A 144179-nucleotide genomic window follows, 5' to 3' on the forward strand; every position below is an offset into this window, starting at 1 on the left:
TGAAGGCAAAAAAAAAAAAAAAAAAAAACAGTGAGTTCCACTGAATGTTCATTTACATTTTAAATAATACACAGCATACATGAGATGTCCTTAGAAAACAGAAAGTGAAGGCAGTATTAATTAATTTTTCTTTAATTTCTCATGTATGTGTGTTCAGGTTTGCCAAATAAGTTATAATCACGTGTATTGACTTGTGATGCACTTTATTACATTGATAGGCCCTATATCTAATACATGGGTCCATAGCAAAGAAAACAATTCTATTTACAATGTTATCAAAAAGAATAAAACGCTTAGGAATAAATTTAATGAAGGAGGTAAGAGACTTGTATCTTGACTATAAAACATTACTAATAGAAATTAAATAAGAAACAAATCAATGGAAAGACATCCTGTGTTCCCAATGAAAATCTCAATGGTGTTTTTTGCAGAAATAGAAAAGTCCATCCTCAAATTCATACGGAATTATAAGGGACCCTGAAGAGCCAAAACAATCTTCAGACAGAAGGGCAAAGAAGTCTCATACTTCCTGCTTTCAAAATTTACATAAAGTTACACTAATCAAAACAGTGTGATACTGGCATTAGAACAGACAAACCTAGAGAGTCCAGAAATAAATCATCGTGTAAATGGTCAGATGATTTTTAACAAGGCTGCTGAGGTCATTCAATGGGGAAAGGAGACTCTGTTTAACAACTGGTGCTGAGAAAATTGGATATGCACGTGCAGAAGAATGAATATGAACCCTTACTTTATACCATATACAAAAATTAACTCAAAATGGATCAAAGACTTAAACATAAGAGCTAAAACTATGAAACTTTCATAGGGGAAAACCTTCATGACATTTGGTTTGATAATGAATTCTTGACTATGACACCAAAAGCACAGGGAACAAAAGAAAAAAATAGATCAGTTGGACTTCTTCAAAATAAAAAAAAAATGTTTTGTACATCAAAGAACATTCTCAACAGAGTGAAAAGGTGACTCACATAATGGGAGAAAATATTTGCAAATTATGTATCTTATGAGAAATTAATATCCAGAATATTTAAAGAACTCCTACAACTCAACAACAATAACAACAACAAAAACTTGGTTATAAAAATGGACAAAGAACATGAATTGACAATTCTCCAAAGAAGATATACAAATGGCCAATAAACGCATGAAAATAGATGCTCAACATCATTAATCATCAGGGAAATTCAATTCAAAATTGGAACTATGAGATATTGCTTCATACCTATTAGGATGACTATTAAAAATCAAAACTAAACAAAATAAAAAGACAGAAAATAAAAGATATTGGGAAGAATATGGAGAAATTGAAACCATTCTACATTGTTACTGGGGATATAAAGTGGTATAGCTACTGCGGAAAACTATATGGTGGTTCCTCAAAAAATTAAACATTGAATTTCCACAATGGACAGACTCTCCCTCTGACCAAATTTTAATTAGTGTCCTCTCAGCCCTCTTTATATCTAGGTCTCATCCTTGGGCCCTGTCTTAGGCCTTCCTGGTCCAGCTGTAGCAAGAATCCTCCTATATCAGTTTAGAGAGAATCGCCCACCCTTGATATCTGAGTACTTTTGATATCTGATCAAGTTCCTCATCCTCTGCCCTCGATACCTGATCACCCTGGTCTGCCTTCAGCAAGAAGCCTGTTAATTCAGTTTAGCAAGAGTTCCCCAGCCCTGCTGGCTTCTCCTAGTCATGTTACAGCTACTGACTCCTTCAGTCTGCTGATTGGCTATAAATCCCCAACTGTCTTTGGTGTAGTCTCTCTCTTCCATAGTGATATTCTTGACATCTGTTACAATGGCCCTGAATAGACTCTTCCTTACCATTTTAACAAAAGTCAGAATATTTTTTTCTTTTAAATGATACAGCAATTCCTCTTCAGAGCATATAGCCCAAAGAATTGAAAGTTCCATTTGAACAACAATTTGTACATCCTGTTCGTAGCAGCATTATTCACAATATCAAAAAATAGAAGCAACACAAATGTCCACTGAAGTATAAACAAACTATCAATAGACAAATGCCCATTGATAAATAAAATACTGTATTTATATATAATAAAATACTGTTTAGCTTTTAAAAGGTGGGCAATTCAGACACATACTTCAAGATGAATGAACTTTGAAGACATTATGCTAAGTGAAAAAGCCAGTCCCAAAAGCACAAATATTGTATGATTACATGTATGTGAGGTACCTAGCATAGTTAAATTGATAGAGACATTAATTGGATTGATGGTTAGCAGGGTCTGGGGCCAGGAAAGGATGTGAAGTTATTGTTTAATGGGTATAGAGTTTCAGTTTGAGAAGATGAAAATAATTCTGGAGATGGGCGGTGGTGATAGTTGCACAATATGAATGTACATAATGTCACTAACCTGTACAGTTAAAAATGGTTAAAATGGTAAATTTTATGTTACGTATACATTAACACAATAAAAACAAGGCCGAAATTCTCAACTAAAAAACCTATGATTCTTAATATATTGAGCTTCTTTTTCAGTTTCCAACATCATAATAGAGTTCCAACTTAATTATTATGTATTCCTCATTCAGGTGATGCTGTGGAGTAACTAGAGAAAATTAACATTTGGTCAAAATTCTCTTCCAAGCATCTCTTTCCTCTTGGTTTTTGCAAAAACATTTCTTTTTATTACTAGTTTAATCCTTTATTCATGTATTGCTGCTAAACATTTTAGAGCTGAGTAAAACTGGGACTCTACTTTTAACATTTTTCTAAACTTGCAGTGTTTGAATATTTGAAATTTTCTTAAAAGAATATAAAAGCCACTCTGTTTATAAAGACAATTTTAAAGAATACTTGACCCCACGAGTAATTACTGTGACTATGCTAATAGATCTGTATTTGACTTGAAAATACAGCGAATCTCTTTAGAGGACTGGAAACAAACTCAAGAAGATATTTAATTCATCTGTTCCAAGAAGGACTCACTTCTTCCAGGGAAATGGCCCTTTATGATTTTATTCACTTTTCTAAGATTTTCATTAGATAGAGTCTATTCTGGGTCTTAAAAATACTATTCCTGGTTTAAATTGCTAATGCTTAACCATTTGCTCTTTATAAAATCTATGCCCTCTTACCCTTCCTACTCGGGAAATAACACAGTCTGTTCCTATAAGACATGTCTCCATAAAAGAAATTTGCTCCTATCTGTGAGGGGCATCGTAATTTTTAAAATAAGTCAGGTTCTTTCCATTTGTGATTTCCACCAACATTTTAAATTTTTGAAGTGAGCAGAGTTAAGCTTTCTCTCAAAGAGTATCATTGCCAATATATGAAAACTTAAAGAGAAACAAAAGCTTAAATCTCGAAAGAGCCTTCCTTGGTGGCTGGCTGAGTGGTTGTGCTTCCCACATAGTTAGCCCTTTGTCAGCCTAAGAGAGCACATGAAGAATATTCCCAAACATTTTTTCTTTGGTTTAAAAATTTAAAAGGTGACATAATAAAGAAGTCTATGCCCTGTGTCAGATTCTCATTGTGATGAAATTCGTCTGTATTAAAAATGAAGGCCCTCTTTGCAGGAGAAATCATGACCCTAGGGTGAAAGGCTGCACAGGTGGAACTGCCACTGGAGATTTAACTGTGTAGAAATTTTTATTGCAATTTTAATATTTGTTAGTGCTCTACTTACAAAGAAGAATATGTTTCTAGTGGTCTGCCTCTAGCCCTGTTTTTTTTTTTTTTAATTTTTTTTCCCAATATGCCTTGTTGGTATCCCTTTTTGCAGAAATTTAGGAGTTTCTGGAACAGATATAGTGTGTTATAGCAGAAACATCTAGCACTTGCCATTTTTTGAAGAGGCTTCTCAGCATCACATACACTATCTCTTCTCATCCCTACTTAAAGCTTTTTGAGTTCAGTATAATTATGCCCAGTTTTTAGAACAGTTGACTGTGCTCCAATGATAGTTTTGCAAGACACTAGCACAAAGAACTCCCATGTATTCTTCACTTTCCCCAAATGGTGATATTTTGATCACCTTAGCTTTATCCTTCTCTTTCTGTAAGCTTTTATGAATAAGTTGCAGACATATCACCCTGTTATCTCTAAATATTTCAGAGTATATTTCCTAAAAACAAAGACATTCTTTTATAAAATTACAGAATAGTCATCAAAATCAGAAGAGTAACATTGACATGGTAATATTGTTTTCTTCAAATTTCCTGATAATGCTCTTGGTAGCAGGAGAAAAACACATTGCATTTAGTTGTCATGTTTCTGTGAGCTCCTTCAATCTAGAAGAGTTCTGCAGTTTTCCTTTGTCTTTCCTAACTTTCACACCAGAAGAGCAGAGGGTGTGCCATTAAATATGGGTTTGTCTGATGTTTCTTTATGATTAGGTTCAGGTTATGCATTTTTGTCAATAAAGTCCCAAGGTAGTGTGATGTAGCTCTAACAAAGTGACACAGCTAATTAAAGTTGGGCCCAAAGTTTGAATTCCAGCAGAAATTCAAAGGCTAAATTCTCAACCTCCATTAATAGCATCATGAACAATTACGAATTTCTCCTAAAGTATCTTCAACAAAGGTTAAAAATTTCTATAAATAGCACTGAAGATCACTCTAACCTCTGCTACATAATAGAATGTGAGAGCAGAAAAATCAAATGGCAATAATATAGATCTATTGTAGAAAGCACATGTTTATTATCTATTATGTGGGAAATGCAATTAAAAATTTTGGATTAATGAAAATTTATTTTGTATGTCTTGGATTAGCAAACTTTATGCTTCCTCACTTTACTTACTTATGTACCTTCTGTCTTTTTTTGGCTCAAAAATTTGTCATGTAATGTGAAAATATCAATTTTATCATGTAATACTTCAATTTATATTTTCTGTAGAACATAATATAGACATTATAATAAAATCTTATAATTAAATCAAATTACAGAAATTAAACTCCTGAAAGCTTTGTGCACGGGTGACAATTTTTATATAACACTATGTTCTCATAATTATTTCAAAATTCAACAGATTAGCAGAATAGATTGAAAAATTATTAGCATGAGTCAACACTAATAATAAGTAGCCTGTGTATTTTCAAACTCTATACACCTTGTGCTAATTTTTTAATGTAATCATCACCATCTAAATGGAAACTTAAAGCAATAATTGATACAATATTTTTTCATTGATTTTTGGTTATGACTATCAAATGCAATCATAAATTTTACAAATAGAAATATAAATTTCTGCTGGATACACTTTATTTTAAAATTTCAGTTTGTATACTCTTTCTAAAAATCATGATTCATTTGATTTTGATTAGAAAAAGTATTAAGTCCCTAAAATTAAGCAGAACTTCTCTCTATAAAGTGATATTGCATCAAAAAGAACAAATAAAATATGGAATGATTGTATTCTGACTATAAACTTAATAGTATAGGAGTTGTACCACACCTCTATACTACTGTACACTTTCAGAATCAAGTCCTGAAAAATTCATGGAGCCCATTGAGAAGAACTGATATATAATGACAACTGTCTATTTTATTACTATTTAGTCCACTGTTTTCAAAGATGAAGTTTTGGCTCATTTACAAGTCATGATCAGTAATTTGAAAAAGTGAAATTAAACACAATGAAAAATATCTCAACGTGTCTTATGTAGTAAATATAGATATTAATGGGAAACTTGTGTGTGTATGTGTGTACACATAAGTGTCTCTTTTTGTATTAGTATGGCAAGGAAAAATAGTTTATTTACCAGGAAATAATCAAGAAAACTTGAAAGCCACTGGTTCCGTTGTTTTAGTTTTAATATTATTTTTTGCTGCTATTTCCTGCAGGAAACAAATGTGATATCTTTTATTCTTCATTCATTTTCTTTCTATTCTCCCCACACATACTCGATATTTCTAGGACCATTTTCACTGTCTCTGTTCCTCCCTCCCCCCACAGACAGATGCTTCATTCAAAATACTCTCCCCGCCACCATTATATTAATATTAAAGCAGTTTCAGGCAACATGCCAGCTATTTATTTTAGCTATTAGAAGTATTCCTTCCATTGGTAATGATCTTAAGTCCTTTCTTCCTTGATGAAATTTCCCAAAACAAAATCTTGATTTGCCTAATTTGCTCACCATTATATACTGAGTTCCTACCCCATAGTATAAGCTCTATAATTATTTGCTGAATACATGAATGAGTAAGGAGGACCTACTACTAAGAGTGATCCTATCTACAATGACTTTCCTAAAACATCCCTTGCTAACAAATTGTTTAATCTGATTCTCACAGGACTAAATGCATCCCTCACCCCACTGAGATGGTACAATTTAAGGGGTAAGAGGGATAGAAGAATCTCTTCTTGATTGAAATTACAATAAGTCTGGCTGTCCATTACATCTGTTGAGCAGGTATGTTTTGTTTGGCCCACACACTTTAGTCAATGTGTTATGTTTAGAACTTTGCTCATGAAAACTCAGCCATGAAAGATCATAAAATCTGGCAACACCACGTACACAGTTGGCTGAGGTAGGGCAGCTGATTTATTTAGCTAGATCATGTGTGTAAAACTTCTCTTGTTATGTGTCACCCCTATTAGGTTGTGATTTCCCCATAATCCACATAACATGTTTTCTGTTCAGGACTCAACATACATTGTAGGATGAATACAGAAATTGTGAATGGGCCAGAGTGCCTGTGGTTAGTTCGGAAGATGGCTTAAAGAGCTGTAAGTGTTCAGGTCTCTGTTCTCGTCCTGTCTACAGCTAGAGTTTGTCCCACAGAAATCTTATCTTAGCTCATGGCTTTAGCTATCTTCTCTATCATAAAACAAAATATCCAACTCTGCCCTGTTTCTCAGATTCTAATCAGATATCTCTGTCCCTCAACTCTCAGTGTTTGTGTCTAAAGCCTAATCTGGTATCTACACAAAACAGACTTTCCCACTGACTGCCCAACTTTTTTAATGCTGCCACCATCCTCCCGTGACATAATCTTGAAGCCTCAGCAATTTTATATTCCTCTTTCTCTTTCAGCACACACATTCAGTGAGTTATCAAGTCCAGTTTATTTTTTTTTTCAAAATACTGAATGTCTCTTTTTTATCCTCTTGTCCTCCCTCTACCCAAGGTCAAGTTCTGTCATCTTGATAAATACTAAATTGTTTTCCTTACCTCAAGTCCCTTGTCTTTCAACATAGATTTATTTATAATGTTAACAATTATTTACCAAATGTGCATCATTTATTTTCAAATGTCCTGTCTTCAGAGTTGGGGATACAGCAGTAAACAAAAGCAACAGTCCCTACCCTCATAGGATTTGTAAACAGTGAGTGATACAAGCAAAAGAACACTCACTTATATAATAATACAATGTCAGGTAGTAATAAATTATATGAAAAAAGCAGGGTAAGAGAATAGGGAATTATAGATTAGAGAGGTACAGCTTTTTTATTTATAATTGCCCCTTTTTTAACATTTAAATTTACATGAATTTAAGGAAAATTTATTGCATATAGTTTTCCAGATTAAACTTCCTGAAACATTTTACCATCTTCCAGTTCTTTATTTAACAATAATTTAACAATTATTCATCTATAAAATAAATCGGATAAAATCTGAAGTACTCAGCTCAGGGTTGCTTAATCTGGCCCCAAATATTCCTTTTTTGCCTTTAATCTATAAACATAAAACTCTAGCACTATTCATTATCTTTCTGTTTTTGTGCTTTTCTGCTTGATTGATTGATCTACACTTATCTGAAACACCCACACCTTTCAGGAGCCCATGCAAAAGCCCCTCTCCTTTGGGGCTTCTTCTCTAACCACAGTACTCTCCCTGCTCTAGGTCATCCAGTATTGCACAGAATCTACTACCTTGTCACAAACCTTCTCCTTGTGGCTATATTTTATCTTTCCAGTTGAATGGTACACTTTTGAAAGACAACTGTCTTATATTACTTCTTGCCATTCTTAGTACTGACTCTGCTCAACCTTAGGAAATAATTGAGGTGACATTAAGCCTATGCTAGGCACAGAATCATCATTAGAATTGTCCACATGTGTCTTTTATTTCGCCCCTGGAAAGCAGTGCGTCACTATAATCCAAGCAGATTTGTATCATTTTGTGCTGGGATGAAGTGCTTTTCTTTACGAGGATGTCAGCTTTTCACACTTGCCACAAGGGGGAGCAGCAGATCTTCAGGAACCAGAATGACTCCATAGTTTTTTTTCCGCAATTGCTACCTCATTGGTTCTCCCCCATACTTGTTTCTAAGAATTTTTCTGTTCTTATCTTTTCTTCTGCGTGTATTTCCCACAACTAAAGAAATATTCCTTCTTCAATTTAAAATTGAAAATTTATTTTAATTTGCTTGATTTCATCTCTCTAACCACTAATAGTTTAATTTGTAGTCAGATTCTTAATTTCCTCTTTTATTTTGAAGAAGCTGATATCACAAATGGCACCAGCACTTTTTGGAAAATATTTATTAATGAAAATAATAATGTAAGAGGTAACAAAAAATTATTTTCTAACAAATATCTGACAGGCACAGCAGGTACATTTGTTTTTGTCCTTCAGTTTGCCTATAGTGTTGAGTGCAGATAGGTATTTAATACTTGCCCATAGGAAATGTTCTGAATGAAAAATAGGAATTCCAATGTGTATGTAGATATAATATAGAGCTAGCAGAAATATTAGAAATAATCTGGGCAAACATCTTCCAGTTTACAAATAAGGACATTAAATCAAAGGTCAAATGACTAACTGAGTTAGTTCAGGGGCTCATTCTGGTCCAAGGGTCTTTTTCTATTAAGCTCCATTGTCTTTCTTGTGATCTTAATTTAAAAACTAGCCAATAGTTTCAGCGGTCTTTCACAAGTCTGCCAATGTTATGCTAAGGATTATTATAAAAATAGTGCTTTGGGCCCTGTATACTATAAAACACCTTATGTCCACACATAGTACTAAATGTTACCTTGCAGTTGTTAATCAAGCAGATCTAGCTGTGTTGATTTGGAAGCTCAGTTAGAGTAAAGAAAGCAAGTTAATTAATAATAGCAGCAATAGAAATAATAACAATAATAATACTACATAGTATGATTTCCTTTCATGTAAAACAAAAGTCGTATGTATAAATGCAGGGGAAAAGTTGCATAAAGGTATACAGTGGAAATTGTTAATAGTGACACTCTGGGAAGGAACAGATAAAGTGCGTTCTAAGGGACTTCCACTTGATGCTATGTCTGAGTCAGTAACGTTTGAATTTAACAATACACATGCACAACTTTTAAGTTCACAAACATTTAAAGGCAAAAAAATTAAAATTATAAAAGGAAATTCTCCATTAGCATTACTATGGGAAAAAATGTTACTTTTCTGAAAGGCTAATGAACTTGCTAACAACAAAGACATCCATTATTTTTCCACTGAAAATGTGGTCCATCGGTGATTAACCAGCATAGTAATAAAAGCTCAAAATTTGTTCTAACAGTAGTTCTATATTGAATAATGGCTGACAAAGAATGGACCTGTTTTGCAGGAGTAAATAAGAAATTCTCAGGGCATACTTTCTAGTATATAAATTACTATACACAAAAGTGAATATCTTGAAAAGATAAAGCCATTTAGGCTTTGTTGTTTATTTAGCAAGTTCAGGTTCAGAAGCTTTTCTCTTTCCATTAACACTTGGCCCATGAGAATGGCTAAGCCCTAGGAAGCTACTTCCAGGCAGCTTCTGTAAACTTCTCTTATGTACATTAATTCCCCATCAGCTTTGGTTACCAAAATGTAATTATATTAATTATTTTCTTTTATTTAAACATAGCTCCATAGTTTCTCTTTTCTAAAATTATAATATAACAAAATAACTTTGAAAACAAATACCTGTTCTTTGTTCTTTATATGATTTTGGAATATTTTATTAAAGGAGAACTTCTATCCACTCACCCCACCTTACCCCCATGCCTCACATTGCTATCAATGAAATGGTACTTCAATCTCCACTCCCCAACACAGAAAAGTATTAGAACAAACACTTCTGGGCCTTCTTTCTGCCTGGCCATTTCTCCTTTGGATGAAGAAATAGCTTACCTGATTGGTCAGTTCCGTGAGAATTTGGCATTCACCTGTTCTAGATTTCTCTGTTGAGTGGGATAATTGGTGCCGAAGATCTTATCCACAAATGGCCCTGCATTTTACTGATTTATTTTCCTCACGGAATGTCTGTCCTCAGATGGCACATACTTTCCTCCTCCAGCTGTTCTGGGTCCATATGGTACCTGGCTGTAGAGGGTGTTTGCCATTCTCTAGTTTGTCCACCTTAGGCTGGCGATGTCAAATCCCAGTAAGAGGAGGGACTTCTAGGCACTCCAATCCAATATTTACAGAATAATGCTGATTCTGGACTTTGATCTTTATTTATTTCCTAGAATGGGTTCGAATTTTTTATAATCCATAGAAGATGTGTATGTAATTAGATTTCTTCCTTAAGCTCCAGAACTGTACATCCAAATGTCTAATATGTATCTTCTCTTAGGCATCTCAAAGTGACCTCAAAATTGACATACCAAACTTATCTAATAATCTCCTCCCTCGGGTAAATACAATTAGCAAAATTCTAATTCTCCTTCAAGCATTCTCCACCTCAGGGAATGACAATATCTTCTTTCTAGTTGTACAAGCCAGAAACCACAAATCTTCCCTGACCTCTTTTCTCCTTCATTTCACATATCCAATTCATCACCACATATTATTATTTTGCCTCCTAAACACCTCAAATTAGCCACTTCTCTCCATCTCTATCACCAAAACCCTATTCTAAAACATCTTCATGACAGTGGCCATAGTAGCTAGGATGATGGCCTGGTTCCTGGATTATTGGTGTGTCCCCCTGGCTGGCGTGGATCCCATGGGGCCAGGCAGGGGAAAGAGCCATTGGCCTGGCCACGATGTACAACAAGAAACTAAACAACCAAGAAGTTAGAGTTTCAAAAGCAAAGGCCACAATTTGGAAAGAAGAGGTTCTGCAAAAAGATATATGTGGCTTGAATGTCAAAAATTTAGATAATCTAGATAAAATGGATAAATTCCTAGAATATACAACCTATTAAGACCTAGAAACATACAACCTATGAAGAAAGAAAAAATCTGAACAGACCTATAAATAGTAAGGAGATTAAATCATCCAAAATCTCCCAACAAACAAAAGCCCAGGATTAGATAGTTTCACAGGTGCATTCTACCAAACATTCAAAGAAAAATGAACACCAATCTTCCTCAAACTCTTCCAAAAACTTAAGAGAACACTTCACAACTCATTCCATGAGGCCAGCATTATTCTGATAACAAAACCAGACATTCCTGATAAAAATTGCAGACTGACATTCCTGATAAAAATTGATGCAGAAATGCTCAAAAAATTATTAGCAAACTGAAATCAATGCACATTAATAAGATTATATACACCATGACCAATTAGAGTTTACCCTTGGATTGAAAGGATGATTCAACACAGAAAAATTAATCAATGTGATCCACCACATTAATGGAAGGAAGGACAAAAATCACATGCTTACCTCAATTGATGTAGAAAGTGCATTTGACAAGATTAAACATCCTTTCATTTTAAACACACTCAAAAAACTAGGAATACAAAGAAACTACCTCAACATAATAAAGTTCATATATAAAATCCTATTGCTAAAATCATCCTCATGATGAAAGACTGAAAGCTTTTACTCCAAGATCAAGAATAAGACAAGAACACCTACATTTGACACTTCTATTTAACGTAGTTTTCGGAAGTTCTAGCCAGAGCAATTAGTCAAGAGAAAGAAATAAAAGGCATCCAAATTGGAAAGGAAGTAGTAAAATTATCTCCATTCACAAATGCTATTATAGTGTATGTGGCAAACCCTAAAGATTCCACAGCAAAAAAAAAAAAAAACTGTTAGAAATAATAAATGAAATCAGCTCAGTTGCAAGATGCAAAATTAACATGCAAAAATCAGTTGTATTCCTATACAATGACAAGAAACAACCTAAAAAGGAAATTTTTTAAAAATTCCCTTTAAAATAGTACCAAAAATAACAAAATGCTTACAAAAAAGCCCTATTGAATGAGGTGAAATATGAGAATGCTGAAAACACAATATTGATTAAAGAGGATACAAATAAAGGGAAAGACAGCCCATGTTCATATATTGGAAGATTTAATGCAATTTCTATAAAAATCCCAATGGCATTATTTACGGAAATAGAAATATTCACTCTGAAATTCATTTGAGATTTGAAGGGACCTAAACAAACAAAGCAATCTTGAAGAAAGAGAACAAAGTGGAAGGTCTTACACTTCTTGCTTTCACAGCCTATTACAAAGCTACAGTAATCAAAACAATGTGGTACTGACATAAGACAGACATATATATCGATGGGGTAGAATAGAGAGTACAGAAAGAAACCCTTGCATATATAGACAAAAGATTTTAGACAAGAGTGCCGAGACCATTCAATAGGAAAGGGACAGTCTTTTCAACAAATAATGCTGAGAAAACTGGATATCCACATGTAAAAGAATGAAGTTGGACCCTTACCTTACACCATATACCAAAAAATAACTCAAAATGGATCAAAGAACCTAAATGTAAGAGCTAAAACAGCCATCTGTTATCGGATTGACTGTCACAGTATCGCAGCTCTGGTGCTCGAGTCACTCTTATTTTATTTAATGATGACCCCAAAGTGCAAGACTAGTTCTGGCAATTCAAATATGCCAAAGAGAAGCCATAAAGTGCTTTTTTAAAGTGAAAAGGTGACGGTCTTAATAAGAAAAGAAAAACTTTATGAGGTTGCTAAGAACTACAGTAATAATGAATCTTCTATCCATGACATTGTGAAGAAGGAGAAAGAAACCTGTGCATACTACATATGAGGTTCAGAACTGTCCATGGTTTCAGGCATCCACTGGGGTATGGGAAACTATCCACCTTGGATAAGCGGGGAGGTGCTACTGTATAAAAAGTCACATTGGCACATTTAAGCCCAATTACATGGACCACAGTTCTTAGTAATTTTCAAGGGGATGAGAGTCTGGACAGAGGGAGCATAAAGAGAGAGATATAAGACAAAGGTTTAAGATATTTTAAACAACTAAAGGGAAGCAAATAAGGAAATATTTATTGATTTTTAGAATACTAGTAGGAAATAATCCATGCCCCAATAGAATCTGTTTTTTCTTCCTTTCTTCCCTCCCCCAATACCCCATTCCACCACATTCCTCTTGGCTCCAAATTCAGCTGGATTGGAAGGATCATTAGAAAAGGCAACACACTGCAGTGAAATAGCACAAGGCTGGAAATCAGAAGGTCAACGTTCTCAGCTGTGACTGCCACAAAATCATCAGTGTAAATGTTGTGAAGTCATTCAGCTGAATAATACTTTGGTTTCTTAAGTGACATAAAGATTTCCAAAGTAAAAACACAAAACAAAACATGAGTTTATTAGAATAAAGGTAAATTCTGCTCTCAAATCTAATGAGTCAATCGATTAACACAATACTTGAAATTTATAATGGTTAAAAAAAATTACAGCATGTTTTCTAGTTATACCAGTTCTTCTAGAGATAAAACCTATTGCTGTGTTTAATTATGGAGAATTATTTGGTAGTTAAGAGCTTATATTATTAGACACAAAAATATGTGAACAACTTAGTCATAAAATCCAATTTGCTTTAAAGACAAGTAATTCTATAATAAGCATAGAACACAGGCCGGGCGCGGTGGCTCACGCCTGTAATCCTAGCACTCTGGGAGGCCAAGGCGGGTGGATAGCTCGAGGTCAGGAGTTGGAGACCAGCCTGAGCAAGAGTGAGACCCCCTCTCTACTAAAAAAAAAAAAAATAGAAAGAAATTATCTGGCCAACTAAAATATATATAGAAAAAATTAGCCGGGCATGGTGGCACATGCCTGTAGTCCCAGCTACTGGGGAGGCTGAGGCAGTAGGATCGCTTAAGCCCAGGATTTTGAGGTTGCTGTGAGCTAGGCTGACGCCACGGCACTCACTCTAGCCCCGGCAACAGAGTGAGACTCTGTCAAAAAAAAAAAAAAAAAAAAAGAAGAAGAAAACACAGCATGGAAGCTTTATAGACCTCAAATGAAGCCTACATTTGCATTCTGGTTTTTCTTGGCAAAGCACAATTTTCTACCTCAAGGAAATAGTGTTGACAAAAGCTTATTTTTTTTGAGATTATCCTCTAGGTTGGAAAAAAAAAAAAAAAAAAAAAAACCAAAAGCTTATTTTTAAAAAAGGATCACAAGAGTTCCTTCAGTGTCAAATGTCTCTTATAAAACATTTTATTAAATAGATAGCAAAGTGTAACTTAACCGGACACCTTAATATTGGATTTCTCTTTTGAAAATATATAAAAGGTCTGAAAAATGAAGACCTGAATCCAATAGTTTAAAAGATAAAAAAAAAAAAAAAAGAGCTTTGCAGATTTGCATCGTATTACATTGTAGTTTATTCTACCTTATATCTTTCTATTTTACTCCCTGCCTCTGAGGAGCATTGCTGCTGTGTTCTACCAGGACAGTAGCTTGACTGGACTCCCACTAGGGACTCTGTCCTGACTATGCTGGGGACAGCTCTGATCTCACTTCAGCCTCCTATTGGTCTGGCCTGTGCACGCAGAGTTCAGGGATCTGACAGAGACTGGTGCAGAGTTTATGTACAGAATTTTGGGCTCTCCTCCTCTGGCCGATTTTCTGGCATTCCCTTCTCACTGTCTGGCAACCCTGGGTGATCTGGTGTCCTTGTTGCTCTAGAAGGAAATGGCAGGCTGCCCAAGGGAGTTTGCGCTGACCCCTGCACCCACTGCTGCCACCAAGGCTGCATAAAACATGGGGAGTTCGCCCAAGGGGACTGCACCCTCCACATTTCAACTCCCCTGCAAAACCTTCCTGGTTTTGTTCATTCCCTGGAGCCCTCTGGTAGTCGTTTTGTCCTTGGTCCAGAGTGTGTAGCTGTCGCGTCTAAGAGGTTCAGTTTCCTAAAGGTTTCTTCACCTTACTGGAGGCAGCACCCCATTTCCTTTGTCCCTTTGTGTATGGAGAGAGAAGAAGGGACATGGGGTGACAGAGTGCTTGTGGATTTCAGTTGACCTATCTCAGGTCAGCTTACTTGAGGAAATTCATTAATATTTCTGAAGTCTTCAGGTATATGAAATTATTTCCCTCGTTAGCTCCAAAGTCCAAAACTCATTCCTGAGTGTGCATTGACAAAGGCCATGATGAGAAGGACCCAGCAGGGAGGGGACCGGGCTCTAGTGGGGAGGAACCAACTGGCCCAGCTAGGTGAACATTTCCTCCCAGTATAAATATACCGTGGAACACTTTATGACCTATCAGAGGTTCTGGAATTTCCGTGCACTTAAACACTTAAAGTCAATTAGGTAACATGAAATACCAAACATGAGTACCTCAGTATTCACTTTAAGTAAACATTTCCTACACACAAATTTGTTCCACATCAAGAAAGTTAATAACATATCCGTAATATTATCTAATACCAAGTTCATACTCAAATTCCCTCAAGCATCTTAAAAACACCTTTATCATTTTATTGTTCAAACTAGGATCCTAGTGAGGGCCACACATTCCTTTTCTTTACATTATTTTTTGTGTGGCAAATGCTCATAGAAGGAACCAGAAGACTTTTCCTGTAAAATATCCAAATTCTAGATTAGTCTGTCACTTTCTGGTGATTCTATTTAACTTATTGCTTTTATCCCTGTATTTCTTGTGTATTAGTCCACTCAGGTTACCATGACAGAGTACCAGAGATGAGGTGGCTTAAACAACAGAAATTTATTTTCTCACACTTTAGGAAGTTGGAAGTCCAGGACCACGGTGGCAGAAGGGTTGGTTTCTGGTCAGGCCTCTCTCTTGACAGACACGTTCTTGCTGTGTCCTTACATAGCCTATTTTCTGTGTGTGTTCACTCTGGGTGTCTTTTCCTCTTCTTGTAAGGACACAAATCTTTTTGAATTAGAATTCCACCCTTAGAACCTCATTTAACCTTAATTAACTCTATCTTCAAATTTAGTGACATTGGGGATTAAGCCTTCGTTCAACTTACGATTCTGAGGGCGGACAAACTTCAGTACATAACATCTTGTGAACAAGAAGCCAGAGCTAAAGGCTTGATGGATCTCAAGTTAATCATTTGGGTGCAATAAAATAATGTAGGCAATAGTATAATGACTTTTGATATGAAGTATAACACATATGTATGCACATGTATATTATTGAGGGTCTCTGTTTAGTCAGGAATGGGTGTTTAATTTTCTCAAATGCCCTTGGAGATGATTATATGATTTCTCTCCTTAGATTTATTAATATTTATCTTAATATTAAAGCATTCTTGCATTCCAGGAATAAACCCCATCTGATTGTGATACATTATTAATTGTGATACATTATTAATTGTGTAGGATTCTATTTGCTAATATTTTGTTTAATGTTTTATAGCAATATTAACGTGTGGTATTATCCTGTCATTTCCTTTTTTGTTCAATCATTAATTTTGAAAATTATTGTTATTCTTGTTGCATAACAAAAAAATTGGTAGTTCTTTTGTTCTATGCTCTGAAGCTGTTCAGATGCCATTGATATTATCTTTTCTTTAAGATTTGTGTAAGCATTGTTTTAGCTGCATTGCATAGATTCTTAATGATCATTGTTTTTAGCAAAGTTGAAATTTTGTTTGTATTTCCCCTTTAACTCAATAATTATTTAATAGAAATTCTCATTATTTCCAAGTGGAAATAATGGTTGAACTGTATTCAGGAAATGCTATTTGCATTATGTCTAATTTTTAGAATGTAATGAGGTCTTTCTTTTATATGACCTAATAGAAAGACCAATTTGAGTGAATGTTTTCATAAATACTTGAAAATCAGATATATTCATTATTATTGAGGTATCCATTTCATCTTCATGGTGAATTATAGATGTTAGCATTATAGTGTTTACTTCTTAATGTTGCTGAATGCTTTAGGGACTGAATTATACTTTGTGTATATCAATATTATATATCAACACTGTGACTTTTTGTTATTTTCCTGGTAATATATTGTCCATTCTTTCATTTAAATATTTCTGAATTACTATTTAAAAGCTACATCTCACATGTACAATGTGGAGTTTAGTTTTTGTTTTGGAGAACAATCTAAATATTTGCCTTTAGTAGGTTAAAAAAGTTTCTTTATATATTGTTATAATTGATATACTTTGTCTAAGTTCTACCATTTTATATTATGTTGAATATATACATATATGGTCTGTTTCTTTTGCTCATTTTTGGAGGTACTTCTGATATTTTGGAAGATTTTTATTTTCTTCTCGTCTTTAAGTATCAATTTGTATGTTACCTCCTCAGAAATGACTTGTCTAACCTAGCTGAAATCTTCTATGCCATGAAGATTTCTTTCTTTTAAGTTTCTCCATATTGTGATCAGTATCTGAAGTTATCAGTTGCTAATTTAATAATTCATTGGTTCCTCTCCTCTAGAACATAAGTTTCTTTATACCACAGCCCCCCATCTTTCTTTCTCTCTCTCTCACTCTTGCTCTCCCTCTCTTTCTCTCTTTCTCTCTTACTCTGTGGTATAATTCTGGCCTGTAACATTATACATTGGGTAATAGAAGGTACTTAATAAATATGATAACCGTTATTTGAAGCTGCTTTTTTTTTTTTTTTTTCATTTTAACTTATACTTTGCCTGGTAGTTTCTCACACTCATTTTAGGCACTCAGTAAGTATTTCTTTCCACTGAATTGAAACTGTGAAGATTTATAACATAATATAAAAAGTAATATATAGATGATGATGATGATTACAGCTAATATTCATGGAGAAGTTGTCATATGCAAGGCACTGATCCAAACCCTACACATTTATTAACTCAATCATCACAAAAATCTTATAATAAGTACCATTAATGTTTTCTCCATTTTACAGTCATGAATTCGTTAAGTAACTTTGCCAAAGTCACAGAGCTAGTAAAGATTTTTTGGTATTAAATTAGAAGCTGTGAAGGCTATAACCATATTTAAGATGGGAAATGTGTACAATGATGTCACTTTAAAAGTAGATTAATACTACCTTAATATTTTGCTGTTTTTTTTCACTACTATATCTTCTTTGTAATTTTTATCTTCTGTTTTATGTTTTAAGCTTTTATGAAAGCAGGCATTTTCAAAGTCCTCACAGTACACAGAAGGGTGCTCAGTTAATAGTAACCAGAAGAGTAGCTTATGTTTAAACAGCACTTAGTAAGTGCCAGACAATGTTCTCAGTGCTTTCCATATATTAAGTAATTTAATTTTTATAACAGTAAGTACTGTTATTCCTATTTTATACATGAGAAATTAAAGCACAAAAGAGATTCAATAACTTTCCTTAAGGTTACACAGCTTGTATCATAAATGGCAAAAGCAGAATTTGAAGCAAATCAATCTGGTCCAAGGCAAGTGCTTTTAGCTATTATGCTGTGCTACTCACTGAGTGCTTGTGATTCATTACAGACTCATATATATGTATATATACACATACATATGCATATATACACACATCAATATACACATATATACATATATGCATATATATTTCATTATAATATAATGTGATTCTAGGCATTTCTTCAATTGTTTATACAGGTTTCAGATTTATACCTTTGGATAAACCACATAAGAACAAAGTCTAGGTATTCGTGAAGCACACTGGATGTATTTGGAAATTCATTTGTACACACACAATTCTCAGTGATATAATTTCTTCTTAGATAACACTGATCATTTAACTAAGGTCAAATTTTAAGTGATTCTTTAGATTCACAGCAATGTTTTGAACTTATTCAATATTGTTCTGTACCCATTCCCCTCCAAATGTATAGTGGATATTAATAAAAATAAAGATGTATTTAGAAGCATTCAAATTCTTCAAACATACTTGCCAAAAGAAACTACCCAATCCAGGAATGACTATTTTATCAAAAAAGATTATGATTCCTCTTGAGACATCATTTTTAAACCAATTAAAAAATCTTTATTTCCTACTGAGCATTAATTCTATATTTCAAAAGAAAAGAAAATAAGAGATGATTTAGTACAAATTTGATCAAGAAAAACCTTGGAATTTTACCCACATCCTTGACTGCATCTACATTATGAAACAGAAATATATTCCAAAGAAAAAGAAACCAGTGTTTAAGAACAATAACTACAATTACAAACCACTGTTGAACCCAGTATATGCATGCATCACTAAGAACTATCTTTAGATCTCTTTTATACATGAGCTCATTCATAATGAAACAAAAATACATAATTACCACCAAAATACATGTTTCATTGTTTGCAACTTACTGCATCATCACAAAAAAGATCTATTAATAAGGCATTGGAATCACAAAAGGAAATGAATCACTACTTGTTTAAATAAAAGATTGTTCTTATCCACAAATATGATATTATAGCATTATAGGTAGTATTTGTATATGTATACAATACATATATTATTATGTATAGTATTTTACATAGAACATTTTTATATATAGTTCTTACACAGAAATGTACAATGATCATAGAGTAGGGGAATATAAAATAATGTTAATGGACAAAAGGAGAATATTTTATAATGATAAAAAGGGTTAAAACAAGTAAAAACTGGAAGGAAATCAACCATTTATATCTCTAAATGCTATGAATGCAGAAAGACTTTATTCTTTTCTTAAGTGTTTCTGATGTTTCTCTGTTTTCTAGAATCATTACTTTTAAATCATTACAAAGAGTTACAAAATGCAGGTGATAGGTACACTAAAAGCCCCGACTTCGCCACTATACAATTTATTCATGTATCAAAAAACCACTTGTATCTCCTAAATCTACTAAAATAAAATAATAGTAATAATAAAATGGGGGAATAATTACTTATCTGAGAGGATTATCAATTTGGAATAGTAAGCAAATCTAACTAATCTGAAAACTATAACCCTTATATTCCAAGTTTAGTATTCAGTTAAGCATTAAGTAAGTTTTAGCACTTTAGTAACATAAATAATAAATTCATAATACCTCTATTAAGACACTTCTATAAAATTCAAAAAGCTATACCAAATAATGTTCTCCAACAGCACACTAAAGAATTACTGAAGTATCAAATCATTTCTCTATTGACATAATAAAAACTAAGAGTAACAGGTTAACACAATTGCCCTAACATATGTAAGCAACCCACACACTCAATTTTATAATAACTCACCCAAATAACATAAATTATCCACCACAGAAACAATTATAAATGTCCCAATGGGAGAATAAAAATAACAATTAGAGGGTCCTACCTTCTTAAAGGCTGAAACCCCAAAGTATTTTTCACATTTAATTAAATATTTTTGGTAGCTAACAGACCTTCTCTACTGGGTCTAAAGCCAGTCACAACTTTCCAGGCCAACAATTAACAGGTTCTGATATCTTCATTCAAGAACAGCTAGGAAACGTTTATACATTCCAAAAAGTAAAACAAGATATTAAATCAACATGTAGATGTGAATATCCATTCTTGTCGGGTCCTATGTCAGAGAAGAGAAGGGCTTTCTTCTTAGTCATATGTCTCCATCAATCCTCCTTCTTAACCCCATAGGGAATCAAGGCTTAAGGTTCTCTGGCTTTTAAACAAACATATGTCTTCATAGGTAAGGAAGAGGGCCAACTAATAATTTTGAGTCATTTTCTTAAAAAATCCCAGAAGTTTCACCTTGGCCAGACTCATTAAATAGAGAATGATACATTCTTATCTTCAACAACTTCCAAAGCAGTTCTTTGGGGAAGGAAGGGGAAGAAAAATAAAAATAAAAAATTATAGGTGGAACTAACATTTGGGCAAGAAGAAAAGAGAAATTTGAACTTAAATGGAACATTTCCAGGAGCAAGAGCACAGGCACAACTTCTCATCCTCTTCTTGCTCTTCAGTCAGGTACGGTGATCCAGATGGGACACCTGCTTCCCAGTGAGTCGACTCTAGCCATGGGCTTCTGTCCTCTGAATAAGAGTATGTCCTCCTAGTCTCTGTCTGTTGAGGTGCTACTCTCATTTCATTGTGAGCACCTTCATAGGGTGGAACAGGAAGCATTTTATCTCCTTGACTGTATCTGAGTTGGCGACCAGTGAATTAAGTTATGTGCACTTCCATTGCAAAAGAAAGGCAAAATAGCCTGAAGATAATTTCATGCTCATTGGGGAATTTTTTGGGTTCCCTACAAACTCTTCCCAAAATAAATAGCTGATGCTGACTCACTTGCACTGGGGACACATTTACTGTGGCTAAATTTTTGCTGGCATTTGATTGAGAGATCTTAGATTAATAAGGTTGCTTGGCAACACAGTGGCATTCCTAGACTTTTTCATCTTTACTTACCTAAATTCAAATTTCAAACATTTAGAAAAAGCACAGATGGTTTCAAGATTTAGCATTTTATATTTGTAAAGAAAAAATATATTTGATTCAAATTTATTTTCCTAGCACAAGAAATTCTAAGTTTTTGTGCTAAGTAAATTCCATTTATATCTGTTAAATGTCCTTGCTATTTCCTTCAGTCTCCAACCCAGCTGTTCTGATCACTACCCACACTCAAAGACTCTTTCCCCAAATGCACTTTTAGTCATAATTTCTGCTCTGGAAAGGCATGTTCAATAATCCAAGTAATGCCCCCAGCCTAACACCATAGCATGATGAAAAAAATGAAAGAGAGAAAAAAAGAGAAAAGAAAGGAAAGGAAAGGAAAGGAAAGGAAAGGAAAGGAAAGGAGAGGGAGGGAGAGGAGAGGAGGGGAGGGAGGAAGTTTGCATCGAAACTGCCATTCAAGGAACTATTTTCTATTATGTGGCAAATTCCATTTTCAAAAGGATTCATATAAAGAGCAGATATCTCTTAAGATTCAGACACAATGTTATAAGAGTATAGTGGGCATTTTTTCACAATTCAGCATATCAACAAGATTTTGCAAAGAATTGCCAACAAAGGTATTTATCACAGTATTGTTTATTAAATCAAGTTATTTAAAACATTGCAAAATAACAGAATGATTAATAATATATCAATATATCCATATACTATTATATATTAACATATATTATAATAATACATTATATAATATATGACATATATTAATATACCATATTAGTAAGGTTCACATCCTATATGAACATTAACATTGATGTGAATTTTGTAATGACAAGTAAACATATTACCAGTATATTAGGTTATTAAATATAAAAACTGGTTACAAAAATTGCATGTAGAATAGGACCCCCATTTGGGGAGGAATATGAGGATCCGTGTGTGTGTGTGTATGTGTGTGTGTGTGTGTGTTAGAAGCAACGAAGCTTAAAAAAATGTATGATTATGGGTGATTTTTATTTTTTTATTTTATTGTTTTTCTCAATTTTCTGCAATAAATACACACTACTTTTGCACTATGGAAAATAATCCAGTTCAAGATGGTTTTATAAATGTCCTCTTCTTTTTTTGTGTGAGAAACATACCCTGCAGTGCTTTTAATCCTGTGAAGGCTGAACCCCTGACCATAACACATCACAGTGACTATGCAATTGGAACTGTTCCTCATGAACTGTGGGTGTTACGCCGCCCACGGGGCCATAAAATATTTGGGCAAGCAATTAATCATCAAGTGGACATGCTTTTAAGAAATGCACATGAGAAGGTGGCTCAATGCATTCAGCTGTCTTTCTATGTCCTCCTTTGACATCTGCACCATCTTCATTGTCTCCTCTCATTCAATCCAAGGGAGTTCCTTATGACCCAGGAAGTATACCTTGAGCTTGGTTTACAGATGCTAAGATCCCAAGGACAGAATGTGTCCATGGGAACCAAAAGTTTCATCAAACTGCAAGTTAGAACAGTTGCCTGGACACTTAGGGTTTCTTATCATACTGAAGGAGGTTGCTGTGTGGACTGGGGCAATTTATGCTGATTATCAAAGGTGACTTGAGTAGCTTTGAAACAGTGAGAGGGGCAGGGAGCACACTGCCTGGGTTCTCTAAACACTTATTAATACTTCCATGTCCAATAATAAGTGGTAGTAGAAAACTACAGCACCCAGAAACAAGCTACTGAGGATCCAGGTCTTTCAGAAATGAAAACTTAGATCAACCCAGCTTTAAAGAAACCCTGTTTGCTGAGGACAAAGGGAAAATGGAATGGGTATAGAGGAAGAAAGTTACAAATGTTAATCATGACCTCATGATTAGTTTCAGAAATAAGGATGACAGCAGCTGTGCATGCTTTCCTCCTCTCTTGTTGCCCTGTATATATTTGCATTAATACATATTTGCTAACTTATTTTCCTCTCTTTTCTCTTTTCCTCTTATTGTTATACATAAGGTGTATTAGATGATGGCTCTTTTACAATTTAGACATTATATTACAAATCTGCAGGTGGGACTGTGACAGGATTTGAGGAGAATCAACATTACCCAGAAGTGGACAATGTGACTCTTTCTGGAAATGGTTACTACCATTGGGACTCTGTGTCTCCCTCTTTCCAGAGAGAGGACAGCAAAGGATAGTTGCATCATCTTTCTAGGCAATAGCAGAGCTCTTGCTTTGTGAGAGTTCAGCAATGTGTAGAAGGGTGTGTATAGATGCAGAATAGAGGAAGGGTGGGCTATGCCAGTTTATTAAATTATTTTTATTTTTCTCAACTCCAAACTCTTCCTAGTATCCTCAGCTGAGACTTTACAATGCACATGTCCCCTTTGCCAGATTGTATCTCTCTAGGTTCTGTCAGCAGGAGACACTAGAGGGAAAATGGAAGGCAGGGGGAGGGAGGAAGGACAGGCTCCAGCCCATTGGCTTACTGTTCCTTCAGCGTCTCCCTAGCCATGGCGCCTTTCCCTGGCGGGGCAGCAGAAAACCCTCAAGAGACAAATGGGCAAGAGGAGCAGACTCCTGCCCTGAGCAGCCTGGGCTCAGCTCTGGGGGCCCCGCCTTATGTGACATGTCCAGAATAGGCAAGTCTATAGAGACAGAAAACAGATTCGTGTTTGCCAAGGGCATGAGAGAGTAGAAATGGGGAGTGACTGCTAACGAGTGTGGGGTTTCTTTGAGGAGTAATGAAAATCTTCTAATACTAGATGATAGTGGCACAACTCTGTGAATATACCGAAAACCACTGAATTTTACACTTTAAAGGGGTGGATTTTATGGTATGTAAATTTTATATCAAGAAAAAGTTCTAATAATTGGAATTAAAATCAAATAATGAAACATGGAGATGATTAACTCCTTAGTTTTTACTCCGGGAAAATAGGTATTTTATCTTTGTTAACAAGCCTAAAATCAGTTCAGAGAATGGTCTAGAGTTTTGTACACAAACCACTATTCTGCCTATGTGTGCTTGTATTTTCCCCAGAAGGTTGTCACACAGACAGCACTGTAATTTTTCATAGTACTGCCATGCTTATGTCTGATACCTTGCAAAGAAGAGTGGCTGTGCTCCTGGACTAAGCAAAGGGAGGAGGTGGTGCATTTCACAGAAGAGGAATGAGTGTGTAATAGCATTTAAAACATGTTCAGTTGCACTAAGAGTATGTAAATTACTGTAAACATAGAATATCACCTCACACCTTCAGACTGGCAAACTTGAGAGTGGTAACAAGGTAGAAAGGGAAACATTAGTGGTGGAAGTATAAACAGTTATAGCCTTTTAAGAAAGCATTCTGGCACAATGGGTTAAAATTAATAATCCACATATCTTTGTATTCAGTAATCCCACATGTAGTATTTTATCCCATAAAAATTAAAGTTTCAGTGCATAAGGACATAGTGACTAGGATATATAGGACAATTTCAAAACACAGTGAATGCCTGTTAACTACTGAGGAAAAATTTAATATATTGTCATAATTTAGTACATTATTACTTAGTCATTAAAAGAAATGTGTTCTCTCTATGTGTGTGTATGTGTGTGTGTGTGTATGTCTTTTGTCTTTTAGCTGTGTATCATTGACTTATTTCCTGGGATATATGCATTCATGATATACACCTAAGGGAAAAAGGAAGATGTAGAAAACAAAGTGACAAAGTGTATTACATAGGCACCATGTATATTTGCATGTGTGTATATATGAATCTATCTGTTCCTTACAAAAGAGTTTACTGACACCAGAACTACAATGACAATAATTTCAGTTTTAAAAGTAATTAAATATATGTCATTTAGAGAGAAAAGGATCTCAACTGAAGTAAAATATATCATTTGGGGAAAATGATACATCAAATGTTTGTGCACTGTCCACGCCTCTTATTTCAGATGACAAGGTTTCCTCACGGTGTCCGCAAGAACACAGCAGCACCACTGTGGAGACTTTCAGATCCCTCCATCAGAAATGGACAGATCCAGCAGGCAGAAAATCAGTAAGGACATAGTTGAATTCAACAGCACCATCAGTCAACTGGATATAATTGGCATCTAAAGACTACTTCAGCCAACAACAGCAGATTACATGTTATTCTCAAGCTAACATGGAACATTCACCAAGATAGATTAGATTTTTGGCCACAAAACACACCTAAGCAAATTTAAAAGAAATCATACAATGTCTGCTCTCAGATCAAAATAAAATTAACAGAAAATAACAGAAACATAGCTAGAAAATCCCAAAATGCTTAACAACACATTTCTGTATAACATATTGCTCCAAAAAGAAATCTCAAGAGAAATTTTAAGGTATTTTGAAATAAGTGAAAATGAAAATTTAACTTAGAAAACTATGTGAAATGTATTAAAAGTAGTACTTATAGTGAGATATATAAATTGAATGCACATATTAAGAAAAAAATCTAAAATCAGTAATCTAAGCTTCCACCCTAGAAAACTAGAAATAAAAGAGAAAATTATATTTGAAGTAGCAGAAGAAAAGAAATATTAAAAATTAGAGCAGAAATTAATGAAATTGAAAACAGGAAATCAATGGGAAAAATCAACAAAACCAAAAACTGGTTCTTTGAAAAGATAAATAAAATTGATAAGCCTCTCTAATCAGTCCAGTAAAAAAAAGAGAAGATACAAATTCCTAATATAAAAATTTAAAGATGAGACAACACTGTAGATCACATGAACATTAAAAGGATAATAAGGGAATATTAGAAACAATTCTATACTCACATTTTACCAATTATTTGAAAGACAAAGGCTGTCAAAATTCACACAAGAAGAAACAGACAATATGAATAAGCTTATAACTATTAAAGAAATTGAATCAATAATTAATAACCTTCCAAAACAAAAAAGCCAACCTAGGTGGGTTCACTGGTGATTTCTACAAGACAGTTAAGGAAGAAATTATACCAATTTTCTATGTTTCTTCTAGAAGATAGAAGCAAAGGGAATACTTTCTAACTCATTTTATGAGGCCAACATTACTCCAATAGGAAAACCAGGCAAAAACATTATAAAAACTGACAACTAAAACTCTTGGAACTAATAAGCAATTATAGAGAGCAAGGTTGGAGGACACAAGGTTAATATACAAAAGTCAATTGCTTTGTTATATACTAACAATTAACAAGTGCAATTTGAGCTTAAAAACACATTAGGATTTGTATTAGGACCTAAAAATACTTCGTGTAAATCTAAAAAAATGTGCAGGATATAATATGAGGGAAACTACAAAACTCTTATGAAAGGGATCAAAGAAGAACTAAAAATACTGAGAGATATTCCATGTTAATAGATAGGAAGATTCAATATTGTCAAGATACAAGTTCTTTGTCAATTGAATTATCTATTGAATGTAATCTCAATCAAAATTTCAGCAAGTTAGTTTGTGGATATTGATGTTAAACTCAAAAATTAATATGTAAAGGCAGAAGATCCAAAATAGCCAACTCCATATTGAAGAGGAGGAACAAAATATGAGAAGTGACACTACCTGACTTCCAGACTTACTATAACATAACACTACAGTAATCAAGACAGTGTGGTATTGGCCAAAGAACAGACAGACATTAATACATTAATGGAACAGAATAGAGAGCCAAGACATAGACCCACATAAATACAGTTAACTGATATCTGACAAAGGAGCAAAGGCAGTACAATGGAGCAAAGATAGTTTTTTCAACAAATGGTGCTGGAACTATTGGACATCCACATACAAAAAAATGAATCTAGACACAGAATTTACAGCCTTCACAAAAATTAACTCAATATGGATCATCAATCCATATTGTACAAATGCAAAACTATAAAACTCTTAAAATTTAGCAGAGGAGAAAACCTAGACGATCTTGGATATAGCAATGACCTTTTAGATACAACACAAAAGACATTACCTATGAATAAATAATTAATAAGTTGAACTTCACTAAAATTGAAAACTTCTGTTCTATGAAAGAGAATGTCAAAAGAATAAGACAATAAGCCACAGACTGGGAAAAAATATTTGCAAAAGATACATCTGATAAGGGATTATTATCCAAAATATACCAAGAACTCTTAAAACTCAACAATTAGGCAATGAACAAATTGATTAAAATATGTAGAAAAATCTAGACAGACATCTCACCAAAGAAAATATACCAATGATAATAAGCATAGGAAAGTATGTTCAACAGCCTATGTCAGTAGGGAATTGTGAATTAAAACAACAATGAAATACTACTACATACCTTGTAGAATCGCCAAAATCCAAAACACTCACACCACCAGATGCTGGCAAGGATGTGGAGTAACAGGCATTCTCATTCATTGCTAGTGGGAATGCAAAATGGTACATCCACCTTGGAAGATAATTTGGCAGTTTCTTACAAAACTAAACATTCTCTTACCATACAATTATGCAATTGAGCTTTATAGTATTTACCCAGATGAATCGAAAACATGTCCACACAGAAGCCTGCATATGGATGTTTACAGCAATTTATTCATAATTGTCAACACTTGGAAGCAACCAAGATGCCCTTCAATAGGTGAATAGATAAATGTGGTACATTCAGACAGTGGAATACCATGCAGAGCTAAAGAGAAATGAGTTATCCAGCCACAAAAAGATAGGGAGAAAGTTTAAATGCATACTACTAAGTGAAAGAAGTCAATCTGAAAAGGCTGCATGCTATATGATTCCAATTAAAGGGTATTCTGGAAAAGAGAAAATTATGAAGGCAATAAAATTATTCATGGTTTCCAGGGGTCAGGGTGAAGGAAGAGAAGAATGATCATAGCACAGATTTTTCGGGTTTTTAGGACAGTGAAACTGTTCTGTATGTTATGACAGTGGTGGATACATGTCATTATATTTAGGTCATTAAATACAAAAGGTCCAATTTTGAATCAAAAGTTTAGTTTATTATATTTCAAAAGAAGCAGTACAGTTAATCAAAGTATACGTTTAAACTATCGACAATCTTGCCATCTTAATGGTAGCTTGTTTATGCCAGCAGCAGAGAAGCCTGAAGAGCAAGTGGTGATGAAATAGTGAAGGGTTTTCTACAGCTTATTGAGGATCGAATATTTTTCCTTACAAGAAATGGTCCAAAGCCTGGAAGAAGTGGTAGTCAGTTGGTGCAAGATCTGGTGAATACAGTGGATGACAGAGAGTTTCCAAGTCCAGACTCTATAGTCTGTTTGTGTGACACGTGGTCAAGCGTTGTCTTGCAAGAGGATTAGCCTGTCTCTACTGACCAATCTTGGCTGCTTAATCACAAGCATCCTCATCATTTCATCCAATTGATTGCAATAGACATCCACAGGATTTAATCAACCAGGTTTCACGAAGCTCTAGTGGGTAATACTAGCACTGGACAACCAAACACCATTAGCTTTTTTTGATGAATATTCAGTTTTGGACTGTGTTTCATCACTTCTTCTTTATTCAACCATTGTGCCAAATGCTTGCAATTGTCAAAAAAAATCCATTTTTCATCAGACTTAACAATGTGATGCAAAAATGTTTTGCCTTCATGTTTTGACAACAAAGAAGGACAACTTCGAGATGATTTCTCTTCTGACACTCATTTAATTCATGCGGTACCCATCTATCAGACTTCCTTACCTTGCCAGTTTGTTTCAAATGGTCCAATACTGTTGGAAGAGTAACGCCAAACTTTGCTACTAATTCACGTTTAGGTTGAGATGGATTTGCTTCCACTATAGCTTTCAGCTCATCATTATTCACCTTGGTCTGAGGTCACCCGCGTGGCCCATTTTCAAGATTAAAATCACCAGAACAGAACTTCTCAAATTATCAATGTATCATGAGTTCCTTAGCCACATCCTTCTCAAATGCTGCCTTGATATGTGAGCTGTTTGATCAGCATTGTTTCCATGAAGGAACTCATATTTGAAAATAACACAAATTTTTGACTTAACAGTGGTTTCATCAAAATTGGTCTTAAAAAAAATTTTTTTGAAAGATAATCACAAGCCAAACTGTGCTTTTGAAAGACTGAGGATGTACCTTCACAATAAAAATAAAACAAGAAGTGTCAAAATGAAATGTCAGAGATACCAACTGTCAAACTTAGTACTTAAGGAAATTGGACATTTCGTACTTAATAACCTAAATCATAAACTGAAAATACATTTGTCCAAACCAATGACTATCCAAACCTGAGAGTGGACCCTAATGTAAGCCATGGACCTCAGGTGGTAATGATGTGTCAGTGTGGGTTCATTGATGGTAACAAACGCACCACTCCGGTGTGGGATGTTGTGGGGTTGTGCCTGCATGGAGAAAGAGGGAATATGAGAATTCTCTGTACTTTCACTCAATTTTGCTATAAACCTAAAATTGCTTTTTAAAATGAAGTTTATTTCTTATTAAAAATCACCCTTGTCATATATTTTATACTTCTATGAGTTGTTTCAGTGTGTGAAAAATGAGAGGTGTGTTGTATATTAAAACAAATTACTACCATTCTAAAACTATATTGTTTAAACAGTGTGATATGTATGAGGTTGTAATTTTATTTATTTATAAAATTCATTATATATCTTTAATTAAGAACCTATTATTCCCCGAACATTTTACTAGCTGCTGACGATCCAAAGATGAACAAAATATCATGCCTATTTCCCTAGATCTTGGATTCACTCAGAATAATGGTCATAAAGAAAGAACTGTGATAAAATGTGATGAAGTGGCCACAATAAAGGCATATAAAAACTTTCACTTCATTTATACCTTTTCATTTTTTCAATTCCCCTTAATAAAATCAAGTACAAAATATATTTAACATTATATGTTTGCATGCCTTTAGTCACCAAATAAAGTGTAATGTAATGTTACTACTGATATTACTTTTAATTTTTAGAAAAGGTAGTTTATAAAAATGACATGAATCAAATAAATGTCTGATTAATGCCTAAATATTGATGTTTTAAAATGGAGAATAACATGTATAATTATATGTATATGTTATATTTAATTATATAATGAATTATCTAAATTTTACATTCAATAATATATTATACTTAATATATTCAATAGTATAATTATAAATGGTTAATTACATTTTTTATGTTGAAAAAGCTTTTAAGAAAATGCTCTGTGGAATTTTCTCCTTGCTCTTAATTCTTCTTTTATTTCTCACTTACCTCAGTGTCAGAGTTACAGCATCAAAGCAAATGACGTATTAAAAAAATTTTAAGTAGAAATAACAACAATAACAAAAAAAGAAAGGAAAGAAAGTCAGAAACACAACATTAACAAAATGCATATTTAACCAAGTCTGGGAGATCAAGCCAGACGGCACTTGGTAAATACTCTTTGGAGACAGTAATGCTCAAAGGCTGTGTTTGCTGTTGTGCTTGACGTTTGCTTTGCCTGTGATCTAAGACACCAGATGACCAGTAATCTCACTTGCCCTTTCTTTTCCTGCTCTCTGTGGGCTTTGCACACACCTCCTTCCCCTGCAACCTTGCCTGCCCCTGGCCATCGCCCAGCTCACTGTTCTTCCACAGATGTCTGGGATGGTTAGGATTCAGCAGTTCACACCTTAGCCTGTCAGGACCTGGCGGCGCCTCCTGTGCCCAGCATTAGTCCATCGCTTCATTTCACCTCCAAAGAGCCCAGCGACAAGTCTGCCTTATTAGACACAGAGCTCAGTGAGCCCAAGGCAGCCAGCAGTTTCCCGTTTGGTTTCCTGTCACATCTCCTTATGTTTTGGCAGCCTGAGACATCCACAGTCCTTATTAACCTCCGCGAGGGCTGGGCCAAGGAGGGTGACATTCAAAGGCTGTAAGATTTAGTCTGTTCGAGGTCAGCATTTGTAAACTGCATGTCTTTGGGCCCATATTCACGATAATGTTTTTAAGTTTTAGTTTAATTCAAAACCCCAGTTTTTTACTAAAGCTATGCAAGTGAAGGGAAACCGTACATGGCCCTTAAGTTTAAAAGTTTTAATTTAACTTATCGTACATCACTAGCTTTGACCTTCAGAACAACCCTGCAAGATAGACCGGTAGATATTTCTCCATTCCATTGAATTCCAATCATTCGTTTAACAAACTTTTTTGAGAATCTATTCTGTATTTAGCACTGTACTGGGAGCAGAGCTACAAAGACTAATACATATTGTTCTTACTCTCTGTGGACTTCTGGTCTTATGGGAGATGCGCAGAATTAGGCAAATACTGTCTGTACACAGTAAATGCAATGACAGAGATAAGCAACGAGCCCAGTAAGCTGGGATAAGAGGGAACATGTAGGGATGGATGCTCAGAGGAGGTGATGCCTGAGCTGAAACCTGGACAATTAAGATTTTGCCAGGAAAACAAAAGACAAAAGACCCTGACATATTTTGCCCCTATTTAGTACTTCCATATGCCCTAGCAGATTCTCATTCATATTATTGCCTCTTTTTAGATGTTTCAATCCAAGTTTAATGAACTTATAAGGACGGGGTAGACAATTGGCAAATAACTGGCAGAAAAGGGACAAAACAAAATCATTCTATCTGACTCATATTTAGTGTTGTTTTCATGAATCAATATTATTTCCTTAGGGGGAACTAATTCTGTTTTAAAGAACAGTGTTGAAGATGGAGAAGAAATGCAGTACAAATTGAGATAACTTTAACCTAATATTCTTCCAGAGAACAAAAATAGACAAGATTTTCCTATTATATTTTAAATTAAGCTTTTGATGTGTTGAATGTTTTGTGATTTTTGTGAAGCACTGGCTACCCCTTGAATTTTGTTAAACAAAAACCATGCTCAATTTACAGTTAAATTTCACACTGAAGAATATTTTTTCATGGATCATTGGAGAACTTTAAAGCACGTTCCTATCCAGCCAAAGAGAGTGTTTTAAAATCATTCCATTGAATAATCACAGGATAAAGAATATGAATGAATTCCTTGTGTAGATTTTCCTGGAAAAACAGGATAGATCACTAAAAAAGATTACTGATTACTCATTGGAAAACCATGAGACTAGAATGTCAGCTCTACCAAGGATTGCTGTGTGGCTCTGGACACAGACTTCACTTTTGTAGAGTGAACCTTTCTGTCTAAGCCTTTCTTTGTCTAAGAGAGGTAATGGTCACTGTTGTATTCTAATTTGCAAGATTTCGGTGGATCAATTAAATGATGTATAAGAAGTAATTTGAAACATAAAATACTATGCCTAATAAGGACAAAAAAGAATGCTGCATTCATCATTGTCCATTAAATATCTTGTGTGAATTAATAAAGAAGAACATTTTTATTAGCAGGTATTAGAAGGAAAGAAATTATAAAGACAGCTCAGGAAAACCTCAAGTTTTCTTTTAGGTAGATTATAATAGCTCTTGTTCTGTTGCCTGCAGTTTATGTTAAGTACTTTAGCACGATGGTATGATACAGGATATAGGCATACCTTGGAGATACTGGTTCCTGACCATCTCAATAAAGTGAATATTGCAATAAAGTGAGTTAATAAAATTTTGTTGTTTCTCAGTACAAATAAAACTTACGTTTGCACCATACTGTAGTCTATTAAATGTGAAATTGCATTATGTCTACAAAAACAATATATTAATATGTACCTTTAAAATACTTTATTGTTAAAAAATGCCAAGGGTCATCAGAGCTTTCAGTGAGTCATAACCATTTTCTTGGTGGAAGGTCTTGCCTCAGTGTCGATGGATGCGGACTAATCACGGTGGTGGTTGCTGAAGGTTGGGATTCCTGTGACAATTTCAAAATAAGACAACAATGAGCTTTGCCACATGGACTGACATTCCCTTTCATGAAAGATTTCACAGTAACATGAAGTGCTGCTTGATAGCATTTTACCTACAGCAGAACTTCTTTCAAAATTGAAGTCAATCCTCTCAAGCCCTGCTGCTGCTTTAACAACTAAGTTTATGTGATATTCTAAATCCTGTTTTGTCATTTCAACAATGTGCACAGCATCTTCACCACGAATAGATTCCATCTCCTGAAATCACTTTCTTTATTCATATATGAGAAACAACTCCTAATCCGTTAAAGTTTTATCATAAGTTTACAATAGTTTATTCACATCTTCAGGCTCAACTTTTAATTCTGATTTTCTTGCTATTTCCGCCACACTTGCTGTTACTTCCTCCACTGAAGTCTTGAACCCCTCAAAATCATCCATGAGGGTTGAAATCAACTTCTTCCAAACTCTTGTTACTGTTGATATTTTCATATCCTCCTATGAATCATAGATGTACTTAATGGCATCTAGAATGGTGAATACTTTCCAGAAGTTTTTCAGTTTCCTTTGCAAGATCCATCAGAGAAATCTATTGCAGCTACAATTTTTTGAAATGTATTTCTAAAATAATAAGACTTGAATGTTGAAATTACTCTGTGATCCATGGACTGCAGAGTTGCTTTTGTGATAGCAGGCATAATGATAACACTAAGCTCCCTGTACATCTCCATCAGAGCTCTTGGTGATCAAGTACATTACCAATGAGCAGTAATATTTTGAAAGGAATCTTTTTGCTGAGTAGTAACTCTCAATAGTAGACATAGGTGTAAAATATTCAGTAAGCCATACTATAAACAAATGTGCTGTCATCTAGGCTTTGTCGTCTCATTTCTACAGCACAGAGAGAATACATTTAGCAAAATTCTTAAGTGCCCTAAAATTTTTGGTGTGGGAAATGAATATTGGCTTCAATTTAAAGCTGTCAGCTGCATTGGCTCCTAACTAAAGAGTCAGCTTTTACTTTGAAGCTTTGAAGCTAGGCATTGACTTCTCCTCTGTAGCTATGACAGTCCATGATGGCATCTTTTTCTGGTAGAAAATAGTTTTATCTGCCTTGAAAATATGTTGTTTCATGTAGTGAAATTCATCAATGATCTTAGCTAGATCTTCTGGGTAACTTGCTGCAGCGTCTACATCAGACTTGCTGCTTCCACTTGCACTTTTGTGTTTTGGATATGGCTTCTTTCCTTTACCCTTATGAACCAACCTCTGCTACCTTCCAACTTTTCTTCTACAGCTTTCTTACCTCTCTCAGCCTTCATAGAATAGAACTGAAGAGAGTTAGGACCTTACTCTGGATTAGGCTTTGCCTTAGGCGAATGTTTGTGGCTGATTTGATTTTCTATCCAGACCAATAAAACTTTCTCCATATCAGCAATAAGGCTGTTTTTCTTTCTTATACTTCAGGTGTTCCCTGGAGCAGCACTTTCAATTTCCTTCAAAAACTTTTCCTTTGCCTTCATTACTTGGCTGACACACAAGAGGCCTAGCTTTCAGCCTTTCTTCGCTTTTGACATGGCTTCTTCGTTTACTTTAATCATTTGTAGCTTTTGATCAAAAGTGAGAGACATGTGATTCTCCCTTTCCCTTGAACACAACAGGCCATTGTAGGGTTATTCATTGGCCTAATTTCAATATTGTTGTGTCTTAGGGAACAGGGAGGCTCAAGGAGCGGGAGGAAGACGAAGGAATGGACAGTTGGTGGAGCAGTCAGAAAACACATTTTTATTAAGTTTGCCATCTTATATGGTCTTATATGGGTGCAGTTTGTGGTTCCTCAAAATAATTACAATAATAACATCAAAGACTGAGCAAAAACCACCATAACAAATATAATAATCATGAAAAGTTTGAAACATTGTGAGAATTACCAAAACGTGACACGAGACACAAAGTGAGAACATGCTGTTGGAAATGTGGTGTTTATAAACCTCCTCAATGCAGGACTGCCATGAACCTCCCATTTGTGAGAAATGTTGTATCTGGGAAGCACAATAAAGAGGAGTATACCAAATAGAGGTATGCTTGGATACGGAGAATAAATTAACTATACGTGCTAGAGTGGATTATTAATGGTTAAAATATTTTACTTGGAAATCCTCTCCCCAGGGGTGGTTAGAGCATTTGAAAGACTCTAATCAATATTCCATAACTTAAAAGTAGTTATTCTGAGTAAAATGACTTCACGTAACAATGACTTCTAGTATCACTACCTCCTCCTGCAGTAGAACAGAAGAGCTGTTTGAAATACATTTTCCCATCACAAAGATGGCAGGAGAACCTGATGAGCCAGTGCCCTAACCTCCTTCAAGGCTCTGCCCTAATGCTAGGACATCTGTTCCTGCACATGGCCCATGGGCATCATAAAGGACTCTCTTTATCATGACTAGTTGACTGGCTGATCCTTCCTCGAGGCTACTGTGAAGGCTATTCCAGCCTCAGAGAACATTTTATTCAAGATACTGGTTAGTTACTAAAGGATAGACAGCTGCAATTTCACCTAGTTTAAAGAACAGGTTGGTATATTTTTGTATGTACTTGGTAATAAATCTGTATAGGCTGGTTTGTATCTGAAATTTGCTTTCATGTAACATCCCACTTGGTGTGTTGGAGAGGAAACCTAGAATTTACAACTACCTCTAATATGAGGAGACTGGGAGAGAAGGATAGGTACTAGAAATTAACCAAAAGAGCCTATTAATTGTTAATGGACATATTGCCTAAAGGCACTTCACTAAAATTCTCTTTTTTTTTTTTGGTATTATTTGAAATATCAATACAAATTTTCCTTGTAAATGTACCAAACATTTACTATGAACTGCAGATACTGAAGAGATTTTTACTTAATATGCCACATGAGTTGCTATTCGAAAGACTTCAAAGAACATATTTCTTGAAAGCATTGCTTTCTTTGAGGAACTAACGGACTTAAGTCATGAGGGTCATGTAGCCTACTGTATCTCCCTTTTCACTTTGGCTTTCAGAATACCTTGCATTAAGTTTGATGTCCAGTTATGTTCTCTGGGCTGATGGAAACAGCTTTCATTTTAGTTTTCTTCTTTATATAGTTTTGATTTTTTAATTTTAGTCACATGGTATGTTAAATCCTTTCTATAACCACAAGGATTAGAAATACAAACATACACTTACAAATAAACTTATCGTATAATATGAATTGTGAACAACCAGGAGAATTTTATGAAACTAAGGAAGATTGTCTTTTCTCTACCAGCTTATTTTCATAGTAAATAATTCAGAATTCAGAGAAATTAATGAACATTAGAAACAATAGTTAAAAGTTGAGAGCCAGTTGTAAAGTAACAACTTTAAAAAAAAATTTTTAGTTTTAATTCTTATGAGTACATAATAGTATATACATGTGGGGTACACGTGATATTTTAATACAGGTATGCAATGTGTAATGATCAAATCAGGATAACTGGAGTATCCATCACCTCAAAAGTTTATCATTTCTTTGTGATAGGAATATTCTAATTCCACATTTTTAATTGTTTGAAAATATACAATAAATTATTGTTAACAATAGTAGTGGGGGGATAAAGTGAGGATGGTTAATGGGTACAAAAATAGATTTATTAATAGAATGTGTAAAATCTAGTATTCTGTAGCACAATAGGGTAACACTTTTAATGAGTTATAAATTATAGGAAAATAGAAAGTGTAACATTTTTAATAAGGAATTTCATTAATGTGCATTTATAATCAAGTTTCCTCAAAAAATAAAGTTAGAATAAAATTTCTTATTATGTATCTTTTACATAACATCTTTAATAATGTAATATTATATGTTAGCTTTTCTAAATTTTCTATAGCTTAAAAAAAAACTTGCTGAGCATAGGTTTTTAAATCAATAAAAATTGGTAGGTTTTTATGAATATGTTCAAAAATTAATTACAATTGGCCACATAGAAACTTTTTTATTTTTTTTTATTCCATTCCCACTCTTCCTGTCTCCAAGCTAATGATGAATACAGAATCAAGCACAAGAAAGGCTTAATGCCATTATGAAACTTGGGCTGCTCTCTTTTAGGTGCTGAAATTCTTCCTTGTAGAAAGTCAAGAAGTTCATTCCAATGGGCCAAAGCCACTGACTGTCTAGCCCTCTTTTCTCTATCCGTGAAACAATGGCCCAATTTATTCTTTTAACATTTATTTTCTTTGTACCCAACATCTTTAGGTTTTTAAATTTAGTATTAATTTCTTAATCTCCATGTTGTAGTACTTAGCATCTCTCTCATTAAACCAATTTGAGTTAATTAGAATCTGCAGTTCTCAACCTGTGTTACACTAGAACAATTGAAAAGAGAAGCATGCACACAATTGTGCCATTTTATTGTCTGGAGGAGACAGAGAGCCAGTGGGGCTTCCCTTGTTAGGTTAACACCTACCTGACTTCAAAATGCTCCAGGGATACAAATGGCAATGGGAGCCAATGGGGACTGCACGTTCCAGCCCTCTTTCCCTGGCCTCCTTACAAACTGATTAATTCAAAGGTGATGGAAGAAGAGAAACGTTCTACATGTCAAAATTACAATGTCCATTACATGATTTACAGAATGAGTAGCATGTGTGATAGTTGTGAATGGATTCATGTTTTTACATTTAAAATAAATTCGCTTTTTGTCATGTTTTTTTTTTTTAAAAAAAAATCTGCTTCAAATCAATGTGGGTGAAGTGTGTGCCTGAATGATCTCTTTTGAAGACCACAATGGTGTAATAAACATGAGAATGAAATAAATATAAAACCTTGTGAATCCATTACATTCAAAACTTTGACCAATCTGGCAGTTATGGTACGGTTTGATACCCTAAAAGGAAACTTTTATTTTGACTATAGATTTGGGAAGCCAACTTTCGTTATAAAGGAAACATGTTGCATTGTTAAAAATGTACGTGATTTAGGCCTGGTTTGAATTTCAGTGCACAATTATATTAACTATAAAAACGCCAAAAGAGGCATAATATTTAATATAAGGAAATATACATGCTATTTACTGTATTCAAGTGAACTATAAGCCTCCAATTTAATGATTTGAAATCAGTAATTGCTAAGAATATTATCGATGTGAATGAGTCATTAATGTCTAACAAATAGAAATTTCTTAAACACATAGGTAGCAATAATACTCATTGTATATGAAGAAAGATCTTAAAACCCATTCCTTAAAAATATATTCTAATTGAAAATCACCAGGAGCCATTAGAACATGAATAAATGTAAAAGAAATGAAAATCAGCATTTCAGGTACCAAGATCAGGGGTAGGAAACAAAATAAATGTCAGCTATTTAAGAAATCTACATTGAATAAGAAACTACTAATACTCTTCCAAAAGAGATACTAAGGAATTATCTTAAAGATATTCTCCTCAGAGCTCTCTACCTTCACAACAACATTAGCTATTTTCCCTTATCTTTAAATAAAATGTAAAGCATGAACACATTGCTCATTATTAACCAAAACTAGCTATCAATTGACTATAATGAAAAGTTGCTTCTCAAAAGTAGCTATTACTTTCAGGAACATTTTTAAGGAAGTTTTTTTTTTTTTTTTCATAGTCTCAGATAAGTTAAATAGAAGTAATAATTACAAAAAGTAAATTAAGTTTGGGGAGATACCACATTGCCATTAATTTCTTGGCTCTTTTAAGATACAAATTAAATAATAAAATGTGATTAATTGTTTTTTATTGGAAACCAAAATTCATTGAGGCATATGGTTGGGTCTGTCTTAGCCTATGAATGTCATTTTCATTTTTAGTTGCAATGTTTATATCTATGTGATTGTCTCACGAGTGATGGGAGTTATACTTTTATTTGTAAGAGGCAAATGTGATAATTCTGAATTCTATAGCAATCCAAAAAGGAAATTCAATATGTTCCTTGACTGTAAAATTAAGACAATACCTGCTTTACTTATCACCTAGCATTACTATGAGAACATTAATAAAATGTATGGGAAAGTTGGGAGAATAATAAAATGTTGGGCAAATATAAGTTGACACCAGAATTTTCACAGCATATCACTTAGAGTAATACACTTTACCTGGATGATTTGGGCAGAAAACAATATTCTGAGTTTTTTTAATAATATTGGATGTTGCAATATTTCAAGTTGATGAAAATATGGAGAGCTCGCTAACCTATATTGTGTCTTTGTGTCACTTAGAGAAAGAAGCCCTTTATTACAGAAAAAGGCAGCTCTTGCCAGGGCCAGGGCTTGGTGAGTCTAGTACAAGCTGGGTCTTTTAGTAAGGAGCCCTTGTATAATAAACAACGTTTACAACTGTACACTGTGGCCCTGCAAAGATGCTTGAATATTAGTCAGGTTTTCACTAAAAAATTAACCAAATGTGAGCTCTGAACACTTTACTAAGAATTAAAATGGTTTCACAAGTAAGAAGAAACTTATACCCTATGTGGTTAGATTAGTTGTGGCTATACAAAAGCCTGATTTTTGGTAAGTTTTAATGAATATACTCAAAAATATAAATAATTATAACTGGCCACAGATTTTATAAATTGCGAAGATTGATTATTATTAATTGCTATGTACTATGTAGATCATTGTCATCCAATTGAAAATACAATGTAAGGCTCACACCTGTAATCTTACCATTTTGGGAGGCCAAGGTGGGAGGATCACTTCAGGTCCGAAGTTAGAGACTTGCTTGAGCGATATAGCAAGACCCCATCTCCACAAAAAATAGAAAAATTAGCCAGGTGTGGTGGCATGTGCCTGTAGCCCCAGCTACTTGGCAGGCTGGGTCAGGAGGACAGCTTGAGCGCGGGAATTTAAGATTGCACTAAGCTACAATGATGCCACTGCAGTCCAGTCTGGACAACAGAGTGAGGCCCTGCGAAAGAAAAAAGGAAAAAGAAGAGAGAAAGAGAGAAAGAGAGAGAGGGAGGAAGGAAGGAAGGAAAGAAGGAAGGAAATATAATGAAAAGCCATGTATGAAATTATAAATTTTCTAGCAGCCATTTAAAAAGATTAAAATAAGCAAATTTTTAAAATTTCAGTAACATTTGATTTAATCCCACATATCCAAAATATTATTAATCCAATAAGGAAAACAATATAAAAAAACTAATATTATTTCCCTTTTTATCATAACTAAGGTTTTATCTTATCTTTATCCAGTGTGTATCTTACACATAAAGCAAATCTCAATCCAGAGACCAAATTTTATGAGATATACTTCATTTTTATTTACATTTCATAAAATTTAGAGTTGAGAAAGTTGTTCCAAGTATATTTAATATTTTTTAAAAGTTATAATTAAAAAATCAGTTCTTCAGCCACACTTTCCATATTTCATGTGTTCAGTAGCCGCTCTAATGGACAGCATGGTTAGATTATATAGCTACTATAAAAACTTTCAAGGATGTATTTATTAATTATCAGATGCGCTTTTGGATTTTTTAAAGGTATGTCACTCAAAAATATAGTAAACTTTAAAAATTATATGCAGATAAAGAAGTTAATAATCAAATACAGAAAAGTAATATCTCAACAAAATATATGAGTTAATATAAAAGATTTTATAGAGTAATAAATGACTACCTTGTTGAAATATTAGTTTCCTGTAGTTGCTTATTAACTGATTCTGCCAACTGTCATCTCTTTGTCATGAAATGACTTTGATATCTATAACAGTCACATTAATAATTTTCTGTTTAAAATATTAATAACTCAAATGTTGCCTCAGTAAAAAAACCATGTGTCTTCTGCACATCTAACTTGATTGAGCTTTGTATGTTTTTATTTTCAAGGAAAAAAAGGGAAAACTCAGTTTATTTCTTTGATAGTAAGAGTTGGTTTTTTTATGCAGAGGAAATATTTGGAGAAGAAAAGTTTGATACTTTGTATTATTTTTTTAGTTGCAACTTGAGATATAAAATCATGAACACAATTCTAAATATTCTCACCACCACTCACTCTCCTGGCCCATGGCACAATAGAATAGTCACAAAGATATACCAAGCATTAAAAAAAAAAAAAAAATCAATGTTTATTACAAGTTATATTACACTATTTTATCTACTTTTATGTCCTGCTCTTACGTTCTGAAGAATGTTCACCCTTTAGAGATAAGGTGTGTTATTTTGATGGAAGAAAAAGCCTTGGAGATTTGCTCTATTATTTCATATTAAATACTACCTTAGTCACTATTAAGCAAAAGGCAAAATAGAATATATTATAATAACTTTTCCTCTCCAAGTTAATGGATACATATCATTCAAATTCTTTATGTGCTTTTGCTTAACTGAACTTAGTTTGTATTAATTTCATATGTAAAATATTGTTAAATCCATGCACCTATTTCAGAAATTAAATATTTTCATCTTTCATGATTTTATTCATTGAAATGATCTCTATTTATGTTTTCTAATATATCTTAAAATAACTTCCCTGTGTTTGACACTCCGATGAGATTGAGAAAACTGATTTTTATAGCAGAAAATCATGTAAAATTATTTTCCTTAAAAATTGTATTGTTTTGAAAGTGTATACCAAAAAAATCAGACTACAAGCCTTTGTTTTTGGGATTCTCTATATACATTTTGCTACCCAATAGCAGTGAGAAAGTGTCCAAAATACTAAGGGCCAATTAATCATTAAAATTGCAAGTCTTTCTTTACCACATCTTTTCAGTTTGCAAAATCTGCACAGAAAATTGTACAGACAATTTTGTGTTTGGACTTGATTCAGTATGAACTTGAATGACTTTTATGGGTGAATGACACAAACTGGTTCTAGGTTAGCAAACTGTTCTCTTTCCCATTGAAAATCACAGAGTGCTAATGCAATTCCCTTCAGAGAAAGCAGATGTCTTGTTCTGTCTCTGTGCATGATGTCCACTGAATAGGGAGGCGTTGCAATATTTATTTCAGCAGTGTAGTTCATGCAACTATAAATATGCTGAACTGTCTGGGAACTCCATGAGAGACAGTGAATTGTAGTGACAAAGCAGTGTCCTATGCAGAAAATGATGTGCAAATAGGAAAAGCAGGCAGCCTCGTCTCTTTAAAAGAAAATAGCTTTTGCAAGACAAATCCATTGCAGCAAGTCCATTAATACACCTGACAATATTTATATGGGCATTTTATTGTGTATAATTCTGCCTGTAATAAGTAATATACCAGCTAAGTTGTAGGAAAACATTGTTTCACATATTTTTACAGCACAGCAATAGTTACAGTGGGATTTGCACTCCAGAATATAAAAAGGGAGCTTGTCTTGATATTCCCTACAAGGCTATGAGCTAACTAAATCTGTTTCATATGTTTAGTGTTCCTACTGGAAAATGTGTTTTTTATAAATGTATAATGCCATATTTAGCCACATAAATGTGGAGTATTTATTTATATGTATCAGAAAGGACTATGTCTACTCCTATTAAAATTGAAACATATTCTGGTTAAAGCGTAATAATTCTTCACATTATATTTGAAAAACCCATTAACCCTTGTTCTTCTCTGAACATACAGCTGATGAGAACTGTCACTTTGTATGCAAGGAAAAACCTTCATATTTCTACCACCATAATAAATGCAGGTCAACTTTGCCCCTTTACAATTATGTATAATTTTGAATTTTGAGCTCCAGGATATACTATGGGTAAGGACAGAGCTAGAACATGTCCTTGGAATTTTCTGGCACATTCTTCAGTCTTCCCTAGACTACTTGGGTTTTATTTATTTACTTATTTAATCTGCATTGTAATTCATGTCCTATCTTTTTTTTTTTTCCTGAAATAAACTGAGAATATTGGGTGTTGAGTCCAAATAGGTGTCTCTTCCTCCATTTTTTCCTGATTCCATCCCCAAAAAAGCACACTTACTACCACGTTGTCAACTAAAGACCATAACACAATCTGGCATCCTATTGCATCTGCTGTAACCTTTCTGTTTCCCTCATCAGCAGAGTGGGCACATGGGGAGATGTATGTATTACAATACATACATAGGCAATAGCCTTGGTTCCTACAATATGTCCCATAACAGAAGTAATAGCAATACCTGGGGACTCATTTAGAAATCCAAATTTTTGGCCCCCCCTCTAATCTAATAAATTAGAAACTCTGAGAATAAGAGTCAGCAATTTATACTTGAACAATTTCTCCAGGTGATTGTGAGTTTAAGAATCATTAGCATAGTGGAAGGCAATGCAGAATTGCTTAAAGTCATGTAGCCAGAAGTAGAACGACCCTGGAACACATGTGCCCAGACTCTCAGCTCAGAGCTAATTGCATGAGACTATACATTTGTGTGAACGTCAGGCTCCTCTTGCACGTGTATTTAAGGCTTATTTGGGTAATACGTGAAACAGAACTTCTCCAGGACTTGACTTAACTTGAACAAATGAATGACAGCATAGATAGTCATATTTTAATGATGTAATAAACAAATGAGACTATAAGGGGTAATGAATAATTTTCATTAAATATTTCTTGGCTTTGGAGTTCAGATTGGCGTTAATGATTTCTGTTTAGTAATAATAAGCAGTACTTAGGGAGTTTTTTAAAGAATGACTTTGATGTTATCTATGAACTTTAGTATCAAACTAATTTAACTCCAATGGTTGGTTAAACAATGACTTAGCACTTTGGGCATGGCCTTTCTCAATGATATGAAGGGAAAAGTTGTTCACCGCTGAGCACTTATTTCTTATTGGGACAATGGGTTATACTTAGTAATTTCCATTTCTAGAAACAGGCTTCTACAAAGGAAACGTCTAAATGTCTAAAAGTGTTCATCAAAATCTTTGTGAAGTCAGCTTCAACACTTCTATTTGAGAAGTAAAAAGTTTCCTGTAGGACAACATTGATGTACTAAATTATACTGATGTAATCAGATGCTATTGTACTTTTCTTCATCTTGGTTCAAAAAGTCTTCTGAAGCACACAGTGAAATGGTATTCAGTTCTCTTGACACCTTCATATGTTGTAATATACTCTGTTTTTTATTAGCCTATAATTTTGTACAAACATAAATGAACTGTGGGCACTATCATAATCGTTTTGTTGTTTGGAGCCAATATTTATATTGTATTTCTCTACTGAGAGCATAACTTCTTTCTCAATTTACTTTCTGGTAATTTCCACGTATTTTGATTTGATACATTTTTTAAAAGTTAACATGGTAGCCTCTCTGATCCTTAAAGATATTAAGAGAGCTAACAAACTCCATCATTTTGAAGAAAAATGAATCATCTTTCCTTTAAAAGTCAATATTTCACAAATGTTCACAGGGATAGCTTGTCATGAGTGTGAAGTTTTCAAAAGTGGCTGCCACTGGAAATGTTTCATTGCAATAGATACACTTTAAATACCCTGTATGAGAATGCAAGTCTAAAGTCACAACTTTTTGAAACAAGGCAAGTTTTCAAGAGTAATTATGCTCAACAGGCTTGATTTCCCTACACTCTGCGTATCCTCTTTCATCCCCCACCATCTCCAGGGAGATTTTGTGCTAAATACAATGAAATTATCATCACTTTGGGGCTTTCCCTGACAGACATAATCCAGGTAAAACACATTTGTATGAGGCAGCCAAGCATATGACTTTAGTGTACTCATAACGGGATTCCTTTGGTTTATAAATTGATAGGCACAGCCAGAGGGATTATGTAAATAACCAACAGAATGAAATGTAATGCAGAGGGTGTAACTCTATCCCCCTGCACTGCAGAGCAAGAGACAGCAGGTGCCTGACACCAAGCTGAACCAAAGTGAGGTGCCTAAAAATGGAAACACAGTTACTTTAAATAGTCATGTTCCTACTAGGGACTTATTCTACATAGTCATATCAAACAATCTCCTCCAATGCTACAGCCAGGGAGTTTTTAAATCTTTCTGTATTTTGCTGCCCAGACCTCACTTGGAACTAACTGTAGGTTTCTGAACATACTACGTGGTGATTAACCATGTAGTATGCTCTGTCTTCCTAACAAATTTTTAAAAACCTGTTATGAACCTAGTGCACCAAGGGTTTGTTATCTGACATCACCTCCTAGGACCATGATAGATGTTATTTATATATTTAATAATTATTTATTGAATGCACCTACTTTAAGCCACGTGCTATGTTAGTATCTGGGGATATGGTGCTAACAAGACACAGTCCCATCATAGGCAAGTGGATATGGCAAATTCATGAACACTTTATCACCCGAGTGCAATAGGGAGCCACTGAGTAGGCTGTAGCATTTAGTAGTGAGGTGACAGCAAGATTTGTGTTACACAAGGATTGGTCTGACTCTGTGGAGAAAAGATTAGAAGGGCCAAGATTGGCAGGATACTTAGTGATCTATTCCAGCATTTTCTTGACCTTGTAAGTAATTCTAAAGCACAGTGCCTGGAACCTGTAGATACTCAGTAAATATCTGATGAAATATTATTTAAAATAATTTCCTCTTATACTATAGAATGTAAAAAAAACAGTAGAAATCCTTCTAGAAAGAGAAATATTGTTCACTTTCTCTTAAGGCTAACAAGCTTTAATTAGGTAACTCAATCATATCAATAGTATACTGTCACCAAGCATTGAATTGGGGTGGGGAGGGAGTTTTTTACTGAATACATTTTATCTTTTCTATGAACTTCAGCATCAAACTAATATAACTCCAACCTTTAAACAATGACTTAGCACTTTGGGCATGGCCTTTCTCAATGATACAAAGGTGAAAGTTTTTCACCACTGAGCAGTTATCTCTTATCTTACATTACTACCTTAAAGTAATCAGTCCGGCTCCCAACTTCTCTCAAAATGCAGTGTCATTAACGTGAGGACTGATTGCAAAGATATTTATTTACAGATTTACTGCCAACATGTAAAAATCAAGCGATTATCTGAATCTTGACTTTGACATAGATCCCTTCTGGGGAAGCTGAAAGCAGCTTTACCGTGACTGCTTTTACCAAGGCAAGCTGATGAGTAATGACTTTATCTGCAACCCAGTGTGGGGATAAGGGTCTATTTATCTATTCATATGATATTCATAGAGAAAATGAATGTCAGCTATTCCTTAAATACTTTCAGGCAAAATCATTTAATTTTTTGTGGCAGAAAAACCCTATGTTCATTTTTACTTTTCTCTCTCTACATGTATCATTTGAGCCAGATCATCATCAGTGGCAAATCAGTAACATAACGAGCAGCTTGAGAATATACAGTGCAACTGAATCATGCAGGGTGAAGCTTGCCAGGCAGGCCCAGTTAGTCCACAGCATCGTTTCCCCATTGGGAACACAGAGGCCTGGAGGGTCAGGGTGCCTCCCCTTGACTGGGTTCACTTTGCTGACTTTTGTGGGGCTGAAACTGGGACCCTGACTCCTGACTCAAATCAGGTCTCTTTCCTCTTGATCCACTAGCTTAATTTTATGTTAGAGTTTTCCAAACTGGGGCTATTACTAGATTATAAAAAATCACTTGTAAGCAATATCTTTACATTTTGTAGTGATTTTTATACCTATTGCGGTCATTGAACTCTATGAAGGATATTTTAGTTTAGTCCCACTCTTTGCTTCCCGCCAGCAGTTAGCTTAAATTTCACAAAGGTTTGTGAATTTTACATCTAATTTTGTGTTCCCTAGTAAGTACATGAACTCAAGTCAACTCTTCTGGAACAGTTTTGAGCATAATTCTTAATCATTGACTAACTTTCAAGGAAGCATTATTAGATTAATCGGTAACTCCTGTGATATATTAATGAAAGTTTTCAATTAAACCTTTTTCTAACCCATAGAAGATATCTAAATTAGAGATGACTTTTTTTTCTCTCAAACTCTTTTTTTTTTAATAGACCAACTTGTTCACAAAAGGCTCAGGAAAAAATAGTTTGTTTCACAGTGTCCTAAAATACAGAGCAAAATGTAGACTTTTGGACATCATAGAGGAACCCGGGGAAAAGGTATTTAAAGGCAGATCCTCTACAACACCAAGATGGGGCTTCCTATAGTAGGTGGAGCAAAGAATGGAAAAGGGCTTGTGCTTCTGAAGCTGGGACTATTCCTAAGACAGCCCAATACTGGTAAGAGTTCTCTTCAGTGAGTGCTCTCTCTGTAAGCCTGGCGGCCAAATGGATCGTTATCCAGCCATGGCCACCACAGCCAGATTTGGAAAGACATCTGGGCTGAGTGCCCTGCTGATCACAGAGACCTGTCATTCCTCCTCAGGAGCCTGTTCCTTTGCCTGGGTCATGCTGCTTCTCTCTCAAAAATCTGCTTAGGATGCTGATCCCCATAGCACTTATTTCTCAGGGATAATTACTTTCAGTGACTTTCCTAATTTCCAGCAAGTACTTACTGAGCTAATGTCTGATGTGATATGATATTTATCACATCATATTTAATATAGTATATACTTACAACGTGCTATATCCTATACATATTATCATGAAATGAAAGAAAGTTCAAGAAATGATACTGATTCTACCTGCAGTCCATCTAATGTATTATATTCTACTGCATTTTATTTTTTAAAAAGCTGGTCTCAACCCACTGAATTGATTTTACACTTTACTTTGACAATTAATTTGACTTATTACTTGATTTGTCAATTGAAAAATACTCTTTTAAGCCATATTGAAAGCATTTTTTTAAAAAAGCCATGTTAAAAAAATCTGTAAGCCTTGTTAAGGATTTTGGGCTTTTTCCTACAAATACCAGGAAGTTGTTGAAGAATTTTAAGCAAAGGAATAAGTAGGTCCTTTTGGTGTTTTGAAAGACTATTCTGCCTGCACCATAAAACATGGCTCAGAAGAGATGGAGGCTCCTTGGAGTCAACCACCTGTGCAAGAGCCTGGACCCTCCTTGATCAGCCAGGTAGGATCTGCCTCTCCTTATCATGACTGGCCTCCATGTCCAGGAGGCAGCTGAAGCCCCAGGGTTTTAAGATGGTGATCTCCACTTCAGCAGAGGTCAGAGCTGGCAACAAGAAAGTAAAGCCAGAGGGCAATGAAATTAGTCCTGTCTTTTGAGGTTGCAGTTTAGAAACTTTGAAGAGCCTACTTGCATGTTAGCTATGTCTAAATGACTCAGGTATTTTAGTCACTCGAATATTTATTTATTCCAAGATATATAATACAGTTACTATGTGTCAAGACTGTGATAAGTGTCAGGGATTTAAAGAAATAAGGCTAATTCTTGTCCTTAAAGAAGATCCACACATCTTTCCCTGAAAGAAAATACATCTTGTATTTTCTGCATTTATTTCATTTTCACTCTTCATATGTAAAAGTCTCTGAAAATCTAGCCTGGTTTAGTTGTACTAGTGTCAAGGGTGGGGCAGGGGGAAGAACTCTCTCCTACCACCAGCACCAGGGGAAAAGGGAAACTTGAGAGAACAAACCTGGAGTCACTTTGTTCAACATGAACTTCTCTATTGAGCCTGTGTTTCCAGTGATAAAACTTTCAAGGTTCTGGATTTTGTTTTAGAGAGTTGGCATTTCCTTAATCCTTCCTTATAATCTTTTTATACACCTTTCTAAAACATGTTAGGTTAACTATTAAGAAAATCAGTTGTTTATCATGAAGAACCCAAAGATGAATGAAAGACACTCTCCATTATTCATAAACACATCTCCCTTAACGCATCAGTGAACAATGCTGGCGACAGCTGAACCGGGTTTACAAACTACTAAGGGACGTAAGATAAAGATCTGAGCAGTAACATAGAACAGAAGTAGGTTATTCAAAGCACACTTTCCTCCCAAACCCCAGCATACACAGTAACTCCCTCTGTGAGTATCAGGCTTCCGTAGAAGATCAAAGGAGTAACACTTGAGATTATATCGAGAAATCTAGTCAATAAAGAGTCAAAAATGTAGATCAGAATCTTCTTTCAGATAAACCCAAGATATGAAGCAGAACAAAATGAGCATAATATTTTTCCAGTGAAGTGAAGAAGAAAAAAGAATAGAAAGCAGTAATCTGTAGTTCAAAGTGGACCCCTGAAATGTGGGGCCCTAAAATACTGTGTCTATTTGGATACCTGTAGACATTTTCATCACTCCCCTTGCCACCACTAAATTGCTAATTATTTGTCCCACATTTCTGAAAGCTACAAAACCACTACAGAAAATTTAAAGTGCTAAATGAAAAACACAGAATTTCTGGAAACTGTTCAATAATTCTGGTAAGTTATCCCTGCAGGGGGACTGTGTTCAATGAGAAATGATTAATGGGCTCCCAATTGGTCCAAATAATTTATATGCAGAATTTTTATAGGTAGTTTCTAATAACTAATGAAAATTTCTTTACTATTCCTTTAACTTGCAAAATAACACAGCAAAATTAAATGATCTCTAAGATACTTCCCATTCTTAAGACGTTACACAATAAAACCTTTGGGAAATATAAACCCAATTGTTTAGAATATAAATATAAATATATATATATATACACACAATATTATATATATGAAAAGGAATGCTTCTGTCAGCAAAAAGCATTCCTGAACTGTGACATTTCTGATAGAAGACACGACTAGGTGAATCTCATGGAGCTCTGGATACTACTACCATCTTGACGGATAATTCAATATATTAAATAAAAGTCACAAATGAGCATGAGTCTTCATACAGCATCTGTTCACAAAGACCATGTCTTTACTCTGAGAAAAAATGCAGTTTTCCCTGGGACAAATCTACATGTGAGGATTTGACTTTTAATTTCTTGCTGAGTGAATCAGCAGTATTTGCTGAAAAAGAATATAAGCTAATTTCCATACTCATCATTATATAACCCACAAAAATGAAATCTACAGCCTTATCACTTCCCATGGCATTCTCATCACTTCATCCCTCATTACAACACAAAAGGCCTTTATGTGTGCTCTTTTGCCACAGGGCACTCGCCTTGTGTATACACCTCAAATCGTGTTTATATTTGGTGTGGTGGTGCCTACAAGAGCATTTTTGTAGTAGATGTTGCTGTTTGCTCCCAAACTCTAATTTAAGCTTGCCTTACCCACACCTGAACCTAGTAAACACAAACGAGTTCCATGTGATTACATTGTGTTGTATGTGACTAATGTCTCCTAGAATTCTGCGTCTCTTGCACCCTGGTCTTGGTGAAAATAATCATCTCTTCAGTAAGGTCTTCAGGGGTCTGTGGGGGCCTTGCACTGAGAAAGAGGCCATATAGTAAAAAGTATTTGGATGTGCTTGGTCATGACAGATAAAGTCTTGCTAAAATGGTTGTGTCATGTTCTCTAGTAACTACTCAATGGATATTCATAAAGGAAAATATCATGAAAGAGATTAGAAAGTTATTTCAAGCATATCATTTCATGAACATATAATATACCCTAGTTTATGTAACATGTGCAAGTCTTAAAGCAGCTGCTCACATATACATAGGTAGAAATACAGAGTACTGGATGGGAGCCAAGGGGTCCAAGTCTCAGAAGGAAATACTTTTAATATACTTAATTATTCAGGCCTCTAATCCTTTGGATTGTTGTATAACATTTCGCTGCACCATTTGGAAATACTTCCAAACCACAGAATGTCTTCAGCTTTGCAAATAATTACTGTGCCGACATGTTTCTGCCACCCTGTTGAGCTATATTATTAGATGAGATCACTCAGCACAAATTATTTTTTGAGGAACTAGATTCATTTGGTTGGAAACATCATACTTTCAATAACCTTTTAACACAACAATCCGAGATCTCATTTTATGCATATATGCAGGGAGTCAAGATGTGTTTATTCAGGCATTACCTAGGGGCTTCAGTGCAGGGTGTAGTGGAGAAGATAAAGACAATTCAGAAATGATTTCTGTCCTCAAGTTGCTCAAAGTCTAGGATGAAAACGGACACAAAATCAGAATCATAAAACAGCATGCTTAAGATTATAAGCAAGATTGCCAGGCCAATGCTGAAGAAAGCAGAGCTGAAGATGGAGATAGAGACAGAATCCTGGTGGCATAATTTGAACCCCTGTATCCAGCTGTGCTCAGAGCCAACTCCTCTTCTTACAGTTTTTCATTCAATAAATTCTCTCTGTTTAACTTTGTTTTGCTAGTACATTTTAAGTTGAGTTTCTGTATTTGTAGTTGAAAATGTTCTCACTAATAATGAGAGTCAAAGTCAGGTAAGAATGGAGGCAGAGAGCTGTGCTAAGAGGAATGAAGATAATCTGGATGAGTGACGGTAATGGCACTAAAGAAGAGAGAATATGTCCAAACTGTATGAATCCTGAATAAGCAAGGCTCCTTAGATGTGTGAGAAGGGGGAGAGGGAGACTGAAGAGACACAGGTGTCATCTATAAAATACTTCCCACAGTAACACCCAGATGAGTGAAAGGGCCACATTCTTAACTAACACGAGTGAGTAGAGAAGCAGGATGTTCTTTAGTTCTCCTTGGGGTTCAGTCCGAGGACACCTTTATGCACCTAGTGAATAGGCAATGGGAAGAAGTAGAGGCTCTGTGTCCATCTCCTCCCAGGTACTACGAAAGTCTGGTTCCAAGCTTGGTGTAATTAACAAACAGAGCACTTGATATTCCTTCATTTAAAAGTCGAGCACAGTCAGATGCGAAGTGCCAGCTACGCTGTGTGTCCACAAAGGATAAGAATGACTCATTGTCCTCTGCGTCCATGCCCACCACTGCTGTGAATGGGATAAAAACTTAAACCCTCATCTTTGAAGCCAGTCTTTACCGGTAACACCAAACAGAGCGATAATTCAATCTCCAGTTCCCAGAGGTATAAGTGATAGTGGTTTCAGAGAGATGATGCCGTATCTGTGCCAAAATGCAGCTAGAAAAGGGCTCCATTGTCTCTACTCAAAAGCTCAAGATTAATCTTGTGTGGTTTGTCCTTTATGATGAAATGAAAAAACAGTCTAGGCAGGAGCTTAAAATACAATTTAGTTCTTAAAAACTCAAATTGGGCATTATCTAGTATAAATCTATAACTTATAAGGAGCTCATTCATATGTGCACATGAACACTAAGACTTCAATATGAAGGGAAGGTGTGGGAGGCCCACTCATGAAGAGTCACGTATAATAAACAGACTTAAGGAAGCTTGTTTAGACTCATAGGCAATCAAAGAAATTTAAATTTAAACTAATGTATCATTTCATTACTAATAATCTGGAGGCAGGAAATTACAATGCTAAAGTGAAATTACCATTTTGGGATGATGTAGGGCAATATTTAAAACCATAAAATATTCCTAGTCTTACCCAATATTTCTATCTGTAAGTTTATATCCTAAAGATATTATTCAGCAGAAGAAAAAGGTACATGTATGACATAATCATTATAGCATTCTCCTCAATATCAAATCTATTGGGAAAGGTTTAGCTGACCAACAATAGTCTAGTAGATAACAAAAAGCTGGAAAAATGTATAAAGACATACATATTACAGTTATAAAAGAGTGTAGACATATAGAAAGTAGTTATGATAACTTTTGAAATAAACAAACAGTATACAAAATTGTATATATACTATGTGAATACATATACATTTGAACAAAGACTAACTTGAACCAAATAAAGAAAACAGAAACAAAGTAATGCATGTATTAAAATTAATTTATAACTCAGAATGAAAGAGGGACAGAGGAGGAACTACTCAATAAACAGTGTTAAGACAACAAAAAGAAAAGCCAATTCCAGTTAAATAAAAAACTTAAATGTGAAAGGTAAAACTGTTAAATATTTTCAAATAAACTAGGAGTAAATTTTCTGGTCTTGGGGCAAGAAATAAGTCTTTTATATAAAAAGCATTTATCATAAAATAAAAGTGATATAATTGACACCACAAAAATGAGAAACTGCTGTTCATCCAAAGATATCCTAAGAAGAGTAAACATACAAGCCACAAATTGAAAGTAGACATTTGTCACATATAAAACTAACAAAATTAGCCTGCAAACTATACAGAGAACTGAAAAATGGGTAAAAGTCATGAACATATACTTTATATATGAAGAAATACAAATAGACATTAAGCAAGTGAAAATATTCTCAAACTCATTAATCAAACAATTTTAAATTAAAGCTACACTGAAATATGTTTTATATTAATACCAGGGTTGATACATATAGCTGCATTGGCTGTATACTGCTCAACTCCAGGGAGCACCATTTGTATGCATTTAGTATGAGTGGCAGCCCCTGAATACAACGTGCAATGGGTTGGCCCAGCTTCACCACCACCAAACTGGCAGACTAAACTCTGCAATATCGAGTCTCAGCAAGGATTTGGATGAATGAGAATCTCAGGCACTGCTTACTGAAGTGTAAATTGGTTCAACCACTTTGGAGAACATTTTGTCATTATCTATTATGACTAAATGGCAGGCTTAGAAAGGAATGAGAAAGAGCATTGACTACTGAACACAAAAATGCCCAGTGTTGAATGCCCAGTGATAATAAAAATAAAAATGTGAAATGGCACCAATGAACTTTAGTTTGTCCAGATGCGCTTAGAAGCTGGCAATATAAATGAAGAAAGAAGATTAAAACAGGATTTTAAAAGACCTGTCAAGATGGATGGGGTTAAAGTTCAGGAGGGCTAGAAAATTGAAAGTACAAGTATATGTGAAGTGGAAAGAATTATCCATGGTATCCACATTAGTACAGAGACTAAGATGTAGGTCAACAAATTACAACCTGTGGACCAAATCCAGCTCACGCTGGAACACAGCCACATCTGTTCATTCATTTACCTATGATCTATTGCAGCCTTAGCTCTAAACAACAGAGTTGAGCAACTGCAACAGAGACTACATGGGCCACAAAGTCTAAAATATTTATCTTACCCTAACAGAAACAGTTTGCCAAAAGATTAGAGAAAGTAAAAAACAAAAACAAAACAAAACAAAAAAATCAGAAATCTTGGTGAAGTTAAAAATATACATGAAATAATAAAAAGATTCTTACCATTATACTGGAAAGGAATATAGACTTCATTTATGCTAAACTGGAGCTAAACTGGAAGATAACATGGTCCAGAGTGTGGTAAAGCCAGTGGGTTGCCAAACCCATAGGAAAGTATGACTAAATACATCAGACTTTTGGAAACTTAATAATCATAGTGGAAAAGCTAGAGTAGAAGGCTAAATATTTCTTATGAATTGACAAAGCCCTATATTATGTGGACATAGACATAATTGACTCAACTAAAAATGATTTAAAAGTAATTATGGGAGATTCTATCATATGCAGGGCACTTCCTTCTGCACCATATTTGGTAGAGAGCTGAGTGAGATAGGTGAGTCCCTCAGTGTACAGGTTGCTGGAAGCATGAGCAAGAGTATGTGTGGGAATGAGATCAAGGGATACATGGAGATAAGATCATCAAATTTCCATAGATGGTCACCAGTCAAAGGAGGTAGGGGCTGAATGATCTGGGATGGTTAGGAAGGCAGGAGGACTCTGAAGATGTTATCGACCTCACCAAACTTTGGTGACCTTGTCTGTACAATGGGGGAAATAGCAGTACTTTCAGCCTAGATTTATAAAGAACCTAGAGCAGAATTATGTTCATAATAGCTAGAAATAACTGTCATTGTCATTGTTGCTGTTTTGTTTCAGTTAACATCATTCCTTGAAAGTTCCATTGTGAATGATGAACAAGATCCCAGCAACTGAAAACGCTGGAGTGCAGACTGCCAGGCAGACGGCACAGTCATCAGCTGCTGGGTGCGTCATGGGCAGGAATCCAGAATGCAACAGGATTTAGTGTGGATGGACTCAGCGAAATGCCTATTCTAAGCCAGATGCCTGACAGGGACTTTTAGGCACCAAGGTTTTACCCAATTTTATGAATTTCCTCTTTTACACTTAGGAGGCAGAACTCCACCAGCCACTTTCTATCTGTTGACTAAGGTAAAAGAATTCATCCATATGTCAATGACAGCCCAGATATGGAGGCACAGAAAAAACATTTCTATAGGGTCGGTCCTCAGATTTCCTTAATGGTAGTTGACATAAGAATCCTTACGTAATGTCAATTGCAATTCCCGAGTCCAATGGTGAGGAATGAATAATTTGCAATTCTGTGAAGCACTGTGGAATCTGTGTACATGGGTGCTTCTTAAAATCAAAAACAAACAAACAAAAAAACAAAACAAGAAAGAAAATAAAACCATATTTTGGCATTAGCTGTGTGCTGCTTAGAATTTTGCAGCTTGGAGGGATCAAATTGGAGACTTAACTGCATATTTGAAATAATAAATGTCCATGGAAAAATCAACTAGTTAATGCTAAATGAACTTGCCCAGAGCCCTTCCAGAACTTTGAACTGTTGAGGTCTATTTTCTTAGAGAAACAGTTTGGATAGCCTATAGATAATTTAAGGAGATTATATGTGTTTATGGAGTTTATGACCCATCTATTTAAGAAATCAGTCTCCATATAGGAATATGAGGGAAATAAACATGTCGTTGCTCTTTTGGCCAGGAAAGTTATATCCTAGGAGAACTATTTCCCAATGGTTTAGGGAGACTTTGAAATCTGGGTCCAGGACAAACCATGGTACCATTGTCTGAGGGAGCAGTGAGCTGGAAGGAGCCTCTGTGTCTTTCCACTCTGCCACCACAGTTGCCTTGGACGACCTTATTATATTCTCTGTTTATGTGAAAGAGAAATCAATTTCCATCTTGAGTATTTATTTTGGGTTTTCCATCATGAGCACCAAAATCTAATCTGAACTGGTCTAAAGACAGACAAAAAATACAAACTACATCAGTAATCACAATAGCTATAAAAAGGACTAAACATACATACACATTAAATACATATTAAACATAAATTAAACATTAAACATAAATATACAACAAAGGCAGAAATTCTCAGATTGGATTATAAAGCACTCCAGCTATTAATATATATTCTTTAAAATCTAGACCTGAAATGTCAGGACCCTGGAGGGTTGAAAGCATCAATTGTTTCATTAAATAAAATTAAAAGTTTTATAGGAAAGAGGCAAGGAAATCGCCAATGCCTAAAGTTTGGTTGGTGTTGTTTTGTCATCATCAGAAACAGAAAGTCAAGAAAAAGATTAGGTTTGGGGAAATGATAATGAGGTCATTTAGAGGTCTTAAAATGGAAACCAAAGGACTAGGTAGGTAGCTTGGAGTGGAAGCAGGCTAGGATAGATAATCCATCTAGGTGGAGGTCTATGTTACAGTGCAGTTCTCAAACTTGAGCTTGAACCAGAATCCTCTGCAAGGCTTGCTATACCACAGGTTGCTGGGCCCCACCCCAGAGTTTCTGATGCTGTAAGTCTAAGATGGGGCCTGAAACTACATTTCTAAAAGGTTTCCAGGTGGTGTGAATGTTGCTCAAACTTTGAGAACCTCTGCTACTCAGCCTCAGTTGGTTGTATCAGGAGGCAATGAAGCCCAGAGCTGCTTCAGTGATTTTGACAGCTGACCACACGTTAGCACTACCTGAGGCACTTTAAATGCACCTGGGCCCAAACCACTCCTAATGAATCAGAATCTCTGTTTTGTTTTGTTTTTAATTCCCCCGATGATTCCAATGGGCAGCAGACAGCCAAAAACCACACTCTTCAGGTCTTCTGATGTTTAAGAAGTGAAAATCTGAGGTTTTATGTAAATGGCTCTAATTTGTGTAACATTGCACAGTCCATGTAAAACAAATATGCAGGCTCTAAAATTTGCAAACCCAGCTACATGACAGGTGTGACATTTAGCTTAGGTATCCAACAAGGAGTTGAAGTGTAAAGCCAGGGCCTGGAAGATAAATTTGGATCATGGTCATAGATCTGGGGGGGGGGGGAGTGTGTATAACGTAAAAATGTGGGAACAAATGCAAGTAATCCAATGCAAACTAAAGTTGGATATTGTCCAAATAAAATGATTACTTTAAACTATTACTTTCAAAAATGTCATTATTTATCACATTTTACCTTTGGAATATAATAAATATACTGCAACTGCAAGGGAAAGATCTTCAAGACCTAAAACACCCAAGGAATTTTTAATTGCAGGGCACAGATAGGAAGCTTCCCTTTATTGGAATAAGAATATTTAGACAGTAACAATAAGCCTGAACTGCAGGCAGGAAGAGGATTGGTGCATGATCAATGAAAGCATGTACTTTTTGGCGTCCTTGAACTCAAGCTTTCATTGGTTAGTTTCCCATAGCTGTTGTAACAATTGCTACGAACTTGGTGGTATAAAACAACACACATTTATTCTCTGGTAATTTTAGAGGCCAGAGATCTGAAATCAGTTGCACTGGTCAATACCAAAGAGGGGAACAGGGCCTGCTCCCTACCAGGTTATAGGGGAGAATCCATTGCCTGCCTCTTCCAGATTACAGAGCTTCATTCCTTATATTCCTTGGCTTCTGGTCTCTTCCGCCAGCTTCAAAGCCAGCAGCAGAGCATCTAGCTCAGTGCTCACCTTGGCTTCTGCAAATCTGCTTTGCCTTCCTCTCATAAAAGCTCTTGTGATTTCACACAGGCCCCACCCTGATAGTCCAGGATAATCTCAAAATGCTTGATAACCCTACACATAGCACACAAGTTTATAATCTGCTTGTAATTAAGTAACAATATATCACAAAAGTTACCAGAGCCTTCCTTATTTTTCTATTTTTTTCTGGTCATGTTGTTGCTAAACCATGATTTATCTAACCATTTGTTATTTTTCTATTTTATAAATTAAATTTGCGATACTTGCCCATAATTGACACACTTTTGATTATTTCCTTAAAGTACATTTCTAGAAGTAGAACAACTTGACCAAGGGTTTGAATATTTTTAATTTTTTGGTACAATCTTCCAATTGCTATTATTACTCACCATAGGATGATCTAGGAAAATGGCCACTTGTCTGCACTGTCACATAAACAATAATTGGGATGAAAAAGTGATCCTCACTGATAAAAATGCTGACTTATTATATTACTGCTGCTTATTTTACATTTGTTATTTTATGTTTATTGGAAGTAATAAATCATCCATGTGTGTATATTGGGGTAAGAAGTAGCCCCTGAGAAACGTTCTTTCATACAACCAGTGTTTAACTAACTTGCACCTTTGAATTTTGTTTGTAAAAATATTCTGACTATATAATTTGCTTATATCAAGTTCAAAATCAGGGAAAAAGGATGTGAGACATTAGGAGTTAAGATACTGGTAGTTTGAGAGAGAGGGAGAAAGAGATAGCGATTAGAAGAATATCGAAAGTAGGCTATGAAGTGCTGATATTGCTTTATTTCTTGACCCAAGTGATGGTTATTTTGTTTTGTTCCTTTTATGACTATTTATTAAGATGTACACTTATGATTTTTGTAGCTTTTATACAAACTTTTTTACACTCAGGTCTGTGAACACTCAGATTAGGGCACAATCTACTTGGACCTATTATTTCAATTATAAAATTGAATTAAATGATATTTTAATTATTGATTAACAGGGGGTAACGAGAGTTATTTCTATGAAAACTAAACTGAATATTTTACAAACACTCTATATCAAGTTGCTAAACACATTGTTGGATAATCTGTGCATAAGTCAATTGTTAAAAAAAGGGAAAAAATGTAGAAATCTCAAAATAGTCTACACTTTAGATTGCCTCATTGATATTTTTAGTGTCTCTAATTTCTCTCTCTATTTTAAGGAAACAAACTGAAAGCTGTAGACCAGTGGTCCCCAACCTTTTTGGCACCGGGGACTGCTTTCATGGAAGACAATTTTTCCATGAACTGGGAAATTGGGGGTGGGGGAATAGGGGTGATGGTGCAGAGTTCAGGCTGTGATGTGGAGCCAGTTTCCTAACAGGCCACAGAATAGTACAGGGTCATGGACCAGGGGTTGGGGACCACAGCCGTAGACAACACAATATGAGCACCATTTATGCAAGATTATTTCACATTCCAAGCAGCAGACCCGGTTCCAAGAAATGGCCTTGACCCAGAGCTTTAGCAACCATCTGTTTAAAATAATTATCTTATAGAGGTTTTTAATCTACAGTTTCTTTCAGTGACCTTACCTGTCAGTTAGTGTTTCTGATTGTATCAGATAAGAGGGCCATCTACCATATCTCAGAAAAACAAGACAGAGAAAAATAATGAAAGGACATAGGAGGAGAAGGAGAAATAAGAGGTGAGGAGATTTTGCTAATGGGAGAAGAATGGCAGATGAACAGAAATTAGCACACAAACACACATGTTAATATACTTGAATTCTGCCTTCCATTTCCGTTTTGAACACCAACATGCCAACCAAGCACAGATTCTCTAGCCACATACAAGATCCTCTTTTTCCAAATTATTAAAACCCACATAGGCATAAGAGTGATGCGGTATCTGCTAACATTGTAGAGATCCAAAGCATAGAGATAGATCCATGGCTGGGTTGACCAATAGGCAGACTCATCCAGCCATGCGCAAGGCAAGAGTGGATGGTCAGGGAGGGCTGTCATGACTGGAGCAGGACAAGTTTAGCTTCAATAAATGGATCTAGGATTGTAAAATCAGGAAATATAAAAAGAAGCTGTATTAATTCATTCGGGCTTCTATAAAAAAAAAAAAAATACCATAGACTGAGGGGTACATAAACAACAGGCATTTATTTCTTACAGTTCTAGAGGCTGGGAGTTGGAGATCCGGGTTCCAGGGTGGACAGATTCTGGTGAGATCCCTCTTTGGGGTCATAGATTGCTGACTTCTTCTTGTCTCCTCACATGGAGGAACACAGCAAGAGACCTCCCTGGGGTCTCTTTCACAAGGGCACTAATTCCATTCATAAGGATTCTACTCTTTTGATCAAACTACTTCCCCAAACTCTAAGCCCTAACAGCATCACACTGGGGGGCTAGGATTGGAACATATGCATCTTGAGGGGACATAAACATTCAGCCCATTGTAGCTATTTTTTATTGCACCACACAATTAACTTTTGTTAATGAAGCTGACTTATTTTTCACTTTAATTACTTATGTGGGTGGAAGGTTAGGCTTTTCTGATCTTTTCAGGGGCTAGACTTGAATGGAGCTCTGGAGAGGCTCATTGTAAAGTGAGAGAGGAGTTTCAATAATGGTTGAAGTCATAGTGTGTAGGTTTCGTGGTATAATGCCAGCCCTCACAAAGGTCTGGAAGAAGTCATATTCAAGAAGTGAATAAACTGTCATATTTCTTATCTATCTCTCTCTCTCTCTCTCTCTCTCTCTCTCTGGACATTAGCTTGTCCCTAAGAAGGAAAAGATTAAACATCCTTCATCTATTTCCCTCAATATAAAGTACCTGCCTCTCTTCTGCTGCATAACAGATTAAAATTTGCCATTTTTTATTGGCAAACAATAAAAATGCATGACCCTGGGTCCAGTCCTGACGAGCAGCTCCTTGGCCTCCATGTTCTCACCAAGGCCATTTTTCCCTCTGTAAAAGAGAGAAGTAGTTTGATAAAACCTTGTACCCATGTAACCATTACCAGTAATAGCCTATTCTACAAGATAAGTTCTCAGGGCAGGGTGATGCTTATCTCGAAAACATAGATCTCAGGTCCTGTGGTTTCTGGGTAGAAAAAAATATGGCCTTCAAGTGAGATTAGGTTGGAGAATTACCGATGCATAAATGATACTAAGTAAATATTTGTTGAAATTAAATGGACAGATGTAGTCACCTATCTCTAAAGCTGCTCCTTTGCCTACATTCAGTAATGACTGGTATAAATGGACTATTTTTATACAATTATGCAATAAAGTACAATCAAAGCTGAACATGTAAGGAGTGAGATGACATGGTAAGTGTGTCACAAAGCCTTGAACTTTCACTGTCTGGCATGAAATATTCCAGTGTTTGAATCTATAAAAAACTGAGAAATTGGGAGCACAAGAAAGCAGCAAAACACAGCTGTCTGAGCATGACGGGAGCCCCACCTTGCAAGTTATGTAACAGCTGTTGAGTAATTGTGCGTTTAACTCAAAACACATTTTTGAAACAGCAAAGAATGATTTTCCAAAAAGGAAGAAATTGAGCAAGAGAAAGATAAATGCTGAAGGAACAGAGGTTTCTCTCTGGTTCTCAAGTGCAAAGTGAGGGGAATCAAGGAGGTTGGCCATGGTATTGCCTTAGCATCTGGGGGGTTGGCCCGTGCTCAAATCTGGCCTTCCTCTTGTTTTTTATAAATGAAATTTCATTGGAAAACACCTACATCCATTAATTTAACTGTTGTCTATAGTTTATTCTAAGTGGAGTCAAGTAAGATATATAACAAAATCCACTTGGCTCAGGAAGCTGAAAAAATTTATTGTCTGTTCCTTTGCAGAAAATGTTTGCCAACCCCTGTCTTAGGTGAATAGAAAGTTGTGCATAAGTGCTTTGTCAGGATGACTGTGCACTTAGAGAAGCAGTTGATCCCTGAACCCATCTGGGAATCCTCTTGTAGAGAACAGGGCAGAGTCAACAGGAATAAGAGCCCAGGTTTTGGAGTCAGACTGGTCTGAAATGAAATTCTGGCCTTGCACTTATTAGATCTGTGACCATAAGCAAGCCAGTCGCCCTCTCTATGTCTGTAAAATATATAATGAAAGTAAAGATAGAGAAACTAAGGCTCCTGCACCTGATTTGGACAAACTATCCAATCATTCTTAGTTTCTGTATCTAAATCCCATATTCAGGGGAGCTGGCAGTTTTCACTGGACCAAAATTGTTGTTAGTTCTTAATAATCAGAGCATCCAAAGTATTCTATCTGGTTCCTGCTGTAACTTTTGCTAGAGCTACATTACAATGAAATATTTTACTTAAAATGAGAGTAGTATAATAAAAAATTGTCCAGTTTGAATGTTCCCAGCTTGAAACATTAACTTAAGAATTTGAATTATTTGGGAGTCCTGCTTCAATTTATTCTTTGTATAACTGCCTATATTGATAAGTACAGATAACTTCCAAAACCAAACGTTATTTTCATTTCAAGTGAGCTGGGTTTGTTTGTTTGTTTGTTTGTTTGTTTTTTGAGACATAGTCTCACTCTGTTGCTCGGGCCAGAGTGCCATGGCATCAGCCTAGCTTACAGCAACCTCAGACTCCTGGGCTCAAGCGATCCTTCTACCTCAGCCTCCCAAGTAGCTGGGAATACAGGCATGTTCCACCATGCCCGGCTACTTGTTTCTATATATATTTTTAGTTGTCCGTGTAATTTCTTTCTGTTTTTTTAGTAGAGACGGGGGTCTCACTCTTGCTCAGGCTGGTCTAGAATTCCTGAGCTCAAACGATCCACCCGCCTCGGCCTCCCAGAGTGCTAGGATTACAGGCATGAGCCACCCTGCCCGGCCTTAAATGAGTTTAAACAGATGATATTTCCCTATTGCTAATTGTGGTGCCCATGTGTGACCATAAACTCAGTTCCCTAAAAGTCCTGCTGACTATTCTGTTCATATATAGAAAATAAAAATAATTTAGGGCTCCTGAAATCACAGTAGGTCTACTTACCTAGCACTCAAAATACACTTGATATGATATTTTAAAGCTAACCTAGGTTACAGTCTAGATAGAGAGCCTTTCTTTCCCAAACAGCACTCTGATTTTTCTGGAAGATGGACTGTTTGCCTGACAGCCTTGTCCTGAAGACACCTGGCCAGGGATCTCTCCTCATCAGCTTCTATGGAGAACATGTGCCATTTTAGACTTTCAATCCTCAAATTCTCTAAGTCCATCAGAGAACAAAAAGTTACATAGTAGCATACAAAGCATGAAAAGTCAAAAAAATAATAACTGGACTTAGTGGCCAGAGCAGCTGCGCTGCATACTCTCATCACAGTTTTCGGCTTTGTAAATTCATTCATCTGCAAATAGTGCAGTGTCTCCAGATGCAACTGCAATGCTGGAGAGCTGGTTTCTTAAGGATTTAAGGTTAAAGTCAAAGGCTTCCTGCCCTAGTTGTTACAAATAAGTAGTGTCCTTTTGTCTTTTCTTTTTCTTTCTTTCTTTCTTTTTTTTTTTTTTTTTTGCTCTGAGTTTGTTCATCCAATCACATCCCAGTATGCAAATAAACTTTAGCCCTTGCAGATAAAAAGGAACAAATAAAGCCAAGTGCTCTCTCAGAACCAAACTGCCTGTCACTTGTGTTCCAGGAGCTGAACCAGAAATGTCATCCTCAGACAAGCCAGACATACCTGCCCCACTCACCAATTTGAAGATTCAGTATACCAAGGTTAGTACAATTTGTATTTGCTGCTTTGACTTGGGTTTGTAAAAACTACATTCATTTAAAGCATGAAAGGTCAATTTAAGTAAACTTGTGTAAAGAGCCCTTTGCAAATACAAACATAAAAGGCTTGCAAAATGCAGGTCTGGGTTTAGTGTCCTGATCAAACAGTGAACTCTAAATCACATCTTTTCTTAAAAGATTTGCAAATGAAACGAATTCTCTTCTGTGTGAAAGGTTTTTGTTCCAGGAATCAGTGGACTTTACTACGCAGTTCTATTAACTTCACCGGAATGAATCATAAGAGAAACAGATACTCACTAGAAAAACTTACTGGAAAGAGCCAAACAAGTGGGAAATAATAGAAAACAAGAAAGGAGAAACAGAGCATACTGAAATAGCATTGTTTTTTTATATGCTTAGTAAAATGAGTGTTTATATAGGAGGACTTAAGTCTGATAATTAGATGAGAAAGCTACTGTTTCAAAAAACTTCAAGTGGACTTACATTATTTCTCATATTTGGGGGAAGCAAGCATTCTTCTTTACGTCTCCAGGCATTAGAGAAACAAGAGCAGGAGGCAGGTCCAGACTTCACAATCTGCAGCTAGGGAGAAAGAGGACAAGGATCCTGATTGTGCTATGTCTGAAGTTGGCCTGTTTCACACTGCTGCCAAGGCTGAATGCCTGCCTCCCCGTCAGAGCCAAGAACTCCAAAACAGGCTAAATAAACAAGCAAAACACAGTCTAACCAATCTAATCACTTAAAATTATCTTTAGGGTGTGGTACAGAAAGCAAAGTAAGAAATGAACTATTGCAACTCAGGGGAGAGCCGTTTTGCTTTCTGAATTAACCAGTGAAAAACAGAGAGCCTTATAATTTAAAGATACAGTAAAAGTTCCTGCTCCTTTATATTTATTTCCGTACTTGTGACCATGTATGGTTTTGCAGTCCTAAGTCTGTTGCATTTTCATTTTCATATGCACAATGTATGAGGAAGTTGTTCAGCTCATTGGCTCTTTTCCTTAGGAAAGTGTCAGCAGAGATCAGATTGTGCCTTTAACATGGCTGACCAGCAGCTATGAAGTGTATTAAGGTTTTATTTCCACAAGGTTTTATTAAAGGGGAAAATGTTTTCCATTTAATTTCATTACAAATAGGAACGTGAAAAATGTGGTGAATCCACACTCTCAAACAACTTACATTTGGCAAAAGTAAGGCCAAAAGATCCCGAGACTCTAGTCTCCCTCACTTTCTTATTCCAGATTTGTCATTCACAGGAAATTTCAATTCAAAGTAGGGACTCACTAGACAAACTTACTGGAAAGAGTCAAACAAGTGGCAGTTTTAAAAAACAAAAAGGGAGGAACAATATACAGAAATAGCATCACTTTTCCATATGCTTAATAAAGTTTTATTTCTCCTATTTTGGTTTTCATCACTCTCTCGTTTTGTTTTCATTCCTTTGACTGCAGTTAAAACATTTTCCTCCCATCTGTTATTTCTTCCTTCATTTCCTTTTACATTTTTTGACTCTGAGTCCCAGCGTTTTGCATTGCAGGCTCGGGGCGCGGTGGGGGGGGGGGGGGGGGGGGTTGAAAATAGTTGTCAGAGACCCAGCCTTGGTTTTTTTGAATGTTTAACACCCGCCTGACTTTTGTTCAGTCTCTGTCCGTCATTATTCATCTCCTGTCTTGTCCTTTGCCCCCCGCCCCATTCTCCACTGCCTTTGGTAATTTTTCAAGGGTCCTAAGGCTGAGTTAAAAGCTCGCACACAGCACAATCACTGCCTGCACATTGACACCACCACCCATCACTCCCAATGCTGTGACCCAGGATCTCAGGTTTGGAAATCCACACAGGTGATAGAAAACAGTCACTCTCACCACCCTCTCTCTCTCTCTCAGAATGTGCTGAAATCCTTCCTGCGTTGAAAGTGTCATCTGTTAAAATCTCTCTGCCACCTAGGAAGTATTGGCTTCTCTTACTGGATCTAGAGCTGCTGGCCCATTGCTGCCTTGGAGAGACAGTATGAGTTTAGGGCACCTGATATCTTTTGGAGGGAGTCAGGGGCTCTCCCCTTTAGCCAACTGGCTTCAAAATCTCATATCAACAGATAAGGCGAATAGATCTTTATGTTGCCCAGTAGTGAAATCCAGCTTAATTCAAGCCAGAAATATTTTGATAAAATTGCTTATTTATTTAGAATTGTAGCATTATACCAAATGCATTAAGACATCATAGCTTTTACTATGGAAAGGCAATTGTTTTTCAACATTGTGACTTATTCTTGGACACAAAACTGCATACAGGAAACAGTCACTTATTTATCAAAGGTAATATGATACATCTCTTAAAACTTGACATATCTAAAATTGAAAGAATAAAAATCAGTTTTTAAGTTGCCTCAATATTCCCATTGATTGATTTCCCACATAAAAAGCACTTGCAGTCCAAGAGTATGCATAGGCATCTATAATTTCCAATCAATATTGTGAACCTAAAATTGACATCTACTATATATACATATTATTCAAAAGTATCCTTAGCCCAAAATTCATAATAAGAATATAATTAATTTAATGGTTAAATAGCACCCAAGAATATTTTACTTTTATAGGATCATCCCCTTTCCCCTAAACATGCTAAAGGCAAACAACAAGTGGAAAATGACATTGTTGTCATGATAGAATATTTCTACAGGCCTAAAATAGATTTTATAATTATTGTAACAAACATTCATTAGCCTAGACTTTCTCCACATAACCATTAAATATAACTATAGGAAGGGTGAATATGCAAAAACATTTGGTCACATAGCTGGAAGGCAAATGCCAAATGTAAAGCTAATAAAGTTAAGACAGAAAAAGGGTAATTAAGAATTACATTCTCCATAGCTAAGGGGAAGAAAAGCATGGTGCAATACCCGGCCTAACAACACACAGGGGTGGAGAACCTGTGGCTCTGGGGCTACGTGTGGCCGTCTGGCTCCTTGAATATGGCCTTTTGACTGAATCCAAATTTTACAGAATAGGAATTTGTTCTGTGAAGTTTGGATTCAGTCAAGAGGCCACACTTGGGGATCTGAAGGGTCACATGTGGCCTTGAGCCCATAGGTTCTGAGTTCTTTTTATATGCTGAAAGCCCTCTGTTTGTAGGAGAATGTACATAATTCATAATTTGCAAATTGTATTATTGCATCACTCTACTCTAAAACCTTATGACTCCATGATTGGTTTATTAAGGTAGTCTGGGGCTAATCTCCTGAACTTTGGTTGCTCTACTTCAAATCAATTTTCAGTACTTTAAAATCAGTATTCATAAAACATCCATTTGATGCAGTCATTCCCTTATGTCCAGAATAGAATACAAACTTCTCACTCTAGGGATCGAGCCCCACCACAAATGTACTTTATTTTCATCGTCAGACGTTATCTATAACTTGCTTTTACTGGAACTCTCTGTTCTGTTAGGAGCTGATCTCTTTACTGTGTTACATAACGTCCTAAGGTTGTTCCCTCCTTTGCTCGTTTTTCTTTCCACGAATCCAATCCAGCCCTTCAAGGATGCCCCCTTCCAGCCTGCCTCCCTCTATACCATTTATTGTCTAAACCACTGCTTTGGCCACTTTTCTCCACAACATTTAATTCTTTTCTTTTTCTTTTTTTTTTTTGAGACAGAGTCTCACTCTGTTACCCAGGCTAGAGTGCCGTGGTGTCAAGCTCACAACAACCTCAAACTCCTGGGCTCAAGCATTCCTTCTGCCTCAGCCTCCTGAGTAGGTGGGACTACAGGCATGCGCCACGACACCCAGCTAATGTTTTTTCTATATATATAGTTTTAGCTGTCCTGATCATTTCTTTCTCTTTTTAGTAGAGACGAGGTCTCGCTCTTGCTCAGGCTGGTCTCGAACTCCTGAAGTCGAGCGATCCTCCCTCCTTGGCCTCCCAGAGTGCTAGGATTACAGGCGTGAGTCACTGTGCCTGGGCCCACAACATTTAATTCTTTACTGGCTGATATTGGTATAAATACACTCTCCTCCAAGATTACAGAACCCTGGAGAGCAGTGGTCATGGCTAACTCATCTCACATTTTCCATAGTACCAACCAGAGTGTGTCTCAAGTATTTACTCATTATTTCACAAATACTTTTCTGATGGAACAAAAGTGACTAGACAGGGTTATACAAATGTGAGCACAAGTTCAAACAAAAGTTGGGTTTACAGTGTTCTTATATTAAATGTTAAAACTGAATAATACAGAGCAATTGCTGGTAATTTGGGATCTGCTAGAGCTGATCTCTTCTGTTGCCTGCAGGCTGCCAGATACACTTGTGTTTTGACCTTAGGTTAATGCTCATTTACAAAACATTCACTGACTTTAATCTGAAGGGGGAGTTTTATGTACAGTTTAGACATAAGATTTTGATGATGAAACTAGATGGTACATACATATTGTAATGAGTCTTTCACTAAAAGAGATTATATAGATTGAAATAAACTCTAATGTATTGAGAGTATGTTGAGAACTTGAAACCACAAATTATCACAGACCTAAAGATAAGAGACTCAGGCAAGAGCTGGAAAGTTTCAGCACAGGCCTAACAGAATGTAATCAATTCTGTATGTTGTTTTTATTTTATTTTTTAGTGAAATCATACTGTAGAAGGGTGGAATTCTGGGTATATCTCTGACAGAATGATATTGTGTTCTCTTAATTTAGAGATACAAAGTCTGAGGAGTTAATACAACCTTCAGGGCAGACAGAAGGTAGGACTAGCAAGTGCAAGTAAAACTGATGCAAGTTTTGAAAGGCCCATTAAAAAATCTGGGGCAAGTACTGTAATGTCTTTAGTTTTTTGTTTAGAGTTTCATGAGCTGAGATATAGCTATCTAACATTAACACAAAGCAGAACATAAAATGGAGTTTAATAGTAGGGTACTAACATGTTGTGTTGGATAACAAAATAAAAAAAGAGGTTAAATCCAGCTGGAGCAACTGGTGAAATCTTCATGAGGAGATGATATATCAAGCTGGAGTTTGAAGGGTAAGTAGAAGAAAATAGTGCAACTCCAGTGTGAAGGACAGCATGAGGAAAGGTGTGGAGCAAAAAAGAGCATGATGTTTGAGGCAGGAGAATGAGTCTGAAATAAAGGGTAAACTGAGGGACTGTAGGACAAAAGGTTGGAATAGCATATTGGGGCCAAATCACTAACCTCCTTGAGTGCCATGCTGAGGAGTTTGACAGTGGAGAATCACCAGTGTTCTAAGGAGGGGAAGGGTGAAGACAAAATCTAAACTGGGTTGGCTGAGGAAGATTATGATAACAGGGTGAACACTAAATCTTGATTAGGCAGAGGTAGGTGGCAGGGAGAACAGGGAAAGGTCTTTTATAATAGCATAGAACAAACTGACACAAAAGGAACTGTGTATATTGTTAAGAGAAAAAGAAAGAGTGTGTGTGTGTGAGAGAGAATGAGAACTGTGTGAGCAAACTTTAGATCTATGGGGTGGGAGCAGCGTAGAGCTAGAAACGGCTGTGTGCTGAGTTTGGGACACTTTGGTTAAAGACTTTCCCAGTCATCTCTTGCAAAACAAATACTAAACGTTAGAGGCTAAGGATGTATAAAAGAAAATTCTCCAAGAGTAATTATGTAAGGCTGTAAAATGTGTTTCTGATTGCTAGAGTGCTGGCTCACTCTCAGAGACATTGGGCAAATCACTTTAATCTGAATTTATATTTCTTCTAGTGGAACTAAGAAGGCAACCGTTTTCTCAAGGGATAATGTGATGAATTTTATGGTCTTCATATGTGTTCAGTTACCCTATCAGGGAAACAAGGATTTTCTTGATACTTCCATCTTTCGCAGACCCCCATGTATGTATCTTTGAACCTCTGGTCTCTCCATCCGAACTGCTTCAGACTCCTTCCCCCTTCCTTTATGCATGCCCACGTCTCTTTCATGTCCATTCCAGGCTAGACTACAATTCTTTTGAACTCCTCCAAATATATAGGATGCTGCTGCTTTGTTATAAGGATAATTGTTTTGTCTGAACAGGCAAACAAGGAGGCTTCTCCTCCTCCCCCTTTTATAGCAAATCACAAGTATCACGGTGTACTCATGTGCAGAATGCTATGGGTCATAGCTATGGGTAGCCTACGGATTGTAGGTTATTTGATTCAATTGTACTTAAGAGCTGTTTACTGAGGCTAAAGTCACTTGAGGGCTGGAATTGTGTTGGACACTGAGGATAAACCAGAAAACTAAACAAACACAGTCCTTGACCTTATGGAGCCTACAGCCTAGGAGGGACGGAAGACATTTAAAAATGACTATTTAAAAAGGGACAAGTTTCACAATGGATATATAGGAGACAAGGGACTCAGGCATTTAGGGATACATAGTAACATTTATTTCATTAATTTGACAGAATTTTAAGCTATGTCATTGACACCATATGATAGAATATCTAAGTTGGTGAATACTTATAGGTTGATTTAAAAGATTACATTTATGTCAAATATACACAATATAAGTAATGGATCTAGAAATGTACAATCTTGATAATGATCAATGGAAAATTTTTAATAACTAAGTAACTTGCATTTAGCATAGCAACTTATTAAAACCTGGAGGGGGTATTTCAATACACTCTCCCTCAGGGTTGAGCTATCAGTAACTTATCTTTAAATATCAAATAAGGAGGGGTGTCAGAATTAAGATATGTTATAAACCCAGTGCATATGTCACCTTCTTTTAAAACTACCTGTGTCAACCACCCATGCTCCCAAATTAAAGTAGTTCATCTTGTCATAGGTCCAACAGAAGGTTGTAATATGTAACAGCCAATACTGTACTTATGACTACATATTATATACTTACGTGCTCATTTTCATATTTCAAATAATAAGTAAAAATAGGATACACAAGAAATAAAGGGATGAAAAGAGAAGAAATACTAGCTTTTGTCAGAAACAGAACACAAAAGAGGTATTTCTTAATTTCACTTTGTCAAATATTTTTCTCTACGGAAAACTGAATAAGATATCAAAGCTGGTTGTTTAATGAAATGTAAATTCAGTGATGGAGAAGTTGAAACTGAGACTTTTTAAACGACATACACTTTTTAATATTTCTGTTCTTTTATACCTCACACAGAACAAAATTCCATATTTCCTAGAGTTCTGTCTTTTTTTAGATGCATGTCTTAGGTATCACTAAGAAATGTAGCGCCTGATTTCACTTGAGGACAAATAAATTGTCAGGAAATCTTTTGAAAAAGAGAATGAAACTCCTATGCTTTTAAAAAGCCAGTGAGATCATGTCACTAGCTAAATTTTTCTGAGCAAACTTCTTTTAAAATCCTTTATTTTAGCATAATTATTTTACTAGCGTTAAAACAGTCAGACAAAGGATCAGAAAGTAGTCACTTATGATATCAAATCACCAGTAGCCAAAAATGAGGATGTTGAGAAATTGAAGTGGAAAATAGAAGCAATGTTTTTTAAAGATCAAGCCCACTAAAGCCTCCACTCTTGCCTCAAATTCATGGCTATTTTAGGTAAAATCTTTCATTTCTAGATTGTCTCCTCCAGTCTGTATTTTCTAGGCTTGAAATGAGTGCGTATCTTTGTGAAATTTAAAAGCACTTTGTATTCTATTTTAGAGAGAGTATGTGTGTGTGCATTCATGCACACAATGTCTTAAACAGCCAATAAATTTTGAAGGGTGAAGGGATATGCATCATTTAGGCATTGTGTAATGCTTTAAGTTTATAAAAACTTCCAAACTTTGCTGCATATTTAAATACCTTTGTACCTATTGTCCATCCCTACAGATCTTCATAAACAATGAATGGCATAGTTCAGTGAGTGGCAAGAAATTTCCTGTCCTTAATCCTGCAACTGAGGAGATAATCTGCCAAGTAGAAGAAGGAGATAAGGTGAGTTTTTAAATACTATTTCCATTTTTATGCCGGGTTTCTTGGTTTCTTGCCATTCTGAGCTCCCAAACCCCATTGCAAATTCAAGAGACATGTCACGAAAATATGGCTTCTGATGCAAGCTGGGGAACTTTTATAAGTTGTTCTTGGTACATGACGATACTCAGTAGTCACATCGTGATGATGATGAGCCTGTGATTCTGGGTGTCTTGGTGAGGTTTTCATGTTATTTTTTTCTTGCTTGATTTTTTTTTTTTTTTTTTTTGAGACAGAGTCTCACTCTGTTACCTGGGCTAGAGTGCCGTGGCGTCAGCCTAGCTCACAGCAACCTGAAACTCCTGGGCTCAAGCAATCCTCCTGCCTCAGCCTCCCGAGTAGCTGGTACTACAGGCATGCACCACCATGCCTGACTAATTTTTCTATATATATTTTTAGCTGTCCATATAATTTCTTTCTATTTTTAGTAGAGACAGGATCTCGCTCTTCCTCAGGCTTGTCTCAAACTCCTGAGCTCAAACAATCCACCTGCCTCGGCCTCCCAGAGTACTAGGATTGCAGGCCTAAGCCACCACGCCCTGCCTTCTTGCTTGATTTTAAACTTAAATAGTGTCTAGATTTATTATACAGGCTGCCTAAGAAGGTATTAATCATAGGTTTGAAAAGGAGAGAAATCCTTTATTAACATAACATTGTCCATTCTAAAGTGCCAGATAAAACTAAGAAGTTAACATAGAACTTAAAGAACAATAAATTGCCCAATTATTTTATTAAAAATCATGGAGTTAATATTTTTGATGTTTTAGTTCTGGAGCCTTGAACATTCAGCTTTGCGGCTGGAATTAGTTTTATCAGTAAAACAAGTCTCTGCTCCTGAAGTTCTAGTTGAAAACTTGTCAGGTAGTCTGAGGACTTGTCTTGGCACAGTTTGCAGGATTTACCTTCTTCCTAACTTGCAGTAAGGGAAAGCTGATGCTCATACTAGTAGCCATAGAAATCTTTGCCACTGACATGCTCGGTGCTCATTGAGAGTTAGCACTGCTCAGACAAGCAATCAAGGATGCTCAGTAACATCTAGCAAAGCTTCACACCAGGTCACGATGCTGACTGAGGTATCTGGACATTTGATTACTGAAACTCACTTGTTCATGATACAAACTGTTCATGGTGAGCTGCTGTTTGCTTACCAACCAGCACTCGCCTATTCTTTTTGGAATTATTCAAAACTTTTGCTGTTAAATAATTATTGATGTTCTTGCAATTTTGCTGGCAAATGTACAGTAAACTCTGATATCATTGCTTCATGAAAGGTACAAATCAAGTAAATTACATAGTCACAGTAAACCCGATATTCTGGAACTGACTCTTTAGATAATGAGCCAAGAGGTTTTAGGGATTTAGTTTAGAAGTAGAATGGCGCTCACAATGGGCTATGTACCTCCTTTCAGTGGTATTATAAAGACAGGAGGAGGGGCCAGAACAAATGGAGGTTACAAAGCAAAGCACAGATGTGGGTGGGTACTGTTTTCTTTTCACTTCAGTGGCTCTTTTAGGCTCTATTGACTAATGCTGAAAACTGCTTTTAATACTAAAGCATGATCCAGCAAATAATTGGTGGGGATAAAAGTAAATGTCCATTAAAGTAAGTGCCTGTGACAGGTGTAAAAGTAGAACTGGCCTGATGACTATTTTCTGCATCTCTGAATGAATCTGATGTGGAGATGGACCACGTGGGAGTGATTGAAGAGTTCAGTTCTCCCTTAACTGTGCTCAGCAGCCATTTGATATCTCAGCAACATTTGAACTGTCTTCATACATTCAGCCTGTGGCCCTTTCCTCTAGAAAGGAACATTCTAAATGTCATCAGCAGAAATGTTATTAACGGTGGCAAATCTGAGTTTATGTACCAAATTGTTTTCTAGTTAATTCAAAAATTATATCTCTGAAAATGTCAATCCTGGAATAAAAAATCCAAGAAATGCTAGTTTTGGAATTAAAAAATAAAACAACCCTGATGCCTAAGGAATTATGAAAAAAAAAAAAAAAACAACACTGATGCCTACGAATTTTGAATAATGTAAAAATTTTTGTTCTATTATGAAACCTATTGAAATATTTATTATATAAATGTCATAGAAGATGCATCCTTATATAAAATTGGTATAACATGAAAACTTTTTAAGATGGGTAACAAATTATTAAATATTTATTGACTGCCTATTGTAGGCCCTGAATAGTAAGACATATCATAGCTTATAATACAGATGGTAGTAAATATTGAAAGGATTTCATTATTAGGGCAGCCTTGCAGAGCTATAAGAACTAGATTTTAGAGTCAGATATGGGATTACATTTTGGTTCTACTACCTGCTGGATTTCATGTCTGAGCCATAGTCTACTCACCTGAAAACCAAAGTGATTGATGCTTAACTATAGCAGTACCAGTGGGACTGTAAAGGACTTACCTCGTTCCTGGAATTTAGTAGGCTCTTGACTAGTAGCTATCAACAAACTGGATTAGTCTGGTGAGAGTTTAGGTAGATTGATATTTGAACTGGGTGTTATAGTGTATGTAAGATTTTGAAAGTAAAGTGGTGGACTGGTAGAACATTCTAGCAAGGAGAGTTACAGGAGCACAGGTGAGAAGGAATTGGGTCAGGTAGAGTAGAAAAAATGTGAACACTAAGTTTGAATGGGTGAGGTGAAGCCCAACAGTGTTGGACCTTGAGAACCAGGCAGAGGAGTTTGACCTTCAAACTGTAGATAAAAGGAAACACTTGTAAATATTTGAAAGAGAAAGTGATAAGATAAAAGTACTTGGAAGTTAGCCTGGTAGCAACAGGCAAGACAGTTGAGGGAGAAAAGAGAATGAACTTGGGAAGGCTATTGACAATGTGAAATCAGAAGGGCCTAAATAGTGCAGGACAGTGAAAACGGAAAGGATGATTAGAATATACTGGAACTACCAAGAGTTATTGTTAAGGTTGTTTTGACTGCTAGGACTACAATAACAATTGCTATCAATTAACATTTTACATCTGTCATGTGGAAAATGTGTTTCAAGTGTTACTTTATTTGATCTTCAAAACATCCCTGTGAGGTAACACATCCCTATTTTAAAGATAAAAAAACTGAACCTTAGAGAAGTCCTGCCACAACATAAGATCATCAGAATATTTTTCATGGTTTATAATAATGTATTGGGGTGATGATTTGATTGTATGTCTCTTTCATTTGAATATTCCAAAAAGGCAATCTCCTTGATTCATTTTTCTTTCATTAGCAGCCTGATGCTAATACTACACAGTGGCATGTTTATCAGATCTTTAGATGGATGGATGTGTAGTCAAATGGCTCAAAGCTTACATAGCTAAAAAGGAGAAATCAGAATTCAAATCTGGATTGTTTTGTTCCAAAACTATATATTAACTACCATTATTCTATTTCTGCTCCTGCACAAAAAATATAAGATATAAGAAAAGGAAGGGCATGATCCAGAGACATAAACACAAGAACGTCTTTATTTATAGCAGCATTCATTGGATGTGTTTTCCATATGGCAGAGTTACTTGTCTTGAAGCTAGTTTCACCATATCCCTTTGGGAGGCCAGGATGCCTATAATGCCCCATATTTGGCTAAGGCTGATGGCAGGACACTGAGCAGAAGATCCAAATGAAAGCTGTGTCACACAGATCTGTTTAAATACAGAGCAGCATATATTTTATAGGTCATGTTATCCACAGATCATACTGGCAATCTCAGATTCTTATGTCTTGCTTGTCTTTATTTTTTTTTTTTTAACATTGCTGTCTGAATTTAACTTGGAAAAATTTAGAACCTATGGCATGAGACAGTGTCCAAATATAAGCAATCAATGTGATTAACTGAGTACCCCAAATATGCACTGTGTGTGTGTGTGTGTGTGTGTTTGTGTGTGTAATTTCTCAGGAAAAGCAAGCAATGAATACATGTATTTTAATGTAGATACTCATCATTCTCTCAAAAGCTAGACAGTGAGATACACCAGTGTGTGATCTATTATAGTGAAAGAATCTTTGCTTATAGTCAGTGTCATCACTTGATCAGACCAGATTATACTTGTAAAACATCCATCTTACCCCAGATCATCTTAGTTTGGTGATAAATACTATAAAAATTATATTTAATTTGTAGAGTTGTAAATTTGGTGTTTCTTGATTGAATGCAACCTAAGCCTAAGGAGGGGGATATTATTTTGAGGACCATGCTTCTCCAAGGGGAAGGTGTCATGCTTGGATGGGATTTAGCTTAATTTTTTACAACTTAAAACAGTTAGGGTATTTACCCACCACCCCCGCTCAGCTCTCAAAAGAAATTATGTCTCCTGAAAAAATTTGCAAGCTACTGCCCTTTGATGTGTCATGATTTATGGAGCACACATAGTTTCATGCAGTGGGCAGTCCTATGTACAAAGTAACATTGAAATGATCTATGCCTTTAAGGTGCTTGCAACTGACTTGGTGGAGAAAAAAAGGGTATATGAGGTAGTAAAGAAAGAGGGAGGTGGTGACTCCTGCAGTAGGTATATTCTGTGGAGTGCAGAAGAGGTCTAAACAAAGATCTGCAGGGGAATGGAGTGGCCAGGGTGACATTTGTAACTGAGGTGGATTAGGAAAGAAGCAGAGGAGATACCTGGTGTAGAAAAACACAGAATAGTAGAAAGAGCTTGCATGAAGACAATAGGAGAATGGAGTCAAAGAGGCTAGACTGAGTGTGGAATCACTTTACTATTTGTCTTTTGCTGGAATGAATGTAGTTTGAAGTAGTGCGTTATTAATAATAAGAAAATGACTTCTTTACCTATTTAGTGTTTAAGAAAACCTCTTTGTACCCAGATGGGCAAGTGGGGGGGGGGGCTGCCCCCTGCAGACTCTTCGATATACCAAGTCCACTTCCTCTGTGCCTTTTCCCTCTACACAAAAGGAATGGACGCATGTTTTATAACATTGACTCATCAACAGCAAAGAAAAGTTCTTATTCACCCTCTAATAGGCCCTTCATGAGAATGGACAGGCTGTAGAGAGTCAGCAGAGATCAAAGAAGATATTCACTACTTTGGATCTTGAGCTTAGCCTGGAACTCCTACAACCCAGTCACCAAGGGCGTGTAATGTGTGGTGAGAGCAAGCAAAGGCTCTACAGTGAGACGAGCTCTGTTTAAAACTCAGTTCAGCCCCTCTTAGTTATTGACCTTGGGTAAAGCTCCTCTCTCTTTGCTTGAATTTCTTCATCTGTAAAATGGGGAACATGTCTGTCCCATTAAATGACTGAGAATTAAATGAGTTCATATGTTTATAGTTATTAGAACATTGCTTGAGATATGGCAAGCATGCAAATGATAGCAACTATTACTACAATATTTATATTCTAGGAAATCAAGCATCTGCAAGATGTGTGGAGCTCGTCATTCTAGAGATCATTCAACAAGTGTAACTGCAGTATGGTGTAGTTGAGTGTGCACAGTGTGCTAGACTTTAGGCTATTGGAGACACAGTGCCTGCTTTTCAGGAACTTCAGTCTATTTCGTTGGGATATTGCCATTGGACTTGCTGATCCAGTACATTCAGCCTACTGAATTAAATTCCCTTTGACTCACAGGAGGATGTTGACAAAGCAGTGAAGGCCGCAAGACAGGCTTTTCAGATCGGTTCTCCATGGCGTACTATGGATGCTTCAGAGAGGGGACGACTATTATACAAGCTGGCTGATTTAATCGAAAGAGATCGTCTCTTGCTCACAGTGAGTGTTAACCAAACTGGATAAGGTAGATAGAGCTCTCAAAAGCATTCATTGTTTGAATTGGCAAGTTCTTTTGGTTTTAGTGATCACGACATGCTTTCCACAAACAAAATGAAAAGACTTTATCTCCCAGCTCTTGTGTAGGACTTTGACCATTGAGTGTATTCTCAAATATTAATCTGTACTCCAGTTCTGGGTACAGATGTCAATTTCTGCTCCCATAATAGATTCTACAGTTTAAACATTGTCAAACCCCAAGTTAAACCAAATTAAAGAAATTTCTTTCCTTTACAACTTCTTCTCAAATCCTTTAACAAGGTCGCATGCAGTTTGAATCTCATGGAATGAGGTACTGGGTTTCTTAAAGTACTTGACTAGTGAACACTTTTAGGTGAAAACTCATCATTTGTTAAAGGTGCCCATAATATTTCTCTAAACTAAATCTTATTTCTTTTTAGAGAAATGTATATCCAAAAGACCACCAAGGTATTTAATAAATGGCTACTGTTTCTTTCCCTGAAATGTCTGATCACAATGGTCATAATTAAATGATGTTCTTTTTAAAGGTGAAAAAGGCAAAGATTAAAGAAAAAAAATCCAATCATGGATGTGTTTATAAAAATTGTTTTTACTTTGGTTTTTGAATTTATATTTTAGCATTTAGATAAGTCAGTGGGTGATATCATTGTGGAGGGGATTTCCTTGTTTTTGTCTTCTCAGTTGGGCATTATAATGAAGCCAGTTTAACACAAACCAATACCAAGATCAAGTTCCATAGTACATTTTTATTACCTTTAGAATCTTACCTTTAGAATCTGGCAGTTACAGAGAAGCCTGCTTTAAAAAAAAAAAATCAACATTAGCAATTATAGTTAATGAAAGAACCGTTTATTACTCAATTGGCGATTCAGCATAATTCAAAATATACAAAAATATGGAATCAGAAGCTATGTGCAATAAAACTATATAAACCAAAATGTCCTGTAGGAAGAAAGCAGAATTTGCTTAAACTTGGTTTCTCTCATTCATCCAATCTGTTGACTGCCTGTCAGCATAAGGTCCTATGGGGGAAAAGGTACAATCATACAAAAATTGTATTTGGTTAAATTTTGAGATGGTAGACAGTGTAACACAGAGACAGGACACCTTTAACAATTTATCACCTGGATATTCCTGCCAGATAATCACCCCAGCAGAACATTATATCCCAGAGAGCTCTTTAAAGTTCTGCTTAAGAAGAGAAGGAAAAGAGGAGATAGGTCATCCTATAATGGTTAGGGCACTAGACTAGAAAATGTTGAACTTTATAGACCATTCAAATGATAATTATGATAGTAATGGCAAAACTGGGAGTTTCATAATTAAAAATTCTGCTGAGGAAAATTGTGAATGAAAAATCCAGGTGTTAAGTTTGTATGAATAGATTGCCTATATCCAAATAGAATGCAAAAATTAAAAATGATTAAGGCATCATTAACAGTCACTGACACTAAATTGGAACATAGAGTTGGATTACACAGCAAGTGAAATCTAGTTGAAACTCTGATCTGACTGAAACTGGGTACCATTCTCACCTGCTGTGTATATATCAAATTGTGACTGATTCCTAGAAAATTTGTTAGCTGGAGGACACTCAAAATGAGATTAAAAAGCACTAGTCTTTAGAAACCAGAATCTCACAACCTGTTGTACCGAGATCTTGCTATGTGACCTCAAGCAAGTCATTTGAACTCTTTTTTTCTGTCTCGTTTTTAAAAAGAGGAGGTTAAACAAGATGACTTAAGATTTCTTCTATTTTCAAAATTCTCTAGCACATGATTATTCAAAATATTGACTATATATTTTTAATGTAAAATTGTTATGGAATTTTAGATTTGGAATTTGATCTGTTTTTCAGACAATGGAGGCAATGAATGGTGGAAAACTATTTTCCAATGCATATCTGATGGATATAGCACTCTGCATAAAAGGATTACGCTACTGTGCAGGCTGGGCTGACAAGATCCAGGGCCGTACAATACCAGCTGGTGAGTAGCTTTGGGAAACCACTAGAAGTGAGAGTAGCAGTGAGGAGATTACTACAGAGCTGAATAATTTTAAACTCTCCCTTTTAAAGACGTCAACCAAGTAAGGCAAAATTGTTTTCCCCTAGACTTTGAGACAACACAGCTCTGAACCTGGAAGTTCTGTTAAGATTCATCAAATGGCTTTTTTATTTTTTTTCTTTGCTGCCAAGAAGACACAGACCCAAGTAACCTTGGATATGAGCTCCAACAATTGGCTTTTGAAGTTGTTTCAGCATAATCATGCAGAAGATAACACTATGCATATTTTAGAAAATATTAAAGTAAGAACATTCTTATGACCACAATGACTGATTTGAGGCAATTTTCTCTCTCTTTTTTTTTTTTCATTTGGAGACTGAGACTCACTCTTGCCCAGGCTAGAGTGCCGTGGTGTCGGCCTAGCTCACAGCAACCTCATACTGCTGAGCTCAAGCGATCCTCCTGCCTCAGCTTCCCAGGTAGCTGGGACTATAAGCATGCGCCACCATGCCCGGCTAATTTTTTCTATATATATATTTAGTTGTCCATATAATTTCTTTCTATTTTTAGTAGAAATGGGGTCTTGCTCTTGCTCAGGCTGGTCTCGAACTCCTGAGCTCAAGAAATCCTCCTGCCTAGGCCTCCCAGACTGCTAGGATTACAGGCGTGAGCCACCGTGCCTGGTCAGAGGCAGTTGTCGCTCTAAGGGCCCAACAAAACCTTTTAAAGCTGGCCTCTGAAATTATTTCTTTGGGTTTTATTACAATAGTGACATTTTTACCCTTTCTATTATGTAATTATTTACGCTTCTTTTCATGTCCAGGATGAGTCAGTTATGATCATCTGTGCCCGGTCAAACTCACTACAGCTAGGCCAGACTAATTAAAAAAACTAATTGACATTGATTTGTTTCAAATATCTTCAAAGCAAGAAGGAACTGTGTTTATAGCCCAAGTATTTGTGTGCGTGAACATGTATGTATGTAGTGGAGTATGTACAAAATTGGGCAGAAATATGAAAAACACTTTGTATAAAATATGAAAAAGCATCACTGCTCAAAACACTATTGGTAGAATTTAATTCATGTAAATGTATTAACTTGAGGAATACAATATCCTCCAGAACTGGCCCTGATGTGCATTTCCAATCAACTTGGAACATCCGACCGGTCAGAAGTGGTAACCAGGAAGGGAAAAGAGGAGAGTGAAACCATGGTGGTGTGAAGAAATGTGACTATTTTAATGACTGCCTCACTTTATTCTGGGACAAAATGGTAGAAACCATTTAAAGCACAAATAGATCTCGATAAAGAGAGTTCTTCCTGAAGCCAGGAGGCTTCTGTGGGAACCAAAACAGAACTGAGCACAAAACACAATGTAACTCTCGGAATGACCACATCAAACTTTGAAGCACATGAATCAGTCAAATCTAGATTGAAAAGAAAGAAATGTCTTTTATTTCAGGCATTTGTTTTCATGAATTAAGAGAATTTACTTTTATTGTTTGGTAGGCAAATAGAAAACAACATTTTAGAACAAGTGAGTAGGAAAGGATTATTAATCGTAGAGAAGTTTTAAAAATTATCTTGTTTTTAAATTTTACCATTTTTTAAATTGTTACATTTTTGAAAAAATGTTACTATTACTGATAGAAATTTAAGCTGCCAGAAAAACATGTGAATGTGTTTCTTCTCTTAGCTGGAGACCTCTTCCTTCCTTTCTGGTCTTTTTTTTTTTTTTTTTTAATTAAACTTTGAGAAGAAAGATGATTTAGAAATCAGCCCTCTTAGATGATGAGAGATAGAATTAATTATTTTTCATATTGTTTCCAATTTTGTGTATTGCTTTCACCTAACTCAATTTTATGGTTCCTGTCATTCCAAATTATGATTTGAGGGATACATTTTCATTTTCTGAACAATTGGAGATGTGTTTTATATTTTAATTATTGTCTACACTATTCTCTCATATCAGCCCCAAACCACCATTCTGTGAATGACGAATACATTTGTCTATATATAATTGTGTATGTGTTTCACTTTCTAGATGGAAACGTTTTTACTTATACGAGGCATGAACCTATTGGTGTATGTGGCCAAATCATTCCTGTAAGTTGTTCTTCTATATAATTCTAATTATTTTAAAAAAGAATTCTAATCCTATTTTATTTAGTAATAAAGCTTCCTACAACACAAATAGATTCCTATATATTTGTTTTTATTTTTTTAATTTCGGAATATTACAGAATTACAAATGCTTTGGTAACATAAATTGCCTTTGCACTATCCGAGTCAGAGCTATATCAGCATGCCCATCCCCCAAACAGCCTGCACCACACCTGTTAGGTGTGAATTTACCCCTCTCCCATCCCCCCCACATGCCCAATCCTCAATGAACGTTACTTTGTATATGCACTTAAGTGTTGACCTATTAGTACCAATTTAATGGTGAGTACATGTGGTGTTTGTTTTTCCATTCTTGTGATCCTTCACTTAGAAGAACAGTCTCTAGTTACAACCAAGTTAATACAAGAGGTATTAGTTCACCATTTTTTATGGCTGAATAGTACTCCATAGTATGCATATACCATATTGTATTAATCCACTCATGTATTGATGGACACTTTCATTGTTTCCACATCTTTGCAATTGTGAATTGTGCTGCTATAAATATTTGAGTGCAGATGTCTTTTTTATGGAATGTCTTTTTTTCCTTTGGGTAAATACCGAGTAGTGGGAATTGTGGGATCAAATGGTAGTTCTACTTTTAACTCTTTGAGATATCTCCATATTACGTTCCATAGAGGTTGTACTAGTTTGCAGTCCCACCAGCAGTGTATGAGTGTTCCTCTCTCTCTACATTCACATTCACACCAACATTTGTTTTGGGACTTTTTGATAAAAGCCGTACTCATTGGAGTTAAGTGATATCTCACTGTGGTTTTGATTTGTATTTCCCTGACGATGAGAGATGTTGAGCATTTTTCATGGGTTTGTTGGCCATTAGTCTTCTTATATATTTGTTAAATATGAAGTAAATATAGGATTTGCTAAACTTGGTCTCGCTGTGACTAAACATCTTAGATATGAATTAGGTAGTCCAAAAACCTGTCTATATCCTGGCATGTCTCTTGAGAGTATTTCAGTACTATAGTATCAACAGATCTTAACCTTATACTCTATGGGTTGTTTTTTAAAAGTCGTATTTTGTCCTCTCTTTAAGGGCCATGTTTTATAGGTGCATGTGCTCATAATGGGCACATAGGCTGCAGGTCACCCTTTTAGTGAAATGTAGTCGGCTCTCTTAGTCTCCAACACTCTTCATCTCCTCACTGAAGCTTCTCAATACAGAGAATAGTACCAACCAGGTGTTCTAATCCTGAAAATATTTTTAAGTTAAAATGAAAGAAACAATACCAGAGGCATTTAGAACACTGTATGGAATATATTGTGTCTTAAGATGAGAGGCTCTGATACTACAAGTTCTTCTTAGAAAAGGTACTATTTTTGTAAGTGGAATTGTGAAGATTTCCTTTTAAGCTTAACACACAGGAGACTATCTAAATGATGTCTCTTTAGCTGACATACTTCCAAAAGCCAAATAAAAAAATGGTGAAGTATCTTGAAGTTCTTAGATGAATAAGTGCCTATTGTCTTTCGCTCCAAGTAGGTTGAAATGTATCCGTATCAACATTTTTAATGAAATTCCTCATTAATTCAAACATTACAGTAATATCTATAAAGGCTATGTAACTGCAAATACTAATAACAGCTAATATATACTGTGTCCCTATGATGAACCAGCCACTGTGTCAAGCTCTTGGCCCACTTTCTTGATTAATCCTCAGGAGACCTTCTGAGGTGGAGAGGACCATTATCATCACTTAAAGATGATGCAGTTGTACACACAGAGCAAGTGACTTGTGTGACTTCACATGGGTGGTAGTGACTGAGCTGAGATTTGAACCCAAGCACTTGGTTTCTGGACCCAGGATATCTTTGTTTTTAATAAGATATTTGTCCTAGAAATAAATGCTACTAATGATACAATTAGGTAAATAATTATAATAAATCACCTATGGGTTGGGAGGAATACTCATACTTTTTAAACACTTGCAGATAACTTATAATATGCTTAATGGTAGGCCAAACCATGCAGTGATTTTTATCTTCCTGGTAGAAGAAGAACTCAAATTGACAGCACTTGATTAAATTTTGGAGCTCTCTTCTACTCCCTTCCCATATCTAGTTTATTTAGAGCATTTTAGCATTTACTATTGCTTTTAGCAATGAAGTTAATTAGAATACACCAGATGATTACACAAAAATGCTACAATTACTTTTTAATATCTGCAGGGGATATGTCATGTGAACTTAGATTAGCAAATGTGCTTTTCAGCAATACAAAGAATCTCTTGTTATATATTGCTTTCTAGTGGAATTTCCCATTGGTCACACTTATTTGGAAGATAGCACCTGCCCTGAGCTGTGGAAACACGGTAGTTGTCAAACCAGCAGAGCAAACTCCTCTCACTGCACTCCATGTGGCATCCTTAATAAAAGAGGTAAGACTCTTAAATCAAACTATGTACAAGGATTCCACTTCATTTGATGCTACTGCCAACTACATTATTTACAAAAGTCTCCTGTCCAGCGTGGGGATGCATTTAGCATGGCTGCTGGCTGGGATTCCTCAAAGTTAACCCAAAGGAGTCTCTGCCCAAATGCAGACAGGAAGTCCAATGCAAGGGCTTGATGTCGGTCACCTTGTGATCACTTTTTTGTTTCTTTTGTCCAACTCTCGTGTACATAAATTCATATTGAAATTGATATTGTATTCTTTCAAATTTTGCAATGGTAAGTTAGTTTGTCACTGCCACTAATGGCCTGGTGGTTTCTGGAAGTTTGTTCAAACTATTATAGGATATGTGAAGATTGGAGGCCTCTGTGCAAATATGCTTGTTTGTACTCTTAGGCCACATCATTTCTAAACACATCTACCCATAAGTGGATATGTTTATTTTTACTTTTCTATCATGGTTTCCTATGCATTTGTCTTCCTGTTCAAAAGTGGTAAAAGAGCACATGAAAGTTATTTTTATCAACTACTTATATTCTCTTAATATACTTTTTTTTGCAAACAATTCATTGTCCTTTTGTCTTCATATCTTACCAAAACTTAAAAAAAAAAAAACATTAATCACTAGAAAATTCAATTTAGAAAATCTGAACTCATATCTTAAAAATATTCTTAATTTCAAATTCAAAACAGCTAAAAGAGAGTTAAAATGAAATATTTTAATATTTTGATGCAATTAACAGGAAATTTTAATGTGCCCTTCTCAGTTCCCACACTTTCTACCTGAATTCTTTAACTGGGGTTGAAATCAATCCTGAAGTGCGATCATAAAGGGGTTGACCATGCTTATTTAACATTTTACTGATTAAATAATGCCAGTGGGGACTCGCACCTCAGCTGTTATGCGCTGAGCAATTGACAACAGCTAGAAACTAAAAATGTGAGATCCCTTTAACTTCTTAGTTTTGCTGATGGGTATAATGAACACATTGCTTTCCTTCTATGTAAGTAATTTACCAAACACGTATACTTTCTTTGTGAGTTACTATGATGAAATTTGAGACAGTCATCAGTGGAGCAATAATCCGTAGTCTTACCCTGAGGAGAAATGGGCCTTCAGTAATGCAAGGCTTGAGGTTATTTTTAGGTGGTCTGATAATAACTGCAATATATTGTTAATAATATATAACTGTAATAATAATAATAAAGAATAAAACCACTTAGATGAATTTTCCTTTTTTACCTCTCAGGCAGGGTTTCCTCCTGGAGTACTGAATATCGTCCCTGGCTACGGGCCTACTGCAGGAGCAGCCATTTCTTCTCACATGGATGTAGACAAAGTGTCCTTCACAGGATCAACAGAGGTAATATCACTTACTCAGCCCAGAAGTTAAGAATGTCTGCATCTCCAGCTACCAGAAGCATGTTTGATGTAACTATTTTTGAGCCAATACTTCTTAAAACAAAAGTTCCTTTTATTGATTTGTTGCTTATTTTAGCCTTCAAATATGTGTATGGAACATGAGCAGATGTACTTTGGATGAAATGAAATACCTGTTACAAGCTCAGAAGGACTAGAGTGAACTATTTTTAACATGTTCTCATTATTTCTAATGAGAAATATGGCTGCTGAGACCTTGTCATACGATTAGTAAGGTTTGCAGTAGAAAATGTAAATTAGGCCACAGTGATTTGTATGAATGAATTTGATATTACCCTATAGATTATTAAAATTAAATAGTAGAGCCTGACCCATAGCTCCTTATTTGGGGCTCTCTCCTCATTAGACATTCAGACAGGGAGCCAGAAACTCAGTTTCCTTCAATGAAACTCTTGGCCTAGCCTAACTTTTCTGACTGTCTGGCTCAAACTTGGCCATTCAAAGGTTAAAGAACAGGACCCCAACCATGAGCACTGTGAGGAGAAACAGGAGAGAGAGAGAGAAAGACAGCATCCTGGAAGGTAGACTTCGGGAAAATAGAGTCCCATTTATTGAGATAATTTTCTATCCTAAGAAAAGAAAGTGGTGAGATCATATTATACGAAGAAAAATAAATCCTTGAGTCATTCTGTTAGATAATGTGACATTGTTAGATGCCCAATGCAGTGACTACTGTATGCCTTTCATTGGTATACAGTATAGAGGGTGAAGAGCGAGCATCGCCCCATCTTAGAAAGCTGCTGAGGCAGGTAAGAAACAAGGCAGGATGTGACAAGTACTAAAATATGGATGATGCTGTATGGGGGTTCACAGGAAGGAATAATGATGTCCAAATGGGTGCTAGAACTTGCTGTGAGTTTTTGTTGCTTTTTTTTTTCTTGACTCCTTGGGGATTGAGAAGGAAAAAGAACATTTCATATAGGGAGGTGACGCTAATTTGATTACTTTATGATCCTAATTAGCCACTCCAATATAAAGAAACATAGAGAACAGAAATGTTAGAAAATCAAATTTTCTTGATCTTTTTAAAATGAGATAAAGACATTCATATTTTTCTTTGTTTTCATAGACATAGAGTAGTAAACATTTACATTCTGTAAATCCCTAATTGAGGGAGGAGAAAGCCAACCCCACATTCATTATTTATTGTGAGCAAAAACAATGGGAATGTTCAAGAAATGGCAATAAATTTTAAAATGGTAAAATCACAGATTGAAATCATAGCAGAGAAGGTAAGGGAAGAAAGGAATAAATTCCTCAGCCTGGACTTCTAGACCTTCCCCAGTAGGGAATCCATGTAGCTTTTGAGGCCTAGATCCCACACCTGCTCACTTCTCCACTTCATCTGGACCAGGTGTTCCCTGATCCCAACTCCAGCATCACTGCCTGTTTGTTATGGCTCATCCATGAGTCTCTATTGTATTTGTGGGGGGTGGAAACGTTACCTATCAAAAACACTTCAAAACCCTGAGATTAAAAATCTAGAAAACATCTGTGTTCACATTCTGCCTCTATCCCTCCTAGCATGTGTCTTCAAAAGTTAAATATCCTGGCTAACTTAGTTTCTTCATTTGTAAAATGGAGACAACAATATCAACCTTACCGAGTTGCACAGAATAAAACTGAGAGAGCTAATGAGTGGTGAAACACGTGGCACCCTATACAGCACTCAGTAAATGCCATGGTTATTATATGTGTCTGGACTCATTTCCTTTTTCTCTTTCCTCTCCCACTCTTTAATTTCTCACAATAATTTAGAAGATGCGAGGAAAGAGCTTCCTCTCCCTATAAATGTTCTCCATCTCTGCCACCTGCCCCGTCACTTCCTTATTATTCCCATGCACCTTTTCATTCCCACGTGCTTTCTGTTCACACGTGGTCATAACCTGTTCCAACCTGGCTCCCCCCACATATCCCCTGGCTGGCCTTCTCCTCACCGCTGCAGTCGCAGGAGCACTCTGAATTTAACAACACCCGTCTGTGTTCTCATTGGCCGTGATACACAACTGTAAGAGCACATGCCCGTGGCCTTTTTATGTGTCTTTCTCTCCCTTGCAGTGTATCCACAAAGACTCTTGTTCATTATTATCTACCGAAACCAGTATAGTGACTAATTCTAAATAAGTATAAAGAATTAAGTGTGAATAATATGATTTTAAAAGCCACACAGAAAAACTCATGTTAGTTCCAATGCATGGATCTTAGGTCCATGCTCCCTGGAACCTCTTTCTGGGTTCTCTTTTAGCTTCAGGTTTGTTGCTGGGCAGATATCAGAGAACTTGGCAAATGCCATTAAAAAGGCAAACAATGGATTCCCTCTTTTGTTGTCATTGTAGCAAAGATTCCCATTCTAACAACACTTTTATTGAGGTAAGAATTTTAATGTCCCATGAGATTCATATAAAATAGTACCCTACTCACATTGTGCAAGACCTAGTAAGTTATACCCTTTTCATGAGCATTTGCTACTTCTGCCTCACATGGAAATGCCACAATATCATACAATAGTCTATTTACCCGTGGTCTTAATAGTTCTTATCTTTTTTTCATTGCAAACCTCTGAGAAAAATGATGAATCTTTACTTATATCCAAGTAAAGGAAAGAAATCATGAGACAGAAAATGGATGTTTCCTTGCTTGGGCTTAGACTTTTGGGAAAATTCAGCAAGCCTTTTATTGGCCACTTAAACTTGCACTAAGCAAAAGTGTAACCTTTCTTCCTCATCCACACTTCTACCCATTGTTCACACTAGTCTTTTGATATCTGTAGCTTTCAGAAAAATAATTCTGATTTTACTCCCTTTCCCAAGATAAAAGTTATCTATTTTAATAGAGTTTCTCCAGTAAGCCTAAGTTTAAAAAAAAGGAAAAGAAAAAAAAAAAAAAGATGCAGAATGACATTGGGGAACTCAAAGAGTGAAAGGCAAAGAGTGTTATCTAGAATAAAGAAAATTCTTAATCATCTTAAATGAAAATTCAACTTTTGAAAATAGTCCTTAGGAGTATGTTGTAGAAGGAAAATGAGACACAAGAGACATTTCAGACTGGGTTCCCCAGTGAAAGTCTACTTTTAGTTTATTTTTATTAAACTACCCTTAGAGGTTTGATTTAGAACCATGAAATCTTTAAGATGAAAACATTAGATTAGTTAATGATTTATTCTTTAATGCACAGTAGCAGTTCAGTAACCACATAAAATTTGTATATACACTTAGCAAGCATCTACTTTTGTTCAGTTGGAATATAATTTTTTTATTAAAATCTGGCATGTGTATTAGGAAAAAATAAACCCAGAGAATAAAAAAAGCAAAATAAAGTGAATTATATTTAAAACAAAGAAAAGGAAAGGTTATTTTAGTGGATTAAGTCTCCAGTAAAAATAATAAAAAATAAATATTTATGAAACAAGCCAAGTTTTAGAGATAGAAAAACAAGAACAGTGATAGAAAATAATCTTGAAGGGAAGTGATCCACAAAGAAAAAAATATTGAAGACAATAGAGGCAACTAGCATTAGAGAAGAAACCAGAACAGTAGGATTCCAGCTAACTGAAGTAGCAGCAGAGCACAGATCCAATTTCTTTCTTCTACTTCACTGTTCAGAGTGTGTGGGTTACAGGGGAGGAAAGAGAGAGAAGTCTGTCAGTCAATCAACAGTTTAGTGAGCCCACTGTGGAGAGATGCTACTGAGGAGAGGTCTGCAGTGTTGGGGTATCGTCACTGCTACCAAGGAGGTAACAATCTGTTTGGGGAATTTATATGTATACAAATAATACAATCTGAGGCAGACTCTAAAAGAGTCTTCATGAAGTTCTTTGGGAGGCCAGGAGAAGAGTGTCGTTTCTACCTAGAGTCATCAGGATTCAGAGAGAGAAGGTAAGATGTGAGCTGGATCCCAAAGAAGGGTAGAACGTGGAGGCAGCCCAGGTTGAGTGGGCATATGATGAGAAGAGAGATGAGATTCAGGAGGTGGTGAATATGCCAGTTGGGCTGGTAGAGTTCTCTGGGTGTAAGTAGAGGGATGAAAAGTCATAATAGATAAATTTTGACTGGGTCATGATACGTCTGATCAATCCATAGAGAGATGAAGTTCTGATTAAAATGAAAAATAACCTCCTGTGTAGACAATCAGAATCAGCTCTGATGTTCTGTGTCTCTGCTCTCTTACTGATGAGCATTTTTCTGATTCCTTGGTGTCTGCATGCTTGGAGAAGGGAGCCTTTTATGTCTAAAGGTGCCAAATCTTGAAAACTGTCAGGGTTTCTCTCAAATTTAATTTAACTGTGAAGTTTAACTGTCACAGAAATATTATATAAACTTAAAACACTAAATAAACCTGTCTTCGTGAGAGCAGACTAAGCCTTCTCCCTTTGTAATGCTCCATTTCAGGTTGGCAAACTGATCAAAGAGGCTGCGGGGAAAAGCAATCTGAAGAGGGTGACCCTGGAGCTTGGCGGGAAGAGCCCTTGCATTGTGTTTGCTGATGCGGACTGTGAGTATGAGCCGCTTTAACTCTTCACCCTGCGTCCTTTGTGGTGTCTGATCATGCCATTCAATGAACTTAAATTTTACAGAAGCATTTGTTTCTAACATTAAAGTGTAGGGAATTAATCAGAGTCCAAAATTACTCTTAAACATCTCTTAAATCATCCTAAACTTATAAAACATATATAAGTTTAATACAAACACAATTTCTTCCTGGTTTGCAACAGATTTCAATTTCCCCACATAAATTCTGGATAGCATAAACGTTTGGCATTTAGGGGCAGTGGTATGGATAAAATTCCATACCTTTAGTTATTAATGTCATATTAAGCATAATGGGCTAACCTGGAGACATGTTAGACTGAGACCAAGTGAGGAGACAGCAGTTTTCCATTTGCCGTCTCCCTTCTCTCTGTGTCATAAGCTCATTAAATGAAATGTCCAGAAGAAGATCACACCTACTATTTAAATAACTTCTTTTTTTTCCCTTAGCAAATATAGTTGAGTTTAAATACAAAATCTACAATTATGATAAGACTCTACTATATAATATTCTTGGTTCATTCTGATTATATTACCAAGTAGCATCCCAAAATTACTTCGTAAATATTAGTTATTTATTAGAAGTAGATGTTGAACTCTTTCTTTCACAGCTCCATTATTTATTTGAGGCCATAAACACAAATGCTGCATGGAATTGGCCTATGTTGCTATTGTGACATTAATTGAAGTTTTTTGGAACATACTACCGTATTAAACATTCTATAAACATGACAAGATTCCCAATTTTTCTAAGGTTTTCTGTAAACCACTCCCACTATACCTTAAGCAGGTGTGATTACTTTACAAAATGAATAGAAACAACACCCAGTTGCTATAATGTTGAGTTGAATCTTCAGCATGTAGAAAATTAAAATGCAAAGAAAACTTTATTCTTCTTTAGGATCTAGTAATGAAGCAACCTATGTCTTCCTTTTAAGGTACATTCTACTATCTAAAATAAATAAGAATTTATAGGCATAATATATGAAATAATATGATACACTTTATATAGATTTTGAAAATGTCTTTGCTAGAATGAGGTCATAAGGTAGGTGAGTGATTCTCAGTATTAGTGGTTTTTTTGCTGTTTTTTTTTTTTTGGTTGTTTTGGTTTATTTTGTTTTTTCCCCCCCCACAAAGATCACTTTTCCTTTTGAGCACAGTATTTAAGATCTTTTGAGATTATGTAATGCAATAGACATTTCATATTTCTTTGTTATCTAGTTAAAACATGAGGCCTGAAAAAAATATTCATAGTCATCTAATTAAAAATGGAGATATTTATAAAAATCATTTGAAATGAGATTTAATCTATGATAAAATCCACATTCTTGATATCTATATTAAGGTTATAATAATGGCCACTATTTTTTTCAGATTCTGCTATTTTTTGCTATTATTTCCACAGTAAATAAAGGATCAGAAAGATTAATTTGTCACCAAGCTGTTAAGAGGTAGATTGGATTGAGCCCATGTTTAACTATACAACTCATATCTTTTTGTTATCACCATATTGCCTCTAAGAAATATATACATAAACACACACAATATATATATAATCTTTAGAAAATATCTCTTCTTTAATGTGAATGTCTTCCTTGCAGTGGACAGTGCTGTTGAATTTGCACACCAAGGGGTATTCTTCCACCAGGGCCAATGTTGTGTAGCCGCATCCCGGCTTTTTGTGGAAGAATCAATTTACGATGAGTTTGTTCGGAGGAGTGTAGAGCGGGCTAAGAAGTATGTTCTTGGAAATCCTCTGACTGCAGGGGTAAATCAAGGCCCTCAGGTGAGTATACAATAGAAGCAATAGCATTTTCAGGGAACAAGAATAAAGTATTCTCTTCAGGTGTAGATTTCATTAAGGTTATTTTCCATCTACGTGTCTTTCTAGGTAAAAATACTGTGCCAGTTGGTGATTTAAAAAAAAAAAAAAATCAATTCCCAGGGATAAAGAAATCATTCTTGTTTTTTGTTGCCAGGTTTCCTGCCTGGAACAGTACAAGAACCATGCTGGAAATTAAAGACATGAGGGAAATTAACAAACGCTCTAAAGCTCTTGCTTTCCTCAATCTGTACACTTCTTGATTCCTGTCTACCATTCTCTGTCCACTTCAAAGTTCTTCTACTTTCCTATCATTTCTTCCTCTGAATCAATCCTCCATCTCAGCTGCCATCCCATAGAGATGCACACCCCTAAATCCTCTGCCAAGTTCAGTAACTCTGACCCTCTAATGGTAGCATGAATGTCCTAAAAGGTCCTGAGTTTCCGGGTTTGTGGCAAACTTCTCATTTTAGTTGTTAAAGCTCAATTATTCCCCCAGGGCTCCTAGTTTTCTCTGAACCATTATCAATAAAAGTGTCTCTCTTAGCAAAGGTCACCTTTCCCTCTTCCTTGTACAGTTCTCTGTTCATTGTCTGTTATTCGAGCTCTTACACCTTTGGTTCTGAATTTCCTCCTGCCCTTTAAGGTCTTTCTCTAAAGCAGTGATTCTCAACTAGGGGCAATTTTGCTTGCCTCCCCCAGGGGATAATTGTCAATGTCTGGAGACATTTCAAGTTATCACAACTTCAGTGAGGAGGGGTAGTTCTACTGACATCTAGTAAGTAGAGGCCAGAAATGCTGCTAAACATCTTACAATGTACAAGAGAGCCCCCAAACAAAATTGTCTGGCCAAAATGACAATAGGACTGCTGCTGAGAAATCGTGCTCTAAAGTGTAGACATGAAGCTTTAGAGGATTTTTTCTTTCATGCTAAATGTATACACTGTTCCATGCTGTTGATTTGAAACCAATCACTATTCTTGACTTATTCTAAGCCCAAAATAAATTCAATGAACTAAAATTTAGTGAACAATGCTGTCAGCCAAGCCCTGAGATAGGTACCTGGCAATGTCAAAAGGAACAAGGAGGACATGATCCCTGACCTCATGGAGTGGACATTCTAAGTAAGTTAGAAGAATATCTTGGACTTTTCTTACCATCCCAAGACATCCAAATAGAAGAATCTTAGGACTTAGGCAATGACAAATATTAAAACCTTAAAGCCCTGGAATACCTTTATCAGGAAAGGAAGTAATTTGTTTTATATTGATCCCATTATTTTTTGCATTTGTTTTTGAGTTTAATGAGTACATAAAAGTAGTTGCCAATTTTTATCATATTTGATAACTTTTAAAATGGATGCCAAGAAATACATTTAACTCAATATGACTTGGTCACCCATTCCATAAAAGAATAGGATTCTAAGTTTTCTCTTGAGATTATTTCTCTCTCTAAAATCTATGTATCTACCTGTCTAAAAGTAAAGCCCTTTGCCATTTGACAGATTGCTGATAGATGATGGATGGATAAATCTGAAAAGAAGAGAGAAGAGAATATCTAAGATATTTAATACTGAACATTGGTCAGGCAAGACTTTCCTCCATTAGGGTTCTGCACAATTCAACCAGAGTCTCAAAAATTGGGCTGGAATACCTCATTTAAGAGAAAGGAGTTAAAATAGACTGTTAAAAATTCTTCTTCATAGGATTCTAAAGTAAATAATCCAGTGTTCTGATTAATGTAAGACTTTAATCACTATAAATGAATAGATTTTTATCACAGGTTGCACTAAGTAGGATAAGTAGGTATGTTGGAACTTTGAGAAACAAGACGGAAAAGCCCCCAAGCTTCTTTACACTTAAAAGTATCCATCTGTTGTTATGAGCAAGAGCTTATGGAAAAGGTACACTCATTCATTGAGCTTCAGTCTGTTGCTTCATCCACTGGTGGCTGAGTGAAGTGAGGCTTTTTTAAAATATAGCTATAGAATCTTTCTCATTAAAAGTAAAAACAAAGCAGTCACAGAGAAAATAATCACCATAGAGGTTTGATTTGGGAAAAAAAAGTTACAGGTTTTTTTTTAATTTTGAAGATTACAAAGAAAATATTTGGGAGTTAGAACATACAATATATATACATATATGTATATTTTATATATTTTTATTATATGTATGTTCATATATATTTTTTTTCATCATTTGTAAAGTGATTTTCCTATTTGACTTCATAGACAAAAATGACATTTCCTTAAAAACTTGGAAAAATCAGTATTTTAATTTGAAAAAGAAGGGATGATATCCACGTAAACTGTGTTAACATTGTCAGCAGAGTAGCATCTTGTTAGAGTGTGGAAAGGTGGGTGTTTGAGTTACAGGCTGAACTTAAAATCTAACTTTCCTGAGACTCTCTTTTCTCATCTGTAAAATAGGGATAGCAGGACCAAGCTTGTGGGATCATTCTGCAGGGAAATGAGATAATCCATATAATTCTTCTATCTGAGCGTTGAGTTTATATGCTAAAGTCTCTCTTAAGTAAAAATTACATGTTTCTATTTTGATAGTATGGTGATAATTATCATACAGAAGTATGGTGATAATTATCATACAGATCAATGACTTCTTCACTCTCATTGCTCTTGTTGATCTGTGGTTTCTAAATAATTTCAGTTATGTGTCAGTGTCTTTTCTCAATTTGTCTTTTTCTTCAACCCATCAAGCCTAAGGAATCAAAGAATTTGCACATTCAAACACATGAAAATGTGTACTCTGAGACTGTTAGAACAATATCATGGATACCAATCATTTCCTTACACAGTAGAGAGCCCCGGCTACTCCTAGCATGGAGCAGTGCCTAAGGTCCAGAAAGAAGACTAAGTTCACATTTGGTCAATCTGACACCTTCTGAAGAAGGTTTATATTTACGCTGAATGAAAGTTACCCAAACCAAACTGCTGTGTCCCTTAGTATAGCTGAAATTTTCTGTCACTTACCCCAAGCTCCAGCACAGTGTTCCTCAATCTTTCCTGTGCATCTGAATTGCCCAAGGATTCAGCAGGTCTAGGGTAGGGTCCGAGAAGCACATTTTGCTACCAAGTGATGCAGAGCTGCTGGCTATAGGACCCCATCAGTAGCAAGGCACTGAGATATGAGGTCCTGTAGTTTTAGGACTTAGTGACCAGCTAAGTTTTCCAATAAACAAATCCTTTCAGCCTCTGTCTCTAGTACGTGTGCAGGGATTGGATCGTCACCGGGTATCCATTCTGCTCATAGACAGGGAAACATATCTTGAAAGAAAAACCAAAAATCACATGGAGGGCATAGTCAGATTAATATCTTGGAATAGGACATGGATCCTTGAGTGTTTACTGAAACACTAGAATATCTTAGCCAAGCAGGGTCTCTCTAACACTACCCCCTTAGTCTGGTTATATTCAATTTAAATATCTCTTCTTAAACCCACACTACAACTTCTTTCATCTGTGAGAAATGAAGAAAGGTTTTCTTTTTGAAATATTCTGTTAAGTATGGTTCACTAAAGAGCATTGAACAACATTGTATCAAATATTGTGCCAAATTTTAGAAGACAGTTTCTGGTTTCAAATAGCACTCAATCTATGAATAGTTAAATATGAGAGCTGGGGCCTGGAAGATTTGCAGAGTCAAAGAAGAGGATAAAGAAGACTTTTTAAGTAATGAGAAGAGACAAGTTAAACTGGAAAGAAACTCTACCCCCCACCTTAACTCTTGGATCTCCTGTTTTGCCTTTAATCCTTAATCCCCTCCACATCTGAAACAGGCAGTTTTACCAATGATTTGGAGACCGAGAGTTACCCAATCATTCAACCTCCCAAAGCAGGAACTGAAACAGTATGTAACCAATGCCAGTGCATGGGGAAGAGGAATGTGTTTCTGGTGTTCATAACCAGAACTCTGAACTCATTTTTTTTCTTATAAAAATATATTTAAAAGACCATTTAAGTTTTGTAATACTTGTCATATACTTAGATGTGGCTCATTTAATGGAGCACGATGGTCACAATCAGGAGAGGCCAGAAATTGGAATCGAACCTACTGACTGTCCCAATGTGACCTGAACTGGGGGGATGCCTGAACTACTGTCAGAATGTGATATCCAAGGCCCTGGACTGGCCCAGAGGGGATGGTTCAGGAATGGGGAGATCCAAACATAGGCACAGCAGTCTTCTGAGACAAATCTAAAAGCATGTGCTTTCCAACTGTCATATCTACCTAAACCCAGTATCAAAGTTCTCTTTGTCTCCATTCACTTCTTATATCAATATTTCAATTGGAGCTACAGTTTCTATGTTAGTGTATTAGATTGTTAACAGGCATTTCTTCTACAGTGAATAAATGACAACTGTGTGAAAGGTTTGCAGTACTGACATGTTTTTATCATGTAACTGTTAAATAAATTCTAAATACAATTATCCATCTTTAAGGGTTCTTCTCTAAAAAGTCATGAGAAGAAAATCTACCCAAAGAATGAATCTGAGCCTCTGTTAGCTGTTTTGATTCAATGTTTGATTTAATAACAATATCTTAGCATTTTGAAACCCTCATTAACAGGCCCAGCAATGTGTTGTCTTTACAGTGTCTTTTTTTTTTTTTTGCCTTTTCATGTGATTTTTTTTTTGCCTTTTCATGTGATATTTTCAACAGATTGACAAAGAACAACATGATAAAATACTTGGTCTCATTGAGAGTGGGAAGAAAGAAGGGGCCAAACTGGAATGTGGCGGAGGCCCCTGGGGGAACAAAGGCTACTTTGTCCAGCCCACAGTTTTCTCTAATGTTAGAGATGACATGCGCATCGCCAAAGAGGAGGTAAATGGTTTCATTCTGTCCTGTTGTTGCCTTGCTTTGTCTCCATGTGTGTATAGATTCTCACCTCTTTGAACATCTTTCAAAATAAACATTACTCTTTATTTCTCATAAAGGTTTATTTGTGATCAAGACTGAAAGTAGTAAGGAATCTATTGGGCCAGCCAAAAATTTTCAGCCAAACAGATCAGGATGCTGAGCAATTTCTAGGTGCTTCCTTCACAGTTTTAAAGTAATGGGGAAAAAAATCCTGTCATTTGTGACAACATAAATGAACCTGGAGGACACTGTGCTAAGTGACATGTGCCAGGCACAGAAAGACAAACACAGCATGATCTCACTTATACGTGGAACCTAAAAAGGTGAAATTTATGGAAAAAGAGAGTGGAATGGTGGTCACCAGGGGTTTGAGGAGTGGGGTGTGAGGGTGGTAGATGTTGGTCAAGTGTACAAAACTTCAGTTAGAAGGAATAAATGCAAGAGATCTATTGTAAGGATGGTGACTATAATTAATAACGTGTTACATACTTGACAATTGCTAAGAGAGTAGATTTTAAATGTTCTTAACACACACACAAAAATAAGTACTTATGTTTTACCTGCTGGTTCCATATTTGCCCTGTGAACTTTTTCTACATAACAGCCTTCTATGTATTTGAAAACAGCATTCATCCCGGTATCACTCCCCACCATCCATGTGCTCTTGGACCTGTGTTTTTCAGCTGTTAGTCCCCTAATTTTGTATATTGTATTTAAATATTTAGTAAGTTTATGTGTATATATAATGTGTATATATAATATGTAAATTATATATATATACATATATCCATGTAAATATATGCTCACCAAATATTTAACTAAGATATACTACATTAGTTAGAAAGATTAGTACTGTTGTTCTTGTATATCTTGATTGATACCAGATAGAAAGGATTAGGGAAAGGATCTTCAGTCAAAGAAACATTCATTATGTTCACACATTATTCACAGTAGAACAGCTAGCTTGCTACTTCAAAGTGGAAGCCTGGAGCCATGTGCTAAGTTCAATTAAGATTATGTAAAATGTGAACACATTTAGTGCAGCAGCAGCTGTATGTCTGGTTCCTGGGTTACAATCTCGGGATTAGATTTATGACCTTAGGATGTGCATTCAGCCTCTATTGACTCCTACTCCTTAACCCTCTGACACTTAAAGCAGTGGACGAAAACCAGAAAACCATTTGTCATTTCTGATTTTTGCCTCCTCTCATTCATGTTTCCCAGAAAATTCTGGTAACACTCAGAGGAACCCCCTCTTTTATTTAATTTTAACAAATGTCTTATTGAAATATAACGTAAATGCATAATTTTTAAGAAAAAATCCAATTGTCTTTCTCCTGTCTGGGGCTTAAATACAGAATAACTTGAGTTTGGACAGCACTACCTAGAGAGTCTAGCAAAAGTGAGAGTATTTTAGGTTAAAATAAGCAAATTGTGATTTTTAGTTATTTTCTGCAACTACAGCCATTGTCAATGAACTCAAGCTTTGATTGGTACAGGGTGTTTCAGGATTTAAGCTCTTGCAGTAATGGACCATTCTGTTTAGTATATGTAAGGTACATAAGATTTGTCTACAAAATAGAATCTGAATAAAAATTCATGTTTTATCTACCTTGAGTAATTATGAAAATATCTAAGTACAGTAAAATAGTTAATATTTCAACCAATGGTATACTGGTATTTAAAAGACAATTATTATTATCAATCATTGCTTATTCATTTCTCCAGAAGAGCAAGCATTTCTTTCTGGAGCTCACTCTTTATATGTAGTAACTTGGAAGATGAGGAAAACTAGGGAGAGATTTTTAAATGTCCCTAAATGAAAAAGAAAATCTGAAGTTAATGATTTGATGCACAATTATAAGTTCTTGGAAGCTTCATTCCAATGTCTAGAAAATGAATATTGCCTTAATTATTTGTGCCCTATCTTGTTCCAAAGAGAACTTAACACATGACCATTATCTAGTCTCACCTACCATTTCTTCAGCTACTTGTCTGGATTCTTATACATAGGTTTGAAAATAGAAGCAAAATCTTAATCCATTTAGGATAGTTTATTTAAAAAATTGCAGTATCATGTGAAATATTTAGTTTTAACCTATCATTTTGATTTATTTAATCCATTTCTTGTGGTAAAGATATTTGGACCAGTGCAGCAAATCATGAAGTTTAAATCTGTGGACGACGTGATCAAGAGAGCAAATAATACTCACTATGGCTTAGCAGCAGGAATCTTTACCAAAGACCTTGATAAAGCCATAACCGTGTCCTCTGCTCTGCAGGCTGGGACAGTGTGGTAAGTCAACCCTAAGCAATGCAGTGTTTTCATTGTTAAGCACGTTAACAGGTAACCTTAAACCCTTTTAGACTTGGATTTTTCATTTGGAAATACATGGCTTGCTAGAAGAGCAGTTACTGCCTTAAAAATCAAAATAAAACCAACAAACAAAAGATAAGTTTCAGCTTTTTCATTTTGGAAAAACAGAATGTTACATGTCTAATTGATAAAGAAGCTTGCTCTAACATTTCACTGGGTGTCTTAGGAATTCCCAGTCAGGAATATCTGTACAATTAAGACAGAGGAGACTATATTTTTATTGCTATATATCCTAGAGCATAATAATATTGTGGCACTGTCCCATCCTAATAGCTGCTTGGTGTTTTCAGAACAATGATTGAATTTCAGAGTTGCTGGGATTTTACCCACATTTTCAAAGTAGGTGTGTGATTTTACAATGTAAATGAGTATTAAACAAAGCTAAGACAAGCTGCCTTTTAAAAGTGTAAATTTATTAAAAGAACTATTACTCCAGGATGGGAGATATAGATAGTAACTCTGTGGTCCAGTGAGAATGTAAAATGCTGAGAATTAAGATAGTAAGTGTTGTAACTGAGAAAACATTTGAATGTTATTTCAGGATCAGAATAATGATTAAAATCTTCAAAATATAATACAATTTTTCTGAAAGTCACACTGTTTGTCCACCTATTATAATAGCATAAAGGGGGGTAAAATTATTAAAAAAGAACATTGTTTTCTCCTTTAGAAAATAATTTTTCCTTTTGTGTGTAACAAGAATCATGCAGGTAATAAGATTTTGCTCTTAACTTTGGCCACCAGGAAATTTACTGCTAAACAAATTATTCATGGTCTGCATAACTACATTCTTATTTGCCCTATCTTATACTTTTATTGTAATTATTTCTTGAATTCCAACTATTAATACTTTTGTAATTTAATTTGTTTTTATAAACATCTTTATATATGTTATGACACATAACAGGGAATAAACAGATTGATAATTAAGTCCAACCTCTACCAAGGCCTCTGTTTAAGTAATTTATGGAACCAATTAATGGGGAAAAAAATGAACTGATTAATATGATACATATTGCAGTTGTAAAAGAAAATTGAATCTGAGCTATTAAGTACACAAACCTCAAAAGAACTGCAAAGCTTATTGAATATAGGCAGTAAGGAATAAAGGAACACCCATCGAACAAATTCCTGTCTTTTGTAAGCCATATCCTTTCTCCTATTGCATATTAGCTATTCTAGAATTCTAACTTTTATAATTCTAACTATGGCTTCTCAGGGACATGATATCCTGCCAAAAAGCTATACACATGTACATACATACATATGTGTATCATTTTCTTTGTTTCTAGGTGACATATATCCATATACTTCCACATTCTAATTTATAATGCTGGTTTTTTGTTGCAATGAGTATTTCATAATGAAATTAATGGAGTTCTTGAGCTTTCTAAATTTCTAAAATTGCCAAATATGTGTTATTTCATATGTTAAGTATTGTCTATAATGTACTTCTGTTCAGGGTGAACTGCTATCTCGCGTCGTCTGTCCAGTCCCCCTTTGGTGGCTTCAAGATGTCTGGACATGGACGAGAAATGTAAGAATAACTTTGTATTGCTATTCATAAAAATGGTTTTTACTCCTAGGAAATTAACTCACAGTCACCACCTTAAATAAAACCTGCTTCTCTTCTTTCCTGGAGAATTTATACCACCCAATAGCTTATTAAATGTTGGCTGTACCCCCGTAAGTGCAGAAAGGTGCTGGCAGAAGGGAAATATAATTTATTAAGCTCCTACTATTCATGAGATCTGTATTAACCACTTTACACTGGTTATTGAAATATTTATTACTTTTAGATTGTTTGCTGCATGTATGAATGAAATCCATGTGTGAAACATCTCCAGAAAGGAGGTGAAAAGCATAAAGTGGTGATTGTGATAAGTGTGCAAATATAAGGACACTCCAGTTATTTGAATATGCCCCTAAATAAGTCAATTAGGTGCCTTATCTCAGAAAACATCGGTGTGAGAGGAATGATTCTCATTTGTTGAAATATTATTGATGTAGACTCTAAAATTTTAAATTACATGAATAAGTTATTTTTGAAACTAAAATATAAACCTGAAGGGAAATTTGAATAAGGAAAATATGTTTTATAGTAATGAATAGATTGAGAATATTTATATGTAAATGTATTTATGAGCCTTCAGTTGCTTTTGAAACTGGGAAATATAGACTTTTTGTAAAAATGTTCATAAACATATGTAAACACAGAAAATAGTAGCAAGATTTTTGGTTACATTTATTCAAGCAATTTTAACCATTTTATTTCTTTAAATTCTCTTACATTTATCAATATATTTAAAATCCTTTAAAAAAAGATAAATCATATGCAATCCTTGTGGAATCAAACATAGTAAGGCTGACCATTTGGTAAATAGCAAGTAAAAATAAGTTTCTCAGTTTCTAAGGGTCATGAATGCGTGAAGTAGCCATGCACTTTGTCATTTGTCTTAATAAATCAGCAAAATTACAATTAAACAATATTTTGGGGGAGCCAGTGAAATGGAGGAATGACAGAATGATCTGTCAACTTTCTCGACATTCATTAATTAGTACTTGCTATGGATAATGTCCTAGGGACATGACACTATGTTCCATCCTCTACATAACTGTGGTGGTAGGAGGAATATGTAAAAATATATGAAAAATAACCTGCATACACTAGATCAAGACTCCATACATCACAGGGGCAGAGAAGCAGTTAAAGTACAGAGAAAAATATTGAAGGATAGGAAATCTGGACAGCACCAGACTTCAGCATTTAGGATGGCATCTCTCTGTCACTATTTTCATCTGTCACACAGGGTCAAGGATTGTGGGTGAAGATAGGAGTGGGCAGAGGAAATAGAAGGTCTTTTAAGCTTCTTTCCATGGTTTGATGGTTCTAACTCCAGTGGAAATTCAGTCAGAAAAAATTTAATGGTAGTTGCTAGAGAAGACCTCACAGAAGAGATGGGACTTCATCTGGGGCATTCTTGAATGGAACATTATGTGTGGTGTGCTGAAGGGCTAGTGAATTTGGTTGGTTGATGTGGATTTTGGGGAGTGAGAAGTATGATTCAGAGTTAAATATGATACAGATTGAGAAGTCCTGAAGCCAAGAAAATTGTCTGAGATTTTACTTGTAGAGTAGTGAAGAGCCATGGATATGTTTAGAATGTTTTGAAGAGATAGCAGCAAGAGATCAACCCATAGAAAGTACAAGGCATATCTGAGAAGACATCATTTGCGTCTGACCAACCTGCATTTAAATCCTGACTCCACCACTTGCTAGCCATGCTGCCCGCTTCAAATTGTCTAACTTCTGAGCTGCCATTCCTCATATTTCAAATAGAGATGCTAACCTTCCTCTTAAGATGGTTATAACATAACAAAGGTTCAATCGCTACCCTTGTAACTGTCACAAACTGGAAACTCAGCAAATGGTTTCTTCCTCCCCTAGTTTCCTATCTTTATAGTATCTATTACTGGAGAATTCCTTGGCAGGACTAATTACTTTGTACAAGAAGCTGGAAGAAAGGTTAGATTACTCTGAAGGTGGGTTAGTTCATTGCTGGCCCAGCTATCTAACATATTTTCCTGGGAACAGTGAAGATAAAATAATCAAAAGGGATGAAACAACTTAAGTAGACCAAACTCATAAATTCTGTTGAATACAGACTTTAAGGTTGAGACGTGAGGGAATCAAATAAGAGAAGGGCTGAAAACAGGAATCAACCATCAATAATTTCCTAAGTGTCAGGAACATAGGTGTATATAATTTTCTTCTTTAAAATACAAAAGAAAAAGTTATGCTGTATTTATTTTTTTGCTTCAAAAATTCCAGCTGAGAATGCTACTGTTCAAGTCCAAATTTGATGAACTTAATAAATGAGTCATTCGCTGCAAGATATTTCAAGAGAATTACTCAAGTGATAATCTCAAATGACCTCCAAGAGTTAAATTACAATTTGTCCTCCAAGGTAGAAAGGCAGAATTTATCAATTGGGAACAGAGTCCTCAAAGAGCCAAAAATGGTGGTCCACAGACCCCATTGAGTTTGATGGTGACACAGAATGCACAATCCTTGATTTTGCATCTCTGATAGTGGGTTGGCACTGAATGGGTTACAGGGTAAATTCCCCCTTTATGTAATTGCACTCATTCTCACTTAGGTTAACATAGGTCCCTTGAGACATTGCTAGCGTGCCAGTTTAAACTTACTTGGCCTCAGCGCCTCACAAGATATTTCTTTCCTCCCCTCCCATAGGAAAGGAACAAGGACATGTTGTAAACTACCCACCTTAGAGCAGGAACTCAAGTGAATATTTTTTGCTAGATTTTTGCCTAAACAGTTCAGCAAATATTTCCTCTGTGCCTGCTTCATTAGTGCCAATCTCAGTCCTGGGTACAGAGGGAAAAAACAAGTGTGACTTGTTACTAGTACCTTCTTCTTACAGTGTGGGCCCTGGATGAGAAGTGTGGGTGTCACTGGAAGTTTACTAGAAATTCAGTGTCAGGCCTCACTCCAGACATACTGAATCAGAGTCAGTCTTTAAATAACGTCCTAGATGATTTGTACATTTGAGGTTTTATTATAGAAGTACAGAGCTAGTGACTCACAGACTTAGTAAGAAAAAGAGAAATATAAACAGATGTCTTTGCGTTACATCATAGATATAGCAGAGGAGTAAGAATCCTGAGGAGCAGGGCCTGCCCCAGCCTGAGCAGGACAATAATCACACTTACTACTCTCTGGAGAGCTTCGTGTGCCATGTGACATGAAATACAATGGAAAGCCTATTGCCTAAAATCATGGGTTGATTTATCTAACTCTGGGAGATAAAATACTATCTTTTAATGGGTTTCAGACAACTGAGGCTAAACCCTTTAATTACTTTGAAGAACATGCCCATTGAAGCTTTTAAAAGGTATTTTTAGAAGCTTAATTGCCAAAGAAAATAATAAGTGTAAGAATATTAGGTTACCAACGAAAAAAATAATGTCTTCTACATGTCTGTCTGTATCACAAGAACAGAAGGGTAGATATGGATCAAAATCTTATTTTTCTGTAAGCTTACATGTGCGTGAGTGTTGTCATTTTAAGAATATTTTTATATACATGTCATTTGATCCTCAGGTCAGAACAATACAGAGTATAACTGAGCCCCAGTCCCTTTAGTTGTCTCTTCAACAAAGGGTAAATCACAGTCAGTTTCTAAGACTGGAAGGAGGTCCCCATAAACCTGATAACAACCTAGAAGGATCCAAATGGTCTGACTTGTATTAATTCCTGATCATTTCGGTTGGACTTGAGTTATATAAGCAAATGATAGTGGATAGAGGAGGTCATATAAAGGGAAAAAACCAACAACTGCTAAACCCCAAGAGCCTGAATGTAGGCCAATCTACCCTTATCCTCTTTCTTAAAAAGAAAACAATCAAAAAAAAAAAAAAAAGAAAACCAGAAAACTGTAATAAAGGTCAGGTTTTTTTTGCAGAGAATCAAAAGATATTGCTAAAATTATAGCTACAAAACATTCTGTTTCAAGCCATATTAAAGCCCCTTAGAATGAAAGTTTCAATCCATCATTTCTGTGCCAATTCTGTGCACTTGGTAAATTCAAGCTCTACTTTAGTTTACAGTTTTGCTGTACTACTATTGAGTGATTATATATTACTACCTCTCCTCTTTTACTATATTTGTCTTAAAGTGAATCTAGACTAGAGATGACAAAATTCTTAATGGGCTGAATTGTCTTTTGAGTAGATAGAGCTTTTTAAAATCAAGTAGGGCCGGGCGTAATTGTTTGAGCTCAGTAGTTCGAGACCAGCCTGAGCAAGAGCTATACCCCATCTCTACAAAAAAATAGAAAGAAATTATATGGACAGCTAAAATATATATATATATATATATATATATATATAGAAAAAATTAGCCAAGCATGGTGGCACATGCCTGTAGTCCCAGCTACTCGGGAGGCTGAGGCAGGAGGATTGCTTGAGCCCAGGAGTCTGAGGTTGCTGTGAGCTAGGCTGATGCCACGGCACTCTAGCCCAGGCAACAGAGTGAGACTCTGTCTCAAAAAAAATAAACAAATAAATAAATAAAATAAAATAAAGTAGGATAATGTAAAAAAATGGACAATTTCTACAAAAATCAACTGGGAGTACATGATTTTTTTTTTTTTATTTTTTTTTTTTTAGGCAGAGTCTTGCTCTGTCATCTTGGCTAGAATGTAGTGGCATTAAAACTCACTGCAACCTCAAACTCCTGGGCTCAAGCAATGCTCCTGCCCCAGCCTCTGGAATAGCAGGGACTACCGGCATGTGCCACTGGGCCCAGCTAACTTTTACTATTTTTAGTAGAGACAGGGTCTCGCTCTTGCTCAGACTGGTCTTGAACACCTGAACACAAGCTAACCTCCGGCCTTGGCCTCCCAGAGTGCTAGGATTACAGGGTGAGCTGACACGCCCAGCCTACATGATTATTTAAAATGAAAGAGATTTTTAAAAAATATTCCCCACAAGCAGATTTATGTAAGGCCAGGCAGTTTTGGTTGGCTAGCTACTATATAAAATGCTCTGTACAGAGAAAATATTTTCCATTGTTCCTAGCCAGATAAGCAAGAACAAACTTGTACCAATCATGGACTATAGTACATTTGCACTCTCTGCTAAATGGTATAAATGGGTATTTTTTTTCCCTCTCTCTAGGGGAGAATATGGTCTCCATGAATATACAGAAGTCAAGACAGTCACAGTGAAAATCTCCCAGAAGAACTCATAAAAAAACTACAAGAGTGGAGAGAAAATCTTCAAAAGTATCTCCTGTAGTCACTAACAGTGGGTTTTCAATACAAAATTGTTGTTTTCGTGATTTGCTTAAAACATAAGCTAATTATGAGTGTTAATACTATCCATAGAAAACATGACAGATAGCTTATTCTGAATCATTTGCTTCCTGATATGTGACCCCAAGTCCTATCCTAAATAAAAAGGATAGATTTGGGTGCCAAATCTCTGAAGCTCTGTCATAGTCATGCGCTTTCATTTATAGCTACTTGTCCAGGATAATCATTTCATAGTAGAGGACCAGCTGTCATTTATCTTCTTTCCCTTAATAATTCCTTGAAGCACTTAACATACATGTTACCTGCAGAGTGAGTTGCTCTCTTCCCAGTAGTTATGAAGTCCTTGGAGTATCTTGAAATGTTTCCTAGATCCATGTCTGCTTGTCAATTGAAGTAATGCCTGAAACACTTAGCTGTAAGCTGAATGTGAAGATTAATAAAAACAACTTTGTATGACTCTTGCTAAGTTTGAAGTTTCTTTAAGTAGAATTTTTGGTTTTGGTGGTTTACTCTCCTTGTCACTCAAAAACAGCATTAAATTGACCATAAAGATACATGTAAAATAAAAGTCTAATCCACCCATTCTCAAATGGGTAAAGAAACATTTTCCAGAGGAATTCTTGATACCAATGGCACATATTTGAGTTAGATGTCATCAGTCTTTCAGTAAGCATTATTGAGTTCCTACAAAGTTCTGGGCTGGGCACTAGTTAGGTGTTGTAGAAAATCGGTGAATAGTGAATGGTCCTTCATCTCAAGGTGCTTTAATTTAATGAAGAACAAAGATAATCTCTGCCCCCAAATAAAGGAAGGGACATAAAATAGAAGTGAGGGTTCTGGAAACCATAGGAGTGCAGTTACGTGACAAATGCGTAGTGATGAAATCTAACTGAGAGAACTGGGAATGGCCTCATGAAGAAAATTTGACTGGATGTGAACCTTAATGATGAGCAGATTTGCAGTGACTAAGAGGGAAAGAGGTTCTACAACATAATCTCTCAGGACATGTTCCATTAAAAAACAATTTGAAGAAATTCTATGCAATATGTTTTCCTCTCTTCAAGTTTCAAATTGCACATTGGCAGCATATTCTAGGACCAGGTTCTGAGAAGTCCTGCAACATGTTTAGTTTTGTTTTAATACAGTTTTTTTTCAAAATTTATTTTGGCAGAGACCTTGCCTTCCCCCTACCCTCCTTTAACACCAATTATCATTGAAAAATCCATGTTGCAAGATGCTGCTTCCTGCAATGAAGGAGCACATAGGGTTCTAAGGAGAGATCTGGGATCAAAAGGGAGCAGCTGGAAAAATGCCCTCTGTGTAAAACTACACCTGATGACACATGTTTTTAGTTCACTTAGGGAAATGTTTTTTGCAGATTCAGATTTTATATAAATAATTATCATTTTACATTAACAGGTACCGCAGTGACACTGTTGTTTTGACATGCTACTAGCTGCCACAGTCAAGTTTAACAGTGTAAGAATAAATGAAACTCATTAGCTTCTTAGCCTTATAATAATGTCAACTCCAATTTTGAGAGTTTCTCAAACTTGTGTTGGCCTATAAGATTTGCAATTTGGACTCCTTTGTAAAATGTGGAACATAATTATTGTTTGAAAACTGTAGGAACCAAAGTCTTGGGGAGAAGGGTTTTTAGACATTGAAATGGAAAAATATCCAAATATAGAAGAGGATTGTGTTTTCCTAAAACAAGATAGTGCCATTTTTAAAAGACATTTTTAAAAGATGTGTTTAAAACCATGTGCAAATTAATAGACAAGTTAATACTATAATGACATCCCTCCAGAACATTTTTTAAATGAATAACAAAGAGGGCTGAGCACAGAAGAAGACAAAAGCCAGAAGCAAGTTTAAATATTTGAAAATTAAATCTTCATTGTATAAATAAGACATTACAGAATTAAACAGAAAATATCTGTTTCATATTGGCTCGTCCTGAGCCTCTAGACATTATTTGTATTCCATTATTTGTAAAAAGACCATATTGATAATAATTCTTAAAACCTTGAAAAGTTAAAGGGTATCTTATTAATTAGCCCATGTGCTACAGGAAATGCAGGTCAGAAATTTTATCATGGAGAATTCAGTTTTGCAGTTATAAATATCTAACTGTGTTCATGTCCACATGGCAAGAAGTATTTTGAGCTTCAGGAAAACCGAACTGTGTGACAGCAGTTGGAATTCACTGTTCAGGCAGAGATGTCAGATTTCAGATAGGCATTCTCTAAATGTCTACTGGGCTTTTTCCTTTTTTTTTTTTTTTTTCTGTTTCCTTCCTCCTTTTTTAGTTTCGTATTAGAACACAAACTTCTGGCTGTAGAGTGTTTTCTTAAATTCTTGTAACCAACTCAAAATAGAGGCAATTCAAGGTAGGGAATTTTAGCCATTTCTTCCCATAATTTGGGAGGGAGTGATGAACTCTAAAGGCCTTTTCCCTTAGTGATGCAGGTAACTTTCTGAGTATCTAATTTCACTTGGCCGCTCAGAAGTGCAATTGCACATGTGTAACATCAACTAGACACCTATGCTCAGGTGGCTTTCTCAGAGTATGCTAAATAACCAGGTTATGGTTTTACGTAAATCACAAATTCCCCATTAGAGTTTCATTTGCTGATTTATCGAGGTTTTGTTTTTGTTTTTGTTTTTGGTGCCCTGGAGATGTATTTGAGCCTTCCTATTCTGTTGGTGAAAGGATATATAGGAAAGAGAATTGGAGATGATAGCTAAATTTTCTGGATACCAAAATTCAGTGACTGCCAGGAGGGTGTGAAAACTTTCTATTGCAGCACACGAGGATTGTGGCGTCCTGGAAAATAATATCCTGAGTCAAGACACAAATGAGGGAGAACAGCCCAATTATAACTCTGACATTCTGTGGAAGAGTAGAGATGGCATCTGTCTGAACACAAGGCCACAAAATTCTCTGTGGGGGCTCAAGACAAATCTAGATCATGTCTCTTAACTGGCCCTTAGACTCTGGGTGGTGGGTTTATCTCAGAGAAACATAGTCACATCCATAAACATATAGGATAAATTCCAATTCACTAGAAAGTCAACTTTATCACCTCATGAAATACCTGTGCCAAAGGTATAGAGATGCTTTTAGAACATTTATTTAATGCCATGTGCTGACTACTTTCACAAGAATTTAGTTTTTTTGTTTTTTTTTTAATCAAAGCTCTCAAATAAGCGATTTTATTCCTATCCATGATTGCAGACATTTACAAAACCATAACATCTGAGTTCACCTTAAAAAATAACTTATATAAAGCAGTGATATACACCGCACAAAATAGTTCAGGGAGGGGGCAGGAGCAACTTTTAATAATTAAAATGTAAACGTGAAAAAAAGGATGGAATAAAAGTCCCTACTTATTTCTACTGAAGATGTCATGTGATAATATTTTACAATGTCCTGTGGGTCAATGTTTAGTTTTTTAAAAATGGACATCTCTGAGTTTTATGAAAATGTTTGTAAGGTGCCATGGTGCTACCTTGAAGTGATTTCACCAGAGTATTAGGATTTTTGCTGGCTTTTTGTGAAGTCATTTCTTTAAAGATTCATCAGGCCTTGAAAAATATACTAAATATGAAACCACAGAACCAATTTAGGCTGGCTATTGATTTAATTTTACATATGAAAATAGTTTCAAACTTTTAGGGGAGCTGCTAAACAGTGCATAGAACTAACTCCCATATATTCTTTATTCACTATTTTTAAAATATTTTCCTTTATTGACTTTATCATTCCTATTCTATATATTGGTATATTTTTAAGATAAATGTGAAAATAATCTTTGCGCATAATGTCATTTTACCCCAAAATGCTTCAGTATGGTTTTCTAGGAATAAGTTCACTCTTTCACAAACCCACAGCACAATTATCTAATTCAGGAAATTTAGCACTGACAAAATACGAGTATCTAATACGTGATCTATTTATAATTTGTTCTAATTGTCCCACCAATGTCCTTTATGACATTTTTCCTAATTATCCAAAAACTAGTCAAGGATCATGTATTACATTCAGTTATCACAGTTTCCTTTTGTTACACTATTCCTTAATTATGGGGATATGACTTGTAAGCACACCTGATATTCAGTCAAGCTGGTTAGAGCTGTCTCGACCTGGGGGGAACCTAGGGGACATACCAAACTCAGAGCCTTACTGAGTTAACAAAAACCAGCCAAAAGGGGGTTGATGGTTTTAAAGAACATCATTTCAGTGTATGATTATTAATTACCATGATCCACGGTAAACCATATGAGACTCCGTAGGTTGAATATATGTGCCTTCTGCCTTGGACAGTTGTGAGAAAAAGTTGTTATGTTCCCTTGAGGATATTAGTGTCTGGTCTTTGTGTGTATTATTATAATATTGCCCTTTGTCATTTCATTTCCTACCTTTCTTATCTGAATATTTTTCTTTAATAACAAACAGCTTGCCTACATTTTGATGACATCTGGGGAGTTACCTTAATATCAATTGGTTATAAATCAGCCACATAGAAACATTTTCAATGATTTCCCTTTCAAAGTACATTTATGCTAGAAAGAGATCTTGACATTTAGAGTCAAATAGTTACTAAATTTTTATTCCACCATGAACTAGCGATATGGTATTGGTCAATTATTAAACCTTTCTCATATAGTCTTATATAGTAATTATTCAGCAGATAATGGTGGCTATTGATATTTGGGAAGAAATGTAATGTTTTACATAATCAGCAGGGCTCTTGGAGCCCAGAAATCTGGTTTCAAATCCTTGTTCTCATTGGCCTTGGGATTTGGGACAAAGTACCCAATCTTCCTAAATTTCAGTTTCTTTATCTGTAAAAAGGAATTAATAATAGTACCTGTCTAATTGGGTTATTCTACTAAATGAAATAATGTTTGTAAAATGCTTAACAGGGTTCCTAGGACATAACAAGTGCTCAGTATACATTACTGATCTACAATGTCTTGGCACTAACAATTATTTCAACAAAAACAGAAAAGTGTCTTATAGATACTGAGGTCTTCCTCTTGACCTTGACTTTGTATCTTCTTCCTACATGCTGTTTCTCTCAGTCTTCCTTTGTCCCAGCTGTTAGGCTAATCTCAATCAGGACCACATGGACCTCATAATTGTGATGATTTGCCCATCCCTTCCATCTCTCTTTTCTTTTCAAATCATTCCCTTCAGATAAAGGTTAAAATTCTCCATGAAACAAAGATCAGGGTGGAGAAGAATGTGAGCCAAAAATTGGCTCATAGTTGAGGCTAGAAATTTAAATACATCTAATACCAAAACAAGCTTAGTTTTAAGTTAATGAACCTAGCTGCTTTTCATCCAGAGTTACCAGTCATCAGGATTAATCTTTACACTAATAGAGACAGCGGGACTAAGGGAACAGCAAACAGAAGAAGCTGGTGTCAAATGCAGCATAGGAAGCCACAGTGATGTTGGTCACCCGATGATTGATTCAGAGACTCAGCCCACATGAATTCAGCGGGAAGGATTAGTGGATGGAAAAGCCCGATGCTCAGTCATCCAGCATTCATGTAACCACGAGATGTCAGAACTAGAAAAGAACCGAGTGTTCTTCTGGCCCAATAACTTCACTCCATGGTGGCATAAAGAAATCAAGCAACACTTGAAAGACTGCTAAATTATCAGTGGCAGAGTTTAGCTAATACCATTTATATTCTTTTTTTTTTTTTATTTCAGCATATTACGGGGGTACAGAAGTTTAGGTTACATATATTGCCCTTGCCCGCCACCCCCCAGCCCCGAGTCAGAGCTTCAAGCGTGTCCATCCCCTAGACGGTGCGCATCGCACTCATTATGTATATATACACCCATCCCCTGCCCCCCACATCTGCCCAACACCCAATTAATGTTATTCCTAAATGTGCTCTTAGGTGATGATCAGTGAAACCAGTTTGATGGTGAGTACATGTGGTGCTTATTTTTCCATTCTTGAGATACTTCACTTAGTAGAATGGGTTCCAGCTCTATCCAGGAAAATACAAGACGTGTTATATCACCATTATGTCTTATAGCTGAGTAGTACTCCATTATACTCTTTATATTCTAACTCCTAGTTCTGTGCTACTGCTTTGTTCCATGTGGCATTACAAACATTTACTTGATGTTTGATTAAATATGTAACTTCCATTGTTGCATTTTATTTGTAAGCATTTTATTTATTATATTTTATTTATTTTTGTCTAAAAAAGAGAAAGTTAAGTACAACCTATTGTTACATTTCATTTGTATATACTTTTCCTGTTGGAATTTGGTCTTTTTGTCCAAAAGAAGAAAATCTCTAAATGGTAGCTTTTATAAGCCCTCAATGTAAATTACTTTCAATCATTTGCAAAATCGTGTCTTGATAATTTAGTTACAAAAGTAAAATTGATAATTTAGTTATAAAAATAAATATACATATTTATTTAATAGTTATTCAAAGTCAAAATACTGTGGACAAAGTACTGAGCCCTGTAAAGAAATGATGGGCATTGAGTCCTTGTTTTGTGCAAACAGAACCCTACGTGCCACACCCATGTCCCTTCCACCCTTACCCTTTCCTTAACCCCTGGCAATCTGTTCTTTATTTCTAGAATTTTGTCATTTGAAGAATCATTCAATAGGCTGGCTGGGCATGGTGGCTCACGCCTGTAATCTGGGAGGCCGAGGCAGGAGGATCGTCTCAGGTCAGGAGTTCAAAACCACCCTGAGCAAGAGCGAGACCCCCATCTCCACTAAAAATAGAAAGAAATTAGCTGGACAACTAAAATATATAGAAAAAAAATTAGTCAGGCATTGTGGTGCATGCCTGTAGTCACAGCTACTCAGAAGGCTGAGGCAGAAGGATCGCTTGAGCCCAGGAGTTTGTGGTTGCTGTGAGCTAGGCTGTAACCATTCAAGATTGGCTTTTTCTTTTTCTCTTAGCATAATTCCCTGGACACACATCCAAGTTGTTGCACATGATAAAGACCCACACATGAGCGATTGCTTTTTGCTACTTGCAGTGGGAATTGTTTCAACAGGTCCTAAGACAGATATTTTTAGAAAGAGGTTTACTTTTTTATTTAGTAACTCTGAATAGAGTTCAAAAGTCTCACTGTGCCCCAGCCAAGTATGAGTATTGAATGGCAATGCAAAGGTGGGCTAGCAGGAGACTCTGTTGACAGAAACGGGCAATGTTGGATTTTGCTACTTCTGGAGGTGTAACTGCATCGCCTCTGAAGTTTTATACGTGAGAAAACTGAAGGAACAGTTCTTGCAGCATTCTTGTTAGAAATGAAACAAAGCCTTTGAAGGGCCCCCATGTGAGAGAGTATGCGTCTTGTTCTTAGACAAGCACAAATGGGTCGGGAGATTTTCAGCTGCGTGTGTCTCCACCCAGGAGTCGTCCTCAGAAAGCCTGAGGCAGGAAGCATGTGGCTTTTCCCCTGGAACCTTGAGATACTCGTCCTCACCCTGCCAAACAGACCGGTCTCCTCCAACATCTCCCTTGTCCAGAAGAAGTTAGGTTGTCCCCACGTGAACCTGGCTCCGTCTTCACTCCCCAACTGCTGAATTGGGCTAGATTACCCCAGCACTCAGCAGCATCCTGGCCCCTCCCTGAAGAGTGAAAGGTGCAGCTGTCATGGAACAATCCAGAACAGCAGCACCCCTTACAGCACACTAGTTTATGCCCAGCGCTGTTGTAAGAGCACTCAATGAGTTATCACATTTATTCCAAAAAAAGTAATAACTTTGGAAAGCAAAATAAAAAAGTAATAAGTTTGGAAAGCAAAACAAGTCCTTAAATTAGCAACTGCAACTCATGATTCTGTGCGTACTGTTACTTTGCTAGCAGACTCTAATGTTGCATCATTCATATGCCCCAACAATATTTCCTGACATTTTCCATACCTGAATATTGTTCTAGTCTACAGTTCTTTGTGAATATGTGAAGAGACGAAATGCAAGAAGAAGATGTGAGTATTACTGAAGCATACTCCCTTAGGAAATGAGAAACTGATCTAAAATCTGATTGTGTAAAAGCAATATTGATTTCAATAGGAAAACCAAAATTATTAAAAAAGGAAATGAGCTTATATGAAGCTGTATGTATCCTAACGCCCAGCTTGATGATGGCTTCAGGTACATTCTTAATAAGTGAATAAACATCAATGCAAAATAAAAGACTATTGGTTAGGGCAACTAATATTTTTTGTGTTAAAATTCAAGAAAGTTAATTTTAAACATTAAATATATGGTAAATAATGTTTACATTTTCAAATAATTTCTAGTTAACATTTGTTTTATTTTAATATTCACTTCTTTTAATAATGTTTTCTATTATAAAATATCAATGTCAGGTAGAGATAATTTTAACATATCATTAAAACATACAATTTTGTCCCAATTTATCATAATAATAAAGAAAATCTATGAACTTTTAGTAAAATCCTATGGGAGAAAAATGATTCATAGTTCATTATTATGGTCACTTGCTACTATTTAAAAATATGTAAATAAAGCATTTTTAAAATACAGAATAATATCATTTCAGGAATTCCCAAGAATTATTGGGAATGGTGATTATTTCCCTCGAAATCACAAGCCTTAATATCTGTTGAAAATCTGGAACCCTTATAATAATCTAAACCCACAGGTAGTGAAAGCTGGAGGCAGATGGGGCCCAGAGCAAGAGGCTGCAAAGGCACTGCTTGTCCTGGCCAGGCGGCAGTGCCTGGGGAGGTGCAAGAGCTGCCACCAGGGGGCAGCAGTGAGTAAAGGAGCCTAAGTCTGAGACAGGAAAGGCCATAGAGAACAGAAGACCCACACCTGGGATCCACTTTAGTTACTCTTACTTAGTTTCCTCGTAAACTGTTATGGTATCTAAGCTGTCAACTGCCTTAATTTACTGATTCTGATTATTCAGCTTTTCATCTGATTTTGATTGGTTAGCAAGAAAATATAAGTATCATGGTCAGTTCTATTTTCAAATAAAAGTGGAAAGCACACCAGTAACTAGAGCAGTATCTGGCACATAGCAGGCACTCGGTAAATATGTGTTAAACAAATACGTGGGTAATGTAATTCCACAGAGGAACAGAGAATCCTTTTACTTGGGACTGGCCACTTTCCTATAAATCAAAATTATGCCAATCCAATCAAATTACCCATAAAGAAAATGTTGCAATTGAAGATTAGATTCTTTATCATAACTGTAAGGTTAGTGGGGGGGGGCCGTGTAGCCCCCTCCCCTGCTACAAACCTCTCTGCCCTAAGCAGTGAGTCAGCTCCACTTTTCTGCTTGAACAAGCACCTGGCCCCACCAAACCTCAGCCACATCCTGTGACTAGCAGCACACCCAGCCCCCACGCTGTCTACCCGACCCTGGAGACATCCTGTTGCAGCCCCAGAGACATCCTGCTTACCGAGAACTTAATAATCCACTTAAGCACCTAAAAAGCAAGCCCCGCTCCACTTATGCCCTCCACTGCATATAAATACCCTTGCCTCAGTCCCAGACGACCGTGACTTCCTGAGCCCCTGGTTTCTCCCAGGACATGGGAACCTCACCGGGGTCCCTCCCTTGGGATCCGTCACCCTCACCCTGGAACACTCCAATAAAGCTTCCTTGCTTAACCCTTTCAACTCTGCTCAGTCTTTCTTTCTCTGGCACCGACCATACAGAAACCTTACAATAACCTTGATATACAACCTTCGGTAAAATTTTAAAAGATTGTCAGCTTTTTTTTAACTTCAACCAATTGGAGAGTGAAGCATCCACTGTAATAGCAAACAAAATTTCTCCAGGGATACTGTGAGAATCATCTTAGCAGAAGTTAGGAGACTCAAAGGTGTAAGAATATCTCCTAGAACTTAGATGTAAGAAACATAGATTAAGGATAATAGTCTTGTTTTCTCATTGGAAATTTACCTATTCATCTTACTGAATATAAAATTGGGATTCAGTTTTTTGAAATTTGTGTGCTTTTTGTGTGTTACTCATCAGAGTATTTGCCAGGATTAGAAGTGTATATCACATGTCTGAGTCAATGCCTGTCTTATCACTGCTATTCACCAGCTAATCTTACACCTTCTTTATTCTACAGAAAATTTAGAGTAAAATGTTAATAATTTAGCTAGACAATTTTTTTAAAACTTAAAAAGGTGCCTTGAAAACTGAGATATGTCAGTTTGAATCCCCAGATTCTGAATTCAACAAGATTCATCCATGTCAAATGTCTGCTCTAATAATTCGTAGCACACAGGGAGTTCCGTACACCAGACCCTGCATCGAGCTCTTCACAGACTTTAACTCAATCACGTCTCACAAAGCCTTGTTGAGGCAGTACTATCATTCTCCATGCTTTCCAGGGGAGGACACTAAGACTAAGGGATAGCACATCTTTTCCAGGGCCCACGTCTAACGGATGGCAGAGCTGGGGTTCCACTTGGACCTTCGCATCCAGAGTGTAGTCTTTTCACCATTGAACTATAACTCCTCCCCCCATGCTGTGTGGACAGCCCCAGAGCTAGCAGTGCTGAGCTCACACCGTGACAAGACTTAGCCTCTGGCTTTCAAGAGCTCAAACTCTAGCAGGGTAAATAGATACATAAGCAGCTGTGATGATGATGATAATGATGATGATGATGGGTTATAAATGCTAAGATAAGGCTCTGGATGGAGACGGGCCCCAGCTCCGGTGCAGCTCCAGAGGCTCATCCGCGTCAGCCTCTCTACCCACCAGGGGCCTTATCTGTAAAACAAGGGCGCTCTTCCCGGGACCTCAGAGGAGGGACATGGGGATTGAATGAGCAGATCTATGCCAGGTGCTCAGAGTGGTCCCTGTGGCCTAGACAATGTAACTTAGCACCATTGTGATCATGGGAGAGTAGATTATTCAGTAGAAGCTGCCTGAGAAGATCTGGAAAGATGTCTGTAAGGGGGTTAAGAGTTCAGATGAGCCTTGAAACAAGACTTGTTATTTGAAAACACAAACAAAAACAAAACCCTATAATCTTAGTGCAACCAACAAAGCATTTTCAAGATAGCAAAAGCAACCAAGAAATGAAACAACAAACAAAACAAACCACATCTCAGTCCAGGGCATGGTGCATGGACTGATGTATTTGGAGAGTAAGGTTTAAAGAAAGTACAAGTGAGTGGGAGGAAATAAAGCTGGAAGCCTTAGGACTAGATCCTAAGCTGGAGAGGGCTTCCATAGGGACTAGTTATTGATTTCCTTTACCTACGTGGAAACATATTTCTTCTCAGAGAATCATATTTTGTTTTGGTTTTATATTCTATTTTAAATTTAAAATCTGAATTGGGAGCCTATAAGATCCAAACTCTATATTCTTATTATTCCTTTACCTCTGCCTAAAGTACGTCATGGTACAAAGGAAATTAAATTAAATGTATGAAATAAAAATAATAAAAAGTAAAATAAAAATTAAAATGATATGCTGTTGCACTAGGTTTTCAGGGTATTTGTTGTTTGTTTGCTGTTTCTTTTTACTGTTAGTGAACAATTCTGAAAAAAAGCAAGCCACATGGGCAATCTCAGCAGAAGAAAAACTAAGCTGTCATAGGATAATAGTTTTAATTGTTGTATTAATTAATATTAACTTCATGTAAAACCTGAAAAAAAGGAAAAAGTTTGAGCTCCACCTTGTGGTAGCACATACTGAGAGCGAAGCTCAAGTCCCAGGTTCCTTGAGCAGGAAAAGCATGTCTTAGTGAGCCAGCAAAAAAAATTGCATTTTTTAAAAAGAAGGCAAGTCTTCACAGATAGTTCCAGAATGTACAAAAAGGAGCTGTTTATTTGAAAGGCTTCTTATATCAGAAATATCACAGTGTACACTGATGGCCTTTGGGCAGCATCCTACCAACAGATGGGGTATGTGTGTGCATTAATTTGTGCTAATTACTAACATTTAACTATTTTGGTATGTGACATAAAAATCCAGGTTTCCAGCCTTCCTTTTACAATCAGATGATCTGGGAGCCCTAGCTCTGCAGTAATTAGCCGGGACTGAGTAACTTATGTCCCCTTAAGACAGTACATGTTGTCCACGGTTCATTATAGTCCCCGTTAGACGACTTTACTTATCTATTATTCTCTTGGCTGCTGTTGGTATCTGGGGTTGTGATCCCTGTTAAAGCAGGAGGCGCATAGCAAAAAGGCTCCAATGTCACTGAAAGAGCACAAACTGTGGAATAAAGAACTCTTCTGGTTCCCAGCTTCAAAACTGCCTGGCTGGTTCTCCACGCTCATTAAGTCCTGCTGAGTTTTGTTTACTCAATAGAGTGGTTTATATGTACAGTAGGTATGGATTATACTCTATAACACTTTTTTAAAAGTGATGTTTATGTCGCTAAAACAAGCAGATTAGGGTTGAGTTTCCAACTGCAGTCATGCATCACGTAACAATCAATGATGAACTGCATATGTGATGGTGTTTCCATAAGATTATAATGGAGCTGCCCTATACAGGTGTAGCATTTTTATATTTTCTAGGGTATTTTTATTGTACCTTTTCTGTGTTTAGGTACATTTAGATACACAAATACCATTGTGCTACAACTGCCTACAGTATTCAGTACAGTAACATGCTGTGCAGATTTGCGCCTAAAAGCAATAGGCTAGGTGTGTTGTAGGAGGCTGTATCATCTAGGTTTGTGTAAACACACTCTATGATGTTCACACAACTATGTAATCACCTAACAATGCATTTCTCAGAACACATCCCTGTCGTTAAGCGACACAGGACTGTATCTGGTTTGTGGTAACTTAATCCCTTTTAATGAGGTCCCTCCCACTCGTAAGTACAATAGTCCCCCCTTAGCCCCAGTTTTGCTTTCTGAGGTTCCAGTTACTTAGCAGTCAACTGTGATCTGAAAATATTAAATGGAAAATTCCAGAACTGAACAACTCCTAAGTTTTAAGTTACATGTCATTCTGAGTAGCATGATGAAATCTTGGGCCTTCCCGCTCTGCCTCGACTGGGTCATAAATCCTCTCTTTGTCCAGCATATCCACGCTGTCTGCACGGCCCTGCTGTTAGTTACTAAGTAGCCGTCTCAGTTACCAAATCCACGTCCTGTTATTGTAGGGCTTGTGTCAAGTAACCCCGATTTTGCTTCATATTGGCCCAAAGCACAAAAATAGTGATGCTGGCAATTTGACTATGCCAAAGAGAAGCTGCAAAATGTTTCCTTTAAGCGAGAAAGTGAAAGTTCTCAACTTAACTAAAAAAGAAAGAAAGAAAGGAAGAAAGAAATTAATTGTAGGCTGAAGTTACTGAGATTTTCGGTTAGAACAAATTTTCTGCCCATGAAGTTGTGAAGAGTATGTTATTATAATTGTTCCATTTTATTGTTAGTTACTGTTGTTAATCTCTTACTGGCCTAATTTCTAAATTAAACCTCATCACACATATGTATGTATAGGAAAAAACATAATATACATAGGCTTAGTTACTAATTGCAATTTCAGGCGTTCACTGGGGTTCTTGGAACATGCCCACTGAGGATAAGGGGGGACTATGGTAATAAAAATGATTCAAAGAAGTTGAAGCCTCTGGTTGTCCCTTTCTCATCAGCTGTGTCTCAACACCGACATCACTCTCTCAGACAAGCTTCTCTGACCACCTTGCTAGAGCAGCCCTCGAGCTTCTCCATCACACTGACCTTATTTTACCTTTTTCTTATCCATTATCAGTAGCAGAAGCTGTTTTACTTATTTTTAGTTACTCGTGCATTTATTTAGTTTATTTGTTTTGGTAATGTTTATTCTCTGTCCTCCTTATGGAAAGAGATCTGCTGTGTTCAACACTGGGTTCCAGAGCCTAGTACAGTGCCCGACACTAACTGCCCCACAATTTTTCTGCACCATATAGGTGGTGGTTCCCATCTTATACTGAAGACTGGACGGTTCCAGTGCTCACATGTTATCTCCAATGCAATTAGAAAATAGAGAACATGTGAGAGCCTTGGAGGTCCAGCTGACATTATCAAGGAAGAAGGCAAAGACAAATTTCTCAGAATCCAGGAGGCAATAATTAGCCTCCCTGGGCTGAGGACCAGCAGTTGGGAAATGCTTCTCAGTGGTCAGCCTGACCTTCAGCATGATGCTAAGAACCCTCCTAAAAGGCCTTACTGGATTCAGTCAGGAGTACTTGATACCATTGTGACTCATAGATTTGTGGAATTTATTTTTTGTAATGTTTCTGATCCAGTTCTAAACTCTAGAATGGGTATGAGTTGAATAATTTGGAAAACTGGGAAGAGGGCTAGTGTCTTTGGCCCTAGGGGCAGATCCTTTTATTAATCTTTTGCGGGTTATCACAGATCAATCAGCATGTACGTTAACAACAGTAAGAATCCAATCAAGAGTCATGCAACAAACGTGTTTAAGAAAAATTAACTGCAAACACATGTCACAAAGTGATAATTTGAATTATTTTTTAAATATTTATAATCTTGGGAAATGGTAGGACTTAGCATTCAACTTTGTCTTTGCTTCAAAAACATTATCCCTTTGTCCCAGACAAAGAAGCTGCTCTGCAATCCCCGTTTATACCCCATTGGCTATAAAACCATAGAGAAGGCAATGTAGAAAGAGCAACATACTCATCTGTCAACACTTCCTTCCTCCCTTCCTGACTGTTCTCCACACCTCACCCCAGACAACCTATTTAAGAAGCCATGAGCATGCTGCCTTCTCTGACACAGCACAGAAAACACTATGTGCCATTGCTCTCAAGAAACGTTCATTTTTAAAGGTCAATATTGTTGCTTTTCTTATTAAAAAAAAAAGAAAGAAAAAACTTTCCTGGTCCTCACCAGTCTTTGGTACACAGAAGGTGCTTATCAACATTAAGATCCCAAATGTTATTGCACCTATGTTTTGGGTCATAGACATTGGTACTATGCAAAGTCTCCTCTGATTATGTCTGGAAGTCCACAGTTTATGAATTGATCTGTCAGGCTCACTCACTGCGTGGCTGCTCTTTGCTCTTTCTTTGCTCCTTAGGTCTTTTAAGCCAATACCTGAGAAGTGCCTGCCATGGATGCCTGCCATGAGTATACCAGAATCCCTTCAAGAGGGCCATCTCCCATGCTCCCCAAAGAGCTATGTGATGATAATTCCACAGGGGTTTCCTGCTCCATTTCCAGGTGGATGTGTGGGGCTTTATTCCCCAACAACCAAAAGTGCATACATGTACCCCACTGTCTCAGGATCTGCCTTCCATAAACAGCTCCATCAGCTTCTGTCTGCAGTCTCTGTCTCCACTGGAATCTAATCCCATCCATTCCAATTCCTTTCCCTGACTTCCTCAAAAGCTGAACCCCACCACATCCATGCAAATCAACTGCTTCAATCAGATGGGCATGAGCCACCAGCACTGTCTGCTCATCAGGAATTTCCCAGAAGATCTGAATCCAGCTCTGGGTATGATTTAATTGGAACCCTCATTATAACTTAATTTACAAACTCAGATAATTCTTAGGGCAGTGCTAATAGAGATGAAATGCAAGCCACATGTCATCCTAAATTTCCTAGTGGCCACATGAAAAAAAAAGAAAAGGTGAAATTAATTTTAGTGATGTATTTTACTTAACCAAATATGTCCAAAATAGTATCTTTTCAACATTAAGTAAAAATCAAAATAAAATAATGACATATATTACATTAGCTTTTTCATACGGAGTCTTCAAAATCCAGAGTGTATTTTACATTTACAGCCCATCCCAATATCCAGCCATGTTGCCAGTGCTCAGCAGTCACATGTGGCTAGTGGCTACCATATTGACAGCTCAGGTTTAGAGCATAGGAAGGAATTTTAGAATTGGTCTTGTGCAACTCTCTTGTCTTATGGATAATTGAGACTCAGAATGGTCATGATTTCTAATAGGTCAAACAACTAATCAGTAATAGAGACAAGCCCAGAACCGTGGGACTTACTGCTCAATCACAAGCATTTTCTTCATTTAATGGCTCTTATCTCAAATTTGTTAAGCCACTCTGCTACTAAAACATTCCCATCTAAAAAGTAACTAAGAATGTACCAAAATAATCTGGATAGTTGTTTTTATTGGATCCAGAAGTGAGTAAGTATTTTCAGTTGAGCAAAATCTTCCTTGAAATTGGTTTTTGATTAATAACTCTCTGAACTAGATCAATTAAAATAATTTTAAATTCTTAAGTAGAACATGACTAAATTTTTCAAATAAAAATATTTGATTGACAAAATAGAGTAATCATGGGTAATTTCTATCCAGTTCTTAACTATGTGCTAAGTACGGTGCTCCACGTTTTTTGGCATCATCTCATGTAATTCCTACAGACACTACTGTGTAGACGATTATAATCCATTTTAAAGATGAGATAATTGAAGCTTAGTGAGTGTAATTAGCTCAGGTCAAAAGGGTAATAATTATAATACAAAAATCACATGGTTAGCAAGTACATTTTAATTTTATTTTACTTTATTTTATTTATTTCAAAATATTAAGGGGCACAAGTATTTTTGTTACATGGATATCTCATATAATGCTGAAGTCAGGGCTTTTAGTGTGCCTGTCAGCAGAATAGTGTTCATTGTACCCTCTTCTCACCCTTCACCTTCTTGGTTTCTAATGTCCTTATTTCTTTGTGCCCATGTGTACCCATCGTTTAGCTCCCATTTATTAGTGAGAACATGTGGTATTTGTTTTTCTATTTCTGAGATACTTCACCTAGGATAATAATCTCCAGTTCCATTCAAGATGCTGCAAAAGACAATAGTGAATTCCTTTTTTATGGCTGAGTAGTACTCCATGATATATTTTCTTTATCCCTTCATGAATTTTTAGGCACTTAAGTTGATTTCACATCTTTGCAATTGTGAATTGTGTTGCAGTAAACATTTGGTACAGGTGTCTTTTTGATAAAATGGCTTCTTTTCCTGTGGGTAGATACCCAGCAGTGGGACTAGGGGGGCAGGGGTTTGATTTTAAAAGAAAAATACAAAATTCAGTGAGACTCTTCTCCACGCCTGTTGACTCATAGTCCTTATGCATTTAGCCCAATTATATAATTCCTGCAGGATACCAACCATGGCTATAGAACATTTATAAGAACATAATCATTACAGATTACTAATTATATGGCTGGATTACATGATAGAGCAAGTAGGCAATTATTTAGAGAATCAACAAAGAAGTATATATTAATATATTTTTTCAGAAAGAAGCATCTGACTTCAGCATGCATATACATTTAGTGTTTTTAGGCTAATAATGTGTTCTTTTAAATAAGATGTTGGAGAGCATCATGATATTTGCTGTGTTCATTCTTATAAAAATCATAATTAGGCTCTGGCTGATTCTCATTTCAATTACTTTACAGAGTTTATCAGAGTAGTCAAGCACAAAAATTAATTACACCACAACTACAAATATTTAGAACTCCATAAAAACGAGGATGACAGCCATGGCTATCATTGAGCACTATGTGCCAGGCACGGTGCTATGTAATTTGCATGCATCTAACTCATTTAATCCCAAATAAGAACTTTACAAGGTAGGACTATTATTATCCCCATTTTTAGAGATGAGAAACATGAGGTTTTGAGAGGTAGAATAATTTTCTTAAAGTCACATATGTTAATTTTTGCCAGCTTTAAATAAGTATGAACATTCCCATATTTGAAAATGTTTGATTAACTGATATAAACACAAAAAAATCAAGGCATAACTGATGGATAAAATAAAGGACAAATAAATAACAAAATGAATGATATTTTAGTGCCTTCTGACTTGCAGAAAAGCAACAGGTACTTCTGAGGCTCCATTTGGACACATCCTCCACTAATGTTGCAGACTAGCACTGAGCCCTAAGCCCAGCTGGGCCCATCACATACATTGGTAGGAGCCTATGCTAATTTCGTACAATATGGATCATTCAGTGACTTCATTTGAATTCAGGGACATTCTATTAGTTTATAAATGATGCAAAGTAAATGATCCAGAAGGAATTTGGTGTCTTACCAGTGATGGGCAAGATGCCAAGGTCATGCAGGCAGCCTGGGCTTTTCTTTTGAATCATGACAGTAATTTAAGAAACGTGGCCTTCGTGAACAGTGGCATGTGATCATTAAGCCCATAATAAAATATCACGGACTCTACCTGTTTTCTTTGATTTGGATAAATACATTTTTGCTTTTGTTTTTGTTTTTTTGGGACAGAGTCTCACTCTGTCATCCAGGCTGATTTTAAACTCCTGGCCTCAAGTCATCGTCCCGCGTTGGCCTCCCAGAGTGCTGGGATTACAGGCCTGAGGCATTGCACCTGGCTAGGACCAGTTATTTTTAATATAAAATTCAAAACATAAATATAACTAATATAAAATTTTTTATAAATAAAATAGGAAATAATTAATTTTCTAGGTGGCACATTGGATTGGTTATCAGATGTGATTGATACTTGATTTGATGTAGCATGTAAGGTTTGGCTTCCAAAAAAATGATTTTAAATATTTTCCTTAAACTTAAAACTCATTAATAAATGAGATAGTTCCTGAAAATAGACTTTATGTAACCACAAATAAAACAGTATCAAAAGAAAAATTGAGTGACTTTTAAGGCTAATTGCTGTCAATAGCAAACATATTCTTAAGTAATAGAAAATAATATAATTGTATCAATAAGTTGAACAAAACTGGCTTGAAATGTGTATTCATTGATTTAAAAGTCTATAATAACAATTACTGTTTTTAACATACAAATGTATTCTAAAATGTCTCAAATTTAAAGTTAATATTTAATATTTAAATAAGCAATCCATATGTATAACAATTAAAAAAGCTAATTATACTATATTGATATTAAGGAATATTTTATAGCTATTAACAAATGCCCTGGATTAATTTTTATGATATGGGGAAATCTTAAATAAAAAAGTAAGATAAAGCTACGTATTTCTTAGATCTATTTTATTGAGTCTGTTTGTACATGATTGTAAATCTGAAAATACAAATGTTAACAGAAATTATCCTGAGTAGTGGAATTGTAGGGTTTCTCTTACATTCTTATTCTATTGAAATTTTCCAAATGTGTTGTAATGAACATATACCACTATTATAAATTTTTAAATAACCACAAGGATTTGTATGAAAACTTCTTGGTAGTACGTTTGGCTAAGATGCATGTTATATAATATCTAAGTTTTCAGAAGAGGTCAAATATTTCATGTATACCTTTTTCTATTATTTATAACTACTCTACTATCAAAACTGGTCCTGGCAAAGGCAGCTGGACCATCTAAGGCCAAGCAGCCAAGGTGACCCATTACAAAAGAACTTTGAGAAAAAGAAATCTCATATAGGGGCTTGAGAACTCCTGACACCCTCATATAATGGCATTTCCTTCTTGCAGGAAGTAGATGAGAATGAAGGCTAGACAACAGTTTATTTAAATAAAAAATTATGGTCTCAGTGTCTCTTCCAAAAATGCAAGTGCATATGTACATTGAGAGCTGAGAACACATACCAATCCTATTCTTAAGTCTCTTGTTTTTGAAACCTTGCTTACTTATTTAGGCTATATTAATATTTCTGGCTCTGGTACTTGTAGAGATCCATCAGGATAAGAAAACATAGCTCAGGTCAAAATCTTGTTAATATAATCCCTAGATATGGCTTAAACTATGTGTTTTTCTCAGAACCAAAAAAATAAAATTCTAAGAATATGTTGAAATGTAGTTTTCCAGTTTTTCAAATGAATGGCAAAATTCTTCAGAAAAGTAAATTTAGTTTTTGCATGTATTTGTCAGAGCTTTATTATTCCTCTCAGGAAGAATACAAGGTGCAGTCTAGATTAATGTTTGTTTCTTGGCCTTCTAAATTTTCCCTATAGCTTTGATTATTAGATGTGGAAAAACATATATAGAAAAACCAACAGCAATCACATCATCCTAGCATAAGGCTATTCTCTGAATGGCTGTAAAACAGCTTTGGAAGTGGTATTCACTGTTTCAGATTCTTGTCCATGTAGCAAGATGGAAATATTTTCAACAACTCTCTGGAGACTGAAAGGGTTAAAATTTCTAATAATGCTTAAGTCAGGTGAGTATTTAGATGCTATAAAAATCCAACATATTTTTTAATTTATGGAAAGATTAAAACGGCATATCATGCCTCAATGTTTATAACATGAACATTTGTTCTAAAAGTACATTGCCTTTATGAGATGAATGTCTTTGGGGACAGTTTGTCATCTCTCATCATTTATATGAAGTAGATCAAGAGCATGGGAGTGTCATCCACACTGTAAATTTGACAACACAGTACCTCAGTTCTCTAATCTTATTACTATATAGTGCAAAAATGATCCAAGTAGAAATAAACACTAGCTTTATTTACTCATATGCATTGTAATCTAATAAGATAATAAACTCAGCCTATCAACAGATAATCTATTTCTTACATCATAGTAACAGTTTTCATTCAGATAACAGAAGATTTTGTTTTATAACACAGCTGCTGATTCAATTTAATTAGCGAACATTTACTCAGCATCTAACTGTGCTCAGCACTATACTAGGTATACAAAAGAGTTAGAATATATGATTTCTGCTCATAGGGAGTTTACAATCTGGATAAGAAAGATAATCAATGCATTCAAGAAACAATAAAGGACCATTACAAATCATATAAAACCCAATATAAGTAATAGACTCTGGATTAAAGACATAAGAGCCCAAAGAAGCCTATCAAGGGATTAATATGATAGGGAGTGGAAGCTAATCTGAAAAAAGTGACCAGAAGAATTAAGTTTAGAATTGGCAGGGGAAGAGTGAGATCATTCCATGGTCAGTAGAAGATTGAAAAGGAGAAACTCAACATTTTAGAGTTTATGTGCCTAGAGATTTTTATAGTTTTCACAGATGATATTTTGTATTTTTGTGGTTATCAATTGTAATATATCGTTTTTCATTTCTAATTGAGCTTCTTTGGGACCTTTCTGTTCTATTTCTGGTTAATCTAGTGAGAGGTCAATAAATTTGGTTTATCTTTTCAAAGAACCAACTCTTTTTTTCACTAATCTTCTGTATTATTTTTTTATTTTCAATTTCATTTAGTTCTGTTTTGACATTAGTTATTTCTTTTATTCTGCTGGGTTTGGGTTTGGTTTGCTCTTCCTTTTCTAGTCCCTTGAGGTGATTCATTAGATTGTTTATTTGTGATCTTTCTGTCTTTTTGATGTAAGTATTTAAGGCTATGAATAGTTCACTTAGGACTGCTTTTGCTGAATCCCACAGATTTTGATAACTTGTATCCCCTTTGTCTTTTAGTTCAAGGAATCTTTTGATTTCCACCTTAATTCCCTCCTTGAGCCAATAATCATTCAGCAGTCTTGTTTAATTTCTATGACTTTGTGTAGAATTGAGTGTTTCTGCTGGAGTTGATTTCCAATTTTATTCCAATATGGTCTGAGAAGATACACGGTATAATTTCTATTTTTTTTAATTTGCCAAAACATGTTTTGTCGCTTAAGATGTGATTAATCTTAGAGAATGTTCCATGTGGTGATGAAAAAAAATGTATAGTCAGTTACTGGGTAGAATGTTATATAAATGTCTCTTAGGCCCATATGCTCTATAGTCCTGTTTAAGTCCAGTGTTTATTTATTTATTGTCTGCTTGGAGGATCTGTCCAGTTTTGTCAGTGGGGTGTTGAATTCCCCAGCAATTACGAAGTTGCTGTATATTACTTTGTTTAGATCTAGTAGGGTTTGCTTTATGAATCTGGGTGCACCTGTGTTGTGTGCATAAATATTTATGATTGTTATGTCTTCTTGATGAATTTCTCCCTTTACCATTATCTAATGGCCATCTTTGCCTTTCTTTACTATTATTGATTTGAAGTGTATGTTATCTGATATGTGAATGGCTACACCAGCTTTCTTTTGATTTCCATTTGCATGGAATACTTTTTCCATCCCTTCACCTTGAGTCTAAATGAATCCTTGTGGGTTAGATGTATTTCCTGGAGACAGCAGATACTGGGCTTGTATATTTTTTATCCATTCAGCTAGCCTATGTCTCTTGAGTGGGGAATTCAAGCTGTTCATGTATATTTAAAGAATTGGTAAGTGGGATGCATTTCTGTTCATCCTCTTGGGTAGAAACTTATTGCTTTGTTTTACCTCTTGAGCCATTATTTTATATGGGCTCTGAATTTTAGTTTTTGAGTGATTTTACACTGGTAAGTTTCTATTGTGCTGATTGATGTATAATGCAGATATGAGTACTTTCTGCAGGGCAAGTCTGGTCTTGACAACTTCTCTCAGAGTTTTCTTGTCTAAAAAGTCTTTATTTCTCTCTCATACAAGAAACTTAGTTTTGAAAGGTATAAAAGATTAGGCTGGACATTATTCTGTTTAAGAAGACTGAAGAGGAGGCCCCAATCCCTTCTGGCTTGTAAAACCTCAGTTGAGAAGTCTACAGTTAGCCTGATGGGTTTTCTTTTGTAAGTTGCCTGTTGCTTTTGCCTTATGGCTCAGAGGAGTTCATACTTCATGTTAAATTTGGCTAGTCTGATGACTATGTGGCGTGGTGATTTCGTCTTTGTGAAGAATCTCCCTGGCGTTTCTTGAGCTTTTTGTGCCTGGGTATTGAAATTTCTAGCATGATCAGGGAAGTTTTCCTCAATTATTCCTCCACATGGGTTTTCCAACTCTTGTGTGTTTTCTTCTTCATCCTCCGGGATGCCTATAATTCTTCTGTTTGGCCTCTTTACATAATTCCATATATCTTGTAGGAGAAAATGGATGGGAAGAAATTATTTACAAACAATTCAAGAAAAGTCCTTGCAACTGAAGAGCATGAGTTTCCAGAGTGAAAGGGCCTATTGGTGAGCACACACTAGATGTGACATCATGAAATTCAGAACACTGGAGGTAAGAAGTAGATCCTACAACTTGCCAGAAAGGTAAACCAAACAGACAATCAAAAATACAAGTAACTCAAGAAATATTGGCTTTAAAATTCCTGCTAGCAATTCTGGAATTTAGAAGGCAATGGGAAGTCTTGAAGGCATATGATTCAGAGGAAATATTATTTTAATTATTTACTCTAATTAGATGGGTATTTTCTGCCCTCAAATTATTAGTCAAAGAGAGAGTAAAAGGAGGACAGTTTTAGATATACAAGGTTCCAGAAAATTTACCTCTCACATATCTTTTCTTCTCCAAAACATGTGAGTAAACCAATAAAGTAGAAATTGGGAAAAATGGAAAAGAGGATATCCACAACAGGATAGAGTGACAGGGATACGGCTGGATGGAAGTGAAGAGAACTCAAAGCATGGCAGCCGTGCACCAGACATAAAAGGTGAACCACTTGAGACTGGAGAAGTTCAGAAGTTTCTGGGAAAAATGTCTACAAGGAAATAAAATGGATAGAAAACTCAATATGTCTGAATATATTGAGAGTATAATTGAATAAAAAGCAGCGATTTGCAGACTGAATCACTGGAAAATACATAGAAAAATAAGGAAACTTTTAAAAAGAGGTAATTATTAATTTTAAGAAATTTTAAAAATATGCACAAGTAGTCAGTTTACTACATAGCTCAGCTATGAAAACATTATGTTTCCATAGTAATGTGTATTGGCCTAACCAAAATAGTAATATAACTATATAGGTAGAATGTGTGGAGAGACTGGGGCAAGAGCATAAAAAAGAGCTAAATCCTTATCTCCACTGTAGTTAATAATTTTAAGAAATAATACTTAAAATAAAAAGTCAAGAACTTACAACAAAAATATTCAATTTGGAGATAAATACTTAAAAAATAAATCAAAAGAGGTGAAAATGTTTGTCTTTGCGTAGTTGGATGTGGGGGAGGGGAATAGAGCTAAACAGTATAGGAGGGGGAAGGAGTTGCTATTTTTCATAATAAACTTTGTAGAAGTATGTAACTGTAAACTATGTACACCTGTAGCAGTGATTAAAAAAGAGTTTCATAAAAAGAATAGTCTGATAACTGTAAATCATTGTAATATTCAATTAAGCAAGCAGCAATTGACCTTATATTATTAATAGATAGAAAAGAGAAAAAAGTAAAAATGCTAAGCATGAAGAAGTCAACAAAACAATGTGTTGAACATTTGCTGTTTGGCACCAGCCAGCATCCCCTTCTCTCGGGGAGACATGCCCCTCCCAGCGCATTTCATGTGCTTCAGGGAAACTGACAATCCCAGCTCCAAGGGTGGGTCCTGACCTGCTTCAGCAACTCATCATACTCAATCGCCCAGGCAGTGACTGGTTCAGGGATGGACACGTGACCCATTTGGGGTGAATCTAAAAGGAGGAGATACTGGGGAATTTTCAAAAAAGTTCTCAAGCTCTTCCAAGGGAGCTACTCAAAATCGTATTCTCTCTTCCTCTGGGTATTGCAGTCTAAGGACACAGTGCTGAAAGTTGCTGCATCCATTCCTGCATCCATGAAGGTCAGCCAACACGAAAGGAGGGTGGTCTTGAGAGAGTCACAGAGAAATGGGCTCAGACCTGACCATGTCCTACACTTAGGGTAGAAAGTGGCCTGAAGCCGTGTACACACGTCACTCCCCTGCATTTGTGTGGACTAATACATTTCTCCTTTTTAATTAAACCAATTTGAGCTGAGTTTTTTATTACTTACAGGGGAGAAAAAGTCCTGCTAATATTAAGAGTTTTAAAGTTAGGAATGAGGGAAAAGTTGGCAGAGATTTTTATTAAAGTCCTTATGCATCACTTCTCCATGGGGAACTCAAAGTATATTATTAATTTTGGCAAAAAAAGAGTCTGCTTTATTCTAATATTTTAAAAATTAAGGAGGATAAAAAAGAAAAAAAGAAAGTTTAATGGATTAGAAAAGGCTTCTGGCAATCAATGATGGTAAGCTCAGAGGACTATCTTGGGATCTTCTCACTATCCCTCCAGGTATAAAAATAGTCAAACTGGGCAAGAGAGATCCTGCATTTGTATCCGCTATTTGTATATGACTACATGGGTGTCTTCGTCTTCATCTGTCAATTTTCAGGGTCACTTTTTTTTTTTTATCACTACTGCTAAGTTTACATTCCTGAATTTTTCTTTCTCTTTTTATGCTCCCACCGGAAAGCAACCAAAACCCTTAGATGTGACTGACGCCCAAGAAGGGCTAAAGAGGTGGAGGGAAAGGATTGGAGAATGACTTGCTTAGGGCAATAATGCCAGTCACCACCCAATGCCCCATTTGGAGAGAAAACAAAAAGGAAGAGCATAGTGTTTGCACAAAAATAAAAATTGCAAACAGAAACTTCTCCAACCTGCTCGTGCAGCTGCCATTTTCTTGTTTCACATTTTGTTCTCCAAAGCTTGCTACGCGGTACATAAAAAAGGAGAGGAGAAGAAAATTAGACTTCCTGGCATTTTCTATCACTTGACATTAATAAAGACAATATTTCTATGAAGTAAATTGTATCTTGACAGTTTCTTCTCCTTTTTTAGATCCAGATTTGCTGCCTTCTAGCCCTTGGCAGCAGCACTGAGATAATAGATGGTCAAACTGAATTTTTAAAAAACACTAAAATTTATGGTATTTTTCAGTCTTTCAAGTTTCTTCTTAAATTTACATTACTAAATCATGGGATGTTAGCCTAGGAATGGATGTTAAGGTATTTTCTACTCTAAATCTCTTATTTTACAGATAAAAACAGAGGCCTAGGCAGGGAAAGAGGCATCCTCAGCGTGACACAGGGGTGAGGCTGGCGAGTTGGGCCCCAAGGCTCCTAATCCACCGCCTGCTGCTCTGTCCACCGTCCACACTGCCTAACATTAGCTGCTGCTTCTTGAAATATACTAATAGCAATCTAAATTATAATTGTAAGTAACATTTTAAATTGATGGCATGGCATCCAAGAGAATGGAAAAATACACTGAAGCTTAGGGAATATGTCAAATAAACAGGAAAATGACTTTGTGCCTTAAATTCCATCCTTTGGCCTTTACGACTAAGAATATAATCCTGACAGCCATAATTAATTAACATGGATTTTTTTTCCATTGGATGTATTGTTTGCATTTCTCCTCCCTCAAAAAGAAAACATTTTGTTAAGGAATATTCTTGGATTTTAAATGACATTTACATTCCAGACAGAGTAAATTCTAGCCAGACAATTCTGCAAAAACAAATATGCATATCTTCACTTAAGGCAAAACGAACAAACAAACAAGGAAAAAAAATACAGTAAAAATAAAAAGGTAACTGATATTACACTTTATTGCGAATAACTGGATATTGAACACATTTCCTCTACTCCACAAAGTGCCAGATAATATCTTTTACGAGCCATCTGGTGCTAGCAACACAATTATTGATATGGTTTAGGTTTAGCCTGGCTTGTTTATCTCTTATCTGAGTGACAGGAGTTTGACTTAAATTCTACACGTGAAAGCATCCAGAGCACTAACTGGCATGCAGTAAGTGCTCAATACGTGCATATGCATGAACGTGTGTGTAAGTACGTGTATTATAAAGATTTTTCTTACAACAGTTCCTGGATTTGGAAGATGAACTCAAAAATCTTACAAGTCATTTCTGGTTCTGGAATTCCCTATCCATCACGTTTTTCTACCTTTTAATACACCTTAAATGAGTATTTGCCAAAAATCATTTTCTAGTTGCCAAAGGAATGAAACTGCCTGCAGAAAATGAACCTGAACTCTACACAGATACTCAAAAACCACCCAAGTTGGTTTAATATGATCCACTGGGGAAATTCAAAATGCTTGTGATATTCTCTAATTAAAGGTAATAAAAAGCCAAGCCAATTGCCTGGGCCCATAAAGTAGAAGATGAGATCTCAGGTTTTTAAAAATCACATCAATAATAAATTGAAATTTGGATTTTCAACCAGAACCTCAGAGCTAACACCCGCCTTTCAGGACACCTATTTGACCCACACTAGCTGCCAGCTTTGTTCCCTGTCGTCCAGATCAAGGGCCGGCACACTGGGGCCCGCAGGCCACATCTGACTCCCAGACTGTGTGGTATGGCCCAGGAACTAAGAAAGGTGTTTACATCTCTAAATGGGTATATTGGTACTTACAAAAGATTCTCAATTCTTCCTCTTGGCCTAAAATGTCGCTATCTGGCCCTCTGAGAAAAGTATGCTGACCCTGGGTCTAGACCAACCTCGACAAGTGGCTTCCAACCCTTCCGACATTCCCACTGACCCTGACCTGATCCTGTCTGGTGCAGCAAATGAGTGGAGGAAGCAGAAATTGGGATAGGAGACATGAGTTTGAATTCCACTTATTAGTTACTTGATTTGGGGCAGATCTTCAATGTGCTATTGATAATAGGGTTTATGAAGCCAACTGCTCAAGGTTGATGTAGGAATTAAAGGAGTCAATGTATAGATGGTGCCTGCCACAAAGGCAGTGTTAGTTCCTTCCCTACACTCTCAGGACAGTTTATTAAATCTTCAGATAGTGGCATTGGGACAACGTTGCTCCTTTGCTTAAAAACAAATTTGTCTCTCAATAAATTAAGAGTATTGTAACTAAATCTGACATTTCTGTTATGTGTGTGGGTTTTTTAAACAAGATTTCATTTATATCACTAAAGGGCATTGACTCTGCAAGGCTTCAGGATATTATTAACTTGCTCTCAGAAGCTGCAGTATCATGAAACCGTGCAGAAAGAACTCACTTCAAAGTCCATCCAGTGAGACACACTGCATTGGGCAGGTCATTTTCTAGCGCATCTGAACTAGAGATTTACTGTGGGATTGTTACTACCACCCATGACCAAGGTTCTGTGATACACAATAGTAATCTGATTCACTGTCTATCCCTGCAGGTTATTAGCTCACCCCCTAGAAGACATCCTGATGTGAAAGAGTGAGGCTTCGTTTACTGTCAAAGGATCTACTTGAAGTCTGACTGTTACCATTTTACTACCTTCCTCACCCAGGGAAAATCACATCCCTCCTGTAAGTCAGTTCCTTAACTTGTAAAATGAGGAGGACGACCCTGGCCCTCACTACCTCACACAGCTTGTGACTGTGACAATGACTGTGATGGCAACAATAACGGAGGCAGAATCCCAGCTCCTTTACTTCAAACCACTGGGAGTTTCCTCGTTTGACCTTTATTTAGAAAAATCCAATCCTCTGCGTCAACTCTATTCCTAAAGCCTCCCTGGGGCTGGCTTGATACTTGCCCTCCTTGACTGAGAGCCCTGCTGGTTCCAGACTTTCTGTTCAGGGGGTGCTCGTGGTTGAAAGGAAAGGCCAGGACACTGTTCTTGGCTCTTCCACAGCAAGCACATAGTTTTACTTACAATGTAGATTTATTCATGGTGGCCAAGAGTCAGAAGCCAGTGAAACTCATAGGAGAACGAAAGTCTCCTGCTGAGTTCCCCTTTGGAAATCACTTCTGACTTTGAAGGAACTATGGGAACTTTACAAGACCCTCTGATCTTCTGACTCTATTACCATGGACACACAGTTATTGACAGCCCTCTAAGAACAAGGACTAGGCTATTTTTAGACCCTTTAAAACCTTGGCCCTTAAATATAGCCTACAGGGCCCCAAGGTGAATAATAACTTAGAGGCTCATTATTTCTGTATATTCACAGCCATCTGTTTTATGGAACCAGAGGTGGGGGCAGGGTTTGGGGGAAGCTCAATGTGCTGATTAGATTTAGTATTTAGCATTTATGGGTCCCTTGCTTTAGTTGTTTACAGATAATTATTTTGGTTACTTGGGAACAAATCTTATAATCCCGGGAAGCAAAGACAGATGCAGATGGCTATGAATTATATCCAATAGGATCAGAATACAATTCATGAATTTTAGCTTCTCACCACCATGTAATCAGCATTGAATTTGGTTAGGTTACAACACAACCCTCCAGTGAGAGTGCTGGAAAAGATGAAACTCAAAAGAAGCCAGGAAGAATATTACAAAGGCCCTTTATATGAGTAGAGAAAGCACATACGCCATCACCAAAACGACAGCAATGACCAGTCCGGGGTTAGAAAGTTGTCTCAAGATCTTCTCCAGCTAGCTTGGGAAATCATGCTCCAGTGTCTCTCCAATGACTTCAGCCTATTTTTGCCACTGGAAACAAACAGGGCAGGAGGAAGTTTATTAAGAACATATGGAAAAACCCTGGTTACAGAAAGAAAGCTAGAAATCTTCCTCAAATACTACCCAGGTACTCTTTCAGGTTAGGAATCTAATGTTTAATTGCAATTCCTGAAACTTTGACCTCATATTGTCAACATATGGATTAGATATGAGGAATGGGACTACATGAACATGTAGTCAAAGCGGTTAGGAAATTAATCACAGCTTTAGGAGATTTTAAAAACTTGTATGTCTAAGATTTTGATTGAAATATATTTTGTAAGTAGTTCATACATCTGCCTCTGTTCTTACAGGAGAATTCTGTCTTTGGTCCAAGTAAACAGTGTACTCAGTTTCTAATTAGCCTTGGAAATGAGCACAAGAAATGACCTATCAGAATAAAATCCACAAATAATCTAATATCTCTTTCCATGCAATAGCTTCCACCTCATTTTCCACCAGACCTCCTCCATCGGAGATGTTAATAGGTAACCACGTGAATGATGAGTTTGTTCTCTGAGTGTTTCTTCTCCTGGATGGGCTCTAATGAACACCAGCTTAGCTCCCCTGCTAAGACCCTTTCATGTAAGAAGTAGTGTTCCTATAAACTAGGAAAATGATAGCAAGATGTCTTAACTTGATATAGAATATCCAGAATTGTATCATAATACTCATTATGCCAAATTATTTTTTCTGTATAGGCATATTGATTCTACTATGAAAAGATGTAATTTTCAGAGAAGATTTTGGATTGGGTTTCACCAAATTGTATGTATAATCAGAATAAAGGTTGATGTAATATTTAATATAATGTTCAGTTTTGCCTTTGTTTTTTAATCTTTAAACATTTTCAATTGCTAAATAAAGATGACCCGCAAGTCCCAGATCAGATGTCTTTTTTCTCCTGATCTAACTCATATTTCCACAAAGAATGATTCCAAATATTTTTTCAGGAGTCTTTGAACTACAGAGATACAAATTTTGCTTCACAAATTAATCTACACATGAATTTGCAAGACCTGTGATACATAAGGGGGAATGAAGCTTAGAGACAATATAAGATTATATCAATTTATTCCAATAAGGTTTCTCCATCATCATTCCATTGTAATTGTCCAAACACCTCCACCCCAGCCATATGGAATACAGGAGAAGGAGGTGGGTAAAAAGGACAAGGAAAGATAATCCATCCTTCCTTCTCCAGCATCTCAGGCTATGGCTGACAAATGTGGTCAGAGTGGGGGGACGTGAATTTTACAAAAATATCCCAACCCGCAAAGGTCTTCTCAGCATCCAGTGTGAAGCAATGCAAAGCTGCTAGAGTCCCCAGGGGGTTCCTGGGGACCTTTTCCGGGTCAAGCCTCTTACCAAAGAAAGGAGTCTAGGTCTCCAAATTATACACAAATTATAGAAGCAACTACAAATTCCTAGCAATCCCTTCTCCTGACATGTTAGCCAAAGTGTGCATTTCAAGTCCTTCCCAGTTACCTGCAACTATTCATTCAAGTGACACACTGCTGCACTTAATCATAGGTCTGCTGTAGGCAAAGCTCCAGCCACTCTAGATTAGGAGAGTTTATGAGGAGGCCTGTCTTCCGCACTAGGCTATAAACTCCACAGGACTAGAATCAATGCTTAGGACATGAATTTACCCCAACATCTCCTGTAGTGCTCGGTGCACAATGAATCATTATTCATTAATTATTAATAATTAAAATTTTCGACCAGCATTTTGCTGTGTCCTGGACTCAGAGAGTTGAAAACACTCTGTTGCCAATTTCTAGCAGTCAGGTAAACTTTTAAGAAAAACAGACACATCGGCTGGGTGTGGTGGGTCATGCCTGTAATCCTAGCACTTTGGGAGGTTGAGGCAGGAGGACCCCTTGAGGTCAGGAGTTCAAGATAGGCCTGAGCAAGAGTGAGACTCCGTTTCTACAAAAACTATTAATACAAAAATTATCTGGGTGTGGTGGCACTCGCCTCTAGTCTCAGCTACTCGTGAGGCTGAGGTAGGAGGATGACTTGAGCCCAGGAGTTTGAGGTTGCTGTGAGCTATGACAACACCACTGCACTTCTAGCCCAGCCCCCTCTCAAAAAAAAAAAAAAAAAGAAAAACAAAAAAACAAAAAACCCAGACACATAAAATATAATTGCAAATGAGTAATGTATTAATAACACTAGTGCCACAATATAATGTTAACTTTTAAAATTTATAAAAACCTGTACCTAGTATGGGATCTCAGTTATAAAAAATATGCATAAAAGGAGAACCAGAGTATGAAATGCCAAAATGTTGACAGTTGTTATTTCAGGTCTTTGCAGTTATGGGCAAGGTTTGTTTTCATGTAAAAATATTTCTATAATTTCCAGGTTTCCTAGGATAAACACATATTACCTTTGCAGTGAGATAAAAATACATACAAAATAAAATTGCCATTATGTAAGCAAGGAAGTGTGTAAGAACCTGACCTACAAATTGTTCAGAATTATTGCCATAGATAGGGGAACATCAAGTGTCAAGAAATATGATGGAATAATTAGAATAGTCTTCATCTGGACAGCAAAGAAATAATTTTTAAATTGTTCACCTACTTAAGATAAATTCACTTACTAGCTTATAGGAATAATTTCTTAGAAAATTCATCCTCTCTAGCCAGGTCTTATAAAATGAGGACAAACTTGAATATCTCATCACGTTGCTTTGCTAAATATACCACAGCCACCTCACCTGCAAACATACCTGCACCAGGGAGCAACTGGCCATCACTGTGATGTCTCCACTAACCTACTTGAAATTCATATTTGTCGATTTGCTGCTCGCCCAAGAGCCAGATAGGGTTGGACAACCTTCACCAGGCAGGTGAGGCAAACCACCTCAAACTCAGAGTTCCTAAGGATGGCAAGCCATGACGCTCCTTTTCTCACCTCATTTCTAGGGCAGAACAACACTTTCAAACTTTTAATTCCAGACAAACAAACAAAGTAAACATTCTTTAGCTCCAAAATGAGGAAACTGACAGGAAAATAAACTATAAAAATGGCATAGAGATACCTCTTTCCCGGTACTTCTTGATTTCAAAATAGTGATATGATATATATGCAGTAATTTTGCTAAATTTGTCAATTAGGGAACTCTTGGTCAAAGTCAGATACTATGCCTTAGATAAAAACTAATTTTTTTGTTCACTAAAAACTAGAGTATCTCAGTGTGTGATATAAGGAAAGCCAGAGGAGTTAGGGCTTCAAAAGCTAAACGTGTGCAGCCATTGTACATGTCTAACAAAGGTGTTTCAAATCTGAATGTGTCTGTGTAACCACCGCCCAGCTCCATGTTCATGCTGTGTGGCTTCTGTTATAGACAGCTAAGGTCCTTTGCCACATTTTACTGAAAAAGGTTGACTTCCAATTAAAAAGTTACATGCACACTTAAAATTTATCCTGGATATTATATTGTGCAGGTAATTTTCAATTAACTAAAATATTTGAACTGCATATCTCTTGAACTTTAGATTCTGAGGTTTATTAAAGATTAAGACAAATGTCTCCTTCAGTACAGTAATGTCATATTTAGTCTCCAGATGTCACTGTCTGTATTATTTATTTCAGCCCACTTGGAAACACACACACACAATGAAATGAAAAGAGCTTGTCAATCTCAGTTTCTCGAATATGACAGAACTCCAGCTCATTTTGCTTTATCAATTGGCTTAACATTTTCTTTCTTCTCTGGTAAAGCAATAACTCGGACTATAAGAGTGAAAATGCTTCTTTTATACTTAGTCTGTGGGCAATGAACCTTTTGACTTTAATTAAATAACTTGGGTTTGACGGCATGAAGGGAAATTATATGTGGTCCCTATATTGTCATTGTCATTCTCATGGCTTTGCACATTCTCATGGCTTTGCACATTCTCATTTCCTTCACTGAAAAGGAGAAATAGCTCAAACGCACGCCGGCCAGTGACTTGTCCTGCAGAGATCCTTGGAGGGACTTGTGGTAGATTCATTTCCAAAGCGATTTAGGGAATGAAATCTCATTCTCCAGATCCTAGGGCCTTTGCTTTCTGACATGTGCCACAGAGAGAACTCTGTCATAGAGAACTGCAGAAAAGCACATCTCCAAGTTGGATCAAAGAGCCTTCTTGACTCCTGATTGCTCACTTGAATGATACTTGGGGAGAATATATAAGAGGACCATCTTTGATTTTTTTTTTTTTTTACCAGCATGTAGCATTTTGGATCAAAAATTGTGTGATCCTCTTTCCAGCAACTCGTTATTCTTTATTTTATTATTATTATTATTTTTTTTTTTTGAGACAGAGTCTCACTCTGTTGCCCAGTCTACAGTGCCATGGCATCAGCCGAGCTCACAGCAACCTCAAACTCCTGGGCTTAGGCAATCCTCCTGCCTCAGCCTCCCGAGTAGCTGGGACTACAGGCATGTGCCGCCATGCCCAGCTAATTTGTCTACATATATATATATATATATATATATATGTATATTTAGCTGTCCATATAATTTCTTTCCATTTTTAGTAGAGACAGGGTTTCGCTCTTGCTTAGGCTGGTCTGGAACTCCTGAGCTCAAAACAATCCGCCTGCTTCAGCCTCCCAGAGTGCTAAGATTACAGGCATGAGCCACCATGCCCAGCCTCGTTATTCTTTAATAATGATTCCACTTAATGGGTAAAGTGTGGGGCATTCTCCTTTCTGTTTTCTTGTAAGGTGGTGGTCCACAGGAGAAGCAGCGATAGCTGGCTACGTCTGGACGTGATGGTGCAGCCTCAAGAAAACTCTCACATCCAGACCGGTGTCATCAAACCTTGCTCTTAGTTATCCCCCAAGACAGAAACAGCTCATGTTTATCATCCTTATTCACCCAGGCAGAGCCTGGAGCAGCATAAATTGTTTACAAATATGAAATAAAACTCAGAGATACTAAATGACCTGCCCAAGGTCATTTGACCAGAGGAGCTATTTGAACCTAGATTTTTCTAGTTCAAAAGATATCTTCCACCAGGCTGGGCATGGCGGCTCAGGCCTGTAATCCCAGCACTTTGGGAAGCCGAGGTGGGAGGATCACTTAAGGCCAAGAGTTTGAGACCAGCCTAGGCAATAGCAAGATCCCATCTTTACAAAAAAGAAAAAGTATCTTCTACCTCTCCATATTGTTCTTCTCCTTACACAGCTCAATTTTTTCCTCTCATAATCTTGTACTCTGGGTTGAATAGGTATTAGTTATTCCTATGGATAGATAAAAAAAATTAAGACTCAACAGAGTCTGATTTGACTAAGCTGAAATAGCCAGTAAATTGCAGAACTGAGCATTGAACAACACTATCCTCTAATTCAAGCACTTATTTTGTTTCTAATTTTGATGTATGTTCCTTCTATGCCTAGTTTGTTGAGGGTTTTTATACTATCATCAAAGAGTGCTGAATGTTGTCAAATATTTTTTCTGTATCTATTGAGATGATCACATGTCTTTGTTTTTGCTTCTGCTTATGTGGTGAATCCCATTTATTAACTTACGTATGTTGAACTATCCTTACATCCCTGGGATGAAGCCCACTAGGTCTTCATCCACTAGGTGGATTTTTGTTTTGATGTGCTATTGAATTCAGTTTCCTAGTATTTTATTGAGGACTTTTGCATGTCTATTCATAAGGGATATTGGTCTGTAGTTTTTTTTTTTTTTTTTGGTTACGTCCTTTCCTGGCTTTGGTAGTAAGGTGGTACTGGCTTCATAGATTGAGATGAGGAGAATTCCCCTCTTCTCGATGTTATGGAATAATTTCTGCAGTATGGGTACCAGCTCTTCTTTGTAGGTCTGGTAGAATCTGCTGTGAATCCATCTGGTCTGGTGCTTTTTTTGTTGGGAGATTTTTTATTACTGGTTTGATCTCGCTGCTCATGACTGGTCTGTTCAGGAGTTCTATTTTTTCCTGCTTGAGTGTTGGGAGGTTCGATGTTTCCAGAAATTTGTCCATTTCCTCTAAGTTTTTTAGTTCTCATGCATAGCGATTTTTGTAGTGTTCACAAATGATATTTTGTATTTCTGTAGTATCAGTGTAATATCTCCTTTTCCATATCTGATTGAGCTTATTTGTGTCCTTTCTCTTCTATTCCCAGTTAATCTAGCAGGAGGTCTATTAATTTTGCTTATCTTTTCAGAGAACCAACTTTTTGTTTCATTGATCCTTTGTGTTGTTTTTGGTTTTCCATTTCATTTAGTTCTGATCTGAGCTTTGTTATTTCTTTTCTTCTGCTATCTTTGGGTTTGGTTTGCTCTTCCTTTTCTAGTTCCTTGAGATGTGACATTACATTGTTAATTTGTGATCTTCCTGTCTTTTGATGTAGTCATTTAATGCTATGAATTTCCCCTTAGGACTACTTCTGCTGAATCCCACAGATTTTGATAGCTTATGTCCCCTTTGTCATTCAGTTCAAGGAATCTTTTGATTTCCTTATAAATTTCATTATTAACCCAATAATTGTTCAGCAGCAGGTTGTTAAATTTCCATGACTTTGTGTAAATTTCAGTATTTCTCATAGAATTGATTTCTAGTTTTGTTCCACTGGGGTCTGAGAAGATCCATGATATAATTTTATTTATTTTTTTAATTTATTGAGACACGTTTTGTGACCTAACATATGATCGATCTGAAAAATGTCTTATGCTGATAAGAAGAATGTATATTGAGTAGTTTTGGGGTAAAATGTAATGCTGGACTTAAATGGGAATGTAGAACATATGGACCTAACAGACATTTAGAGAACAGTCTAGCCTATCCTGTTTTTAAGCATATTTTTAAAACATGCCCTTTTGTACTCCAAGATGTGAATCAACCTTGCCAGCAAGGCAGGGAAACAGCTACTCACCCATCTTTTGCAAGCAGAGAGGTTTGCAACTTGCTGAATCAGCTCAATAGGCAAAATCTGTTGTTATCTGTTCATTTTTTTACAAACCAGAATAATCACTCATCCACAAAATTTTAGCTGTGTAAGGCAGCAAAAATGAATGGCTCCCAATGAGACTGTCGTGCTCAACTGTATTATCATGGTTTGTCTTTGGAAAAGATTTATTAGAGTTTGGGGAAGAGTTTCAGTGGGGAACTGATAATACTGGAGTTCATATTTTTCCCCCTGTCTGAAATATATTTATAATACCCCACTGTTAAAGGCATTGCAGAAAACCTAGCACAGTTATTTGGGGCTATGAAAAATCCACCCTTTAACTGATTTTTTTTAACTAGTTTAGGAAGAGTCGAAACATCTCAAATAAGGTCTCCATTCTTTTATTTAATTGTACACAAGGTGAATCAGCCTTTTGCCTCACCATTGGAGGTCCCCTGCCTGAGGGGCTAAGAGGGAAAAAGTCCAGTCACCCTAAGCAGAAGCTCTCTACAGCAGTCTGTGGTGCACTTTGTGTCCTAAATCTGATTCACCAGTTCCTCCAGAACAAACTCTCATATTTAGGTTTTAAGCTTTTTCAGGACTTGAGTTTTAGCTCATAGAAATGCCTTGAATATATTAAATGCACAATATGTTTAACACATGCAAGAAAATTGTCAAATTGTTAATTTGACAAGAAGTAAAAATTGTTCTAATTAATGAAAGAATGAGGATATATAAAGATTATAGCAAAAAAAGACATAAATAAAAATAGTCTGTCGGTTGTGGGAAGCAGTTCACAGATGTGTTATTTGAATTTACAGGCTGTCCTGTAATGCTGTATTTTGCTTTTCCAGTACCACAGCAGACACTACTCTGAATGGCTATTTCATTCCCAGGAAAACTTGCATCTTTATTAACACATATCAAGTAAACCAATCTTGAGGTAAAATTTGCTTGCTTGGTTGTTTGTTTACTATTTAACAATCTGGAAAGATTTGCATTCTTCTTAACCAAAACTCACTTCTATTTCTCTTGAAAATAAGTTGGAAAGAAATTCAGGTTTCTCTCCTTGTCTATAATGGGAAGGGTGACACCTTAATACAAATTCAGGAAAAATCCAATGCAGGGAAAATCCATTGTCATAAAAGGCTTATTAGGAAAGGTGTGTGCCAAGGGTTTCTCCTTTGCACAGTTATGACCAGTTGATGTTTGAAATGCAGTATGAAATCCCCCACTGAAATGTAAGCCACCAAGCAGGGATTGTTGTTGTTGTTTTTATTGTTGCTTTTGTTTGTTTGTTTTGTTTTGTTTTTTCTTTTTCCTCTACCTCAGCACCTGGATTACTGCATGGCACATACCTGGCCCTCAATAAATACTTGTTGAATAAAATAAACTTAGACGCTCACCAGTATCAGCTATAAAAGGAAAAGCTGAGATGAAGGTATACCCCATGCAATGCAAGTGAGGATAATGGCAGTGGTGATGGTGATGGAATAATGATTCCAGCTAATATTTATAGACTCCTACTGTGCGCCAGGCACAAAATCTTGAAATATCCCCCCGGAGCCTCCACAGAAATGCAATGATGTTATCAGATCCCCATTTTACAGATGAAGAAACTCTCAACCAGGTCAAACACCCACTGATTGTTTTGAATAAAACTAAGCAATTTTAAACCCACAGTTAGTGTAAACTGAATGGAATTTGTTCTCACTTAGTATAATCCTAAGTATTCTAGTATCCTAAGAACCTGTGGTCCATTACTCAATGGAATATTGAGTAATGTTCAAGCAGTCTAAGTTAACACATGTGCTACTAAAGAAATTCTGTTTGTATGGAGGAACTTGTTTAATCTAAATGAGTGTGTAATTCAGGACTTTAAAGCAGAGGTCACAAAACTCAAGCATCTCCTGAGCAATGGAGAATATAAAAAATGAGTGAATTGCACCTAGTGAAGCATTTATAAGGAGGGGTCATATGTTCCGTCTAACTCAGCCCAGTGAACTGTTGGCAAGTAGGACATTGTCCCAATGTTGTCAGCTCTTAGAATTATAAAAGAGAATTTGGAATTGCAAATTTTTCACGTGAAACCTGATTTTTAAAGGTTAGCAACAAGGAATACTATTTAAAAGGGCCGTGTAGAGGGCATAGTTCTCTAGGTCTGGGACCTAGAGAAACAGTTTTCCTTCTAGAGAGAAGGTGACATCTACACATAAAGAGGCCCAGTTCTTTGTGAAGGCAAGTGGGTCCCTGATGTGTGGTGTAGGGGATATAGAAAACATGCTGGCATTAGTTGTCACAAACAAGCCAAATATTATGCCTGTGACAAAAGATGGAGGTGGGAGAGAGAACCAGATGCCCGGTGATTTGGGAACCGTGGGCAACCCCTCAATCAGAGCCGCTTTTG

General features: G+C 36.2%; 1 protein-coding gene across 3 annotated transcripts; it reads left to right on the forward strand.

Annotated features, from left to right (window-relative positions):
* Positions 1-63377: 63377 nt before the first annotated feature.
* Positions 63378-106161, forward strand: LOC138388359 (aldehyde dehydrogenase 1A1-like). 3 transcript variants are annotated; one of them, XM_069476396.1, is made up of 13 exons: positions 63378-63483; positions 71317-71421; positions 77056-77196; positions 79094-79223; positions 81287-81348; positions 83676-83804; positions 85069-85182; positions 89648-89750; positions 91390-91574; positions 96290-96454; positions 98629-98786; positions 100330-100404; positions 105570-106161. In XM_069476396.1, the coding sequence occupies exons 1-13, from the start codon at positions 63418-63420 to the stop codon at positions 105640-105642; spliced, it is 1506 nt and encodes a 501-aa protein (XP_069332497.1). In that variant the 5' UTR covers positions 63378-63417; the 3' UTR covers positions 105643-106161. The 3 variants fall into 3 exon arrangements, with proteins under 3 accessions (XP_069332497.1, XP_069332498.1, XP_069332499.1); XM_069476397.1 differs by lacking the exon at positions 85069-85182; XM_069476398.1 differs by lacking the exons at positions 79094-79223; positions 81287-81348; positions 83676-83804.
* The last annotated feature ends 38018 nt before the right edge of the window (positions 106162-144179 follow it).

Source organism: Eulemur rufifrons, chromosome 7, assembly GCF_041146395.1.
Source record: "Eulemur rufifrons isolate Redbay chromosome 7, OSU_ERuf_1, whole genome shotgun sequence".
NCBI lineage: Eukaryota > Metazoa > Chordata > Mammalia > Primates > Lemuridae > Eulemur > Eulemur rufifrons.

What these genes read in the sequence shown, in the direction of transcription:
- LOC138388359 (XM_069476396.1), top strand. Translation starts at nt 63,418, where the DNA reads ATGTCATCCTCAGACAAGCCAGACATACCTGCCCCACTCACCAATTTG. An exon ending in AAGTAGAAGAAGGAGATAAG is followed by an intron (nt 71,422 to 77,055) that starts GTGAGTTTTTAA and finishes TTTGACTCACAG; the next exon opens with GAGGATGTTGACAAAGCAGT. An exon ending in TGCGCATCGCCAAAGAGGAG is followed by an intron (nt 96,455 to 98,628) that starts GTAAATGGTTTC and finishes CTTGTGGTAAAG; the next exon opens with ATATTTGGACCAGTGCAGCA.